Below are 141,635 nucleotides of genomic sequence, written 5' to 3' on the forward strand. Positions count from 1 at the left end.
AGCCCTGGTCAATTTAAGAAAATTGAAATTGTATCAAGTATCTTTCCTGACCACAACGCTATAACACTAGATATCAATTACAGGAAAAACTCTGTAAAAAATACAAACACAAGGAGGCTAAACAATACACTACTTAATAACCAAGAGATCACTGAAGAAATCAAAGAGGAAATCAAAAAATACCTAGAAACAAATGACAATGAAAACACAACAATCCAAAACCTATGGAATGCAGCAAAAGAAGTTCTAAGAGGGAAGTTTATAGTAATACAGTCTGACCTTAAGAAACAAGAAACATCTCAAATAAACAACCTAACTTTACACCTAAAACAATCAGAGAAATTAAAAAAAAAAACCAAAGTTAGGAGAAGGAAAGAAATCATAAAGATCAGATCACAAATAAATGAAAAAGAAATGAAGAAAATCATAGCAAGGAACAATAAAACTAAAAGCTGGTTCTTTGAGAAGGTTAACAAAATTGATAAACCATTAGCCAGACTCATCAAGAAAAAAAAGGAAGAAGCTTTAAATGAATAGAATTAGAAATGAAAAAGAAGTAACAACTGACAATGCAGAAATGCAAACGATCATGAGAGATTACTATAAGCAACAATATGCCAATAAAATGGAAAATCTGGAAGAAACGGATAAATTCTTAGAAATGCACAACCTGGGCTTCCCTGGTGGCGCAGTGGTTGACAGTCCGCCTGCCGATGCAGGGGACACGGGTTCGTGCCCCGGTCCAGGAAGATCCCACATGTCGCGGAGCAGCTGGGCCCGTGAGCCATGTCCACTGAGCCTGCGCGTCCATAGCCTATGCTCCACAACGGGAGAGGCCGCACCAGTGAGAGGCCCACGTACCACAAAAAAAAAAAAAAGAAAAAAAAGAAATGCACTACCTTCCAACACTGAACCAGGAAGAAATAGAAAATATGAACAGACCAATCACAAGCACTGAAATTTAAACTGTGATTAAAAATCTTCCAACAAACAAAACCCCAGGACCAGATGGTTTCACAGGCGAACTCTATCAAATATTTAGAGAAGAGCTAACCCCCATCCTTCTCAAACTCTTCCAAAATATAGCAGAGGGAGGAAGACTCCCAAACTCATTCTACGAGGCCACCATCACCCTGATACCAAAACCAGACAAGGATGTCACAAACAAAGAAAACTCCAGGGCAATATCACTGATGAACATAGATGCAAAAATCCTCAACAAAATACTAGCAAACAGAATCCAACAGCACATAAAAAGGATCATACACCATGATCAAGTGGAGTTTATTCCAGGAATGCAAGGATTCTTCAAAATATGCAAATCAATCAATGTGATATACCATATTAACAAATTGAAGGAGAAAAACCATATGATCATCTCAATAGATGCAGAGAAAACTGTCGACAAAATTCAACACCTATTTATGATAAAAAACCCTCCAGAGAGTAGGCATAGAGGGAACATACCTCAACATAATAAAGGCCATATTTGACAAACCCACAGCCAACATTGTCCTCAACGGTGAAAAACTGAAACCATTTCCACTCAGATGAGGAACAAAACAAGGTTGCCCACTCTCACCACTATTATTCAACATAGTTTTGGAAGTTTTACCCAAAGCAATCAGAGAAGGAAAAGAAATAAAAGGAATCCAAATCGGAAAAGAAGAAGTAAAACTGTCACTGTTTGCACATGACATGATACTATACATAGAGAATCCTAAAGATGCTACCAGAAAACTACTAGAGTGAATCAATGAATTTGGTAAAGTAGCAGGATACAAAATTAATGCACAGAAATCTCTTGCATTCCTATACACTAATGATGAAAAATCTGAAAGAGAACTTAAGGAAAAACTCCCATTTACTGCTCCAACAAAAAGAATAACATACCTAGGAATAAACCTACCTAGAGAGACAAAACACCTGTATGCAGAAAATTATACGACCCTGATGAAAGAAATTAAAGATGATATAAATAGATGGAGAGAGATATCATGTTCTTGGATTGGAAGAATCAACATTGTGAAAATGACTATCCTACCCAAAGCAATCTACAGATTCAATGCAATCCCTATCAAACTACCAATGGCATTTTTCACAGAACTAGAACAAAAAATTTTACAATTTGTATGGAAACACAAAAGACCCCAAATAGCCAAAGCAGTCTTGGGGAAAAAAAAAAACAGAGCTGGAGGAATCAGGCTCCCTGACTTTAGACTATACTACAAATCTACAGTAATCAGGACAGTATGGTACTGGCACAAACACAGAAATACAGATCAATGGAACAGTATAAAAAGCTCAGAGATAAACCCATGTACATATGGTCACCTTATCTTTGATAAAGAAGGCAAGAGTATACAATGGAGAAATACAACCTGTTCAATGAGGTGTGCTGGAAAAACTGGACAGCTATGTGTAAAAGAATGAAATTAGATCACTCCCTAACACCATACACAACAATAAACTCAAAAAGGATTAAAGACCTAAATGTAAGACCGGACAGTATAAAACTTTTAGAGGAAAACATAGGCAGAACACTGTATGACTTAAATCACAGCAACATCCTTTTTAACCCAACTGCTAGAGAAATGGAAATAAAAACAAAAATAAACATATGAGGCCAAATGAACTTAAAAGCTTTTGCACAGCAAAGGAAACCATAAACTAGATGAAAAGACAACCCTCGGAATGGGAGGAAATATTTGCAAAGAAAGCAACTGACAGAGGATTAATCTCCAAAATATACAAGCAGCTCATGCATCTCAATAACAAAAAAACAAACAAACAATTACAAAAATGGGCAGAAGACCTAAATAGACATTTCTCCAAAGAAGACATACAGATTGCCAACAAACACATGAAAGAATGCTCAACATCATTAATCATTAGAGAAATGCAAATCAAAATTACAATGAGATATCATCTCACACCATTCAGAATGGCCATCATCAAAAAATCTAGAAACAATAAATGCTGGAGAGGGTGTGGAAAAAAGGGAGCCCTCTTGCACTGTTGGTGGGAATGTAAATTGATACAGCCACTATGGAGAACTGTATGGAGGTTCCTTAAAATACTAAAAATAGAACTACCATACAACCCAGCAATCCCACTACTGGGCATATACCCTGAGAAAACCATAATTCAAAAAGAGTCATGTACCACAATGTTCATTGCAGCTCTATTTACAATAGCCAGGACATGGAAGCAACCTAAGTGTCCATCAGCAGATGAATGGATAAAGAAGATGTGGCACATATATACAATGGAATATTAATCAGCCATAAAAAGAAACAAAATTGAGGTATTTGTATTGAGGTGGATGGACCTAGAGTCTGTCATACAGAGTGAAGTGAGTCAGAAAGGAAAAACAAATACCGTATGCTAACACATATATATGGAATCTAAAAAAAACAAGAAACAAAATGTTTCTGAAGAACCTAGGTGCAGGACAGGAATAAAGACTCAGATGTAGAGAATGGACTTGAGAATACGGTGAGGGGGAAGGGTAAGCTGGGACAAAGTGAGAAAGTGGCATGGACATATATACACTATCAAATGTAAAACTGATAGCTAGTGGGAAGCAGCTGCATAGCACAGGGAGATCAGCTCAGTGCTTTTTGACCAGCTAGAGGGGTGGGATAGGAAGGGTGGGAGGGAGGGAGACGCAAGAGGGAAGAGATATGGGGATATATGTATATGTGTAACTGATTCACTTTGTTATAAAGCAGAAGCTAACACACCATTGTAAAGTAATTATACTCCAATAAAGATGTTAACAACAACAACAACTATATATATATATAGTTGGCCAAAAAGTTCCTTCGGGTTTCTGTACGCTCTTACGCAAAAACCCGAATGAACCTTTTGGCCAACCCAATACATGAAACAAAAAAATGATATATCATGTTATTGTGCATCTTAAAAAGGAAAGAAACTACATTGTACAATCAAGTAATATATATATACATATATATATATATATATTTTTTTTTTTTTTGCGGTACGCGGGCCTCTCACTGTTGTGGCCTCTCCCGTTGCGGAGCACAGGCTCCGGACGCACAGGCTTAGCGGCCATGGCTCACGGGCCCAGCCACTCGGCGGCATGTGGTATCTTCCCGGACCGGGCCACGAACCCGTGTCCCCTGCATCGGCAGGTGGACTCTCAACCACTGTGCCACCAGGGAAGCCCTAAGTAATATAATTTTAATTTGTCAATCATACCTTAATAAAGCTGGAAAAAAAGAGTGAGACACATCAGGAAAAAAAACAAACATATATTGCTGTATGTCAATTATATCTAAATAAAATGGGGAAAGAGAGAAACTTCAACAGCTCTTTGCTCCATTCAACATTCATTCCAACATGTATAGTATCCTCTACAATCTGGCCTTACTGCACCTGTCCACCTCCTCCAGTGAGGCAGTTGGCTTCATTGTTTTCCACATGTAATATCCTTTTAGCGCCAGGCTTTTGATCATGCTCTTAGCTCCTGGGAAAAAACCTCACCTTTCCCAATTTAAATATGCCTGAAACTAAAAACTTCTATTTCCTCCAACAAACGGTTTCTCATCTTGTTTGCTTGTTCTAGTTCCCTTCTAGAACCAAATTCCCTGAATTCCTTTTCTTGCTGAGTCAGCCAATTAATCTTTTTAATCTTATTGTCTTGAGTGTTTCCAGTAGTCTGCATATTCTCAAGGAGGCTGCCTTTGAGAAGGTTTTTATTAATATAAATTTGAACTGGGAAAAGCAAAGCCAGGTTTTTTAATCTGGTGTCCACATATCTATTGCTTTAGTTTTAAAAATCATCTAAAGAGCCTAGATGTTAATCATATACATATCAGCCTTACAGATAGAGTACTGTTTTGTAGATTCTTAGACACAGATAAATGAGCCAGAGATGCTGACAAAATTTTGTCATGAATATTTTAGGACAGACTGAAACTTAACTCAACAGTCTGGTGGCTATATTTAAGTTAACAATCATATCCAGTTACTCTGCTCATCATTTCTACCCAAACTTCTTTAACCTCTTCTCACTGCTAAAGAGTATCAAACATCCATTTCTTTGTTAAAGACAATGTAACCATCTGTTCAGAGAAGAGTGATGCGGCAGAATATCAAACTGCACAACAGCTCTTTATTGCCTACCTAAACTCATTTAATATCTAAACTCATTCAACATATAAGATTTCAACAAGGCACCAAAATAACTTAAAGTTAAGAGAAATGTATGTTCTTGTAATGTTTGAACAAAAATGCTCATTTAGGGCTTCCCTGGTGGCGCAGTGGTTGAGAGTCCGCCTGCCGATGCAGGGGACACGGGTTCATGCCCCGATCCAGGAAGATCCCATATGCCGCGCAGCGGCTGGGCCTGTGAGCCATGGCCGCTGAGCCTGCGCGTCCGGAGCCTGTGCTCCACAACGGGAGAGGCCACAACAGTGAGAGGCCCGCGTACTGCAAAAAAAAAAAAATGTCCATTTAAAAAATTAATTTCCTTTGAAGAGTCACCATATCTATGTTGTTACTTATGTATATGCATTGCATCTAAGTAGCTGGGGATAGTAAAACAGCTCTAAATTTGGAGTCAGAAAACCTAGGTTTGAGTAAACACACACTCATACCCTGTGGCAATGTGAATGTGGCAATTTATCCTCCTCTTTGAGTTTCCATCTGTAAAGAGGGGGAAAATGTTATTTTGTAATGTTACTGCATTACTATAGAGATGTCTCAAATTGAACAAGGCTTCTTTATATTGTGCTCAAGTACTGTGACGGTAAGCCAGAAGGGAAAAAAATGAAAGGTAAGCTACCTGCAATCAAAATCCCGACTAACATAAACAAGGACAGAAAACACCTTGCATACTTTCAAAACTTGAAACCAATGGTAATATTTCAAGTGACACAAAAATATTGTTATTGTACAAGTTTCTGTTTACTGCTAATAAAAATATGTTAGTTCTTATTCCATGCAGTTTGACTGACAGGTTCAATTTTCTCTCTGGCTAAGACAAAATGAACTACTCAGCTAATAATCGTGCACTGTGTCCTAATACAAAATTAAAGAGATTTATGCAGAAGGTTTAAAGACTAATTATATGTGTTTTTTATGAAAAATGTCCTTGGCACAAGCCATTTCACTAGATCGATGAGGTCAAAAGTCAATTTGCAATAGGCTGAAGAGGTGAAGAAGTGCCAATTAAAATTACATGCTTCTCTTTTAAGAAGTTCTACTAAGAAAAGATGGAGGAAGCTATTATAGAATCTAAAGGGCCCCAACAGAGACAGGCAGGAGGGAAAGAAGGAAGGAGTATGAAGATACGTAAGTTCAAAGTGATCAGGGAAAAGAGGAGGGAGAAATTGGTGGGCTCATAAGCCAATTGCTGATATTTGCAAAGTAAATGAGAGGCAAGAAAGGGCAACAGTAAGAGCCTCAATTTTCCTGCAGTCCAGACCTGAATATGTTTCTTTAATTGTTAACTATTTGAAAGGGACTGTGGTTTTTTCACATTGCATAACTTACAAATTGCAAAATTACAAATGATCTCCTAAATGCCAGATCAAATGAACATTTTTCAATCTCTATTTTGCAATGAAGCATTTGATATCTTTATCTTCTTGAAAACTTCTCTCATCATTCTTTCCTAATCTCCCTGAAAGTCTTCTTTTCTTTAAACCCCCTCTGAATCATTAGGACATACCAGGTTATAGTATGATAATGAACAAAACACTGGCACAACCCAACAAAATATATTCCTCACTCACACTACGAGTCCAGGACAGGTCTTAAGGGGCTTCAATATTGATAATCACTCAGGGAATCAAGGTGACGGAGGTTCCATCTCAACACATTTTATAATCACCAAGGAAACGAAAAGGGAACCAGCTGACTCCTGTATTGCCTCTTAAAGCTTCTCCCAAGAAGTGATACACATCATTTCTGGTCACACTCCATTGACCAGAGCAAGTTGTATGGCCATAACTTCACAGGGGCTAGAGAAATGCAATACTACCTTACGTCCAGAAGGAAAAGAAACAACCCCTTTAACTATATTCTCTCCCACTATAAATGTTTTACAAAATTAGACTCTTAATCTCCTTTTTCCACTATGTACATTCTTCCTGAGAGAACTTATTCACTTCCTATATGACAATGACACCAAATCTACATGTCTTGCCCAAACCTCCCTCATAAATTCCAGACCCATCTGGCTCTACCTGGATATCCCAAAAGCACCTTTAATTTAACATATCTAAATCCAAACTAATTACTATTACCACCCTATCCCATCTCTTATCATGAACTGTTTGTTGTCTTTTCCTTCTTATTCAACTGTAATTTTCTTTAGACTACAGCTATGCTTTATTTATGCTTGTATTCCCAGGACCAAGCAAAATGCCTGTCATGTAAAATAAACTCAAGAAAAATATATTTGTTGAATGAATGAATGATGAAGGCCATGTTCATGAAGTTTGCATATATCCTTCAAAAGCTTCAAATGGGTCATACAAGCCTCAGGATTCAGTGCTTTAAATTAAGTGGGTTCTGGTATTGAAGGAAGTACTTAAAAAGTGAGACTCTAGAAACGGGAAATCAGTCAACAAATATACATTGAGCACCTGTTATTGGCCAGGCACTATTTTAGGTACTTGGGGTATATCAATAAATGAACAAAATAGGCAAAGATTTCTGCTCTTTGGAGAGAGAAACAGTAAAACAATAAGCAGTACATACCATAAACATTAAAAAGTAAATTATACCATATGTTAAGGCAGGATCAATGGCATGCTGAGTCCCAGAGTAGGGATAGGGGTGCAATTTTAAATAAATAATGTGGCCAGAGTATACTTCATTGAAACAGTAACATTTGAGCAGATGTGAAGAAAATAAAGGAGTTAGCTGTGCAGATATCTAAGCTTTCCATTTGGCAGGAACCACAAGTACAAAGGCTCTAAGGTGGGAGTATCCCTAGGATGTTTGAGGAACATCAAACAGAACAGGGTGGCTAGAGCTGAGTAAGTGAGGGGGAGGTGAGGTCAGTGAGGAAACAGAGTGGGAGAAGGGGTCATATCCTGTAGGATCTTGTGGGTCATTGTTTTAGTCTGGTCAGGCTGCTACAAAAATACCATGGACCGGATGCCTTAAACAGCAAACATTTATTTCTCACAGTCCTGGTGACTGAGAACTCCAAGATGAAGGTGCTGGCAGACTCAGTGTCTAGTGAAGCCTCACTTCCTGTTTCTCAGATGGTGTCTTCTCCTTGTATCCTCTCATGGCAGAGAGAAGTAAGCTCTTTCAGGACTCCTATAAGGGCACTAATCCTCTTCTTATAAAGACATCTAATCCTAATTACCTCCAAAGACCCCATCTCCCAATACCATGACATCAGGGAGTAGGGTTTCAATGCAAGACTTTTGGGGGACACCTTCAGTCCATAACAGCCATTAAAGACTTTGGATTTTACCTTAAGGAAACTGGGGAGCCATTGGACAACTGTGAGAAGTGGAATGACATGATCTATTTTTAAAGCATCCATATGGTTGCTGTTTTGAGAATAGATTAAAAGAAGGTATATTAGTTATCTATTTTTACATAAATTTCCAAAAGATATAGCAGCTTAAAACAATAAGCATTTATTGTTTCTCAGTTTCTGTGGGTCAGGAATTTGGAAGCAGCTAAGTTGGGTCATTCTGCCTCAGGGTCTCTCATCTCTCACAGTTGAGATGTCAGCTGGGGCTACAGTCATCACAAGGCTCTACTGGTGTAGAGGATTCATTTCCTACAATGAATCAGAGGATTCATTTCCAAGAGTCTGACCCACATAGCTGCTGGCAAGAGGTCTCAGTTCCCTGTTGGGTATTGGCAAGAAGCTTCAGTTCCTTGACATGGGGTTTCTCCAGAGGGTTGTTTGAGAGTCCTCAGAGCATGGCGGCTGGTTTCCCCCAGAGCAAGTGATCCAAGAGAAAGAGGCTGAAACTGCAATGTCCTCTATGACCCAGTTCTCAGAAGATGCACACCGTCACTTTTGCCTTATTCTGTTTATCAGAAACAAGTTTCTAAGTCCAGTGCACACTCAGGGAGAGAGGGTTAGGCTCTATCTTTTGAAGAGTCAGAGTTTGTGAATATATTTTAAACCACCACAGAAGGGCAAGGGTAGAAACAGGAGACTAGTTAGGAGACTAATGCAGTGAAAGATGAAAGTAGGGTAGAACAAGGTGGTAACAATGGAGATAATAGGAATTGGTTGGATTCTTGATATATTTTGAAAATAGAGTTAGCAGGATTTCCTGAGGGATGAGAAGACGAGGAGTATAAGAGAATGAGGGAAGTCAAAAACTGACTTCAGGTTGCTTGGCCTGAGCAACCAGAAGGATAGAGTTATCATTCATTAGTTGAGATAGAACTGCAGAGGGAGCAACTTTTGGGGTTAGTATAAGCAGTTCAATTTCGGACATTTTAAGTATGACATAGACACCTGAGGAGAGATGTCAATTAAGCTGTTGAATATTTGAATATGAAGTTCAGGAGAAAAGCTGGAGAGGAGATATAAATTTGGAAGTTGGCAGCAAAAGTGGTGTTTAAAAGCATGAGAATAGATGAGCTCACCTAAGGAATGAGAGCAGACACAGAGGAGATGGCTGAGGACTGAGCACTGGGGCGCTGCAGGCTTAAGAAGACAGAGAGAAAAAGAGACCGAGAAGGATTAATCAATGTTAGAATGAAAACAAGAAAGTATGCTGTCTTAGGAGAAAATAAAAACGTGTATCAAGGGGAGGGGAGTGACTGATCCACTGTATTAGCTGCTGCTAAACCAAGTAAGATGAGGACTGAGAGTTGACCATGGAATTAGGAAGGGGCAGGATATTAGTAACCTCATCTGGTGTAGTTTCAGGGAAGTCGTGGGGACAAAAGCCTGAAAGGAGTGAGCTTAGAGATAATAGAAGGGATAGAAAGAGCCATCCTTAACGTTTGAGGGACCCGGACACAAGTACAATTGGAAGCTAACATACATTCTCATCATTTTAACCAGTAATTAAATCCATTTGTATTTAATAAAGAATATGAAGTTTCAGGGATTTCATACAACCTATTCAAATTGTGGATCTGATGAGAATATTTTTCTTGCTCATTTGCCTTGCTTTGGCCAATAATTAAATTATCATTAAATAAAAATGTATAATCCTACTCATGATTTTTATATGGGTCACACTCAAAAGAAACTTTTTGCTTTGTTTCTAGTTTTTAAAAATTTAAACAAACTGCCTCATTGTAAATTTTCTATTCTTTTTTTTCCCCTATTTTCTTCCTTCCTGAACTTCACTTTCAAGTGAAGTGCTTAAAAAGTAAAACTCCACTTTTTTCTATTTTTATCACAATCTTGATGTACTCATCCCCAATGATTTAAGGAATTAAAAAGTAAATGTAATTGTTTTCAAAGGATTCAAATGTGGATATATTTGTATAAAAATGTGAGTTAATGTTAAAAAATTAAATTATTCCTCATATATCTTCAGATAGTTTATTTTCATCTTGAAATATTCAAAACTATTTCTTAAAATTAAAAGGCATAATTATTAATGGAATTAATTTTTAAATAGAAATTAAAGTCAATAGATTTGTTTAACTTTTAAAAAAGTTAATTAATATTATTAAATACTTTAGAAAAATAAAACTATTCCCAATGCTAGCCTTCAATAGCCATCTAGTTGTCAATGTGGTATCACACTTAATGTATATTATATCTAAACATAAAAGCATACGAATTTAAGAATAAAACAAATTGTTTACCATTGCAAAATATTCCTCAGTCACCATGTGCAACCGCTGAGAATACTTCACTAACTCATGAGTACTTCCAAACCCAAACATTGGAACACGAAGTGAAACAAGAAAAGGGCACTAGGCACTGCTTGGATCTTCTGCATTCATGCTGTCCACTAGGAAGGATTTGATAAGTCCATTTGTCTTTCTTCTCACTTAAGTGTTTCCTCTGTTAGCATTCTCCCCATGCCTTGAAGATGTGTCCTTTCCAATGTGAACAACACCACAACACACAACCTTCACAGCATTTTGTTTCAAGGACTTCGGGCAAGAGAAGTAGGGAAGTTTTCCCAGAGGCCTGAACAATGAGTCCTGAGAGTGAATGTTCTGTAATTGAATTTCACCATTGACATGTCTCTCCCCTCCCCCACTAAAAGAAAGTAATAAAAACGGTCAGAAATACCCCCACTTTGTTTCAACAGTAACCCTGTGCCCTATACAGGTCATTGGATGCAAATCAGACCCTCCATTATCTGCACACAATCACCAAAGAACAAATTAAGAACTTTGGGACACAGGATGTACATGCTGGACAGTTGAAGACTGTCACCTTCAGGCAGAGGACAAAGTGGTGTGAATAATATCTGAATATTATTGGGAGCATTGCAAGTGACAGAATAAAGGGCATACAAAGATAATCTGTCTCTCTTAGCTTCCTAAAATTTCCATCTCATTACTATTAAAAAAATCAAAGGAAGGTCTAGCTTAAAACAGAAAATCACATCTAGTTTTGGCAGACAACTATTTTCTACTTAAAAATCCTTTTATTTTTAAATTATTTCCTTTAGTTTTAATTTCTTTTAGTTCCTATAAATGGGTTAATTTATGTGATTACAGCATATCTTCCGTTAGTTTTCACTCATGGAAGAAAGTTCTTTAGTTTTGCATACATTCTGATTTATCGGTATAATTATGCAGAATTTTTTAAACAGTAAAGATCTAAATTTTAGCTCTTTTGGAAAAAAATTTCTTCCAGGAAGGTGGTGTACATTTTTTCTTAATAGTCACAGTGTTCCATGCTTAACTCAATGAAAGCCTTAGTCCTCCATTGAGCACGTGATCAAACTGATCCCAGATGCAGTTTTTGTTTCACGAAATGCAACCTGAAAATGAACACGCTCTTTCATTTGGGAACAAAATTCAATTATAGAGAAACAGAAAAATGCAATCTGAGATCAATAGCCTATTATAGTGCCAGCATTAGGGATTTTCAGCTCAGTTTAATCTACTGAAATATGTGGCTATCTACTGTTTATTTGTTTGTTCATTCCTACATGTGAAGTAACATAATTTAGTTTAATTTTATTAAAATACAAGGGTTTATGTAGAATTGAGTGTTCAAAAGTGAAATAGAAAATTCAAAATCAACAAGCTAAAACCTGAGGCAAAAAATTTTAAAACTCTCAGTAAGATACATAGATTCTCCTTAAAAATACAATTGGAATTTTAATATCCAATAGTCTCATTTTAATGAACATTATATTTTTTTAAGTTGATTGGCAAGAAACAGAAATACAGTCTGTCTCTGAGCTGCAAGTTAATTTTAAAGATGCATATTTTAATTTCATAAATTTGTTTTTAATGTAGGAGTCTTGTATAGATCATACAATGCACTTCTGTGATTTCATGGATGAGCAAATAAAGTCCAGAGAGATTGAGCAACTTGTTAATTCAATCAGCTAGTTAGTTGGGATAAGAATGCTCTCCTATCTAGTTAAATGGGATAGAAAGCCTCCAGAGTTGAAATGTCTTTGACAGGGCTCAGGACATGCTACCCCCAAATATGGCACCTTGGCATACTGGATATTTTAAGCTGAAGGAATTTGAGAAAGAGCATGTTGAAATAATTATCTAGGCCCAAGATGGAGCAGCTCCTACCTGGGTTGCCATGTCAGCAAACCAAAACTTAGGTAACTTTCACGTCTCTGTAACTGTCCCACTTGACCAGAAATGCAGCCTGTGCCTATTTTCTTAGTTATCTGTGTATTCGTTTAAATATTTTACTACAAAAGCATTATATTCTTGTAAATAATTCAAACAAAAGAAAGGTCTAATGTTTTGTTATTTCACAAATACTCTCTACTATGCAGCTTCCTTTTTTCTTAAACTACATAATTTCTAGTTTTAGTCTTCACAGGAATTTCTCTCTCCATCTCAAATATTGACTTCGATCAGGTGCTAGTTTTCAGTCCAACAGATTCTTTCGGTGTTTGTAAAATAAACCTAATCCCTTGCTAGGACTCTGTTGTTCCAACTTTATGAACAGTAATACAGGAAGTGAAATCCAGATTTCTGGCATCATCAGTGTCTCCAGCTATTCAATTTCCTCATCTGCTCTTATAAAAAAAAAATAATAATAATCAACAGAAAAAAGAAGTAATGCCATCTGGATCCCTGACTCCTTCGAAGTTCTACCAAAACAAAATTCTCTAGAAATTTCTTTCAGATTTCTTCTGACTACATTATTCAATTCTGCAATAATAATCAATGGGACAGTTTCACAAAGGAAGGTAGGTGGGCCACCTACATCAGAATCACCATAGCAGCATGTTAAAACTGCAGGTTACCAAGCCAGCCCCCAAACCTCCTGGTTCAGAGGGCCTTATGGTAGAGCCAGGAAATGTTGTGCATTTTTAATAAGCTTCTCCACCCCCCAGTCTACTCCTAGTGATTCTTACCCACACTAATTTTGGAGAACCGCTGTGGTTTGGTGAGTCTTAGCTGTAGTCCTCGCTACCTCCTACGCCCTGGTCTAGATGGAGTATGATATCACTAATAAAATGGAGCATAGGACTTCTATAGGACTCTCACTCCTAGAACAGGACAATAAACTTAAATTTGCAGTAAATATGAATTTAATTAACTCAGGTAGAATGAAGACAGCAGAGGCTTCTGCATGAGGTCTCTCACTTCTTGTTTTACATCCATATAAACTAATGGTATTCCTTAGATCCCCTGGAAATTTCCCTCTACTAGCTGCCCATGAAACAGATTCTATATTTCTTCACACTGTCTCAGATAACAGAGTTCTTTCCAAGTGTACTTAGCCTTGCCCTTATCTAGCTGTGAACTGAATGCTCTGTCTTTAGCAAATTACAGTCAACCTCTACTTCTTGACATAGTTACACAGCTATTAAAAATAAGGTAGAACACTATTAAAAATAAAATAAATAAGTTGCAGAGGATATGAGAAGGTCATAAAAGCTATGGTGAAAAACAAAGCCAGAAAATGGATAGGGAATGTCAGATTATGGGGGTTGGAGATTGCAATTTTAAATAGGGTAGTCAGAAGGTGCCACTGAGAATGCAACATTTGAGAAATAAAAACAAATAGGTTGAGAGTTTGAGTCATGCAGATATTAAGGTTAGAGCTTTCTAGACAGAGGGAACAGCAAATGCAAAAGCCCTATCAGAATGTGCCTGGTATGTTTGAAAAACAGGAAACCAGTGAGGTTGAACAGAGTAAACAAGGGGGAAAGTAATAGAAGATGAGGTAAAGAGGTGGGAGAGAGGGGGATGGAAGACTATGTATGTGCCTAGGGACCAGGGTAAGAATGTTAGCTTTTACTCTGAGGGACACAGGGAGCCACTGAAGGGTTTTGAGCAGAGGAGTAACATGACCTCACACTCAAAAGCATCATTCTGGTTATATTAAGAATAGACTCCAGGGAGACAAAGGTGGAAATAGTGGGAAATGGTGGTGGTGAAGATAGTGAGAAAGGTCTGGATTCTAGGAATTGATGATGGGTTTGATATGAATCTTAAGAGAAAAGGAGTCGTCAAGGATGACTCCAAGGCTCTCTGGTCTGAATAACCATAGGATGCAGCTATCATCACCTGAGAAGGAGGAGCTTCATTTGGGCATGGTAAGTTTGAGATGTGTATTAGATATCCCAGTGGAGTTGATGAATAGGCAATTTACTGTAGACGTTAGGAGTTCATAAAACAGTTTCATGTTGGACAAAACATGTGGATGCCAGCAGAAGAATGATATTAGAAATCATGAGACTGGGTGTGATCACAAAGGGAATAAGTGTAGCTAGAAAAGAAAAGACATTCAAGCACTGAATTCTTAGGACCTACATCACTGAGAAGTTGTAAGATGAGGAGGTGCCAACAAAAGAGAATGAGAGGGGGGCAGCCGTTAACGTAAGAGAAAGAAGAAAAAAGAAAGATCAACTGTGCCAAACGCTGCTGACGCGTCAAATCAGATGAAGACGGAGGGTTAACCATCGCATTTTAGTAACATGGGCGTCATTGGTTACCTCCATAAAAGCAGTTTCAGTGGAATGTTTGAGGTGAAAACATATTGCAGCATGTTTAAAAATAACTGTAAGAGGGCTTCCCTGGTGGCGCAGTGGTTGAGAGTCCACCTGCCGATGAAGGGAACACGGGTTCGTGTCCCGGTCCGGGAAGATCTCACATGCCACGGAGAGGTTGGGCCCGTGAGCCATGGCCGCTGAGCCTGCGCGTCCGGAGCCTGTGCTCCGCAACGGGACAGGCCACAACAGTGAGAGGCCCACGTACCGCAAAAAAAATAAAATAAAATTTAAAAATTTAAAAATAACTGTAAGAGAGAAATTAGAGGTATTTGAGAAGTTTTGCTTAAAGAAAGAAAAGATATGGGACTGGAGGGGATGAAATTGCATTAAGAGGATATAATAGTGTTGTTGTTTTTGTTGTTTTGTTGGGGTTTTTTTCCAATGGGCATGGCTAAATATTTGTGTCCCCCTCTCTGCACCACCCACCAAATGCAAATATTGAAATCCTAACCCTCAGTGTAATGCTATTAGGAGGTGGGTCCTTTGGGAGGTAACTAGGTCATGAAGATAGAACCCTCATGATAGGATTAGTGCCCTTATAAGAAACACTGAGATCTTGCATTATCTTTCTCTCCCTCTTTCTCTCTGCTCTCCACCATGTGAGTTCTCAGCAAGAAGATGGCCATCTACAAACCAGGAAGTGGGCCCTCTCCAGACACTAGACCTTCCAGTAACTTGATCTTGAAATTCCCAGCCTCCAGAACTGTGAGAAATAAAACTTTGTTTTTTAAGTCACCCCATCTATGATAGTTTGTTACAGCACCTAAAACTGAGTGAGACAGGACAGATATAGCACCATGTTTGTTTTATGATGGAATAATCCATAGCAAGGAAAGAACTCATGACTCAAAAAAGACGTGAGAATTGTTGCAAGAAGGGACAGGATCTAGTGTCTTAGCAGAGGTGGTGCCCATGGATGAGACAGCAAACAATTCCTCTATAGTTATGAAGTGAAAATACACTATATGGTCACAGAAGTCTGTAGGTGAGTATTCGTAGTAATGGAAACTTGTGGATGTTCTTTTGGATTTCTTCCATTTTCTTAGTGAAAAAGGAAGCCAGGATATCAACTGAAAGTGAAGGGGATTGAGAGTGGGGAGAAGTACAGCAAATTCACTAGCAAATTCTCAAATTTACACGGCTCCTGAAATGAGCAAAGAAAAGTCTAATTTCTCTATTTTCTGTAACTCATTTAATACTCTTCTCAATATTCCATCCCATTTGGGGAGAAGTGAGATGACAGAGATTTATCTAAAAACTTCCAATTAACAGTTCCAGTTTAAATAGTCTCTATAATGTAAAAATATTCAATCAACTCACAGTTTAGCTCCTTATCAGAGCTGATCTTCTCACCCTCCTCTTCCCAAGCTGACATCTGAGTATAAGGGAAAGATTACAGAATTCAAGGGATTATCCCTTCCATGTAGCCTGCCATTCTTGTGCTGAGGGATGGCAGATGTGATCTGGGTGTACCAAATTGTATGACTGAAGAATACAAGTTCCCTTATCTTTACTCAAACATGGTCTAGTGAGACTCTCTAGTGAGACTCCCCCCACCTCCACCCACCCTCAGCGATTCAGCCCCTTATCACACCTTCCCTGCTGTGCAGATGTCTTCATGGAGTCTGGAGGTGACTCTCACTGAGTGTCCAGCATCACCTACCAGTGCAGCAAACCACTTTGAGCAAGTTCCCAGCAAGATCCCTTCCAGATATAGTTGGATCATGGGAACCAGGAATGTTGCCCCAGACTCATCTTTCCATCCCCCTTCCTCAACCATGGCCACACTACTGTCTCCCATGCTGACACAGAGCCACCCTGAGTGGCAGCCTCATGACAACATTCCAAAAGGAGAATATACAAAAGCTACTCTTTTCTTCTTTTTTTTTGCTTTCTTACAAATTTACCAGCCTGGTGAAGAGAAGTCAGACATAGGTCTTTCCCACATGGTGGCGAAAGAACCCACATGGTTCTTCTGGAACCAGAAGAAACAGGTCTTCCACTTTCCTCTGGCAGAGTCTTCCAGAGCATGACATTCTCCTTTCCTTTGGGGTACTAAGCCTAATGCTCAGTCTGGATGGAAGAATGGTTATCTTTGCTATATTATAGAAGAAGATATGGGATCTGAATCCTCTTTGCATGATTCTAAGCAACAGAAGCATTGGATCAACTTGGAACTAGGGATTACTAAAGATAAAAATATATTGGTTTAATAGCTCCACACCAACAACTACTTTCTACTTGCTCTGTGTAATTTGGAGCTGAGTTGAAAATACTTGACTTTCCACAGTAGTATGTCTTTTAAAAGGGTGACTTTTTCAAACCAGTGTTTCATTCTATGATTGTTTCAGTTGTTCATATTTTCTTGTCATCACTGTCTTTTTGTTTTAATTCTGTACTGAGGTGATTTCCTAAAGGGCAAAATTTTTAAAAATCAAATCAATAAATATACTTTATTGGTACCTAACTGTAAACCCAAAATATTGTACCAAGTGATTATGTTGAGATTATTTATGCATTCCCTTTTAAAGGTCACTATTCTAAATTGAAGGCTTTCTATCAAGCTGACATTGCCTGTGTTTTGCTCATTATTGTTTAACCTATGACAACCTATTTTCCTCTTGGGAGAAGAAAACCTCATTAATTCACATTAATATACACAGGTTTGACAGCCAGTGTTGTTAGGCCTTCAATGCTTATTAATACTCATGTACCATGACCTTGCTGAGAATTTTTCTTCTTGTCAAATAACACACTGAAAACATTATATGAAAATATAGCTTCACCAAAGAGGCTTGCTTGAGAGTTAACATTGTACCAAATGGATCAAAAATATTTGCTCCATTGATTGTTCCTCTTCAATTCAAGGTTTAGTAGACTCATTAATCATACAGAGTGGTTGTATGAAGGAAGGAGTCAATTCATTTGTGCTAAATGTGTTTTTGCAATGTGGGAACATGGATCTTTTGAGCTAAACTACAAATATATTGGAGATTAGGTAGACTGATAAGGTAGTAATATAAATTTTTTATAATGAACAAACAAGTTTTAAATTGTATAGCAGGAGAAACTTTATAATATTGGGTCTATAACAACCCAAAACTTTATATTTTATTGTAGTTCTTAATGTTTTATCTTATCAGTGGAATTTTTCTATTAATACTTGTGCTTTAAAATCAACCACAAAGAGGCTTCCAGGAAGATGGTGGAAGAGCAAGACGCAGAGATCACCTTCCTCCCCACAGATACACCAGAAATACATCTACACGTGGAACAACTCCTACAGAACACCTACTGAACGCTGGCAGAAGACCTCAGACCTCCCAAAAGGCAAGAAACTCCCCACGTACCTGGGTAGGGCAAAAGAAAAAAGAAAAAACAGAGACAAAAGAATAGGGACGGGACCTTCACCAGTGGGAGGGAGCTGTGAAGGAGGAAATGTTTCCACACACTAGGAAGCCCCTTCGCGGGCGGAGACTGCGGGTGGCGGATGGGGAAAGCTTCGGAGCCGCGGAGGAGAGCACAGCAACAGGGGTGCGGAGGGCAAAGCAGAGAGATTCCCACACAGAGGAGCAGGGCCAACCAGCACTCACCAGTCCGAGAGGCTTGACTGCTCACCCGCCGGGGCGGGCGGGGCTGGAAGTTGAGGCTCGGGCTTCTGTCGGAACGCTTGGAGAGGACTGGGGTTGGCGGCGTGAACACAGCCTGCAGGGGGTTAGTGCGCCACGGCTAGCCGGGATGGAGTCCGGGGAAAAGTCTGGACCAGCCGAAGAGGCAAGAGACTTTTTCTTCCCTCTTTGTTTCCTGGTGCGCGAGGAGAGGGGATTAAGAGCGCTGATTAAAGGAGCTCCAGAGACGGGCGCGAGCCGCGGCTAACAGCGCGGACCCAAGAGACGGGCGTGAGACACTAAAGCTGCTGCTGCCACCACCAAGAAGCCTCTGTGCGAGCACAGGCCACTCTCCACACCTCCCTTCCGTGGAGCCTGTGCAGCCCACCACTGCCAGAGTCCCGTGATCCAGGGACAACTCCCTGGGGAGAACGCACAATGCGCCTCAGGCTGGTGCAACATAACGTCGGCCTCTGCCGCCGCAGGCCCGCCCCGCACTCCGTGCCCCTCCCTCCCACCGGCCTGAGTGAGCCAGAACCCCCGAATCAGCGACTCCTTTAACCCCGTCCTGTCAGAGCAAAGAACAGACGCCCTCCAGCGACCTACACGCAGAGGCGGGGCCAAATCCAAAGCTGAACCACTGGAGCTGTGAGAACAAAGAACAGAAAGGGAAATTTCTCCCAGCAGCCTCAGAAGCAGCGCATTAAAGCTCCACAATCAATTTGATGTACCCTGCATCTGTGGAATACATGAATAGACAACGGATAATCCCAAATTGAGGAGGTGGACTTTGAGAGCAAGATTTATGATTTTTTCCCCTTTTCCTCTTTTTGTGAGTGCGTATGTGTATGCTTCTGTGTGAGATTTTGTCTGTATAGCTTTGCTTCCACCAGTTGTCCTACGGTTCTATCCGTCCGGGTTTTTTTGTTGTTGTTTTTAATTTTTTTTCTTAATAATTATTTTTTATTTTAATAATTTTATTTTACTTTATCTTCTTTCTTTCTTTCTTTCCTTCCTTCCCTCCTTTAGACAACAAATCATCCCAAATTGAGGAGGTGGACTTTGAGAGCAAGATTTATGATTTTTTCCCCTTTTCCTCTTTTTGTGAGTGTGTATGTTTATGCTTCTCTGTGAGATTTTGTCTGTATAGCTTTGCTTCCACCACTTGTCCAAGGGTTCTATCCGTCAGCTTTTTGTTTGTTTGTTTCTGTTTTCTTTTCTTTTCTCTTAATAATTATTTTTAATTTTAATAACTTTATTATATTTTATCTTACTTTATTTTACTTTATCTTCTTCTTTCTTTTTTGCTTCCTTCCCTCCTTCCTTCCTCCCTCCCTCCTTTCTTTCTTTCTTTCTTTCCTTCTACTAATTCTTTCTTTCTACTTTTTCTCCCTTTTATTCTGAGCTGTGTGGATGAAAGGCTCTTGGTGCTGCAGCCAGGAGTCAGTGCTGTGCCTCTGAGGTGGGAGAGCCAACTTCAGGACACTGGTCCACAAGAGACCTCCCAGCTCCATGTAATATCAAACGGTGAAAATCTCCCAGAGATCTCCATCTCAACACCAGCACCCAGCTTCACTCAACGACCAGCAAGCTACAGTGCTGTACATCCTATGCCAAAAAACTAGCAAGACAGGAACACAACCCCACCCATTAGCAGAGAGGCTGCCTAAAATCATAATAAGTCCACAGACACCCCAAAACACACCACCAGACATGGACCTGCCCACCAGAAAGACAAGATCCAGCCTCATCCACCAGAATACAGGCACTAGTCCCCTCCAACAGGAAGCATACACAACCCAATGAATCAACCTTAGCCACTGGGGACAGACACCAAAAACAACGGGAACTATGAACCTGCAGCCTGCAAAAAGGAGACCCCAAACACAGTAAGATAAGCAAAATGAGAAGACAGGAAAACACACAGCAGATGAAGGAGCAAGATAAAAACCCACCAGACCTAACAAATGAAGAGGAAATAGGCAGTCTACCTGGAAAAGAATTCAGAATAATGATAGTAAAGATGATCCAAAATCTTGGAAATAGAATAGACAAAGTGCAAAAAAAACATTTAACAACCTAGAAAAACTAAAGATGAAACAAGCAGCGATGAACAACACAATAAATGAAATTAAAAATACTCTAGATGGGATCAATAGCAGTATAACTGAGGCAGAAAAACGGATAAGTGACCTGGAAGATAAAATAGTGGAAATAGCTACTGCAGAGCAGAATAAAGAAAAAACAATGAAAAGAACTGAGGACAGGCTCAGAGACCTCTGGGACAACATAAAACGCACCAACATTCGAATTATAGGGGTTCCAGAAGAAGAGAAAAAGAAAGGGACTGAGGAAATATTTGATGAGATTATAGTTGAAAACTTCCCGAATATGGGAAAGGAAATTGTTAATCAAGTCCAGGAAACACAGAGAGTCCCATACAGGATAAATCCAAGGAGAAATACACCAAGACACATATTAATCAAATTGTCAAAAATTAAATAAAAAGAAAACATATTAAAAGCAGCAAGGGAAAAACAACAAATAACACACAAGGGAATCCCCATAAGGTTAATAGCTGATCTTTCAGCAGAAATTCTGCAAGCCAGAAGGGACTGGCAGGACATGTTTAAAGTGATGGAGGAGAAAAACCTGCAACCAAGATTAATCTAAGCAGCAAGGATCTCATTCAGATTTGATGGAGAAATTAAAACCTTTACAGACAAGCAAAAGCTGAGAGAGTTCAGCACCACCAAACCAGCTTTACAACAACTGCTGAAGGAACTTTTCTAGGCAAGAAACACAAGAGAAGGAAAAGACCTACAATAACAAACCCCAAACAATTAAGAAAATGGGAATAGGAACATACATATCGATAATTACCTTAAATGTAAATGGACTAAATGCTCCCACCAAAAGACACAGATTGGCTGAATGGATACAAAAACAAGACCCATATATTTGCTGTCTACAAGAGACCCACTTCAGACCTAGAGACACATACAGACTGAAAGTAAGGGGATGGAAAAAGATATTTCATGCAAATGGAAACCAAAAGAAAGCTGGAGTAGCAATTCTCATATCAGACAAAATAGACTTTAAAATAAAGACTACTGGAAGAGACAAAGAAGGACACTACATAATGATCAAGGGATCAATCCAAGAAGAAGATATAACAATTGTAAATATTTATGCACCCAACATAGGAGCACCTCAATAAATAAGGCAAATACTAACGGCCATAAAAGGGGAAATATAAAGTAACACATTCGTAGTAGCGGACTTTAACACCCCAGTTTCACCAATGGACAGATCATCCAAAATGAAAATAAATAAGGAAACACAAGCTTTAAATGATATATTAAACAAGATGGACTTAATTGATATTTATAGGACATTCCAGCCAAAAACAACAGAATACACATTTTTCTCAAGTGCTCATGGAACATTCTCCAGGATAGATCACATCCTGGGTCACAAATCAAGCCTTGGTAAATTTAATAAAATTGAAATTGTATCAAGTATCTTTTCCGACCACAACGCTATGAGACTAGATATCAATTACAGGAAAAGATCTGTAAAAAATACAAAAACTTGGAGGCTAAACAATACACTACTTAATAACGAAGTGACCACTGAAGAAATCAAAGAGGAAGTCAAAAAATACCTGGAGAAATCAAAGAGGAAATCAAAAAATACCTAGAACCAAATGACAATGGAGACACACACATATCCCCCAAAATCTATGGGATGCAGCAAAAGCAGTTATAAGCAGGAAGTTTATAGCAATACAATTCTACCTTAAGAAACAGGAAACATCTCGAATAAACAACCTAACCTTGCACCTAAAGCAATCAGAGAAAGAAGAACAAAAAAACCCCCAAGTTAGCAGAAGGAAAGAAATCATAAAAATCAGATCAGAAATAAATGAAAAAGAAATGAAGGAAATGATAGCAAAGATCAATAAAACTAAAAGCTGGTTCTTTGTTTATCTTCTTTGAGAAGATAAACAAAATTGATAAACCATTAGCCAGACTCATCAAGAAAATAAGGGAGAAGACTCAAATCAATAGAATTAGAAATGAAAAAGGAGAAGTAACAACTGACACTGCAGAAATACAAAAGATCATGAGAGATTACTACAAGCAACTCTATGCCAATAAAATGGACAACCTGGAAGAAATGGACAAATTCTTAGAAATACAAAACCTGCCAAGACTGAACCAGGAAGAAATAGAATATATGAACAGATCAATCACAAGCACTGAAATTTAGACTGTGATTAAAAATCTTCCAACAAACAAAACCCCAGGACAAGATGTCTTCACAGGCAAATTCTATCAAACATTTAGAGAAGAGCTAACACCTATCCTTCTCAAACTCTTCCAAAATATAGCAGAGGGAGGAACACTCACAAACTCATTCTACGAGGCCACCATCACCCTGATACCAAAACCAGACAAGGAGGTCACAAGGAAAGAAAACTACAGGTCAATATCACTGACGAACATAGATGCAAAAATCCTCAACAAAATACTACCAAACAGAATCCAACAGCACATTAAACGGATCATACACCATGATCAAGTGGGGTTTATTCCAGGAATGCAAGGATTCTTCAATATACGGAAATCAATCAACGTGATACACCATATTAACAACTTGAAGGAGAAAAACCATATGATCATCTCAATAGATGCAGAGAAAGCTTTCAACAAAATTCAACACCCATTTATGATAAAAACCTGCAGAAAGTAGGCATAGAGGGAACTTACCTCAACATAATAAAGGCCATATATGACAAACCCACAGCCAACATCGTCCTCAATGGTGAAAAACTGAAAGCATTTCCACTAAGATCAGGAAAAAGACAAAGTTGCCCACTCTCACCACTCTTATTCAACATAGTTTTGGAAGTTTTAGCCACAGCAATCAGAGAAGAAAAGGAAATAAAAGGATTCCAAATCGGAAAAGAAGAAGTAAAACTGTCACTGTTTGCAGATGACATGATACTATACATAGAGAATCCTAAAGATGCTACCAGAAAACTACTAGAACTAATCAATGAATTTGGTAAAGTAGCAGGATACAAAATTAATGCACAGAAATCTCTGGCATTCCTATACACTAATGATGAAAAATCTGAAAGAGAAATTAAGGAAACACTCCCATTTACCAATGTAACAAAAAGAATAAAATATCTAGGAATAAACCTACCTAAGGAGACAAAAGACCTGTATGTAGAAAATTATAAGACACTGATGAAAGAAATTAAAGATGATACAAATAGATGGAGAGATACACCATGTTCTTGGATTGGAAGAATCAACATTGTGAAAATGACTCTACTACCCAAAGCAATCTACAGAGTCAGTGCAATCCCTATCAAACTACCAATGGCATTTTTCACAGAACTAGAACAAAAATTTTCACAAATTGTATGGAAACACAAAAGACCCCGGATAGCCAAAGCAATCTTGAGAATGAAAAATGGAGCTGGAGGAATCAGGCTCCCTGACTTCAGACTGTACTACAAAGCTACAGTAATCAAGACAGTACGGTACTGGCACAGAAACATAAAGATAGATCAATGGAACAGGATAGAAAGCCCAGAGATAAACCCACGCACATATGGTCACCTTATCTTTGATAAAGGAGGCAGGAATGTACAGTGGAGAAAGCACAGCCTCTTCAATAAATGGTGCTGGGAAAACTGGACAGGTACATTAAAAGTATGAGATTAGATCACTCCCTAACACCATACACAAAAATAAGCTCAAAATGGATTAAAGACCTAAATGTAAGGCCAGAAACTATCAAACTCTTAGACGAAAACATAGGCAGGACACTCTATGACATAAATCACAGCAAGATCCTTTTTGACCCACCTCCTAGAAAAATGGAAATAAAAACAAAAGTAAACAAATGGGACCTAATGAAACTTCAAAGCTTTTGCACAGCAAAGGAAACCATAAATAAGACCAAAAGACAACCCCCAGAATGGGAGAAAATATTTGCAAATGAAGCAACTGACAAAGGATTAATCTCCAAAACATACAAGCAACTCATGCAGCTCAATAACAAAAAAACAAACAACCCAATCCAAAAATGGGCATAAGACCTAAATAGACATTTCTCCAAAGAAGATATACAGACTGCCAACAAACACATGAAAGAATGCTCAACATCATTAATCATTAGAGAAATGCAAATCAAAACTACAATGAGATATCATCTCACACCAGTCAGAATGGCCATCATCAAAAAATCTACAAACAATAAATGCTGGAGAGGGTGTGGAGAAAAGGGAATCCTCTTGCACTGTTGGTGGGAATGTAAATTGATACAGCCACTATGGAGAACAGTATGGAGGTTCCTTAAAAAACTACAAATAGAACTACCATATGACCCAGCAATCCCACTACTGGGCATATACCCTGAGAAAATCATAATTCAAAAAGAGTCATGTACCAAAATGTTCATTGCAGCTCTATTTACAATAGCCCGGAGATGGAAACAACCTAAGTGTCCATCATTGGATGAATGGATAAAGAAGATGTGGCACATATATACAATGGAATATTACTCAGCCATAAAAAGAAACGAAATTGAGGTATTTGTATTGAGGTGGATAGACCTAGAGTCTGTCATACAGAGTGAAGTCAGAAAGAGAAAGACAAATACCGTATGCTAACACATATATATGGAATTTAAGAAAAAAAAACGTCATGAAGAACCTAGGGGTAAGACAGGAATAAAGACACAGACCTACCAGAGAATGGACTTGAGAATATGCGGAGGGGGAAAGGTAAGCTGTGACAAAGTGAGAGAGAGGCATGGACATATATATACACTACCAAACGTAAGGTAGATAGCTAGTGGGAAGCAGCCGCTTAGCACAGGGAGATCAGCTCCGTGCTTTGTGACTGCCTGGAGGGGTGGGATAGGGAGGGTGGGAGGGAGGGAGACGCAAGAGGGAAGAGATATGGGAACATATGTATATGTATAACTGATTCACTTTGTTATAAAGCAGAAACTAACACACCATTGTAAAGCAATTATACCCAATAAAGATGTTAAAAAAAAAAAACAACCACCACAAAGAGGAAATATTTGTAGCCCTAAGAATGGGTCATTTCTTCAAGGAGAAAAGGGAAAATGGAGAAAAGCAAAGACTCAAAGGAAAAGAAAAATTAGATAAGGAGACCTACCAGCAAATTAAAGACTGTAAATAAAACATATTGTTCAAATTGATTGGTTTTATATATAAAACCTAGAGAAGAATATTAAATAATTTCAGAGAAACAAGTTTGTGATGTTATGAGATACTAGAAGGCAGATACTTTCCTGATGAGCTATAAATAACACCCATTCATTCATTCATTCATCCATTCAAAACCTACTCTATGCTATGTACTCTGTGAGGGAATGAGGATACAGAGTTAAATAAAACAGTTCCTGACCCAATGAAGCTAATTTGAATGCTGTTAATAAAGTCTATAAAGAAAACTATGTTACTTCGTAATAAAGTCTGTCTATAAAGAAAACTGTTACTTCTGTTACTTCGTTTGAATTATGCTTGAATGTTTCCTAATGGCTATTATAAGAAACAAGAGACAAGAGCAGCCTATATTTCTCATTCTGAGATATACCTGCTTTGGAAAAGAAAAGCATAAATACCATTATATTTGGCTTGCCTGTTCAGTTTGGAATTGGTGCTGAATCCCAACAAACCGGGAAAGTCCAATTAAAGTAAACTATACTCGGCGACTAAAGACAGTTGTGGGTATGGATGCAGCTGTTTGACTTTGAGGTTAAGGTGGAATCACTGAGTATATGACTTAAAGCAACACGAAATTATTATCTTACAGTTCCAGAGGTCAGAAGTCCAAAATGGGTCTTACTGGGCTAAAATCAAGGTGTCAGCAGGACTGCATTTATTCTGGAATTTCCAAGGGAGGATTAGCTTCCTTGCCTGTTCCAGCTGTTAGAGGGTACCTTGCATTACTTGGTTCATGGCCCCTTCTTCAAGTCTTCAAAGCCAGCAGAGCAACATCGTCAAATCTCCCTCTGACTCTGACCCTTTATATTCTGGCCTCCCCCTTTCACTTATTACCATCTTTGTGATCACATTGGGACCAATCAGATAATCCAGAATAATCGAAATCCCTACTTCTATCATATCTGCAAAGTCCCTTTTGCCAAGTAAGTAGCATATTCATAGGTTCTGGGGATTAGAACATGGACATTTTAGGGGGCCATTATTCTGCCTACCACACTGAGGTTTTATTTTATGATTAGTTTTCTATGAAACCTTTTCACAAACACTTCCAGGAGATGGGGTTTTATCAGAAGTTTTCAGAAACTGACTGCATTTGGAGGATGCAATATCTAAAGACCTAAAGATAGTCAATTCCTAGTATATGAAAAAGTCAAAAAGAGAAAATTAGCCCTGTTAAAACCATCAAGAGGAGCCTATTGTTTGTGGGAGTCATACACATACAAGCAATTGATATATTCATACTCTTCCTACCAACAATGTTTTCAACAAAGACAGGACTAATTTTTTAGTAGTTACTGAGTAGTTGGTGAGTATGTTAATTAGTTTGTTAGTTAGTAGTTAGTGGGGATGTTTTTGGTTGTCAAAATGATTGGAAGGGACACAAGTGGCATTTAATGGGTGGGGATCAGACATGCCAGATACACCACAATATGAGGACCAGGACGACACAAATTAAGTAAGAAATGACAACCCACATGATTTGTGTAGGTAAAAACCTGTTTATAATTACTTAGACCTAGAAACTAATTCCATTTTACATGTAAATACAAAGTATTTTTTCTCTTTTTTTAATACAAAATATTTTTTGCATTCTTTTATGCAATGATCATATACATGGTACTACATAATCAAGCAAAACGTGTATTTTTTATTCAGAACTTAACCAAGAACTGCTCATCATTTTGGAAAATTATACTTTCATCAATCATGCTTCCTCAATGTATCAGTACAATACAACCTGCATTGTTAGCTATTGCATTCAGTGTGCTCCTCGGTATACATGCAAGCCCTTCATGACATCATCATGTCTTCCAGTGTAATTGTGCTTATGGATTTACATACTGGAATACATGTTTATTACATATTATTTTGTTTCTATTCCTTTTGCTATTACAATTAGGGCATTATATTTATTTTCCTAAATTTGTGTGTGTAAATTTTTTAATTATCTATGAATTCCATGTTAAATAAGGAAGGGAGGCATATTAAAACATTTGTTATAGAAAGGGAGCCATAGGACGGTGCTGCATTTTCAGGGCTACGACTAGCATTGATCTTCACTTTAACATTGATTTTAGGTAGTCTTTGAAAATTACAGATGCTCCTTACTGCAATCACCGAATAATGATGAAGATTTTGCTTGCACTTTCATACTTCAACTAATTTAGTTGGCTGCTTAGAACTTTCTTATATACAGTGGCTAACAGTCTACAACATGTCCCTCTACTAGACCTCAGGGACTTTTTCTCCAACGCTACTCAATCTACAGTTGTGGACTGGGGGGATATGAGATCATTAAATGAAAGTATTTCATTACACTAGTAATATAGGGTGATGAAATAGATCCCAATTTTTTTAAATAGAGAGGAGTTATGATACCAGTTATCTAGAAAACTACAAGAAGAATTTGGTTTGTATAAAGTGTGTTTTATTTCATTTATACAAACAGCATGCCCATAAAAAGGAGTTAGATGTAGAGTGTTAGGGAGTAGGTGTCTGTAGAAGAGATAATGATTTATTCTCTTTTTTAAAAAAAAATGAATATTTTGTATTCCTACCCCTAAATTTTGAGAAATAATTTTTTATCTCTTAGAGAATTCTTGGTGTACATGTCAAGTTTTTAGAGGGAAGAACAATTTCTTTAAAAGGAAATATACTAGATAACCGTAGGTAAGAGGAGATATTCTCATAATCTAAGTATAATGGAGTTTCCATGAAGCCATGCTTATCAACCAAAACACAAAAAATAAGTATTGCACGAGCCTTGAAAAATAATATATTTACCAGAGTTTTCCTGAAAGGGGCAGTACAGGGTAAGTTTTACCTAGCACATCACACAGAATGTTGCCTAAAATTCTTCTTAACATTTCTCTCTCCTCCTAAAGTGCCACATACATGGCCATTATTAAACTTTCTTCACAGTGTCTGTATGTTTTCAAATTATGACCCTTCTTACCAGCCTCACAGGATAAGGGGTTCATTCCCCAGGATAACTCCTTTTTTTAAAAGACAAGTCCCCAAGAATTCTGCCGAACAAAATTCTTCTCAAATTTCCAAATTAATGTTTATTACTCATATATCCCAATTGGTTTATAAGGCTTCTGCTCTCCCTCTTAGGCTCTGTCTTAGGGACCATCTCAGATGTTCTGGGCCCTTCTGTACCTCATCAGATTATAATATTTCTTGCATCCTCCCAAATCTGGAGCCAGACCAGAAGTTCCTAAATCTGAGCTACTCTATGGTATCTGGGCCATTATAACTGTCACTAGAGTCTACCTCATATGTTTTCCTGTGCTTGTTTTCTCCATCTTCAAGTGCTTTCTGTCTATGAACTCCAAAATCCTTCCAAGATGGACTTTCACTTCTTCAGGAACTAACCACATTAAACAGATTAGGAAGCTAGCATTCCAACATTCTCCTTTCCTATGAATTTGTCACTTGCTTTTGATTTCTTAACTGTGAGACCATTTAAATATTCATTTTTAAATTCTCTAAAGTATTATTTACCATGAAACCATTTATACAGTCTATTGAAAGATAAAAATTAAAACCTTTTAGTGACTCAACTCTAATTAAATAAATACCCTTTTTTGCCTCTGTTTCTCAGCATATGAGATTAATTATAGTTTCTATCCAGCATTCCCCAAAGGAGACTTTGTATTTGGAAAACATGACTGAGTGTTGTAACTAGAAATATGTGCCCTATAGAGAAGAGTTCTATACAATCTACATTAAGGAGACTCCAGGATTCCCCAACCCTTTTGCTCCAATGAAATTTCATCCCAAAGAGTAGTCAGTGGATTGGAGTTAACTGCATATTAGATAGATAGATTAGATAGATATTAATATAATATAATTTATTATATGTATTGAGGACTTTTTGGTCCTGAAAATTCTGCTTTGCTTAGGTAGTTCAACCTCCAGATGGGTCAGCCATTTCTCAGAACTAATATAGTCTCCTCATTATTAATTTGTTGATATCAGCTTTCCTATAACATCTGATTTTGTAATCTACACAAAAAATTCTGAAACAGAAAAACAAGGAAAAAGGGAGGGAAGAGATGAAAGGAAGAAACAATTTCCTATTTATGTTCTTCAGTTGATGTTCCTTTTAAATAGTTTTTATCCTGTAATATTTTGTGTGTGTGTATATATATATATATATATATATACACACACACACACATATATATTCAAATGCTGTTTTGGAAAGGACCAAAGTACAAATGTAAACATATATACTTACATAACACAGTTATATTTTCTTCTGACCCTTCACATTCTAATCACTATAAAAATATTTTTCCCCACTCTGGAATAATCTCTTTTACACAGACTGTGTGTTTTTAAAAAAAAAAAAAAGTTAAAGCTGCATCTATTAAGCTTAATATAAATGTAAATAACTATTTTAGGAGCCTCAAATATCACTATTCTTAGCAGGATGCAAAGGGCCTTATAGTTAAATGGTAATATAATTAGCCTTATGCCCAGCAAAAAACCAAAGCGAAAACTTTAAGGGTGTTTTTAAAGCTATAAGGGTTCGGGTTTTTTTGTACAGTCACAAAATTGCTGACCTCAAACTTCTATGGTTCTAAAATCACTCAGGGAAGGCTGCTTTAGAACATTTAACAGAATGCATACTTGTTCTGTGAACTGATCTGTAAGTGCTATTACTGTTCTACTGCCTGCTCCCCACTCTCTACCAGCAAGTAAGTCTCAGTAGCATTTTGAGTGCTGTGACTGGAAATGGAATAAAGTATTTCAAGCACATTAAGATTTATCAAACTTACTAAAAAATAATTATTTCTTGAAGACTAACCTCTTTATGAAGTAATGTTTTAAGTGCATAAACTTTGTAATTTCCCACTAATAGGAAGTCTGCACTTTATAAAACTAAGAATAGCTTGCTTAACATTTACTTATATAATATAGTTGACCCTTGAACTACTCTAGGGTTAAGGGTACCAACCTGCCACGTAGTAGACCTGTGTATAACTTTTCAGTGGGCCCTCAGTATCCGCAGTTCCACATCCACGAATTTGACCAACCTCAGATGGTGTCCTGCTGTAGTATGTGTTGTATTTAATGGAAGAAAGTCCATGTATAAGTGGACCCGCGAAGTACAAGCCCTTTTTGTTCAAGGGTCAACTGTAGTTACTACTTGCCATGCACTATTCTAAGCACTTTATATACATTAATTCATTTTTTCAACAGTCCCATGTGGTAGACACTAGTACTATCCCCCAAGATCATATAGCTAGTGGGTGGAAGGATCTGTCTCCAGAGTGCACATTCTGAATCATTACACTAAACGGTCTTTCATTTATCTGTTTGGGAAATAGATATTACTTCTAAAAGCATAATTGAATAGGATATTTTTTTTATGGATGCAGGTAATCAAAGGTGGAATGAGGGAGAGATGTGCCTTTGGGAGGAATCATGAACTTCTGTCACCACAAAATTTGTGATACTTTGAATTTCATTACCTGAGTCCGTAAGTCTTTTTTTTAACGTCTATATATGTGTTTCCATGTAAACATGCTGAGTAAATAAGTTTAGGCTTAGACCATGTGTCAATTATCAGTTAGCACAATAATGCTGCACTTTAATAAACTATCCCCAAACATAGAATGTTAAATAACCATTTATTGTTTCTCCTCTTTGTCGGTAAGCTGGGCAATCCTGGTTTCAGCTAGCCTCACTCATACCTCTGTCATCAGCTGTGGGTCAGGCAGGCAGTTCTGCTGATCTGGGCCAGGCTTGGGTTGATTCAAAATACCTGGGATGACCCAACTTTGTTCTACCTACTCTCTCATCCTCCACTAGGCTAACCTAGGCTTGCTTTTACGGTGATGGCAGGGTTGTTGCAAGAGAAACAAGACTGCTAGAGTTCTTGATGCCTAGATTTGGGACTTTTACACCATCATTTCCATTGACTCCATTAACCAAAGCAACTGACTACACCATCCCAGACTCAAGGAGCAGAGAAATGGACCCCACTCTGCGATGCAAGAAACTGCAAAGTCACATTGTGGGGAGGTGGGGGGGATAAGGTGAATAACTGGGCTCTTTTGTGATCTATCTACCATTGCATACGCCATTTCTTTTGTATTATTCTGAAACATTCTAATATATGGTCTATTCCCAATTATTTCCAAGTGTATACAGAACATACAACAATATAGATCATCTTCAAGGCCATAAAACAAATAGTATCAAATTTTAAAAGATAGAAATCATAAAATTACATTTTCAAACCATAACAGAACTAACTAGAAATCAATAACAGAAAGGAGTCTGAAAAATCCTCAAATATGTGGAAAATAAGCAGTGCATTTATAAATAAATAAGTCAAAGAGGAAGTCTCAAGGGAAATTTTTAAATATTTTTAACTACATGAAAATTAAAATCCAACATTTTAAACTGTGTAGAATACAGCTAAAGCAATACTTAAAGAAAAATGTATGGCATTAAATGCCTATATTAGAAAAGAAGAAAGATCTAAAAACAATAACTTAAGCTCTACTTTAAGAAGCCAGGAAAAAAAACCTAAAGCAAATGGAATAAAAAACTAAATATTATGGCAGAAGCCAGTACAATCAAAAATACAACTGAGAAAAACCTATGAAATCAAAGGCAGCTCACACTAAATAAAGGTGAAATGAGAACTTCCTTGAAATATTATAGTGCATTGGTTCTCACACTTAGTCCCAGGACCCCTTTACACTCTTAGAAATTATTGAGAATACCCCTGTCCCCAAATTTAAAACACAAGCATTACACAATCACACATTCCATTAGCCTTCATAGAGATATTACCGCCACATATCATGTAGCCTCTGAAAAACTCCACTGCGTACTCATGTAAGAATGGAAAAGGCAAATAATGTCTTATTATTACGAAAAAGTTTTGAGTTCACGGATACTAAGCGAGGCTCTCAGCAACCCCCAGGGGTCCCCAGACAACACTTTGGAGAATCTGAAGAGGAAGATCTCCAAAGGCTTAGGTAGATTGGAATGTTAAGAGTGAATTTATCATATGAGACTTGCTCATCTACCCCCTAAATATATATCCCCTGGAAGGGTCCAGAGGACACTCCTTTCATTAAGACTGTGTAATCCTCAAAGCTCTGTGGTGGCTGTTCTTTGCAAGCCAGGAAAGACAGAGGAAACTGCTGCCACTGAACCACGCTCCTTGAACTCAATAGGGGTAGTGGCAGGGTGACAGGGACTGAGTTGCAACACTGAATTGCCAAAAACAGGTTGATGTGGTTGCCATAAAGGGTTGTAAAGTCAAAGCATTAATCAGAATAATTTGGCATAAATATATATCTTTGGCATAGGTAATTGATCATGGTGTCCCTAGGACTGAATTAGAAGGGCAACCTACTAAAGTCTTAATTTGTAGATTTAACTTAAATCTGACAATGTTACATTGGAGTTAGGGTTTCAGTAGGTATAGGAACTTCCTGCTATAAGAAATTGTATTATGCAAAAGATTCGGTGTGACCAGGCTTTATTGACCCTTAGAGAACCAAGTGCCTTAATGTTTGGTGCAATTTACAATGCATAAGCAAATCCTAGGTAAAGCAAGTTCACCTTTTTTAGTTTAGAAAGCTGTGGAGGGCTTCCCTGGTGGCATAGTGGTTAAGAATCTGCCTGTCAATGCAGGGGACACAGGTTCGAGCACTGGTCTGGGAAGACCCCACGTGCCACGGAGCAACTAAGCTCATGCGCCACAACTACTGAGCCTGCGCTCTACAGCCTTCGAGCCACAACTACTGAGCCCACATGCCACAACTACTGAAGCCCGTGCACCTAGAGCCCATGCTCCACTGCAATGAGAAGCCCGCACACCACAACGAAGAGTGGCCCCCGCTCACAGCAGCTAGAGAGAGCCCGCGTGCAGCAACGAAGACCCAAAGCAGCCAAAAATAAAATAATTTTTTTTAAAAAAGAAAGCTGCGGAAGCAGCACATCTATTTTGCCCAGCACTTTACCACAAAAAAAAAAAAAAGGATTAAATTCGCTCCTCTCCAGAGAGATGGGAGTTTCTCCCTAAGAATGCTTATGCATTATAATTCTATCACTTTAAAATATTTTTTTAAAGCTAGTGCTCTTCTCGTGCACAGAGTTGGTCAATTTATTTTGAAACACAAAAGCACAATAGAGGATTAGCTTCCATCAATGTGTATACTATATTGAATACAGATGATTTTGAGGAAACCTCTTTTTTTTTTTTTTTTTTTTTTTTTTTTGCAGTATGCGGGCCTCTCACTGCTGTGGCTTCTCCCGTTGTGGAGCACAGGCTCCGGACGCGCAGGCTCAGCGGCCATGGCTCAGGGGCCCAGCCGCTCCGCGGCATGTGGGATCTTCCTGGACCGGGGCACGAACCCATGTCCCCTGCATCGGCAGGCGGACTCTCAACCACTGCGCCACCAGGGAAGCCCGAGGAAACCTCTTTTGAAGAACATTCTATTAGTTTCTGCTAAGTCCCATTTTGGGCCTTCCTGCACGTTGGTCTAGAGGTTTTCCTTTGTCATATTCTCTTAGTACTACAACTTCTTAAAAAAAACAAACACACAAACTACAACTTCTTATCCATAGCTTATGGAGAAGCTCTGTGGTCCCAACCTGAAATGTGATGCCTCAAATGAAGTTAGGTTTTACTGAGCTATTATTCTATACAAATGTAGAAAACAAAGTTATTTACTTAGGACTGACTCACAAAACTCATATGCTGCTTCTGCCTCAGACAGCCAAAATGGAATGCTGTGGAAAATGTACCCAAATTTTAAGAAACATTGAGACAGGAGCTTAAGGACAACCTTAATAGCTTTTTATTCTTCTCTTAATCTTTAGTAACTTTGGTTTTACCAAAAACTTAGTTTATGGGAAGAAAAAAATGCAAAAAACGGGAAAAAAGGGAAGGAGAGGATTAAGACTGGCTTCAGAGACAATTCAAGCTTGGCTTTGCTATAGATAATAGGTATCATTTTTCCCTAGATGAATGAAGTAACTTTAAATTCATTTAATTGTTCCAGATCATGTTAATCTGGATTTCCTGGAAAATAAATATATATTAATGATGAAATTCAGAAAATGTAAAAGGCTTTTCAAACCGTCAAAATAGTGTCTGAAATCAAGGGTATAAATTACTCAACTTTCATCTACCGAAGTCGAAAGGTGATTACCCTTAGAGAGAGATTAATTGTAAAAACCACTTGTGCTGTCAAGAGAACACAGAAATTTACGTAATTGGTAAAAAGGACATAAGTTCTATCATGATACTCCTCTACTAAAAAGTATCCAATTGCTGTTTCACTCAGAGTGTATTAGTTTTCTATTACTGCCAAATCAAATTATCACAAATTTAGTGGCTTAAAACAGCGGAAATTTATTACCTTACAGTTCCGATAGGTCAGAAGTCCAGTGAGCTCAGATGATTCTCAGAGTCTTACAAGGCCAAAAATCAAGGGATGTGCTCCTTTTGGAAGGTTCTAGGAGAGAATCTGTTTCCTTGCTCATTCAGGTTGTTGCCAGAAGTCAGTAGTTGTAGGACTGACGTCTCCATTCCTTTCTGGCTGTCAGCTGAGGGCTCCTCTCAGATTCCAGAGGCTCTGTCTCGGACTCAGGAGAAGGAGGGGATCCTCTGAGCTTAAAGGTTAATTGATTAGATTGGGCCCACCTGAACCATCAGTGATACTCTTCCCATCTCAAGATCCACACCCTTTTGTTTGGTTGGTTGGTTTCTTTTCTTTTAAATTGAAGTATGATTGACATATAACATTATATTAGTTTCAGGTGTATGACATAATGTATTTATTGTGAAAGATTCACACTAATCAGCCTAGGAAACATCCATCACCACACACAGTTAAACAAAATTATTTTTCTTGTGATAACTTTTAAGATCTACTCTTTCAGCAACTTTCAAATATGCAATACAGTATTATTAACTGTTGTCTCCATGTCATACATTACATCCCCATGACTTATTTATTTTATAACTGGAAGTTTGTACCTTTTGACCCTCTTCACTCATTTTGCCCTCCCACATCCAACCTCTGGTAACCACCAATCTGTTCTCTGAATCTATGAGCTTGGTTTTGGTTTTTTGTTGTTTTCTTTTGTTTCTTTGTTTTTACATTCCATATGTAAGTGAGATCATACAGTATTTGTCTTCCCCGTCTGACTTATTTCACTTAGCATAATGCCCTCAAGTTCCATCCATGTTGCCACAAATGGCAAGATTTCTTTCTTTTTATGGCTGAATAATATTCCATTATATATATATATATATATATATATATATATATATATATCCCCCACAATTTCGTTACCCACTTATCTGTCAATGTACACTTAGGTTGTTTCCACATCATGGATATTGTAAATAATGCTGCAAGGTTGTTTCCACATTATGGATACTGTAAATAATGCTGCAATAAATATAGGAGTGCATATATCTCAACTTAGTGTTTTTGTTTTCTTCAGATAAATACCTGTAAGTGGAATTGCTGGATCATATGGTAGTTCTATTTTTAATTTTGGGGGGACCTTCATACTGTTTTCCATAGTGGCCGCACCCATTTCCATTCCCATTCCCACCAACGATGCACACGGACTTTTTCTCCACATCCTCGCCAACACTTGTAATTTACTGTGTTTTTGATAATAGCCATTGTTAACAGGTGTGAGGTGATATCTCACTGTGGTGGGTTTTTTTTTGCGGTACGCGGGCCTTTCACTGCTGTGGCCTGTCCCGTTGCGGAGAACAGCCTCCGGACGCGCAGGCTCAGCGGCCATGGCTCACGGGCCCAGCCGCTCCGCGGCACGTGGGATCTTCCCGGACCGGGGCACGAACCCGTGTCCCCTGCAACAGCAGGTGGACTCTCAACCACTGCCCCACCAGGGAAGCCCCTCACTGTGGTTTTGATTTGCATTTCCCTGGTGATTAGTTATGTTGAGCATCTTTTCATGTTTACCTGTTGTCAAGGTCCATACCCTTATCACAACTGCATAGTTCCCCTTGCCATGTAATGTAACATAGTCACAGGCTCTAGGGATTAGGACACTGACGTCTTTGGGGACCATTACTGTGTCTGCTATAGAGAGGAAAAGGGAAAGTCCTAAAAGGTCTAGAAGATCCTGTGTGATCTGAGCCTCTACTACTTCTGACCTCTTTTCCTCCTACACTTCCCTTGCTCACGCAGCCCTGGCTTCCTCCATGCTGTTCCCTGAACACACCAGGCAAATTCCTGTCTTTGTCCTTGTTGTTTCCTCTGCCAGAGGCTCTTCCCCAGATTCCACTCTAAAATTTCATCCCCATCAAGTCTTTGCTCAGATCTCATCATCTTAATGAGGCCTACCATCACTGCCTTGTTTGATACTCCAGTATTTGATTGTTTTTTCCCCATAGCACCTATTACCCTTTAACTTACACTACAACTTATTTACTATTTCTTGCTGTATCTTTCTGCTGGAATATTAGGTCCACAAGAGTGTCTTTATTCCTCTGATGTATCCCAAGGCTGTAGTACACATTAGGAGCTCAATAAATATTACTTGAATTGGTTGTTGAACAAAGTTTTCCAAATATTGACTGATGGATGAGGTTACATGTATACGTTCTATGTTTTTTGTAGGTCATGTAAACTGCCAGAGTGCCTGAAATACTGAATTATCTCCTTGATCCTTACTAATTTCTCCTTTCTAAATCAATGACATTACTCAGTGTTTCCATATTTTAATTCAACAAGATCAATATTCCCTTTATTCTGGCTCAAAAGAAAACTTTGAAAAAAAATGACTTATTTATACCTGTCCATTCCCTCTAAAAAATAGTTTTGATCCTTTGTGATAAAAGCAAAGATGTACAGTAAGACTAACACCAAACCTCAAAAAAAGGCAAGAAGAAACAAAGATGTAAAAAAGAAGTCTTTATTTCCAAAAGCTTAAATACAGCAATGGCATTTTAGCTCAGATTTTCCAGGTTCTGTTTTTAAAGTTTACTCTAAAACCTTTTCATTTTGGACACTTCTGACAGTCACCACAAGATGGAGGTAGTTTAAGTCAAATATGTTTCTTAAGTATTAGGAACACAAACGATGTTTTCAACAATAAAAAATCTAACTACTTAAATTCCACTTTGAAATTACGCTTCAAAAACTACCTCTGCAAGACTTATAGCAACTTATAAGAAACAGCCAGGAAGAGACAGATGGCTTAAATTTATAAAATATCTCTACTGCTTAATCAAGAAATAACCTGATAATTTAAGATACAACCCACAGGCTCCAAAGACACCTGTTTCACTGACCCACCTCAGAAAAAAGTTCTAAGTCCCTTCCCAGTGTCAGTATCTCTACTTCAGCACACAATGCCCTAAGGTTTCTCACAGATTGCAGAGACTTGGAGCTAAAGCATGCATATGTCCTGGGCCAGAGATGCCTTTTTGTCCCAAGAATTTCCCTATGCCTAAACCTAGATTAAGTGCTGGCACAAACAAAATAACTATTTATATGAGGAATTCATCAAACTTTAATGATGTTTAAATATTCACAATGAACAAACATGTGCAGTGATTTATGTTGAGATGATCCTTTGTATATCGTAAATTTTTAAGAAACTTTATATGACCAAAAATAACTCATTTGCTTTATGCTGTTTTTAATATTTTCTTTTCAAATATTCTATTACACAGTAGATATTTCTAGAGCTGCAATTAGAACCCAGGAGATTCATTTAAAGCACTTCTCACGGGCTTCCCTGGAGGCGCAGTGGTTGAGAGTCCACCTGCTCATGCAGGGGACACGGGTTCGTGCCCCAGTCCGGGAAGATCCCACATGCCGCAGAGCGGCTGGGCCTGTGAGCCATGGCCGTTGAGCCTGCGCATCCGGAGCCTGTGCTCCGCAACGGGACAGGCCACAACAGTGAGAGGCCCACATACCGCAAAAAAAAAAAACAAACTTCTCAACTCCAGTGCATCTTAATTAAATGATTTAAAAATCAACTAACCTAAGTTTTAAAGAAAATACACTATAATTCCACAACACTGCACTCTAAAGAATCTGGGTTTCTGTCCAGTTGCTATCAGTATATTTCTATGTGATTTTAGGCAAGACATGTGTTCTGTGTTCTTATCTTCTGTTCCAAATGCTCTATAACCTACCTCCCTAAAACTCAGTAGCTTGAAACAACCATCATTTATTTTTGTATCTCACAATCCTGTGAATCAGGAATTCACACAAGTTTTGGCTGGGTAATTCTGTTCCACATGTTATGAATGGACTCCCAGTGATATTGAGCTGGCAGCTGGGCTCTGTGGAAGGGTCTGTGACAGCCTCACTCACATACTTGGTGCCTTGGTCAACTAGAAGGCTTAGTTTAGCTAAGTCCTTTTCCCATTCCATGTAGTCTCAGGCCCTTTCCACATTTCTCCCACAGGGTGATAGGTCTGCTTACCTGGCAGATCACGACTTCAAGAGACCAAGGTGGAAGTTGCTGGTCCTCTTACAGGCTAGTTCTGGAACTGGCATAGCATCACTTCCCCTGTACTATATTGGTTAAACACACACACACACACAAGGAGAAATAGATCCTGCATCTCAATGGGGAAGAATGTCAAAAGTTTGCACCCATCTTTAATCCATGGCATACTCATTTTTTTAATAAGGGTAATTAGCAAACATTAACTACATAATGTTTAATGGATGCTTAGTGCACGCCAGACACTATTCTTAGTGATTTATATGTATTCATTCCTTTAATCCTAACAATCCTATAAAGAATATACTATCATTATCACCATTTTATAGATGATGAGGCTGAGGCACAAAAAGGTTAAGTAACTTGTCCAAGGTTTATACAGTTATCAGACAGGACTTAAAAATAGTCTCAGTCCAAAATCTAGGCTTTTAATCTTTATAAAAAGAAAATTCTAAGATTCCAGTAACTTTAACCACTACCTTTTTTTTAATATATAATTTTTTTTTAATTTCATTTTTGGCTGTATTGGGTCTTCATTGCTGTGTGTGGGCTTTCTCTAGTTGCAGCGAGCGGGGGCTACTCTTCATTGCGGTGCACGGGCTTCTCATTGCAGTGGCTTCTCCTGTTGCAGAGCAGAGGCTCTAGCTGTGCAGGCTTCAGTAGTTGTGGCTCGTGGGCTCAGTAGTTGTGGCTCACGGGCTCTAGAGCGCAGGCTCAGTAGTTGTGGCACACGGGCTTAGATGCACCGTGGCATGTGGGATCTTCCCGGACCAGGGCTCAAACCCGCATCCCCTGCATTGGCAGGCGGATTCTTAACCATTGAGCCATCAGGGAAGCCCCTAACCACTACCTTTTAATCGACCAGTTAGTAGTACAGTAATGTGAACTGCATAGGATAACAGAATGCTTACTGAAATTAATGTAAGGACACTGAGTCAAGAAAATGAGTATCAGATAGATATCCACTTTGGAAAGCTATTTAAAATTATGTCAGAGGGATTATTTTCACCTTGAATCATTTCCTTTTAATGACCTAGTCAAAATTTTTTAAGTTAAAATAATTTTTATTCAACTTATTTATTTAATGTGAGGTGAATTTCCAAAACTGGATCTGAGTCGCAATACCTACACTTTTGCTTCATTAACATCCAAAAGTCTTACAAGCTCATTAAGAACTTTAACTTCAATCAGCTTTCTACATCAAATAGAATTCTCAGCCCTTTTCAAGTCTGTCTGAACCTACAATGTCTGCACAACATATACTAGTGTATTTTACTTTTAGTCTATTCCTACTTATTATATATATAGGGATAAAAAAATGTATTGGAAAGTACTTGAGGTTTAAAAGAGTATTCATATTTAAGGCTAAGTTTGTAATTCACAGGAGTGTCTTCATGCCCTAAATCACAGAGCTATTGCCAACCAATTCACAGGAAGTTGGAGAAACAGAGACTCACCTTTCTCCCTACTATCATAACATGAGGGTATCCAGTGTTATGAACAGAAGGGAAGAAATACACAGAGCATTTGCCATTCAAGTTACACTGGAAATCTGAGATACAGATGAGCTGGAAAACACAAAGCTTACAATCAGAACACAATGTCACCTAGCTCAAGATTTGTTTATGGCCATAAACTTTCCTTTACTTGCATGTTAGAAGATGAATAAAGCTGTGTATCAAAATTAAACTTTGTTTTAAAAATCAAAACGCAATGGAAGCTTTTTAGTTTTTTTTTTCTAGTATCTTTCTATTTTTCTATTATTCTTTCTTCATAGTGTGGGAAAAGATAGGGGCTGGAGAATCAAGAAAGGCAGTGAGACTAAGGTAACTGAGTAAACAAGAGTAAAAAATGGCAGGGGAATGCGGGGAACACTAAGTAAATTAATCATCTTGAGTCCCAGAAAAAAGATCAAAGCCCCATGCCTTATTTCTGCTCAATCTCTAGCAACTAGCATAATGAATAAGACAAAATAAACGTTTGACAAATGAATGATAATAACTTTAAAAGAGTTAGGATCAGGTAGCAAGAGGAAGGAAGGAAAGGAAAAGTACTCTTTAGATTTACAACACTTTATAAAACCTGATTAAGACATTTTGGAGAAAAGGCAAAACATTTCAGAAGGGAATGAGGGAATTTAACCACAAACCTTCAAGCTAGAAATTACTATCTTTTTAGCCAACAAGTTTCTTTGCAGAACTTCATCTCCTAAAAACATTTCTACATTTCTTCACTCTAATTGCCAAAAAATATAGTTGGTAACAAAACCATAGTTCTTCATCTACAAAAACATCCAACAACTCTGCACACATACACACAAAAGGAACCACTGTGAAGTTAGCAAGGCTTCCTAGAACCTTACCCTTTCTTAAATTTCAGGAAAACTCATTTCATATAAAAATGAGTAAGACCAAAGTAGTGAGGTCAAATCCCATACAAAGTTATTATGAGAAAAAAAGAGAAGAATGACATCCCTAGAGACAATGAAAGCACACCAGAAAGACATAAGCCTAAAAAGATCAAACCCATAAACTTGTTTCAAACTGAGCTAAAAGACATCAATAAAATGATACAAGCATGAAATAACAACATAAATCAGAATTAGAAACCTAAAAATGATGTACAGAATTCAGAAAAGAATCAAAAACCAAAGGCAAAATCATTTCAAAATGAAGACTAAACCAGAAGGCACACAAGACTGAATAAATACAAGAAATAAAGACTTAAAGGAAAGACACTGAAAAGAAGGAAAACTCAATAAGATACAGAAAGTATTTTAGTTTCTCCCACCTCCAACTGAGGAAGTAATTTTCAATGCCACAGCAAGTCTTCCTCATTTTTCAGAGTGCACTGAAGAAGAGGAATACAGTGATATTTCCAAGGGCTGTTAAATTCAGGGTCTTAGTTGACATGATGAATCAAAATGTTCTCATGGTTCCTGTTAAAAGTGGGGTCATAAGGAAGCCAGGTGACAGAAACTTAGCCCATGTCTGTCTCACAGTAGGCCAGTCACAATATATAGTCAGAGAACTCTTGATCATTTGAACATTGTGCTGATCCACTACATTGATGGCATCATGTTCATTGAACCTGCAAGAAATAAGTGGGAAATACTCTGGACATTCTGGTAAGGTACATGTATGCCAGAGGGTAGAAGGTAAACCACAAAAATTCAGGTTTACCACATTGGTGAAGTTATGAGTCCAGTGGTCTGGGGCACACTAAGACACCTCTTCCTAAAGGATAAATTGTTGCACCTTGCTCCTCCTACCGTTAAAAAAGAGACACAGCACTTGGTAAATCTCTTTTTGGTAAGCTTCTGGATTTTGGAGACAACCCAATATCAATGAGAAAGTGCTTCAAACCATTTCTCAGATTACTTAGAAGATTCTAGTGGAGCCCAGAGTGAGAGAGGGCACTGGGACAAGTGACTTAACACCTAATCATCAATTACATCAGAGCATATTAAATACATGACCAGAGCTGTCCCTCATAAGCTCGGTACTGTCAGATCCACAAAGCCCTGAGACCGGGCCAGCGTAACAGTAACCTATGGCACATTCAGATTGGGGCACAATGAGGTCCACAGGCTCCAAGTTTCATGACAAAGTGACCCAGAAGCCCATGTCACTTACCTCCAAGACACTGAACACCTCTCCCTCAACTCACAATCTATGACTTGGGTTCACTACCATCAGCTGACAGGAGAAAAAAATCCAGGCTTGATTCAGACAGATCGGCTTGATATGTTGCTGTAAGCCAAAACCTGACTGCTGCCATATTAGATTCAGAGTGGACTTGAATGACAGTGATGAGGGGAAAATCCACCCAATGGGCTGAGCTTCAAGCAATAAACCTGGTCAGCACTTTGGTCTAGTGATATGATGTCAAAATTAATGCTCACCGCAGACTTTATGTCAACATCTTCCTAGTTATTTAGCTTGTCTGAGCACATTCTCTAGTCCACTTCTCAGGAAGCGCTCAAAGGAAACTTCCTGAATTTTTGCATACTGATACTGTCTGAGCAATGACTTTTACTTAAAAATCAGTTTCATCAAAAACATACATGTAGGGCTTCCCCGGTGGCGCAGTGGTTGAGAGTCCACATGCTGATGCAGGGGACACGGGTTCGTGCCCCGGTCCGGGAAGATCCCACATGCCGCGGAGCGGCTGGGCCCATGAGCCATGGCCGCTGAGCCTGTGTGTCCGGAGCCTGTGCTCCGCAACGGGAGAGGCCACAACAGTGAGAGGCCCACGTACCACAAAAAAAAAAAAAAAATACATGTAGATGCAGAGAACAGACTGGTGGTTACCACAGGAGAAAGGGGGGTGGGGGAAGGGGAAATGTGTAAATGGGGTCAATTGCATGGAAACTAGACTTTTGGTGGTGAGCATGCTGTAGTGTATACAGAAGTCAAGTTACAATGTTGTACACAAAAAACAGATTATAAACCACTGCTACCTCAATTTTTTAAAAGATCAGTTTTCTTAGATATAAAATCTGCTCACATTTTTTTCCCGCAAATATCTTAAATGTATCATTTTCTCCTGGCACAGTACTGTATTTAAGTCTTGCTTTTCTAAGTCACTGTTTTCGTCTAGATAGCCAAACCCAGTTTATATCTGGGAAAATATTCTTAGTAGACAAGATGTTCTTCCAGTATATAGCTCCAAATATTCTTTTTCAGCAAAGTATTCTTCATACAGTTTTGTTCACTATATTTTTTTAATCTCTAAAATGTCACTTTTCTATAAATCCTTTCTATACCTTTTCTTTCTGATTTCTAAAGCCATCATCCTTTTTTGCACTGTATTTCCATAAGGCATTATCTGTTGTTCATCTACTTTTGTGTGTATTCTCGTTTAGTCTTCATTTCTAAATTTTTTTCCTTTATTTCTAGTATTTTCCCAAGTTCTTCAAATTCTGATTTTTAGTATCCTTTCATATTTTGCAGCATTTCCAAAACATCTTAGAACCTATTTTTAAATAACAGGTCATAATTTTGATCTATTTTATGTGCATGCCTTTCTGGTGTGCTTTCAATGTCTATGGGAAATTTTGTTCGTTATCCTCTTTATTTTTCTTTTAACAACTTTGCATGACTATACTTTTTTTTGTTTTTTTTAGTTAGTTAGTTTTGGCTGCATTTGGTCTTTGTTGCTGCACGCGGGCTTTCTCTAGTTGCGGCGAGCAGGGGCTACTCTTGGTTGCAGTGCACGGGCTTCTCATTGCGGTGGCTTCTCTTGTTGCGGAGCACAGGCTCTAGGCACGTGGGCTTCAGTAGTTGTGGCATATGGTCTCAGTAGTTGTGGCTCACAGGCTCTAGAGCACAGGCTCAGTAGTTGTGGCACATGGGCTTAGCTGCTCTGCGGCACGTGGGATCCTCCCAGACCAGGGCTCAAACCCGTGTCCCCTGCACTGGCAGGCAGATTCCTAACCACTGTGCCACCACAGGGAAGTCCCATGACTACAGTTTTATGTTACTTATTTTTGTGTGAAATCAGCTTTTCTGAACTTTAAAATGAGGCTTGTTTCAAGGTAACTTTTCCAGTTTCACAGATTCTACTGTTTTTGTATAGTACTGGAAAATGTGGCAGTTTATTTCCTCAGATTTTCCTGGCTTTTACTTTTGTTTTGTATTTTTGTTGGTTTTATTGTATTTTTTAAGTTGAGATACAACTGACATATAACATTGTATAAGTCTGAGGTATACAAAGTGTTAGTTTGATATATTTATGTATTTCCTGGCTCTTTTTAAATAAAGGATGTGATGGATACAAAGACAGGTAAGATACAATACTGGGTAAAAATAACGAACCCAAACATAGCAAACAAATATTTTTAGCCAGAAAGCAAACTTCATGCTCCACAGAGGTTTACGGAAATAAAATGCCCTCTCAAAAATAAAACCCACAGCCCTTTTACAAAAATGTGTATAACTCAAATACAAATCCAACAGTTTAATAGGAAAACTATCCAGATCTACCTTGAATTAACTGAGTTCTGTATGTAAAGAAACAGGATAAAAAATATACTCCTATTTTAAGGTGGAAAAGACTTTAAAAGTTTCAGATGAAAAATACTCTATAAATGTAATGATAAATGGATTTTCATCCATGCCAGTACATTCCTTAGTTTCACTTCATCTCAGAGAACTAAACAAGTCTTCAATGGTAGTTTGCTGTGATTTAAAAAGGGTATCAAAACCTTCTATACAATGTGTTACTTTATTCTTTATAGATATGTATTAAAGATAAAGAAAGATGCAGATTACCTAGATACATGTATTATGGTGAAATATCATGTCAATTAAAACCTCCTTTTCATACAAGTGCCAGCTTGATGAGGTTCTCACTGGCCAAGGAGGATAATTTGAATAAAAGAGTGATGACTGCAAGTGACTGAAACAGTGAATTTAAAAAAGAAAAAAAAAAGCCATTAAGTGCATAGTGATACCAAAGGAAAAAAAATTTTAACTCAGGACAGCAGTGGAGGTCGCCAGGGCACCAAAAATAACTCTGAAAGCTGATAAAGGAAACGAATTAAATATTTATCCTGCTATCCTGGTATGAATGTATTCCATGATAACCAAATAGCCCTAATGGATGGATGCGACAAGTTTCTTCTATATGAAAGAATTCCAACTAATAAATGCAACAGGAATGATAGGTTTGGAAAGTCCTCATTTTGCAAATCTTAATGAAATAACTGATTCAGGCAAGTATCATTAATGCATGCTTTTAAATACATTATGTAAAAAGTTTATGGGGAACTTTCCAATGATGGTGTTTGGCTTTTGCCCACATGCCCAATGAACAACCTGAGGACCATTAAAAGTGGGACAACCAGAACTAAATGCCTCATCGTTTGACATAAAGTACACCATACTACTATCAAGTATTCTTGCTCAAAAAAATGAGATTGCAGAATCTAATTAACCTTCTCTAGATATAACTTCTAGGATATGGGACAAATGACAGAACTAGTTAAACAAGAACGCTATTCTTGTTTAGATCAAATTCAGTCTGTGGTGCACTCTGTAGGCAACTCACATGGTTCCTTCAACAAATCATGGTGTACTGAACGGTGGGGAAAAGCAGGGGAACTCTAATTTAAACTTCAAGACACTCCAAAGACAAAACCAAATACACTGTGTAGACCTAGTCTCGACAGAGACTCACACAAACCAAACATAAAATTTAACAAATTTTGGAAACAATTGGGAAATTTTTAAAAGGACTGGATATTAGAAATTAAGAAAATAGTGATGGTTATATGGTTATTAAAGCTGGATTACAGGTGGATGGAGGTTCATTACATATTTTCTCTATTTCTGCGAAGACTTCAAACTTCTTGTACTAATTAATAAATCACCCTTTCAAAAACTGCTCAATACATATAATCGACAAGTTTATTATCAAGAAACTTCAGTAGGTTTTTTAAAAGGCTGTGTTGGTTTTACAAGACTGAAAGATGACAATTCATGACAGGACAAATATAAACAAGGATAATTAAAATATTAAATACCATCTAAATTAAAAGACCATAATTCAAATTAATTATAATCTTTGTGTCTTGTCAGAATCAGCTGTACAGTTACCCGTCATGAAATTCACCTCACCAACTCATGAAGACTACAAAGCCTCACTACAAACTCAATTACATAATTTACAATAATCAATGAGTGTTTTGCACTTAAGCATGCACTATCACAGAAAGCACAAAATCTTATATACAGGGATTTTTTGTTTCTTTAAAATGTATCTCAAGCATCGTTTAAAGTGCGAGCTACAAATATGCTGTATCCTTTAAGAAAAAGGCTTCTAAAGGAAGTATGAGACAGCTATTCGATACTGTCAAGAGTGGTTATATAACTAACCGAAGGAAACCCAGCAGTACCCTGCTAAGTCTGTTTTATTGTGGCAACCTTCTCCTTTGTAGCTGAGTTCTTAGCTCTTACTGTATTACCAGCCAAACATGTATTCCATTGCTTTGGATACAAGACTTTCATCTTTTTTTGGCGTTTGTCTGTCAGAAATAACCTATTAAAAAAAACACACACAATTGTAAGATTATGGTTTCTTTAGTATTATAGTCAATTCTTCAGTTAATGGCTAATTTAAAAGTGCCAAACACTAAAGTGGATTTGCAACAATAAATTATATATTTAAAAATTAAAATATAGGCTTGCTTGGAACATCCTTATGCTTTTAAGAATAACAAAATTGTATTCCTTTGGCAAGGCAAATTACATCTGCTCCTTAAATTAGTAAACTGAACAAACACCACAAAAGCTAAAAGAGATAAGGACTTTAAAACACTAGTTTAAAAAAAACTAAAGGGAAAAATTAAACCAGTTCTAGAATGATCCCCAAATTTCAAGGGAAGTCAAACTGCCCTACTAAAGTGTTTTATTTGCTATCTCAGGACCTGTGTCTGCAGCTAGGCAAGTTCAGAACTACTGGCTAATTAAGTAGGCAACAATAGCATGCTGAATGACAGTCATAATACTTCTAGCATTCTTCCATGAATATAATGAACTTTTCCTTTAAACTTTTTTGAAATAAGAAGTTTTGAAATGGGGACTGGTCAATGTTTTCTTTTGATAACCAAAGCTACTTCCAATCTGAGGTTCTTCATTTGCAACACCATCAAATTTAGTTATCAATTTAACAGGGATTTAACAATCCCTCATGCCAGAGACGTCCACAAGAGAAACTTTTTACGTATGCAACATACCTTAGAAAAAACTAAACTAATTAACTCTCAAAATGTTTTTTAAAATGGCAAAGAATTTTTTTAAAAACTCAAGATAAATTTCCAACTGGCTAAAATTCTAATTTTTAAAATAGGAAATTTAAAAATGCAAAGTTTATAGGTTTCATCAAGCCAATCAACTTCAGTAGGAAATATTTAATGGCATACAAATCAATCCAATGAAAAAGTTAAACATGCTAAGTACTGCAGCCCTTAAAGTATATTCTTTTATCCAATCTTTAAAATACCTGATAGTCACTAGTAGAAGCTTTGTATGCTGTAGCAAGAGGTCTCATGGTAGAAATTCTAGAAGTACTTCCAGGTTGGGTTGGTGTACCTAAGGTTTTGATTGGTGGTGTAAAGGCAACAGATGGAGATGATAAAGCACACCTGTCACTGTTTTCCATAATGCTCTAGAAAAATAAAGACAAAGAACTTCTCTGTTTATTAACATAATACATATCATCCACTATTATGTCCTACTTACAAAGAAAACTTCATTAAAAGTAGCGTACTTTATTTAATCTAATTAAACTTTCAAATAACTTTAGGGTTGAGAAAACAGTATGTGCTTCTCAGCTAGCATATGAGATCTAATGCTCAACCAGAAATCTCACTTGAATGACCTCAAATATCCTCAAGAAAACTATAGACTCTCAAGAGTAAGAGTCTCCTAACAAACACTATGGAAAATCAGTAAGAAAAAAAGAATTCTTAGGGAAACTGAGGGGTGTGGGGCATCAAAGTCCAGTGCTTTTTAGTATCCAGTAACCCCAAATTTTCCTCTAGCCTCTGCAAACACCTGCTACAGTACAACGTAATAATTACACAACTACTCAGTGATCCTAGATTATAACAGGAGCCATGTCTGCTTCGTGCACTAGTGTGTATACGTAAGTCCCAAGCACAGTGCCTGGTAGGTAGCAGAAGTTCACATATATTTACTTAAAGAATGATCATGATTTTACAAGCCACAAAGTTTAAATTGTGCCTAGGATTATTTTATCAGTATACAAATATATAATAATATTTAAATATTTTAAAGTAGAAATGACTAATAAAAAGCTTCAGCTTTTAGAAGTTAACCCTCAGTTACCATTCTTATGAAATATTTCATTCTGAAATAGCACCACTCCTTTGAGGTAAAGAATTTGAAGTTGCTTTGCACAAAAAAGGGAATGGGTTAAAAGTTAAAAGACCTAGAATGTAGGCTTCACCTTAACAACTCTGGGTAAGTTACCTAAGTCTCCTTGGCCTCTTTATTTGTAGAGTGAAGGGGTTGGCGTGTATTACCTCTAAAGTCTTGTGACTAAATATCTTTGACTTACCATAAAAGAGTGCTGTAACATCATTCATCACATTTTATAAAATAAGAGGCACAGTGAAGCAAAGTGCCATAACCACCCATGTTAGTACTTAGACTTGTGCACTACATATAAATTAAACTGCTTTCCTTACACCAGCAATAACTTACTTTATCTATACATGGTTTTACACCAATCATGATGGACTCTCCAAAAATTCTCCCATCTTTGCTTAAAGCTTTCCGGGCCTGCAGTTTAGATTGATAACGAATATGCATCCAATTTCCTGTGTTAGACATCTGCAAAAAATGAAGTTTTCTCTTAAATTAAAATACAAAGTATACAAAATTTAAACTTAATGAGTTCTATTAGAAAACAGAAACATATGAAATAAATCTGCTTCCACTTTTTATTTGATGCCCTGTAAAAAGCTGTATACTAGGATTCAACAAAAATCCTATTAAACTATTTCAATACATTCCAATAGTTCTCAAATCTCTTATATAAAGAATATGTGACAAATATTCTCTGAAAGCAAAGTAATTCTCAAAAGATAATGTTTCTTATAAAAAGGTCTTATCAACACTTGCTATGAAATTTTTTTAAAAACTGTATTCATCAATCTGATTTTGCATAGGAGTTAAGTCAATTTCTAGTAATAGAAAAAAGATTTGTTATTTATAACTGGCAAGCTAAAAAAGCTCTAAGAACTCTAAGTTAGAAACATCTCCCTTTTCCTTTATCCCCAATAAAACAAGCTCAAATTGGAAAACTTGGCATGATCTTTTTTAAGAGACTGTGAACTATTTTTAAAAGGGGGAAACCTGAAACTCTCACTCTCTTGCTTATCTTCTCTCTTTATCCCTTTTTATCAAATACTATGCAACTACCAGCCTTCCAAACTCCAATAGATAGATACATCCTATGAAAACTTTAAAAAAAAGAAAAATTTTCAAGTTTGGAAAAAAACAGACAACATTCAGCAGCAAAGTTTTCCCTCAATTCACAGGTTATCTTTCCTCAGCTTAAATCTTGAAATGAAAAGAATTAAGACTTACCACATGTTTTAAGATATTTCCATACTGTGCAAATTGTAATAATATATAGGAAGCAGATGCTTGAGGAAACCTGGGGTTGGGGGGGACAAAAAGTTGTCTGAACAGTCAACTTCGATAATACAAATGCAAATTACCTTACAAGTGTTTCACAATAAACTCCCCCTAACTGTCTAGTACATTAATAAGAGACCCTGAACATCCTATTTTCCCCTATATTAGCTAAATCTATTCATTTGCCCATCACCCAAAAGCAAATTATGTTAAAATTAATTTTGACTCAGCCACTTTTCTCCAGCCCCAAATTCCACCTTCTACTCTCACTGTCATTATCATAATCCTTAGAAAAGTACTATGAAGTTACAGTTCTGTAAATAACTTATTTTACATGGGTGGGTGTGTGTGTGTGTGTGTGTGTGTGTGTGTGTGTGTGCGCGTGCACATCCATGAGAGAGAGAGAGAGAGAAAGGGAAATGTTGCAATATACTACTATGGTTATTAAAGGGGAAAGAACTTTAAATTATATAGAATCATATCAATATATATTGAGCACTACCTGAAAATTCAGAAATGTATTCCTGAAACAAAAATACAGTCCGAACCAATATCAATGGTAAACAATCAATTAAAAGGACTGTTACCAAAATTTTAATAGCCATATCTCTGTATGGGAAAATTTTAAGTGATTTTTACTTTCTTCTTTATCAAGTTCTGTATGCTTTGAATATTACAATGAGATATAACTTTTATAGTCCAAATAATAAAGCTATTTTCAGCTTGAAAATCTGGAGTTTCCTTAACCAGTAACTTCAGTTATCTGGAGCTTGGATTAGAACCTAAAGGAAAAAATGTAAGTCACAAAAATAAATGAGAAACTCCACACGTTAAAATCTATGTGACTAAAATACTCACTGCATTCAGGACTGGAAATTTATTTTATGTTACGTAAATTTGGATATAAGATTTCTAATCCCAAAGAAAACAAATGAGTCAGGATGCCTGCAAGCAGAACTAAAAAAAAATTAAAATGAAAGGGAGAAATAATGGTTGCAAGTGATGCAGGCACTTGAGAAATAAAACATAATTCCAAGAGTCTAGGACCACTCTGAGTAGAAGCAGCAGAATATCCTGTCACAGAATCACCCTACAACAATAAATGGTATTTCATGATGACCCTGAATCAGCAGGAAAAAGTTAAATTATCAAAGGAAGAAGATATATAATGTACTTTAGATGTACTTCCCTATAAATAATCAAAATAAAATATTTTATCCCTTAGAAGAAAATGTTTCTGTGCTTGCAATTAAACTTATATGCAGGGTTACTGAAACATAAAACCAACAGAAAATAAATAGCTGGGAAAGTGTACATCTTAAAAATGAAGGGCTAACAGAAGTACTTCAAGTAATTTATCTAATTACTGAGGAATCTTAAAAATGACACCATTACTACCGAACCTGAAAAACACTTGAGAGTGGACAGACACATTCAAAAACATACAGCCACTTACTTCACAAGAGAATACAAAAATTTAAACACATAAAAGGGAAGAAAAAAAAAGAAGCAGCAGCAGTCAGCCCAACTGCTATGGACATATGGCTGAGCGTGCCCTTTCTGGAGAACAAGGGAAAGCAATGACCCTGCTTACTACCTAAACAGAATCAGTAACAAAGAATCTCTCTGAAAGGTTACACAAAAAACAGGTGGCAATTACTGCCTTACAAGGGAGAAAAACTATCTGGGGGAAAAAGTGGGAAGGAAAACTTTTCACCATATTCTTACACATTCTTCTGAATTTTAAATAAATTGAATATATAAAGTCCACTAATATTTATTTACTGGGCATTGTTCTTCCTTCAAGGAGTTCACATGTTTTTATATTTTTTTAAACCCCAAAACTAAATATAGTAAGGTCCAGTAACAGTATGACATCACACTTTCAGAAACCAACCTTATGTAGTACAGTATAAACAATCACAGCCTGAAAATAAAAGACCTGGGTTTTCGATGAAGCTTTACTAATAACTAGATGTAAGCCTCTGAGTAAATCACTTAATCTGTCTATATCTCAGGTTTTTCATATGTAAATGATGCAATATGATCTCTAAGACGCTTTAAAGTACTTTATTAGATCTAAAACTCCATTCAACTAGGACTGTCATGCACAATTTCTATTAATATTCAATATTCTGTAGCTAGAAAGTATCAACCCTGTGAAATAGTATGCATATATACACAAATGAAATTCAATCTGTTAGTTCAAAACTGGTTAAGTCCAATATAAGTCCAATATAGACACAGTCACAACAAAGAGAGAAAGGAGCTTCCTAAGTCTAAAGGGACAACCAACCCTCTTCCAATATCCAGCAAATGTGCTCAAGAGAAGATAATCTGAGAAGAGGCACACAGATAAATGATGGAAAAACTATTAAAAATCAAACATTACTTAAACCTTACTTAAAACATTACTTAAAATACAAAAATCAAACATTACTTAAATACAAGCTGAAATGTCAAGGTGGTATGTACTGATGTCTGCAACTTACTCTGAAATATACCAACAACAAAAAAGATGAATTAATAGTAGATAAAACAAATGTAGCTGTTAACAACTGCAGAATCTAGGTGGTCGGTACATATGGGTGTTTGCTGTGCCACTGTTTTAGTTTTTTTATGTTTGATAATACTCATTAGAAAATGTGAGAGCTTTTTTTTTTTTTAAGTAAATAATCTAGAAACCTTACCCGAACACAGTCACCCAAGTGTCATCAAAGTGATCTTCAGATGTCAAAGAATCTCCTTGAGTATAAAAAGGATCCAACTGGGCAGGAGATAATGTTGTCTTTCGTGGTTGACCAATGTTTGCTGGACTAAATACACTCTGCCCTATATTAGTATATTTAGTAAGTTAGTTACCAATATAAACATCTTGATTTAAAATATCAAAGCTTTAGTTTTAAATGGGAAAGTATATTAAAAGTTGGCAATTCCATAAATAATTCAAAATACACACTATAATCAAATGATAATTATATACTACCACACAATTTGAGAGGAAGTCATTAAAATTTGAGCATAATTTATCATTTTGCAAATGTTTTATTATTTATTATAAATTTGCTAAATGTTTTATTAATTTCCAGTTAAACTTACAGCAGAAGGATCTCCAGTCAACCTCAAGGACTTCATATTCCAAACCTACCACTTTCATTATGACACCTCTGCCTTAAAAAGATTCAGTAACTCCTCATTACACACAAAACAAAATCCAAATGTCTTGGTTGTTCTCCACAATATAGTTCCAACCTTATTTTTTCAATGTACCCCTAAACAGTATCTACCCTAGTTCCTAAGATGTGAACGCAGTTTTCTTTTATTGAGGTCATTTCTATCTGAAATGTCTGATTCTGTTCTTTCTTTTCTTATTCTTCAACAATAATTACCAATTAATGAGTACTTCACGTCCAACATGTCAAGCTAAACACTTTATGTGTTCATTTTATCTCAGAGGCTCTGTCCTACTGAGACCACACATTTCTGAGAAGCAGAGACTATTTCATCTTTGGAGTAGTAATAATGATTCACATACAAGAAATATTTTTTCAGCACTTAAATGTACACCAAGCATTATTCTAGGTATTAAAAATACAGTAATGAACAAGTTAGACCAAAGGGGGGAAAAATCTCTAATAGAGCTTAAATTCTAGTGGAAGAAAGACAAGTAAATACCTAGTATGTTAGAAAACAGAAAATCTTACAGGAAAAAAATAATAACAAAGAGAAAGGTGAAAAGGAACATGTATATACATAAGGGTTAATATCCAAAATATATAAGAAACTCATACAATTCAATAGCAAAAAACAAACAAAAAATCAATCCAATTAAAAATTGGGCAGAGGAACTAAATACACATTTTCCAAAGACATACAAATGGCCAACAGGTACCAAAAAAAGGTGCTCAATATCACTAATCATCAGGAAAATGCAAATCAAAACCAAAATGAGATATAACCTCATCAACAGCTATCATAAAAAAAAAGAAAGAGATAAGTGTTGGTGAGGATTTGGAGAAAAAGGAATCCTTGTGCACTGTTGGCAGGACAATAAAGTTGTTGCACACACTATGGAAAATAGTATAGAGGTTCCTCAAAAACATTAAAAACAGAGCTACCATATGATCCAGCAATCCCACTTCTGAGCATATATCCAAAGAAAATGAAAACAGGATCTCAGACATCTGCACTCCCATATTCAATATAGCACTATTCACAAGAGCCAAGATATGGATACAATCTAAAGGTCCATTAATAGATGAATGGATAAGAAGATGTGGCACGTATATACAATGGAATGTTATTCAGCCATGAAAAAGAAGGAAGTCCTGCCATTTCCTACAGTATGGATGGATGTTGAGGGCATGATGTTCATGATGATAAGTGAAAGAAGTCAGACAGAGAAAGACAAATACTCTATCACCTCACTTATATGTGGAATGTAAAAATGGCAGAACTCACAGAAGGAGTAGACTTGTCGCTACCAGGGGCCGGAGGCTGGGGGATATGGGGAGTTGTTGGTCAAAGGGTACAAACGTCCAGTCATAAGATGAGTAAGTTCTGGGGATCTAAAGTACAGCATGGTGATTACCTCTAATAATACTGTATTATATACTTAAAAGCTGCTAAGAGAGTAGATCTAAAGGTTCTCACCACAAAAAAAGAAATGGTAATTAAGTGACGTGATGAAAAATGTCAGCTAAGACACTGGTCATTTTGTAATATCAAAATGACCACAGTGTGTATCAAATCAACAGTGTGTATCAAAATTTAAACACATAAAAGGGAAGAAAAAAAAAGAAGCAGCAGCAGTCAGCCCAACTGCTATGGACATATGGCTGAGCGTGCCATATATCACTGTATACTTTAAACTTACACAATGTCACAATGTCAATTATATCTCATTAAGTCTACTAAATGTTAGTTTCCCTTTACTATATCCATAAATTAACCTGTGGCAGAAGACTTAACATGTTACTCCAAGAATTAAATGAAACTTTAGGTAGACAAGAACTCACAAAAGTTAACTGTTTTAACAATATATAACTTCAATACTATAAATGATGCACTTGGTACAATTATTCTTTTGCATCAACAGCACAAATATATTCAGTCAAACCTAAAATAAAAGATTTCCAGGAATGATGTCCATTCTCTTGCCTCCGAACAGTAGTAAACCGAAACTATACCCTCAACAGAATTAAAAGCCAAAGGCATCAATCAAGTAAAAACTACAATGCAACAATGTGATTCTAACTAAAGAGGAAAAATATGGTCATCTAAGGATTTCAAAATTCTTAATTCTTTATGCCATACAACTTGAATCCCTTTACTTCATCTGGAGTCAAATTTAGAGACCAGAATTAATCTAATTTAACCCATTAATGTAGCCTTTCCTTAAGGGAAAATAAAAATACATTTCAGATCACCTCAGATCTACTAGGCTTATTAAAGAATCTATTTGATTCAGAACACTATCCTAGACCCTACTAGAAAATAAAGATGCTCAAAACTGACTGCTGTTGAGTAACCAGGCAAAAAAGAATTTAGCAATGAGAAACAAATATTCAAATATTTTTACAATAGTAATCAAGCAAAAGAAAGTATGTAACAGTTATTAACTCTAGAGAAAACAAAAAGATGTACAAGAAGGACATGGAATCCTAGTACATTACATGGCTCAGTCTTACAGATTTATCTAATTTTAAAATTGAGTTCATGCTTAAAAGAGACAATACGAAGTAAATAACTGAAAAGAATGTCAAACTGCATACATGCTATAATATATCTAGCAATTTTTCTTTTTCCTAGCAATTCTTCTTTTCCTCATCACCACGGATGCATTTAATAGGTACAAAACATTTCTAAAATGAGGCTGATTTAAAATGAACCACCCCACTTTGACAAGTGTCTGCTAATCAACCAACTTATCAACTACCCCTTTAGGAAATAAAGAGAAGCAAGCGGAAGATAAGCTTAAATAAGTTTAGTTCTTACTACAAAGACATGCCTTTAACACAAAAAAGATGGTAAAAGGCATTCTAGTATAAAACCTAAAGCCAATTCAAAATTTTTATGTCCTGCATTACCATTAAGAAGGTACAATTTAGTTCTGCTACATTATGTAATAACCTTCAAGCAAGAAATTAAATGGAAATCTCAAAATGAGACTACCATTATGACTTTTAAAAATAAAACAAATCAAAATTAAGTCTCAAACGAATAAGCAATCTAATTTTTGCCCTGTCAACTACTCTGAAAAACATAATTACTTATACATAATCTAAAACTATTTACATAACTTTAGCATAATTGCCCCCCACCTTGTTAACGTTTCATTGCTCCACTGATTTTACTTCCTTTCAATCAGACTTCTGGTACTCACATGCAATGCTTTATAAGATGAAAATAAAGTGTGCCTAGCAAACCACATCAAATTTAACTGTAATGTGTCTCCCTTTGTAAATCACTACTCTGTCTTAAGATCAGACTGAAGTGGAGGGCAAAATAACTTATTACCCTTTATGAAAATGTTTTCAATTGAAGACCACATTCAATTATTTCAAAATAGACAACTAACCTAAATGAAAATAAAAGAGATTAAAAGAGTAGGAATTTTAAACAGACACATGGCATATGAAACTTGGGAGAAAAAGAGGTTCCTGGCAGTGCTGTTACCTTCTAACCATGAAACAACGTAGCACAATGTATAATAAAGAATTTGGCCTCAGCCCAGAGAGATGTCTGGCCTTTGTCAGGTTCCTGGGAGACAACCTCTAAACCCCAGAAATTTCCCCAGCGACAGGAGTGTTTTTGTTACTCGTGGCAGGCCCCTCAACCTCAAGAGCACCTGATGGTTTATGATAACAAGGTGACTCCTGGTGAGGGTAGGTCACGCCATAAAGACCAACCATGAAGACCATCCATGTTATAAAAAAGGTCACCTCTGGGCAGAAGGAATGGAGACTGAGTTTAGCCACTTGATCAGTGATTCAATCAGTCATTTGTACGTAACGAAACACCAATGAAAACTCAGGACATGGAGGCTCCAGTAAGCTCCCTACTAGCCAATACTCTGTGTAGTGCCATATATCAATACCAGGAGGGTAACATGTCACGGAAGTTCTTGTTTTCAGCCTGTGCATCTCTTTCTTTAGGTGGTTCTAATTTGTCTGCTTTCTCTATAATAAAACTGTAACCGTAAGTATAGCACTTTCAGTGGGTCCTGAGTCTTTCCAGTGAATTATCCAACCTTAGAGTGGGCTTGGGAAAGCTTGAATTTGCAGCCAGCAGGTCTGAAGTGAGGGTGGTCCTGGGGACCCCCAAACTTGCAGCTGGCACCTGAAGAGAGAGCAATCTTGTAGGTACTGTTTCCTTAGACTCTTCAGTTTGACAAAGTCTTTGTACCCAGAATAATATTGAACAATGAATACAAGAATAACCAAAACAATATGGCGACCTGAACACTTGTATTCATCTCTAATCCCTGTCAGACACCTAATGACAGTCAATCTAGAAAGTCCCAGGTTTTGGAGAACACAGAAACTGTGAAAAGTGTGAAAGAGGCTCCTCGTTGAAATTAAGGAAAACTAGTTTAAGAGTGTATAATACGGGATGAAATGGCAAGCCCTTCCTCATCTTACCCAGCCACTCCACCACCAAGAGACCAAGGTTTTAGTCCCTGAGGAAAAGGAATCTCAGTGGCTCAGGACTCAGTGGGTCCAGTCACAGTGGAGAAAATCTATGTAAAAGAATAAGTAAAAATCTGCATATTGAAAAGAAGACTTCTAGGGTATGGAAAAAAGGGAACCCTCCTACACTGTTGGTGGGAATGTAAACTGGTACAGCCACTATGGAGAAAAGTATGAAGGTTCCTTAAAAAACTAAAATTAGAGTTACCATATGACCCAGCAATTCCACCCTTAGGCATATATCCAGAGAAAAACAGAATTCAAAAGGATGCATGCACCCCAATGTTCCTTGCACCACTATTTACAATAGCCAAGACATGGAAGCAACCTAAATGCCCATTGACAGAGGAATGGATAAAAAAGATGTGGTACATATATACAATGGAATATTACGCAACCATAAAAAGGAATGAAATAGTGCCATTTACAGAGACGTGGATGGACCCAGAGATTGTCATACAGAGTGAAATCAGAAAGAGAAAAACAAATATTGTATAATATCACTTACATTTACAATCTAGAAAAGTGGTACAGATGAACTTATTTGCAAAGCAGAAATAGAGTCACAGATATAGAGAACAAACTTATGGTTACCAAGGGGAGAATGGTATGAATTGGAAGATTGGGATTGACATATACACACTACTATGTATAAAACAGATAACTAATGAGAACCTACTGTATAGCACAGGGAACTCTACTCAATGCTCTGTGGTGACCTAAATGGGAATGAAATCTAAAAAAGAGTGGATATATGTATATGTATAAGTGATTCACTTTGCTGCACAGCAGAAACTAACACAATATTGTAAAGCAACTATACTTCAATAAAGATCAAAATTTTTTTTAATTAAAAAAAAAGAAAAGACTTCTCCCTTTCTATATTCAGAACACCAGCTTAGACATTAAGACTGAATATTACAGAATTATTCTTTGGGAAACTTAAGAGAAAGATCTATATATGCTAAAATCAGAGATTTTTCCAAACAAAAATCTACCTAACTGTCCAATCCTCCTACAGTGAAGCCCAAAAAGAGACAAAACAGCCTCTCTCCACCAATGTCCCCCTTCTTACCATTGTTAATACACATACACACATGGATTCCAAGTAGCTTTTTAGTGCCTCATTTCACCAAGAACGGCAGAAGAGGTGAAAAAAACAAAAAGAGAGGAAAAAAAAAAAAAAGAACTAGAAGGAAACAGACAATATGAGCAGGAATAAAGGACCAACATGTACCTCACTGATAAGTTATTTTACCCATGAAACAAGAAAAGGATACTACATTTTAAGTACATTAAGAGAACAACAAAAAAAAAAGGTTACTGGAAATTAAAATAAAATAAAAAATTATTAGATGTGTTGGAAATTGAGATTGTGGACATCTTTCAGAAAGTAGAATACAAATATAAAACACACTCTCGCAGAGAAAAAGTAGAAATTTAGAAATCTTTGCAGTGCTCACAAACAGAAGAAATTCCAGAAAGAGGGAACAGACAAAACAGAGGGAAAGCTATTATCAAATACAGGCAAGTTTCCCAGAACTCAGGGTAAGTGTCTTGATTTAAAGGATCCACCAATTCCCCAGAAAAATAAATGGAAGCCCCAGACCAAGGCACATTTGTGAAACTGAAAACACTAACCCTACAGAGATCTTAAATTTTTTGAAACCAATCCCCATACAACAACTCAGGAATCATCACTACAAATGACTTCTGCAGAACACTAGAAGCTAGAAGGCAAAGAAATAATGCCTCCAAAATTCCAACCTAGAATTCTATACTTGGTTAAATTAGCAATCCATTTTAAGGGAGATAAAAAGCATTTCAAACTTAAGGTCTTCAATTTAATTTCCCATGCAAGCTTTCTCAGAAAGCTACTCATATATTTCTTCACCAAAATTAGGAAATAAACTAAGAAGAAAACATGTTAACTAGGAAAAATAGCTCAACTCTAGAAACTTGCTAAGGCAAGTCCTAAGATGATAGCTGTACATCATGCTGATATAGGAAACAGCCAAAAAAGAAGCTGAGAATGAGAAGTTCTCAGTTTAAAACAAAACAAAGGTGTGTTTGAAACTATGAGCATTTTTAAAAAGATATGTATGTATCATAGCAGCAGAATATTTGCTTAAAATATGAGCAAATGGCACACAGAAAAATTAGACAAATGGAAAAAAGAAACAATTATTAACTAACAAAAAATTAACATTTTACAGAAAGAATAAATTATAGTAATACTACTTGGTGCAAAACTAAACAGTGCTTACATAATCATAATAATACACTGACAAAGGAATAAAGTTTGATATATTTTAATTATATTCAGATAAGGTAATTAAAGATAATTATATCTTATCTCCCCTACATTAAGATAAATATAGCAATACTAAAAATGAAAATAAAGGGCTTCCCTGGTGGCACAGTGGTTGAGAGTCCACCTGCTGATGCAGGGGACACGGGTTCGTGCCCTGGTCCGGGAAGGCATGCCGCGGAGCGGCTGGGCCCGTGAGCCATGGCTGCTGAGCCTGTGCGTCCGGAGCCTGTGCTCCGCAACGGAAGAGGCCACAACAATGAGAGGCCCACGTACTGCAAGAAAAAAAAAAAAAGAAAAGAAAGAATTAGCAATAGGACTTCCCTGGTGGCTCAGTGGTTAAGAATCCGCCTGCCAATGCAAGGGACACAGGTTTGAGCCCTGGTCTGGGAAGATCCCACATGCCGCAGAGCCACTAAGCCCATGTGCCACAACTACTGAGCCTGCACTCTAGAGCCTGTGAGCCACAACTACTGAGCCCACATGCCACAACTACTGTAGTTCACGTGCCTAGAGCCTGTGCTCTGCAACAAGAGAAGCCACCGCAATGAGAAGACTTCGCACGACAATGAAGAGTTGCCCCCGATCACCACAACTAGAGAAAGCCCACGTGCAGCAACAAAGACCCAACGCAGCCAAAAATAAATAATTTTTTTAAAAAAACACCAAAAAAAAAAAGAATTAGCAATATAATCATATACAGCTAAGTAATGGCCCTCCAAGATGACTACATCCTAATCCCTGGAACCTATGAATGTTACCTTATATAGCAAAAGAGATTTTGCATTTATTAAGGATCTTGAGATGGGAAGATTAACCAGGATTATTCAGGTGGACCCCCAAGATATCCACTACTGTCCTTACAAGAGAGGTGATATGATGATAGGAAAGAGACTGGAGTGATACAATATACTTTGAAGATGAAAGAAGGGGCCACAAACCAAAGAATATAGGTAGCCACTAGGAACTGGAAAAAAACCAAACAAAAAACAGCAGGGAAATGGATTCTCTCTAGGGCCTCCAGAAAACCAGTCTTACCAACACCTGACTTTAGCCCAGTGAAATTGATTTTGGACTTCTGACTTCTAGAACTATAAGAGAATAAATCCAAGTTGTTTTAAGCCACTAAATTCATGGCAATATGTCACAGTGCTAACAGAAAGCTAATACAGCCTCTCATTTAGTTAAGTGGAGATAAATTCCAAAAGGAAGAGCTCTAAGATCTGGACTGGCTAGTTGTGAGGAATAAAGCTAAAGACTGCTGCATTTCATTATAAGTATTTAAGTACTATTTGACTTTTTTAAACAATCTGCATTTATGCTTTTGACTAAAATATAAAATACTATCCCACCAAAATTAGAGACCAATAAATGGCACTATGGCTAGTCTGGCATGAAACTAAATAAATTTTGGTGACTAATTTTAAAAACTTTACCTGGTAGGCAGAAAATGGTCCCCCAAAGATGTCCATGTCCTAATACCCAGAAGCTGTGAATATGTTATATTACATGGTAAAGAAGAATTAAGGATGCTATGGAATTAAGATTGCTAATCATCTCATCTTAAACAAGAAGATTATGCTGGATTAACAGAGTGAACCCAACACAATCACAAGGATCCATAAATGGGGAGGGAAAAGAATGATGTGAAATAAAGACTCAACTAGCCATCGCAGGCATTGAAGATGGTAGGGAGCCAGGAGCCAAGAAATATGGGCAGCTTCTAGAAGCTGGAAAACAGGAAAAAACCCCAAGATTCTCCCCTAGAGCCTCCAGAAAAGAATGAAGCCCTACTAATACCTTGATTTTAGCCCACTGAAACCCATTCCAGACTTCTGGCTTCCAGAATTTTAAGATAATAAATTTGAGTTGTTTTAAGCCACTATAATCTGTCATAATTTGTTTCAGCAGCAATACGAAACCAATATAATCTAGATTAAGGCTAGTGGTGACTCAATATTATCAAAGAAAAACTACGCAATGCCAAGATGGACACAAATATTCCAATCATCATTTGGTTTTGGGATGTCATTGCCTCAAAACACAATATACATACATGAGTTTTCTCTGTCTGTTGTGACAAACTACCAGAAACTGGGTGGCTTAAAACAATAGAAATTTATTCTCCCACAGTTCTGGAGGCCGGAAGTACAAGAATAAGTTTTCAGCAGAGTCAAACGCCTGTTGAAGGCACTAAGAAATACTTCATTACTGGCCCCTGTAGCTTCTGGTAACACTGGTAAGTTTTAGTGTTCCTTGGCTTATGGCTACAACACCAAAGTTTGCCTCACTTCATGTGACCTTCTCCTCTGTGTCTTTCCTGTTTGTGTCAAATTTCCCTGTGCCTCTAAGAACACTTGTGATTGGATTTAGGGCCCTTCCAGGTAATTACCAGGATTATCTTACCCTCTTTTCCTGTCTCCTTAACTCACTAAACTGTCCTTGAGAGCTACCCCTCTCAAGATCCTTAACTTAATCATGTTTTGGCCACATAAGCAATATTCAAGGTTCCAGGAGTTAGAATGTGAACATATCATTTTGGGGGCCACCATTCAACTCACAACTTATATCCATCAATCTGTTCAGTCAACCAACATTTACTGAGGTCCCTTTATATCCAGCTCTGTCACAGGTAAACAATGAAGATATACAGAAGGAATCTCTGCCCTTTAGCTCATAACCCAGTAATGGAGAAAGATAAGAACCTAGCAGAGAGAGCTTTATAGGAGCACATACAAGGAACAGCTAACCCAGATAAGAAAAAGAAGTGTCAGGGAAAGTTTCCTCACAGATAAATTAGTCCTTTATCCGCCTTCTGGGAACGCTAACAGAATTCTGAGTTCCTGGCATCAAGAAAAGCAGCCAAAAACTGCTATAATCTAAATATCACACTTACCCCATTAATAATATGCTAACACAAATAAGGATTCTAGTTCAGTACATATAAGTGGTATACCACCTGAGAAGAGAGCTGATAGATAAATGAAAGAACTTCTCAAGAAAAAAAAAATTTTAATTAAAAATAAGATGAAAGGTGGACCTTCAAGATGGCAGAGGAGTAAGACGTGGAGATCACCTTCCTCCCCACAAATACATCAGAAATACACCTACATGTGGAACAACAACTACAGAACACCTACTGAACACTGGCAGAAGACCTTAGACCTCCCAAAAGGCAAGAAACTCCCCACGTACCTGGGTAGGGCAAAAGAAAAAAGAAAAAACAGAGAGAAAAGAATAGGGATGGGACCTGCAGCTTGGGGAGGGAGCTGTAAAGGAGGAAAAGTTTCCACACACTAGGAAGCTCCTTCACTGGTGGAGACTGCGGGGGAGGGGAGCTTCAGAGCCACGGAGGAGAACGCAGCAACAGGGGTGCCAGAGGGCAAAGTGGAGAGGTTCTCACACAGAAGATCGGTGTGGACCTGCCCGAGAGACTTGTCTGCTCACCAGCCAGGGTGGGTGGGGGCTAGGAGCTGAGCCTCGGGCTTGGGAGGTCAGATCCCAGGGAGAGGACTGCAGCTGACTGCATGAACACAGCCTGAAGGGGGCCAGTGAGCCACAGCTAGCCAGGAGGAAGTCAGGGAAAAAGTCTGGAATTGCCTAAGAGGCAAAAGACCATTGTTATGGAGTGTGCAAGGAGACGGATTCAGAGCACCGCCTAAACGAGCTCCAGAAACTGCATGAGCCGCAGCTATCAGAGCAGACACCAGAGACGGGAATGAAATGCTAACGCTGCTCCTGCAGCCACCAAGAAACCTGTGTGCAAGCACAGGTCACTACCCACACCCGCTCCGGAGCCTGTGCAGCACACCACTACCAGGGTCCCATGATCCAGGGACAACTTCCCTGGGAGAACACACAGCGTGCCTCAGGCTGTGGCAATGTCACGGCCTCTGTCACTAACTACCTTACCCATACACCCCCCCACCCCGGCCTGAATGAGCAAGAGCCCCCTCATCAGCCCCTGCTTTAACCCTGTCCTGTCTGAGCAGGAACAGAAGCCTGAGGGCAACCTACACGCAGCACTGGGGCGAAAATCAAAGCTGAAGCCCAGGAGCTGTGCATACAAGAAGAGAAAGGGAAATTTCTCCCAGCAGCCTCAGGAGCAGCAGATTAAATCCCCACAATCAACTTGAGGTACCCTGCGTCTGGGGAATACCTGAAGAGGCAACGAATCAACCCAAAATTGAGGTGGTGGACTTTGGGAGCAGCTGTACCCTTGGGGTTTGCTGCCTGCGACTGACTTGTTCCTAATTTTTATGTTTATCTTAGTATAGTTTTTACTTCTTGTTATCATTCGTAGATTTGTTTATTGCTTTGGTTGCTCTCTTCTTTTTTTTAATTACTTTTTTATTTTAATACTTTTTAAAAATGTTTTTACTTTAATTACTTTATTTTATTTATTTATGCATTTATTTTCTTTCTCTTTTTCTCCCTTTTCTTCTGAGCCATGTGGCTGACAGGGCCTTGGTGCTCCAGCCTGGTGTCAGGCCTGAGCCTCTGAGGTAGGAGAGCCAAGTTCAGGATACTGGACCACCAGAGACCTCTGGGCCCCAGTAATATCAATCAGTAAGAGCTCTCCCAGAGATCTCTGTCTCAACACTAAGACCCAGCTCCACCCAATGGCCAGCAAGCTCCAGTGCTGGACACCGCATGCCAAACAACTAGCAAGACAGGAACACAACCCCCCACCCATTAGCAGAGAGGCTGCCTAAAATCATAATAAGGTCACAGACATCCCGAAACACACCACCGGACGCAGTCCTGCCCACCAGAAAGACAATATACAGCCCCACCCACCAGAACACAGGCACCAGTCCCCTCCACCAGGAAGCCTACACAAGCCACTGAACCAACCTTACCCACTGGCGGCAGACACCTGAAACGACAGGAACTATGAACGTACAGCCTGCAAAAAGGAGACCACAAGCACAGTAAGTTAAGCAAAATGGGAAGACAGAGAAATGGTCAGCAGATGAAGGAGCAAGGTAAAAACCCACCAGACCAAACAAATAAACAGGCAATTGGCAGTCTACCTAGAAAAGAATTCAGAGTAATGATAGAAAAGATGATCCAAAATCTTGGAAACAGAATGGAGAAATTACAAGAAACGTTTTAACAAGGACCTAGAAGAAATAAAGAGCAAACAAACAATGATGAACAACACAATAAATGAAATTTAAAATTCTCTAGAAGGAATCAATAGCAGAATAACTGAGGCGGAAGAACAGATAAGTGACCTGGAAGATAAAATAGTGGAAATAACTACAGCAGAGCAGAATAAAGAAAAAAGAATGAAAAGAATCGAGGACAGTCTCAGAGACCTCTGGGACAACATTAAACGCACCAACATTTGAATTATAGGGGTCCCAGAAGAAGAGAAAAAGAAAGGGACTGAGAAAATATTTGAAGAGATTATATTTGAAAACTTCCCTAACATGGGAAAGGAAATAGTCAATCAACTCCAGGAAGTGCAGAGAGTTCCATACAGGATAAATCCAAGGAAAAACATGCCAAGACACATATTAATCAAACTATCAAAAATCAAATACAAAGAAAAAATACTAAAAGCAGCAAGGGAGAAGCAACAAATAACATATAAGGGAATCCCCATAAGGTTAACAGCTGATCTTTCAGCAGAAACTCTGCAAGCCAGAAGGGAGTGGCAGGACACATTTAAAGTGATGAAAGGGAAAAAACTACAACCAAGATTACTCTACCCAGCAAGGATCTCATTCAGATTCGATGGAGAAATTAAAACATTTACAGACAAGCAAAAGCTAAGAGAATTCAGCACCACCACACCAGCTTTACAAAAAATGTTAAAGAAACTTCTCTAGGCAGGAACACAAGAGAAGGAAAAGACCTACAATAACAAACCCAAAACAATTAAAAAAATGGGAATAGGAACATACATATCGATAATTACCTTAAATGAAAATGGATTAAATGCTCCAACCAAAAGACACAGACTGGCTGAATGGATACAAAAACAAGACCCATATATATGCTGTCTACAAGAGACCCACTTCAGACCTAGGGGCACAGAAAGACTAAAAGTGAAGGAATGGAAAAAGATATTCCATGCAAATGGAGATCAAAACGAAGCTGGCGTAGCAATTCTCATATTAGACAAAATAGACTTTAAAATAAAGACCACTACAAGAGACAAAGAAGGGCACTACATAATGACCAAGGATCAATCCAAGAAGAAGATATTATAACTGTAAATATTTATGCACCCAACATAGGAGCACCTCAATACATAAGGCAAATGCCAACAGCCATAAAAGGGGAAATCAACAGTAACACTATCATAGTAGGGGACTTTAAACACCCCACTTTCACCAATGGACAGATCATCCAAAATGAAAATAAATAAGGAAACACAAGCTTTAAATGACACATTAAACAAGATGGACTTAATTGATATTTATAGGACATTCCATCCAAAAACAATAGAATACACTTTCTTCTCAAGTGCTCATGGAACATTCTCCAGGATAGATCATATCTTGGGTCACAAATCAAGCCTAGGTAAATTCAAGAAAATTGAAATCGTATCAAGTATCTTTTCCGACCACAATGCTATGAGACTAGATATCAATTACAGGAAAAAAACTGTAAAAGATACAAACTCATGAAGACTAAACAATACACTACTAAATAACCAAGAGATCACTGAAGAAATCGAAGAGGAAATCAAAACATACCTAGAAACAAATGACAATGAAAACATGATGACCCAAAACCTATGGGATGCAGCAAAAGCAGTTCTACAAGGGAAGTTTACAGCAATACAATCCTACCTCAAGAAACAAACATCTCAAATAAACAACCTAACCTTACACTTACAGCAATCAGAGAAAGAAGAACAAAAAAACCCCGAAGTCAGCAGGAGGAAAGAAATCATAAAGATCAGATCAGAAATAAATGAAAAAGAAATGAAGGAAACAACAGCAAAGATCAATAAAACTAAAAGCTGGTTCTTTGAGAAGATACACTAAATTGCTAAACCATTAGCCAGACTCATCAAGAAAAAGAAAAAAAGAAGACTCAAATAGATTCAACAGAATTAGAAATGAAAAAGTAGAAGTAACAACTGAAACTGCAGAAATGCAAAGGATCTTGAGAGATTACAAGCAACTATATGCCAATAAAATGGACAACCTGGAAGAAATGGACAAATTCTTAGAAAAGCACAACCTTCCGAGACTGAACCTGGAAGAAATAGAAAATATAAACAGACCAATCACAAGTACTGAAATAGAAGGTGATTAAAAATCTTCCAACAAACAAAAGCCCAGGACCAGATGGCTTCACAGGCAAATTCTATCACGCATTTAGAGAAGAGCTAACACTTATCCTTCTGAAACTCTTAAAAAATATAGCAGAAGGAGGAACACTACCAAACGCACTCTATGAGGCCACCATCACCCTGATACCAAAAGCACCACGGGGTAATATCACTGATGAACACAGATGCAAAAATCCTCAACAAAATACTAGCAAACAGAATCCAACAGCACTTTAAAAAGATCATACACCTTGATCAAGTAGAGTTTATCCTAGGAATGCAAGCATTCTTCAATATATATAAATCAATCAATGTGATATACCATATTAACAAACTGAAAGATAAAAACCATATGATAATCTCAATAGATGCAGAAAAAGCTTTTGACAAAATTCAACACCCATTTATGATAAAAAACTCTCCAGAAACTAGGCACATAGAGTACTTACCTCAACATAATAAAGGCCATATATGACAGACCCACAGCCAGCATGGTTCTCAATGGTGAAAAACTGAAACCATTTCCTCTAAAATCAGGAACAAGACAAGGATGTCCACTCTCACCCCTATTATTCAACACAGTTTTGGAAGTTTTAGCCACAGCAATCAGAGAAGAAAAAGACATAAAAGGAGTCCAAATCAGAAAAGAAGTAAAGCTGTCACTGTTTGCACATGACATGATACTATACATAGAGAATCCTAAAGATGCTACCAGAAAACTACTAGAGTGAATCAATGAATTTGGTAAAGTTGCAGAATACAAAATCAATGCACAGAAATCTCTTACATTCCTATACACTAATGATGAAAAATCTGAAAGAGAAATTAAGGAAACACTCCCATTTACCATTGCAAGAAAAAGAGTAAAATACCTAGGAATAACCCTACCTAAGGAAACAAAAGACCTGTATGCAGAAATCTATAAGACACTGATGATAGAAATTAGAGATGATACAAACAGATGGAGATATATACCATGTTCTTGGATTAGAAGAATCAACATTGTGAAAATGACTATACTACCCAAAGCAATCTACAGATTCAAGGCAATCCCTATCAAATTACCAATGGCATTTTTTACAGAACTAGAACAAAAAATTTGTATGGAAACACAAAAGACCCCGAATAGCCAAAACAATCTTGCGAAAGAAAAACGGAGCTGGAGGAATCAGGCTCCCTGACTTCAGACTATACTACAAAGCTACAGTAATCAAGCAGTATGGTACTGGCACAAAAACAGAAATACAGATCAATGGAACAGGACAGAAAGCCCAGAGATAAACCCACACACACATGGTCACCTTATCTTTGATAAAGGAGGCAAGAATATACAATGGAGAAAAGACAGCCTCTTCAATAAGTGGTGCTGGGAAAACTGAACAGCTACATGTAAAAGAAAGAAATTGGAACACTCTCTAACACCATACACAAAAATAAACTCAAAATGGATTAAAGACCTAAATGTAAGGCCAGACACATAAAACTCTTAGAGGAAAACATAGGAAGAACACTCTTTGACATAAATCACAGCAAGATACTTTTTGACCCAGCTCCTAGAGAAATGGAAATAAAAACAAAAATAAACAAATGGGACTTAATGAAACTTAAAAGCTTTTGCAGAGCTAAGGAAACCAAAAACAAGACGAAAAGACAACCCTCAGAATGGGAGAAAATATCAGCAAATGAAGCAACTGACAAAGGATTAACCTCCAAAATATACAAGCAGCTCATGAAGCTCAATATCAAAAAAACAAACAACCGAGTCCAAAGATGGGCAGAAAATCTAAATAGACTTTTCTCCAAAGTAAATATACAGATTGTCAACAAATACATGAAAGGATGCTCAACATCACAAATCATTAGAGAAATACATATCAAAACTACAATGAGAAAAAAAAATACCTGTAAATACGGGCTTCCCTGGTGGCGCAGTGGTTGAGAGCCCGCCTGCCGATGCAGGGGACACGGTTTTGTGCCCTGGTCCGGGAAGATCCCACATGCCGCAGAGCAGCTAGGCCCGTGAGCCATGGCCGCTGAGCTTGCGCATCTGGAGCCTGTGCTCCGCAACGGGAGAGGCCACAACAGTGAGAGACCCGCATACCGCAAAAAAAAAAAAACAAAAAAAAAAAAAAAAAAAAAACTACAATGAGGTATCACCTCACACTGGTCAGAACGGCCATCATCAAGAAATCTGCAAACAATAAATGCCGGAGAGAGTGTGGAGAAAAGGGTACCCTCTTGCACTGTTGGTGGGAATGTAAATTGATACAGCCACTATGGAGAACAGTATGGAGGTGCCTTAAAAAACTAAAAATAGAACTACCATATGCCCCAGCAATCCCACTACTGGGCATATACCTTGAGAAAACCATAATTCAAAGAGACATGTACCACAATGTTCATTGAAGCACTATTTACAATAGCCAGGACATGGAAGCAACCTAAGTGTCCATCAACAGATGAGTGGATAAAGAAGATATGGCACATATATACGATGAAATATTGCTCAGCCATAAAAAGAAACGAAATTGAGTTATCTGTAGTGAGGTGGATGGACCTAGACTCTGTCACACAGAGTGAAGTAAGTCAGACAGAGAAAAACAAATACCGTATGCTAACACATATATATGGAATCTAAAAAAAAAAAAAGTTTTGATGAACCTAGGGGCAGGACTGGAAGAGAGATGCAGACATAGAGAATGGATTTGAGGACACGGGGGTGGGGGAGGGTAAGCTGGGATGAAGTGAGAGAGTGGCATGGACACATATACACTACCAAATGTAAAATAGATAGCTAGTGGGAAGCAGCTGCATCGCACGGGGAGATCAGCTCGGTGGTTTGTGACCACCTAGAGGGGTAGGATAGGGAGGATGGGAGGGAGACACAAGAGGAAGGGATATATGTATACGTATAGCTGATTCACTTTGTTATACAGCAGAAACTAACACAACATTGTAAAGCAATTATACTCCAGTAAAGATGTTAAAAAAAAACTAAAGAAATAATAAAAATAAATTTTTTAAAATAAAAATAGGATGAAAAGTAGCATAATATTTAAATAGTAGCAGAAGAAAATTGAGGGGTGAGGATGGGGAAAGAGAGGGCAAACATTCAGTACTGTTTATCAGAGGCGATAATGGTTGAAAAAAGTTTTTGAAATTCTTTAATCTAGATTTCCCACTTTGTTATATGACCAAGGTTTTTCTACACCAGAAATAAGATTCTAAAAGAGATTTTTAACCTCACTTTCAGAATTATAAACTAACCAAAGTCACCTTTGGATACAAAGACCTAAGCATAAAATAGCAATTCATGCCATTAAATCCTGTGATGTCTCTTTTTAAAAGGTGCCAATCTCAGAAAGTTAAAATTTACAAATCATACAAGAAATTTTCATTTATTTAACACTAAATATAAGAGTTTAAAATAGCTCTAGGGCTTCCCTGATGGTGCAGTGGTTGAGAATCTGCCTGCCAATGCAGGGGACACGGGTTCGAGCCCTGGTCTCGGAAGATCCCACATGCCGCGGAGCAACTAGGCCCATGAGCCACAAATACTGAGCCTGCGCGTCTGGAGCTTGTGCTCCGCAACGAGAGAGGCTGCGACAGTGAGTGGCCCCGCTCGCCACAACTAGAGAAAGCCCTCGCACAGAAACAAAGACCCAGCACAGCCAAAAATAAATAAATTAACTAATTAAATTAAATTAAAATTAAAAAAAAAATAGCTCTAAGTGAAAAGTCTTCATTTTCTACCTCAATTTTCTCAACTCCCTTTTTCCATGTCTTCTTTAGGTATTGACCATGCATGACAGTACTCATGTTTATCCCATCTTTTCAAAAGTATTCTTAAAAAAAAAGAAAGTATTCTTTTTCACTTATGCCCCATTAAGACTTTACATAAATTCCTTAAACTCAAATAAGAAGTAGCAGTGGCTCCCAGTGGCCAATTTATGACAGTTATCTTTTCCTATCATAGTTCTTATATTTTCACATATGATTTCTAAAATTACAAAAACCTCATAGAAGTTACAGAATTAGAAAAAATAAATTAACAAAAGGAGGTTTAATTAACTTTAATCCTGTACTCTTCCACTTGACATCAATCAGAATATTACAATGCATGCTTTTCAGGAGACTAAGAGATCCTTTAAAGCATAAAATACATTACTTAACATGTGCTTTTGCATCTTCAGTGTCTCTGGGATCACTGACTGACTCAACCGAATAGTCAATATTATAACAAATAGTCACGTAGCAAAGCATTATCACGTAACAAAGCACTGTCATCTGCCTATTTGATCAAATTAGGATTGTTAAAACCTAATTCCCCTAGAACATTTCGCCTCAAGTATGTAACTGAGACAGAGGTGACATCCTAGATTTTTCACCATTATATATATGTGGCAGACAGAAATCTAAAGACATCACCCCAAATCTTCTGTCCTCTGGTTTGATTGACTGGTAATTCAATCAAACTCTAATCCAGGTATTGCTGTGAAGGGACTTTACAGACAGAATTAGGTTATTTATCAGCTGATCTTAAAGAATTACCCTGGATTATTCCAGTGAGTCCAAAGTAATCAGATGAGCTCTTAACAGCAGATGGCAGAAAAGTCAAATCAGAGATACAACAGAAGAGAGAGATCAGAGAGATTCAAATCATAGAAAAGGACTTGATCTGCCATTGCTGTCTTCATAAGCCAAGGAATGAGGGCAGCCTTTAGAAGCTGAAAACAACCTACAGGTGACAGCCAGCAAAGAAACAGAGACCTCATTCCTACAACGACATGGAACTGAATTTGGCCAACGACCTGGATGCAGATTCATTCACAGAGCTTCCAGAAAAGAACAGAGCCCTGCTAACACCTGACCTCTAAAGCAAAGAACCAAGCTGTGCCCAGACATCTGACCTTTAGAAACTATGATGTAATAAATGTGTGTTGTTTTAAGCCACTAAGTTTTTGGTAATTTGTTATGGCAACAATTTGAAACTAATACAGATTTTGGTACCAAAAGGGATGCTGCTGTAACAAATACGTAAAAGTGTGGAAATGACTTTCGAATAGGGCAGTGGGTGGAGGTTGGAAGAAACTTGAGGAACATAATAGAAATAGCCTTGAACAAACCAGTAGTAGAAATCTAGACTTTAAGAACACTGCCATGATGACTCAGACTGCTTGAAGAAATCAAGATTTGGAGGATAAAAAGATCTAACTTGTCACTGGATATTACTTTTGCTACTATCTTGCCTTTAAACAGGAGTGTTTAGCACATTTCGTTTTATATAATTGTCCATTTGGTTCATTTAAACCTACTGTCTTGCTCTTGTTTCTTTTGTTCCGTCTGTTTTTGCTGTTGTTCCTCCTTTCCTTCTTTCCTGCCTTCCTTTATGTCTAAGCCACCACCATCTTTCACCTGGACTAATGCAGTAGCCAACTGTATGGTCTCCTTGCTTCTACCCTGTTCCTTATTTCAAAGTCTATTCACATCACAGGACCAATCTCATCCTATTTTCTTCCACCTTTTCTGGGTAAAGACCAACTGTTACGATGACCTACAAAGCCTTGTTGCATCAGCCCACATTACCCCTCTGACCTCATCTCCTATTACTCGCCCCCTCACTCACTCCATTTCACAGTATATACTTTATACTTGTTTGAACACCCCAGACACAATCCCACCTCAGTGCCTTTGTACTTGCTATTTCCTCTGTTTAGAAAACTTGCCCTAAATGTTTTTAAGCAAATGTTACTTTTCCTATAACTATTTGTAGTAAGCAGAATAATGCTTCCCCTCACCCCCAGATGTCCATGTCCTTATCCCTGGAACTGGGAGTGTTACATTACATGGCAAAGGAGAATTAACGTTGCAGATGTTAAGACTGCTAATCAGCTGACCTTAAAATAGGAAGATTATCCTGGATTATCCAGAAGGGCTCCAAGTATTCACAAGAGTCCTTAAAAGAGAGAGAGGGAGACTTGACTGCAGAAGAATGGTCAGAGATACAATGTTGCTGGCTTTAAAGATGGAGGAAGGGGACCACAAACAAATGTGGGCAGCCTCTAGAAGATGGAAAAGGCAGAAAACAGACTCTTCCCTAGAGCCTCCATAAATTAAGACAGCCTACCAATGCCCTGATTTTAGCCCACTGAGACCATTTCAGATTTCTCACCTCCAGAACTGTAAAACAGTACACTGAACTGTTTAAACCACTTTTAAGTTTGTGGTAATATGTTATGGCAGCAAAAGAAAACTAATACACTACCTTAGTTAATACAAGCCCTCATTCCTTACTTCCCTTTGCTGCTTAATTTTCCTCCATAAAATATATTACCTTCTAACAAACTATTTTACTTATAAATGTGAATTCTATAAATAAATGTAAGCTCCATAAAGGCAAAGATTACCTATTTTGTTCAGTTTCCCAAGGCCTGATACTTGGTTATGTGCTCAAATATTTACTGAACGAACATTTGATAGATTATAAATATATAAATATGTTAGAAGAGCTGTTCTTATGATGATGCTAACCGTGATTAAAAAAACCATTAATCTTAAAGAAAAATGAGATATAATCAGTGGCTGTTTGCAGTCAATGACATTTAGATTTATAGCTATGCATTAATATCTCTCAAAACATCTTTATTATTCAGTCTCTGTATTCTTCTTCTTCTCAATTGCAACTACTTTTTTTAAAATTAGTTTTTAACAATTCAGGAGACACTATTAAATACATATTTTTAAATTTTTTAATATTTTTCAGTAAAATATCTCATCTTATCTATAAGTTCAGAAAATAATAATATACAAATAAATATTTCCTTGCTGAAGGAAGTTATTGACATTTGAGAAAAGTCTCCAAGTTTGAAATATAAAAGACAAAATTTTGGCAATGACCAACAAAGGTCTTATATTATCTTCATTCAAAGAGTAAAGAATAGTCATTGGTGTTAAAAGGCATTGCTTACCTGTTCCAGGAGTAGTTGTCATAACTCCGACAAGAGGACTCTGCATTACTGAAATGTTTGCCTATGTGAAAACAGAAGTGTTAAAGTAAAAATGCAAAGTTCTAACCATAACACAAACACAATAAGTGTTGAAAAACTACATTCAACAGACAACTGAATGTCTACCAGGTATTGGAAATGCCTATTAGCTCACAATTGAAGAGTACTCTCTAAGTTTTTTTATTTTTTTTAAGCTGAACAGTATTAATCTAAAATGCCAGACTTGTTAGCGTAGTATATGTTTAATATAAGAAAAGTTGCATTAGATAAAAAGACATTATTTTTAGTAGACAGTAACACTGCTATTTGTTTTTAGTTCCTAAGATACAATATTTGAAATAACAGAGATAATGGTGATTCCTCAAATCATCAAGTTCACATTGAAAAATAGAAAGATGGCAAAACTATATTTCTAAATTGACATTTACAAACCATGAAATACTATAGATTCAAATCAGTCTATACAGTAAAAGACAGCATATCTCTGCCTTTACTAGCAGAAAGTAACAAAGACTAACTCCTTTAAATGTGAGAAAATTAGAGATTAAAGTAGTTAAAAGTCCTTCTATAAACAAAAACAGAAATATCTAATTCAGAATGAGAAACAGACTCTTTCTCTAGAAGTAAACATATAGAGAGAAAATTTTTTAACAGATTCTGACTAAACTAAGAAAATCTAAAATCTGGCTATTATCCAGCAACCAGACCAAATGCTGAGAGATTGTTAGGAGGGATACAAAATGCATTGTTCAATTCTTAATGATAACTTCTTTCCTGATTAGAGAGAGGTTGACCAAAGTGTCAGGTGGCAAAACTAATTTGGACTTTAATAATATTCTTACCAACTTTCAAATCAAAAACTTTCTCTACAAATTATGATCCACAAGATTTTTAAACATTTTGAACATAGCAATAACTATAAACTACCTTTCTTTTCATGTATTATGAGAGAAGTAATAAAAACTGGCATAAACTTATAAGTCAGAGATCCTCATATCAAACTAAACATCAGATTTATCTATCAACCTTTAGAAAAATACTCCAGACCAGAATATTCTGAACATAGTTAAGTTTTGTTGTTTTTTTTTTTGGCGGTACGCGGGCCTCTCACTGCTGTGGCCTCTCCCGTTGCGGGGCACAGGCTCCGGACGCACAGGCCCAGCGGCCATGGCTCACGGGCCCAGCCGCTCCGCGGAACGCGGGATCCTCCCGGACCGGGGCACGAACCCGCATCCCCCGCATTAGCAGGCGGACTCCCAACCACTGCGCCACCAGGGAAGCCCCATGGACATAGTTAAGTTTATAACACCACTGTCCACATATAACACAAGCCACACAAGCAGTTGTTAATTTTATAGTATGCATGTATATCTCAATTCAGTATAGGACTAGCCACATTTCAAGTGTCAACAGCCACACTTGGCTAGTAGCTACTACACTCGACAGGAGGGCACGTGTAGAAGTGATGGAAAAAGAAAGTAATCTGTTTAACTCAATGAATTAATTTTGCTTTGCTTGACAAACAGGCCTAGTATGCCATGCATATCAAGCCTATAATCAAAATTTACTGAAAGATTTTTCTACTTTTTTTAAACTTGCCAAAAAATATGCTATATTTGATTTAGGGAAAGGCCATAAAATATTTCTCCAAATCAAACAGCAGAAATGTCGTTATACAAAGAACTTACCAGTTTAGCTGATACACTTTGTTTACATATCCTTCTAGGCATAATAGTAATAGGAGAGAAAACTTTTGACTATAAAAGCTACTAAACTTCCTACTTAAAAGAAAAATCCACACTACCTTTCAACTGACAATCAAGAGAAATCACAGTAGTGTGTATTAGCAGAACATTGCTCTTGTAAACACTGGCTCTAGATTCAAGATTGCTAGGTTTCAAATCTGGCTCTGCTAGACTAGCTGCCTTACCCTTGACAAATTACTTAGGCTTTCCGTGTCCTAGTTTCCTCAATGATAAAATAAAGCTCGTAAGAGCTACCTCACAGATTCACTGTGAGGATTAAATGAGACAATACGTGGGAAGTTATAAGATCAGGCCATGTGCACTGTAGGTACTTCATAAGTATTACATACTTTTTTGTGCTATCAGTACCATTAAAACAGAGAATCTCTACCTTGTATAATCTGACTGAAAATAACACCATCAGAACACCTACATCTACACCAACCAAAACTTAACATGACCATCAGAACACCTACATCTACACCAACCAAAATTTAACATCACCATCAGAACACCAACACCAGGAACACACTAAACCATCAGCTCATAAACATGCAGAAGGAAGCGTTTTCAGTAAAATAAGTAAACAGTGAACACAGCTCTAAAAGGATATTGGTCTTATATTAATAAAACCATCCCTAAAATAAAGACCTCAAATCATTACAAGGTGCCTTAGATCTGGATAAACCCTGAATCTTCACTTGTTCTTTCACAAAATTATGTATAAATATTGAACTTTTTAAACAATGAACAATTTAAATGATAATCATTTCTACATGTTTATTAAGGAGGTTGGGGGCATGGACAGGTGAATAGGCACACCTTTAAAAACCACAGAATTATCTATACGAGAAAATTATCTAAGTTCTATCACATTTTTAAGTACATTTCACGATAAACACAATTTAATTAGACTCTAGGATAACTATCCCTAATGCTTATTCTGTGCAATAGAATTACACTAAAACAGACCTCAGGCAAACACTTCAAATCACTGACCCTCCCTGTAAAACCACATAAAAACATGAAATAAGGACATGTATGGTCCTGAATGAGGATATGTGTGTCACCTGTCTTCTTGAAGTTAAAGGTGTTGATCCAAGTCCTGGGCTGGAAATGTCATCATATATACTTCTAACTGGTGGAGCTCCACTTTTATCTTTATGAGCTGGTACAACTGGCTGTGGTGGTGACCCACCTAACAATGCACAAAAAATATAGACAGGTGAGAAAATAAAGAAATCCTCCATCTTTCTGGTAAGATCTTTTAAATTAATATTTTTAAAATAATGACTTAAATTCCTGTCTCCCAGCAATTCTCAGATCTTAATACACAGAAGAATCACCTGGGCATCTTGTTAAAATTCAGGTTATGTCTCAGATCATGTGAGATGGAGCCTGAGACTATGAATTTCTAACAAGCTCCCAGTGATGCCAATGTTGGTGATCCATAGACTGCACTTTGAATAAAAGGTTCCAGAATAAGTAAATAGAAATTTTAGTTTTTAGTAAACACATGCAACTTTTGTTTTCTCTAGATGCTTTTCTTTTGTTTTCTCTAGATGTTAAGATGCTTAACATTTCAATACAAAATTTGATCCTATTTCTCTCTTGAAAGTAGGTATTAAACAGCTCCAGTTTGTATACACTTGAATATAATCTCATAATGTGGAATTTGACTGTCAAATTCCTATTCATGTTTCTCACAGTAGAAATATATTTAAGTACATAATAAACATACAGGAAAAGGACCAACTTTGGGGGATACAAAGGGATCTTCGTTAAGTCAGAGAATCAACAATGCCAAGTAGCAAAGCAGTCCAGGCCCTCTGTAAGACTAATGTCTGAGCCTAGACAGTACGGCATAAGGTATTTAGATTAGAGCACAGGCTATAGAACAAGATTGACCTGGGCTTTAACCTCCTGCTGTCACTAACCAGTGAGCTTCAGCAAGTTCTATACTGCATTTAGCCTCAGCTTCCTCTTTTGGAGGATACTACTAACTACCCTTTGAGACTGATAAAAGAATGAAAATAACATATAAAATGCTTAGCATACTGCCTGGCTCATAAACACTCAATATATGGTAGCTACAGTAATAAAATAATACACTTGAAATACGTAAAAAACAAAAATCTGTCCAGAATAACGTTCTTAAGTGAATCACTTCAAATATAACTTATAATTCTCCCTGATCAATCCTAAAAAAAAAAAAAAAAGATAATAAACCACTTTAACTGAAATAATACCTTAAGGACAATTAAAGTAAGAAGAATTTTCATTTAAACATCTATTAAAAGGATATTAGCTCACATTTGGAATTCAATCATTTTTGTAGCTCTCACTACTCACAGTCAAAACTTCCAAGTTATCTTTTCCAATATTTGTTTGCTAAAAGAGTCCTGTAAAAGATATGTTTCATTTACATAACATTTTGTGCTGGCAACTGCAAATCATAGTTTGTGGAGTAAGTCCTTTCACTAAACACACTATAAGTGAGACTCTTAATTCACTATGACTAGAAGTAGAATTCATATTTACAGATTTTCAAATTACACTTCTTTTGACTATTTGCTATTATTACATTTAAGATGTATTATTCAAATTGAATTCAGCTGAAGTTAAACGACCATATTCCCCTCCCCCCACCCACACACACTAACATCTCCGAAACAGGGATAATTTACAAAAACTGGCAAATGTTGTTCTATCATATGTAGTGTTTTTCTTTCTTAGTGGTACTTAAAATAATGGTGAGTTTGGGCTTCCCTGGTGGCGCAGTGGTTGACAGTCTGCCTGCCGATGCAGGGGACACGGGTTTGTGCCCCGGTCCAGGAAGATCCCACATGCCGCGGAGCGGCTGGGCCCATGAGCCATGGCCGCTGAGCCTGCGTGTCGGAGCCTGTGCTCCACAACGGGAGAGGCCGCAACAGTGAGAGGCCCACGTACCACAAAAAAAAATAAAATTAAATTAAATTTTAAAAAAAATGGTGAGTTTTACAATCAATGGCATCTTAGATTGAATAAAATGTAGTATGCATATTTTTAGTGAGTGGTTCTTGGAATTATAGTAACTTATATTGCTTACACCTCTATTACAATAATCTTAAAATAAAAAATAGAGACACTGCTTAATTTTTTAAAATAAATGTGGTTTGAGGATGAACGCTGCATCACTACCCTTTTTAAAATTCTTGTACATGTACTGATAGTACTGTAAAACTATTATAAGCAATTTACCTACCTGCAAGTAAAGGTGATCTCATTTCCATTACTCCTACTGAAGGGCCACTAATTGATCGAGGTTGTGGAGTCACTGGAGCTGGCAAATCCCCCATTAAAAATCCAGGTAGGAACTGGGCATTAACCCCTGGCTTTGGAGACGTGGGTGAACCCAGCATCATTGGTTCAGATCCTAAATGAATCAGAAAATAAAATAACACAAAGAAAGGACTTTAACGTAACAATATCTAACAAAAAGATGCAAGAATCCAGCATAAACAATTTTTTTAAAATCTTTATCGGGGTATAATTGCTTTACAATGGTGTGTTAGTTTCTGCTTTATAACAAAGTGAATCAGTTATACATATACATATGTTCAGCATAAACAATTTTGAGAATTTAATCAAAACTGTTAAGTATTACAGAACCATAGTTCATTTTATTATTTTAAAAACCAATAAAAATTATTTCTAGAAAAATGTGAAACATTTTGTATTAACCAAATAATATTTGACAGCTGTTTTTGTTTACATTACTTCATAGATTTAAGAATCAACACTTACTTTTAAATTTTAAAATTTTAGCTTATTATCTAAAAAAAAATCCCTAATACATAGAGAATAACTTCTTTCCATTTCTGGATCAGCTTCTACTATGTAACAACCGAAAACAAGAACAAGGTGCACTAGTTACACAAAGTCTAAGCAAATCAAACACAATAGGTTTAGCGTGCTGTATGTCCCGTTTTTCTTTCCCCATATACAACTGTCAGTCATTTTTGTAATAAAAGTGTAATCATGCACACATTAAAGCACATATGAAATAATGTGATGATAAGCACACCAATTAAGAATTATATTGAAAAGATTTGGAAAGGTTGTTTTGGGTCATTTTTAAAACCATTCATTTTAAAGTTAAGAATAACCAATAAAAGTCTCCCCAACATAAAACCAACTTAAGAACTGATACTTCACAATCATCAATTCAAAATTATTTTTCACAATTTATAGGGTAGGTATTATTATTATTCCAACTATGAAAAAATAAGGAAGCTATAACTTCCTCTAATTTCAGAACAAAATAGCCCAGTAAGGAAAACATGGGCTCTGGAGTCAAGAGACCTCGGTTCCCGTCTCAGCAAAATGGACATAACTGTAGTACCCACCCACAGAGCTTTGATTAGACTTACAGCAAGTAAAGCACTTATCTCAAGTGCCTAACATACAGTAAGTATTCACCAAATATTAGTTATTATTATTCTAATAGTATCTTACAATAGCCAAAACTGAGGAACTGATGTGTATATGTAGAATTTGCAATTTCTGCTTATGAAAATTTAATTTTTCAACTATCTGACAAGCCTGAATGTGATTCATGGTACTCAGAAAGGTCAAACATTTGGTATGTTATTTATATTACCTTTATTAACTATTCCTTAACTTCTAAACAGCCTCAAAAATGTGTTTCTTGCTATCCAAATGCTGTCAATTATTTATTCTTCCTCTTATTTCTAATCATAGTAGACCTAGATATTAACAATGCAAACACATAAAAAAGGAAAAAGGAAAAGAAATTCAGGAAAAGAATAAAGCAAATACTGAAATAAGGTGTGAAGAGCTATACTACATTGTAATTACTTCAAAGTGCTAGTTACAATGTTACCACAGTACTATTACATATTTCCAAAGAACATACCACTAAAATCAAACCAAAAGTCTAAACAAAAGCATACTATGAACATATATTTATAAACCCATAGTAATAAATGTATTACAAAGCTTTAGGTACCACCAACTACGTTCACTCTCCCAGCCCCAAAAGAAAAAAAATACATATATGGCAAGTATAGAAATAATGAAGTCAAGAAAATTTCTGACACATCCGAATGTATATTGTGATACAGTAGAAAGCAGCAGAGTGAGGAGGGCACAAAGGGCTCTTAGCTGAACTGTCACTTACCACCCCACCCTTTCACTTAGAGAGCTATACCAATGGATCTGGAAAGTCTTAAATTCCATTTCAGTCTTGTACTCCTAACATGTTAAGTACAGTGTCTTACTCAGCTAGCATTGTTTGTTGAAGTAACCATTAGTTTTACTGTACCATTAGGTGCTGGGAAAACGTTTATTCCTCGTCTGGAATATCTGCAATATGTGGACTTGAGCAATTAATACAACTAATGTCAGATTTCTGACCAGAGGTTTATTCATATTTGTAACCCAAAAAAACATACACTCCAAAATGTTTTTGTTGAGTAGAAAACTTCGGAACTGGAAATGAAAAGCTTTTTGACCTCTAAAATAATACAAGACATAATACCTAGACCAACTTTAAATGTAGCTGAGTATCTCTGTTGATATTATGCATTTAGTTTTTTATAACTAATGCTAAAACACGTTCCTCTATTCTCAAAAGAAACTTATTTTGCACAAAACATGGCAAGCATTATATATCCTTCAACTCTAATAAAACTCATTCTACAGATACATATCCTGCTTGCTTGCTCTCCTTTCAAACTCATAAAGTTGTAACCCAACTTTCAAATACATCTCTATGACAATAGACGATTTATTTTCTGTTCTAAGATATTCAACGGTTCTCACAAAACTCAGCAGACACACACACAAAATCGACATCCTGCTAACTTGGCAAGATTTTCTGAAGTCAACACATCTCAACAATGCCCGCCCCCATTAAATAATGGTAATGAATTTTTTTTAAAAAAATCATGACGTGACCGATTAGAGGAAAAGACCACCTACAATACTTAGTCATTTTCCCAAGATAAAGCCGGGGGAAATCGAGCGAACTCCTGGCCTCCTATTAAGGCTAATATCTCAATGGCTGCATCACCTGGTTAATTAAATGTCGCACGATTCAAGCTTCCATTAAAAACTGATTTCTTCTGCAAAGCCCGGGAGAAGGAAGGAATCAAACTGGAACTAGAAGCCTAGGTGACCAAACAGCGGTGAAAGGTAACCACACTCCAGAGCACTGCCCACCCACGTGTTCACAGGTGAGTTCCTTCCCACCAACTCTTCCCCGGATCCCGGAACCTAGCATCGCGTCTACGCGCTGGCGGAGTCCCAGGTATGGATAGGTCTGGCTCCGGCGTAAGGGGGCACAAAACAGCTGAGTCACCACAAGACCGCCGTTTCTTCGCCCTCCTCGGGGCCCGCATTTTCCCGGAGCCGCTTTGGTAGCGGCTGGGTGTAGACTCCTCGAGTAGGGGGCGGACTAAGAAGTTGGGTGCGAGCCAGAGGCTGCCCCTCTGAGGCTGAAATTAGAGACGAGAGCCCTATGACTACTGCCTTTCAGGCTTGCCCGCTTCCAAGATTACGGCGTGCATCGCAATGCTAGGGAGGAAAAGCAGTTTTTTACTCACCTAACGTGGGCACCTGGGGTTCCACAGCAAACGCTGCCATCGCAGCAGCGGCGACACTTGGCCCCGCACCTCCCCGATTTTCAAAAATGGCGGAAATTCTCCCCACGGATAGGGGCGCGCTGCCTTATGGGGTTGCGTAACTTCCGGACATGCGCTATACCTAAGTTGTGACGCCGGAGTCGTCATTTTGGAATGGGAAAACAGTCTTTTCGGAGATGCAACATCTCCGAGAGGGTTTTTACTGGTAGGGTGATGAAACAGTGTGGAAACTGCGGTTCTGGGAATTCTTCTGCTCACCTTGTGAGCCTCCTGATTTTTTGGTGCTTGAGTTTTATAGAAGCACAAGTTATTTTACTCACGATTTCATAATTAGCGTGAGTTTACCCGGTGCTCTGTCATCCGTCAGCTTTTCCAAGTACCACCTGGAAAAGTTGGCCTGAAGAAACAGATTGTGCCGCTTTCCAATGTAGATTTCCGGCCTTATTTGCATGAACCTCAATTCTCAAAACATATTTTCTACCATCTCTATGCCATTTTTAAAAATTTTGTGTTATATAGGCACAATTTTACATTAAAGCGTTAACTCATACTTGCTGTTTTATTATATATTAATACATGCAAAAGGTATTAAATAATGAAGGCTAATAATAAACACCCGTGAAGTCACCACACTGCAGAATCCTCTGTGTTCCTCCCTATGCCATCCCTGCTGTCCTCTTTCCCCTACTTTGCTGCTTTTCTTTAGAGCGTATTCAAATATCACACACATATTCTATATATGTGTGTGTGAAAATATGTTATTTCACTATTTGCAGCAACATGGATGGACCTGAAGATTATCATACTAAGCGAAGTAAATCAGACAAAGACAAGTATCATATGATATCGCTTATATGCGGAATCAAAAAAAATGATTAAAATGAACTTATTTAAAAGACAAACAGGCTTAGAGAACAAATTTATGGTAACGGGGGGAAAGGGTGGTGGGGGGAGGGATAGACTGGGAATTTGGGATTGACATGTACACACTGCTATATTTAAAATACATAGGGAATTCCCGAACGGTCCAGTGGTTAGGACTCTGTATTTTCACCACAGAGGGCACAGGTTCAATCCCTGGTCGGGCAATTAAGATCCCACAAGCTGTGTGGGGTGGCCAAAAATAAAATAAAATAAAACAAAACAAAATAGATAACCAACAAGGACCTACTGTATAGCACAGGGAACTCTGCTCAGTACTCTGTAATAACCTAAATGGGAAAAGAATTTGAAAAAGAATTTATACATGTATATGTATAACTGAATCACTTTGCTGTACACCTGAAACTAACACAACATTGTTAATAAACTATACTCCAATATAGAATAAAAATTAAAAAACGAACAAGAATAAATGAAAGGAAAAAATATGTTGTTTTGTTTTGCTCACTAATTTTATAAAAGTGATGTGCTACATGTATATATTCTGAAACACTCTCTGATCCATACCAGACTCATTATCCTCAAAATACCCACCCATCCTCCCTATTCCCTCCGGGATTTCCTGAAATCCCAAATCCAGCCAAGAATTGTGTAATTTCTGTGAGGCAATAATAATTCCAGCATTAAATGACAAGTTCCCAGAAATCAAAATGTAAAACCACTTACAGATGAATTGACTTTTTTTTAACAGGTGTATGGGTTGAACTGTGTCCCCCCAAATATATGTTAAAGTCCTAACCTCCAATACATATGAATATGACCTTATTTGGAAATAGGGTCTTTGCAGATGTAATCAAGTTCAGATGAAGTCATACTGAATTACTACAAAATTGGTGGCTTAAACCAACACAAATTTATCTTTTATAGCTCTGGTGGCCAGAAACCTGAAATGAGTTATAAGGACTAAAATCAAGGTTTCAGCAAGGCTGGTTTCTTCGGGAGGCTCCGGGGAGAATCTGTTTCCTTGCCTTTTCTAACTTCCGAAGGCTAACTATATTACTTGGCTTTTGGCCCTTTCCTCCTGCTTCAAAGCCAGTGGCATAGTATCTTCTATCTCTCTGGCACTGCTTCTCTCTGCTTCTGTAATTACATGGCCTTTTTCTTCTATAGTAAAATCTCCCTCTGCCTCCCTCTTATAAAGACATTTGTAATTACATTTAGGGCCTACACAAATAATCCAGGATAATCTTCCCATTGCAATATCCAGTTGCAGTGATTAAGTTAATAATCATATCTGCAAAGTAACATTCATAGATTCCTGGGATTAGAGTGTGGATATCTTTGGAGGCTCCATTCAGCCCACCACACCCAGCAACCCGCTTTCTAGAAATAATGTACCAAAAAATATTCATCAATGAAGGGATTTTGATATAAATTATGGTCTGGCCAAATAAAAGAATATTATGCACCTGTTAAAAAGAATAAAATGGATTTGATATGTGACTGTGTGTATTGACCTAGAAAAATCTCCATGATTGATATGAAAGAAGCAATTTGAAAACATTATACAGCATCATTTTATTTTAATTTAACAAAAAGTGTGCTTTTGGGAACAGATGCAAAGAGAAAGGCAGATGCTTGTTTAAATAAAGGAAAAACCTAGAATATATTTCTGCCAAACCATTAACAGGGAAGGTAAAATGGGAGAGGGGTTTGTAAATTAGAGGACTTAAGAAGGGCCTTCAATTTACCTTATATAATTTTTAGTGGTTGATTATAGGCGTTACTTACTATTTTTAGTATTCTTCAAATTAAAACTTTTTTTTCCTTTAAGAAAGTCATTTTCCTTTCTTCACTTGCCTTTCAAACTTCTACTCTTTCAATTGTCTCTTTCTTTACCGAGTTATAAAGATGCCCAGTTTTCCCTATCAAAAAACCTTCCCTAGGCACTGCTCTTTTTTCTAGTGACCATACACTAATTCCTCTCACATTTTCTCTTTTTCTCAGTATCTCAAAATAAGAGACTACAGACTTTAGTAGATGATCTATTTCCCTAACTTCACCATCTTATTGTTTAATTCATTACACACTGGCTCCTGTGTGAATCCTCTTCTGAAACTACTGACCCCAACTATTTTTGTCCTAATGGCTAGATTAAGCCTGTCTCCTTGACATCTGAAGTATTCAACAGCTTTGACAATCTTTTCCTCTATACAGTGTTTTCCTTATTTTTGGTGGTACTACACTTCCTGTTTCACCTCATAACTTTCTATTCTTTTTCTGGCTTTTCTATACCTGATCCTACTTCATTCTAACCTGGACACTTAATTATTAGTAGTCAAGCCTTTGTCCTCTCTCTCTTCTTCAGTTCTTTATAGTCTCTCCTGGAGTCCTCGTCAATTGTCACATCCATGAAAAAAGTCCCAAATATTATATGCCTCAGCTCTCTCTAAGCCAAATGATACTTTTCCAGATGCTTGATGAACAATCTCCCAGCACATCAAACCTCAAAAACAAACTCATCTTATCCCTAAAATCATCCCCATTCCAGTTGTCCCTTTTTCTATTAGTCTCAGAAATCCAAAATTAAAAGCACAGTATGTTAGAGCAGAATCTAAAGTAAGACGGACCTGAATTCGAAGCCTAACTTTCCCACTTAAATCCTGTATTACTTCAATTTGTATTACATCTTTATAGATTTTATTTTGTGTAAAATAGAAACAATACCTACTTTGAAAGGTGGTTATGCTTAGTACAGTGCCTGGTCCACTTTGCTTTTCCTGGCTTCCACCTTCCCTTCCATCAAACATTCAAATACCAAATCCTATTCTTTCTCTCTCCTCAATGCCTAGAAAATTGCAGCCAACTCTTAACATCTCCCTGCCTTCAGTCTCTCCCACCAAATCTAACACACCACTAGCCAATGCTCCCCTCCTTGTACACATTAGTCAGCTGTCCAAAACCCTCACTGACTTCCTCTTCCCTACAGCAGCCCAACGCCACAAACTTCACGTGTGCAGCACATGCCAACCAATAGTGTCCTCCATTACACTATATACATTCTCACCCAGGCAGCAATGGAAGAGGAAAATCAGAATCTCTTGGGGGTGGGGATGGGATGACTTCCCCAGTGGTTCAGTGATAAAGAATCCGCCTTCCAACGCAGGAGATGCAGGTTCGATCCCTGGTCGGGGAACTAAGATCCCACATGCCGCGCATGGGGCAACTGAGCTGGCGCCACAACTACTGAGCTCGTGTGCCTCAACGAGAGAGCCTGAGTGCTACAAACTACAGAGCCCAGGCGCCCTGGAGCCCGCGCGCCACAAATAGAGAAAGAAAAACCCACACACCACAACCAGATAGAAGCCCGGGTGGTGCACCCAAGAGCCCACGTGCTGCAATGAAAGATCCTCCATGCCTCAGTGAAGATCCCACGTGCCACAACTAAGACCGGCTGCGGCCAAAAAAAAAATTTTTTTTTTAAATAAAGAATCTCTTGGGGTGGAAAGTGCTATAGACTGAATATTTATGTCCCCCAAAGTTCATAGGTTGGAAATCCTAACCCCCAGTATGATGTTATTTGGGGGTGGGGACCTTTGGGAAGTGGTTAGGTCATGACGGTAGAGTCCACATGAATGATATTAGTGCCCTTATAAAAAAGTTCCCATGGGCTTCCCTGGTGGCACAGTGGTTAAGAATCCGCCTGCCAATGGAGGGAACACGGGTTCAAGCCCGGATCCAGAAAGATCCCACGTGCCGCGGAACAACTAACCCCGTTCGCCACAACTACTGAGCTTGCGCTCTAGGCCCCGTGAGCCGCACTACTGAGCCCGCATGCCACAACTACTGAAGCCCACGCGGCTAGAGCCCATGCTCCACAACAAGAGAAGCCACCGCAATGAGAAGCCCGTGCACCACAACGAAGAGTATCCCCCGCTCGCCACAACCAGAGAAAGACTGCGTGCAGCAACGAAGACCCAACGCAGCCATAAATAAATAAATTTATTTTAAAAAAAAAAAAGAGTTCCCAGAAGCTCCCTATCCCCTTTGGCCATGTGAGGATATAGCAACAAGATGCTGTCTGTAAGCCGGGAAGCAGGCTCTCACCAGACACCAAATCTGCTGGTGCCTTGATCTTGAACTCCCCAGCTTCCAGAACTGTGAAGAAATAAATTTCTGTTGTTTTTAAGTCCCCCAGTCTATGGTATTCTGTTATAACAGCCCGAACAAACTGAAAGAGGAGGGTAGGAGCATCTTTTTTAGTGATTTCAATAGGTACCCTAAAAGGAATATACATTGTCACCCTGCCTTCACTAAGGGAGGTTGAGAACCATGGCTTTGAAAATAGTCACTTCACCCTCTCACCCTAACCTTCTGCTCCAATCAATTCTCCCATCATTCCCCCCTGCAAGCCTTCAGCCTCTTGTGAAAGATCTTCACACTGTATTCCTTGCTCACAGCAATCTCCCTGCCTAGCATCCCTTTACTTTCCACCGCAATTTGCAAATCCCTGTCCTTCTCACAAGTAGCAGCTCTCTTCCACCATGAAACTTGCCCCAGCCCTGCCAGCCCTCAATCATCATTTCATTTCAAAATGTACAACACATTTCTGCAACTCATTTGTTCCAAGATATTTGTTTTGTAAGTTTTCTTTTCAGCCCCGTTAGATGAATTTTCTTGGGGACAGGATCATAACTTTTTCTATTCTGTATTTCTATCACTTTACAATAAACCTATGTTGAAAAAGTAAATAAATGAACAAATTAATGATAAGCTCTAAATTAATAATAATAAACATTGAATAAAATGTAATTATATGATATAACATATTTGATGCAATGTTGCATGTTTTCAGATGTTTAAAATAATAATTTTGCACATTAATTCTATTAGAAGGGCTTATATATATTATACAATGAAGACCTATTTGTAGCTCTGTTTATCCTTTTTCTGGTAAAATGAGATTTTTATAACTTGGATTATCTTGACTGAGTAACATTGTATGGTACCATTTTACCTTTTTGTGTTTCTTGTTAAACTACACTCTATAGAAATACTGCACGTTCATCATACTCTTCTGTACATGAATATTATTATCTTAACCGCAATACTTGTTTTCCTACTTTCTTTTCTGAACATAGTAAATAAAATGTCACATAAAGTGGAACACCTGTTCCCTATTTCTATTCTGGATTTGTGGTTCCCTGAATGCTGCCTTCCAGTGACATATGATTCCATCAAAGTGCTATTTTTGTAGACCACTGATTTTCAAGCTTAGATGGAGAACGCTTTCACTTAACAAGGTATTGCGCAGATAATACATACAACAGAGCCACTCTGGTTGGGGAAAAATAAAAAACAGGAAAAATGCAAGCACCCCTAACTCAGTATTCTTACCCCCAAACTGTCAACTGTCGCCTCCAAGTAACCCCCTGAAACACTTGGGTAAAGTACCTAGGGCTATAGAGAGTCTAACCTGAAAATTAGCTCTGGGCTATATATATTTCAACTTTCTTCTAAACACAAAACAAATTTTTAAAAAGTGAGAAATATGTGAAATCTCAAAATTTATTTATTTTCAATATATTTGATATGTTTTCAGTCAAACCGCTGTGTATCTATCATACATACTGAATACTCATCAACCTATTTATAAATGTCTATTAATATGCAGTATTTGTATATAAACCTAAATTCTTAAATCCCACTCCTAGACTATTTTAAAAATAAAAACAAAGAATTTTTTTAATTGAAGTGAAGAAAAACGGTATCCACCTTTGGTAAGAATTTAGAGAAAGAATAGAGTTTGTCACCTTTGTAAAGAGAGCGAGGAGAGGCGACATCTTCTCACTCTTTTTCTGATCATTTCAGCCTTTGGCAGCTGGTGTAGCATGGGCTGTCCGTCACGTAGACTGTGATGTCACATAAAGCACACAGAGGAATCATGATTTCCTGGGGCCCACAGACAAGTGATCTCCAAAAGAGCTTCGTGGTGTTTAAGATGTGGGGATTGTACCCAGAAAAATACAAATCCGTTATTTATATTAGCATTATCTCACTGCTCTAAGTAATGATGACCAAAGCTGTGTCTTTATAAGTTAAAATAAATAATACATTTGGAAACTTATGAGTTTTTTCTTATCATTTCATTACAATAAACAGCTGGCAGAAAGGGTGTATGAAACATCAAAAGATACATCAGTTTAGCTGACTCACTTGTTGTCTATTAATCAATTAAATGAATGGTTTTTATCACCAGTTGGAAGTAAAAAGGTAACATCAAAACTTGCATAACTTTGGGAGGGAGGGATGAATAGGCAGAACATAGTGGATTTTTAGGGAAGTGAGACTATTCTGTATGATACTATAATGGTGGATACATGTCATTATAAATTTGTTCAAACCCATAGAATGTAGAACACCGAGAGTGAATACAAATTAATGTAAACTACGGATCTGGGGTGATAATGATATTTCAGTGTAGTTTCACCACTTGTAACAAGTGCACCATTGTTGATAAAGGAAGGAGATGTTGATAAAGGAGGAGGCTAACCATGTGTGGGAGCAGAGGTTTATGGGAAATCTCTGTACCTATTGTTCAATTTTGCTATTAATGTAAAACTGCTCTAAAAAACATAACTTTCAGGTGTTATATATTATATTTTATAAGTATAAATATGTTATAAATAAAATTTTATTTTCTGCTTTTATATTTGAACTATCAGATAGGCTTAACTGGTTATTTGAAAGCCCCATGGAAGTTTCAGCAGAAAAAATGGGCAACACTGAAAAAAAATAGGATTGACTTTAGAAAAATCTTTGTCTCGGATTTTCCTTGAAATAATCTACTGAGATAAGGGAGAGCAGAAGCAGGGGAGGAGCATGATAGTTGAGGGTGTCCTTTAAACAAGAAAAGCCATGAATTGATAATTGTTGATGGCTAATTGATTATGATATTCTTTATAATTTTGTGTATTTTGACATTTTCCATAATTAAATTCTTTTTTTCAATCAATAAGCCTAAATTCTAGGGTATTCAAAGGTCATACATTCTGTCCCAGCTTATTGGAAAAAATAAGAGTGAAAAATCAATGAAAAAATTAATCTTTCCTTACTTGATAATGTCTTCATTTAGAGAAGTAGCATTTTGCTGACGACAGGTGCAAATCTTGACTTTAAATACTTAATAGTTATATGACATTAACATCTCTAGGACTCAGTTTTTTAATCTGAATAGTGGAAATAATAGTAGCTACAATGCATTGACTTATTCACCCAGTGATGTATATTATATATAAAATATATTCAATAACTGAAATTTATCCTAATGCTCCTATATGTCATTCAGCTTACTACATAGCTTTTAACAAATTAACTTGTCTTCTTCCCCAATTAATTCACCAGACAGCTCTTGCCAAGTCACCAAAGACCTCCATAAGGCTAAATCCAAGATTTTCAGCATTAGTTCACAGTAGCATTAGTTAACAGTAAACACTCTTTGAAATTCTCCCTAATTTCTTTGACTCTCTTGGTTTCCCTCCTACCTCTCTGACCATGTGGCTAAGTCTCTTTTCTTGGCTTATCCTCTCCCACCTAGCCTAGAAATGTTGTTCCCAAGGCTCAGTCTTATGATCTGGTCTTACTCTAAACTCTTTCTCTATATGATGGCATTCACATCCATTGCCCTATTGACTCTCAATTCATACCACCAACCCAAATCATTCTCTGACGTCCAAATTTATATATCCAATTGTCTATGGGACATCTCCACTTGGATATCTCAAAGTCACTTCAAAATCAAATATAAAAAGCCAAACTTGTGGTTTTAATGTAAAACCTGAATATTTATCTCAGAGAATGGCACCACCAGCTATCTAGCTTTTAAAGAATGAAATCTTGAAATGGTCTTTAAAACCGCCTTACAACAGCAATCCAATCCTATGAATTCTACCTCCTAAATACCTTTCAAGTGCATCCAGTTCTTTCCACTTTTACTGCTTTAACCAAATCCCAGCTTTACCATCTGATACCTGGAATTAGCTTCCTGGTTAGTCTTACTCCCCCTCCCTAATCCACGCCCCAAAGCACAGCTAGAGTTATCCTTTAAAAATAACATTCTGAGCAAACTGCTCTCCTGCTTAAAGTCTTTCCATTTCTTCCACTGCTCTAAAAGACCAAAATCCTGAAACTGCCCACAAGCCTTTGCTTGATCTGGACTAACCACTCAGTCTCATCTGACACCATCTCACATCCTCTTGTTCACCGCTCCAGCCTCTCAGCCTTCTTCTCATTACTCCAATGTGTCATGCTCTTTCCCACCCCTGCGTCTTTACATGTGTTCTTCCCTCAGTTCTGGAAGATCTTCAACAACCCACTCCCCCATGCTTAGTTAACTCCTACTTATCTTTCAGCACTGATCTCAAATGTCACTCAAAAGTCAGGAAAGTTTTCCCTTATAACTAGACAAGGTTATGATTTGAATTATATACTTCTGTAATTTTAAAATTATTATCTATCCCCCCCTGCTTGTAAGCTTCATGAAGTCAGGTACTTGGAGGTTTTTGTTAAGGTTTTTATTAAATAAAACTTTGTTATCTTGAGATGTTTGTAGATTCACAAGAAGTAAAAAATAATGCAGAGAGATGCTATATACCCCTTACCTGGCTTTCCCCAAATGGTACCATCTTGCCAAACTATATAGTACAATGTCACAACCAGGATACTGAATATTGATACATCAAGATATGGGATATTTCTATTTTCACAATGATCTCTCCTGTTGCCTTTTTATAACCACGCCCACTTCCCCTCTGTCGCAACCACCTTCTTAACCCCTGACAACCACTAATCTGTTCTCCATTTCTATAATTTTGTAGATACATATGTAATACAACATATCAGAATGTTGTATTAATGGAATAACACAATGTTAATATTTGGAGATTGGTTTTTTCACTCAGCATAATTTTCTGGAGTTCATCCAGGCTTTTGCAGGTATCAATAGTTCGTTCCTTTTTATTGCTGAGTAATAAATATTCCATGGTATGGATGCACCACAGTTTCGTTAAACATACCTCCATGGGAGAACATCTGGGTTGTTTCCAGTTTGGGATACTACAAATAAAACTTCTATTAATATCGATTCACAGGTTTTTGTATTAATATACATCATCTGTTTCCTGGGGAAAATGCCCAGGATTGCAGTTACTTGGTCATATGGTTGTTGAATGGTTACTTTTTAAAGAAACTGCCAAGCTGTTCTCCAGAGTGGCTGTACCATTTTAAAATCCTACCAGCAACATATAAGTGATTCAGTTTCTCCACATCCCTACCAACATTTGGTATGGTCACAATTTTTCATTTTAACCATTCCAAGGACTTCCCTGGTGGTGCAGTGGTTAAGAATACGCCTATCAACGGGACACGGGTTTGATCTCTGGTCTGGGAAGATCCCACATGCCACAGAGTATGTGCGCCACAACTACTGAGCCTGTGCTCTAGAGCCCGCGCACCACAACTACTGAAGGCCACGCGTCCTAGAGCCCGTGCACTGCGAATACTGAGCCCACGTGCTGCAACTATGGAAGCCCCGCACTTAGAGCCCATGCTCCACAAGACAAGCCCCCAATTGCCACAACTAGAGAAAGGTCACACGCAGCAATGAACACCCAACACAGCCAAAAAATAATAAAATATAAAATAAAATAAGGTATGGAAACAATTTTCTAAAAACAAGCAAAAAAACCCCATTCCGATAGGTATGTAGTGATATCTGGTTGTGATTTTAACTTGCACTTCTCTGATGGCTAATGATGTTGAACATCTTATCCTGTGTTTATTTGCCATATGTGTATCCTTTTCTGTAAAATATCTCTTCATGTCTTTTGTCCATTTTCTAATGAAATGGATTTTTAACTGTTGAGTTTTGAGAGGTTTTTAATATGTTCTATATACTAGTCTTTTCTTTTGGATATGTGGTTTGCAAATATTTTCTTCCACTCTGTAGCTCATCTTTTCATCCTCTCAACAAGGGCTTTCATAAAGCAGAATTTTTAATTTTGATTAAGTCCAATTTATAAATTTTTCCTTTTATGGATCACGAGTTTGGTGTCAAGTCTAAGAACTTTTTGCCTAGACCTGGAGTGCAAATATGTCCTCCTATTTTTTCTAGACGTTTTATACTTTTACATTTAAGTGTATACTCCATTTTGAGTTAATTTTTGTTGAAGGTATGAGATTACATCAAGGTTCTTTTTCTTTTTTTCTTTCCCTACAGAAATACAGATGTCCAATTGCTCCAGCAGCATTTGTTGAAAGGCTATCTTTCCTCCATTGAATTGCTTTTGAACTTGTGTTAAAAATTAGAGTGTTTGCATGAGTATAGTACTGGGTTCTCTATTCTGTTCCATTGATCAATGTGTCTATCTCTCTGCCAATATTACACAGTCTTGATCACTGTAGCTGTATAATGTCTTTTAGCTATGCCATAAATACTACTATAGCTAGTACTTTATATAAAGTATACTTTATTCTTCTTTTTCAAAACTGTTGTAGCTATTCTTGTTCTTTGCCTTTCAATATACATTTTAGAATAATCTTATCTATATCTATAAAAATTCTTGCTGGAATTTTGATAGGAATTGCATTAAACTTGTATATTAACTTGGGGACAATTGACATCTTTACTATGGTGAGTTTTCAATTCACGAAGAGAGTATATTTCTCCATTTATTTAGAGCTTTGATTTCTTTCATCAGCATTCTATAGTTTTGGGCATATAAGTCCTATACATGTTTTGTTACATTTACAACTAAGTATTTCTCCTCTATCACCCTCCCTCTCTCTCTCTCTCCCCACACTGGAGTGATTGTAACTAATATTGTATTTTTAATTTTGGTGACCAAGTGTTCATTGCTAGTATGTAGAAAAATAATTGACTTTACTATATGTATCTGGTATCCTGCAACCTTCCTGAACTCACTTATTAATTATAGATTTTTGTAGATTCCTAGGAACTTTCTATGTAGACAATAGTGCTGTCTGCAAAAGGAACACTTTTATTTCTTCCTCTCTGATCTGTATACCTTTAATTTCCTCTTTTTGATTTATTGCTCTCGCTAGAAATTGCAGCAATATGTTGAAGAAATAGTGAGAATGCACATCCTTGCCTTGCTACCAATCTTAGCAGGAAGGCATTTAGTCCTTCACCATTAAGTATAATGTTAGCCATAGGTTTTTCTTTTTATGGCTGCTCTTTATCAAGTTGGGAACATTTTCTCTTTTTCTTATTTTTCTGGGAGTATGGTAAATGGGTGTTAAATTTTGCATAATTTACCATTTCAAATGAACTATAGAAACCTTTATGCCTTGGCTCAACATTTGAAAATCAATCAGTAAAGTCCACCATTTTATCAGGCAAAAGTAGCTATTACCCTCACCCATTTATAATATAATTGTTTCTCTACATATATTTAGAAGCATATCAGATTTTGATATAATTTTGTCTTCGACCATGAAATATAATGTAGAAACTCAAGAGGAGAAGGAAAGTTTATTGTATTCACTCATATTTTTATCATATTCTTTTTTCCTGAGATTTCTTCTTTTATCATTTTGTTTCTGTTCAGAGAAATGATTTTAAGCCAATCTTTTAGGGTAGTTCAATTGGCCAAAAATTCTTAGTTTTCCTTCATCTGAGAATGTCTTGATTTTCTCCTAATTCCTAGAGGATGTTTTTGGTGGGTATGGGATTTGAGTTTGACAGTTTTTCTCTTTCAGCTTTTGAAAAATATGATGCCATGTCCTTCTGGCCTCCATGACTTATGAAGAGAAATCTGTTGTCATTCAAATTGCTTTTCTTTTATAGCGAAGGTGTTTTCTCTGTCTCCTTTCAAGGATTTTTCTTTGCCTTTAGTTGTCAGAAGATTAATTATGATGTGTCCTGGTGTGTATTTCTTTCAGTTTATCCTACTTGAGATCCATTCAAATAGTATGTATGTAGTACTAAGCATAACCCAATGGTCCTAAGAAGCCCAATATTTATTAAGAGTTTTGTTAAGAGCATTAGTTCTAAGTCTACTTTGGGTTGCATTGTATGAGGTTCTATAAATTACAAGAGAAAATAAAATTCTAACACTAATAACAAAAAACTTTTTTGTTGTTTGGAATATCTGCATGTTCATTAACTATGAATTATATTATACAACTTAACACTTTATCATTTAAAGTAAAGATAATTCAAGGGACTATCCTATAGACTGGGGGAGGATTAGAATACTCCATGCTATAGACTGAGGGAAGACTGATACACCCTGTGCTATGGGCTAGGAGAGACCTCGTACACTCTGTGCTACAGAATCAGGAGAGGCTGGTACGTTCTGTGTTACAGGGGAAGACTAACACATCCTGTGCTATCAACATATATTTTACAAAAGCAGAGAAGTTTCCAAAGTATGTACAGAATGACTAAAAGGTTTTTCCTGACCAATTTAGAATAACAAAATAATATTATTAGTATAGCACTATACAGTTTTAGAAAACACATTTTCATACAGCTCAGTTGTAGAGCCATTGATTAGGAGAGATGATATCAAGTTAACAGATAATATGGGCTTCCCTAGTAGCGCAGTGGTTGAGAGTCCGCCTGCCGATGCAGGGTACACAGGTTCGTGCCCCGGTCCGGGAAGATCCCACATGCCGTGGAGCGGCTGGGCCCGTGAGCCATGGCCGCTGAGCCTGCGCGTCCGTAGCCTGTGCTCTGCAACGGGAGAGGCCACAACAGTGAGAGGCCCGCGTACCGCAAAAAAAAAAAAAAAAAAGTTAACAGATAATAAAAGACAATGACTTTAATTGCTCCAGGTTCCTCTGACCAAAGTATTGCAATGGGAAGACCAATCGTTGACCGGTCTGAGTGGAGTTGAGCCTCAACTTGACCATGAATTTGCAATGTCAAGGAGCCATACACTTGTGGCATTTGGCCAGCTTGTTGTATTATTTGTGAACAAGGTCCACGGCTGTCCATCCTTGCTGAATGGAAAGAGATCACAGAATTGAATTCTAGTGATTTCCCAATTTCTTAACCCTACTGAAAAGGAAATTTACTTCTTAAGTAAAGTTTCAATGAATGCTTCTTTTGTCTGGAATTAATGAGAATTGTAGAATATATTAGTACTTACTGAAAAAAAAGAGTCTTCTTGAAATACAAATAAGTGCTTAACCTATTCCAAGGATATGGACTATATAGTGAGATAATTTTATTTCTAAGCTACTCATCATTTGGAAATGTACATCAACTTTTTATTTAAATCAAGTGCCCACTACTAAGCTAGGTGCTATCACTGTAACTTCTTCAATATTTGCAACTTAATCCTATTGTAATAATAATTGCAACAACTTTCAAAGAAACAAAAAAGTTTATAAACATTCAATTGCTAATTCTTTCAACTTTCTTGTGAGGACAGTTAACAGTTTACCCATACAGATACAGTCATCCAAGGACCCTATATCTTGACAGAACAGAAAAGAGTATCAATTATTTCCTTAAATATCAGCTTGATTAATATTTTTAAAGTATAAAGGTCTTTTGGGACTTCCCTGGTGGTCCAGTGGTTAAGACTCTGTGCTTCCAATGCAGGGGGCACAGGTTCTATCCCTGGTTGGGGAACTAAGATCCCACATGCCGCGTGGTGCGGCCAAAAAGAAAAAAAAGAAAGGTCTTTTGAAAATCACTTATAAAAGGAATGTGTGTGTGTGTGTGTGTGTGTGTGTGTGTGTGTGTGTGTGTGTAGCTTGATGAAAACCAAAAAAAATAGGCTGCACGTTGGGGAAGGACGTTTTTAAAATATGATTTTAGGACTCTGTCTTATAACAAAAGGAATACACAATTGGTATCTGTAGACAACATTTTTTCTAGTGATTTCTAGGAAATTGTTTTCTTTAAACTTTGGGATTTATTGTTAATGTTATCATTGTAGGTAGATGCTAGTGAGGAGGAGTTTTTGTACTTCTTCCTACAGCTGCTATTTACTTCAGTAGGACCAGGAGCAGTCGTGTTGGGAGATCCTTAGAAAACTCTGCCCTTGGTCATTTGCCCATCTCTCCTAAGAAAGACCTCCGTGGTTCAGACATTTTAAAACGGGGGAAAATCTAACCAGCATAAGACTGAGAGAGCAATGCAGATATGTCTGGTTATTACACGGTGGTGTTACTTTGAATGCAAGATCCATGGGGGCAGGGATTTTGGACTGTTTTGCTTATCATCATATCCCCAGCACCTAGCACAGTGTCTGACATGTAGTAGATGATCAATAAATAGTTGTTGCATATTTGTGACCACCTAGAGGTGTGGGATAGGGAGGGTGGGAGGGAGAAGCAAGAGGGAGGAGATATGGGGATGTATGTATATGTATAGCTGATTCACTTTGTTATACAGCAGAAACTAACACACCATTGTAAAGCAGTTATACTCCAATAAAGATGCTAAAAAAAAATAGTTATTGCATAAAAAAGTAGAGTCTTCAGGGGAGCCCCTGAGCGTGAAAAAAAGTTCTTTTTATGCATTGAAGAAATACTGAGAAAAACTGCTAATGATATTCCCAAAGCAAGATCAGTCATATTTAAGACATTCTGTTAGAGTGTCATAAAACTGAAGATAGGCAATTATTATACCAGATTTTTTAAAGGGGAAAGGGAGAATGCTATAAATTATACACAGCAAGCTGTATGCCAATCCTGGGGAAGATATAGGGAACTTTTTGTTTGTGAGCACTTATAAAAGCTTGCATTTGCTTTTATAAGAGGTAAATATAAACAAATCTCTAGTGATGAGACATTAGCTGTCTTCATTTACCCCCCAGAGTTCATGAAGTTGCATTAGCACTAATTACAACTATTATTAAGTAGATTCACAAATTTAGTAGAATAACTGAACTGTGGAAAGAGGGGAGTGGGAACTCCTCGCAAGCAAAGAAAGCAATTTCCTCTCCTGCTGGTATGATATACAAATGGGAAGAGTGGGTGAAAACATAAGAACAATAGCAAATTGCACTATTTGTGTGCTTTTTTTTTCAACTTTGAAGAATTCGTCACTCTGTAGACGAGAAGCATTAACAAAATCAGGTCATTGTGTTTATACTTTACGCTGAACACTGTTTATATTGATAGAATTAGACTCTCAAAAAATTACCGACAACATTAGTTGCCATTTCAGCTTTTATTACATAATCTGCATGGTTGTAACATAGCTTGACCTGCTATCAGAAACACTCCACAAGGACAATTATTAAAAAATGTGACTGTAAATTATAGGCTAGACAGTCTGGGTCCATCAGGAGAGATAAACCACACAATAACTTGGGCCAGAAAAGCTTGATATAAGTTTATTAACCATAATAGGATTGGAGTAATGAGGGATTGGTAAGAAAGGAAGAAGTAAACAACATAGGAATAGAAGATATAAAGAGCAGCCACCACCCCTGGGGATGAGTGTTCAAGGAAGAAGACTCCCAGGGTTGAAATATGGGTCTTGTTGCAGAGTGAAGCTATGGCTCACTGAATGGCAGAGATGTGGAAGAACTTGCTGGAAATCCACCCTCTAGGATGCCAGGCAAAACAAAACTGTTGACAAAACTGACGCGCTGAGCCTGCGCGTCCGGAGCCTGTGCTCCGCAACGGGAGAGGCCACAACAGTGAGAGGCCCGTGTACTGCAAAAAAAAAAAAAAAAATTTTATACACACACACATATATATATATATATATATATATATATATATATAAAATTTGGGGGATAATTAGGGATATGCAGTAAATAAAACAGGAAAGGTAGATATAAGTGTTAGGGATGGGAGCAATTTGAAATAAGGTGGTTAGGGAAGGCTTTACTAAGATAGTAAATCTCAGTTTAGTCTGAGAGTAATTCAGTATCTCTTGACTTAAACTACTAGAATATTCTATTGAATTTTCACTGCCAATTTATCCACAGTAATTCCAATTACAAGATCTGACTTTAGCTTTTCACTTGTTGAGGTGGCTGGAGGATCAAATTTCCACAGACCTTAAACTAATTTATATTCCAAAATGTATAATTTTGTGTTTTGCCAACAGATTTGTTTAATCCAGGATTTGACAGCAAATAATTGTTGTCTTTTAAAACAAATAACCTCAAAGAATTAAAGATATTAATTGGAGAAATAGTAAATTTATTATTTTTATTAAAGTATATCAATACCTAGAAACAATAAGGGGCATGTTATAAATATGGATACAAAACAGTAAGTCAAAGTTTCACTTGAAGTAGAAAAGCTTAACTATAAGCTTTTTTTAAAGTATATCAAAGGCAACGAACCATAAATGTGTTAATCATAAAATGTCACTGTATGTATCACAAGAATATAAAACTTTAAAATCTTCTGCTTTAAATTCTTCTGCTTTAAATTCTTAAATAACTACAGGGTGACTAAATATATTCAGGATGATTTGGGCAGAAAAAGCAATTAGCTAAACTCACAAAATCAATTAATTAACTGTGCTACATTTCTTTTTTTTTTTTTAAATGTATTGTGGTTTTGCTTATAAAGGTGTTAATTCATTGAGTTAATTCACTGGGTAAGGTTTTAAGACAATACTCTGTTTATACTTGTTACATTCCAGAATCTTTGGAGAAATTACCTTTGAAGGGAACTTCCTAAAATAGGAACATCTATTTTAATATAGAGGTCAAAAATCCTTGAAATACTTTTTCCACTCCCTTGAAACAGAAGAATATTTGAGATCTGTTTATAATATGTGAGACAGAGAATCATAATGATAAAGTTCCTTTTTATAAATAACTAGGTATGACACAGTGACATATCCATGAGAAGCCCAATAAACATGCTCCATGTATGACCCATCATTGCCTTACATAGTACCCCTAATTTAAAAGACAATTACCTTTACTGATTTATTTTACATACAGCAAACTATTATCAGTTAAGAGAAAACAAAATTGATGCTCAAAGCACTTCTGTAGATGATACAGAAGATACATGTTTGTACTGTAACCAGATCACTACAGGAAAAAACTACGCAAACTACAGACAAAAATAGTAAACTATCCATAAGGAATAAGTTCAATTTAAGGCTTCATATTCACAACATTTAATGGCTGAAAACTAAACAGCAATAACAAAGGAAAATGTATTTAAATAAATGCTTTCATGTGAATGGAAAAGGTTCACCCAGCAAACCCTCAGCAATATTGACCATAAAGACAGTATTATACACCAGTCTCATATTTAAGAGGATTCTGTCTGCCTTGTTAGGCTTCAAACAGCTCACAGAAGGTTGATTACATTTATGCTGCCTCTTAATAGAAGCAAAGTTCATAGCTTTGCATATGATGGCATCTTGTCAGGCTATAAGCAATCTTGAAACATAATTTGCATTTATCATCTCTACTTTTTGCTCCTGGCAGCATAAGAAAGCCTGCTTTCTCAAATGCACAGATGTGCTCAGTGTGCACTTTCCAAATTATGTATAGGAAAATGCTTGCTCTCTATAATGTGTAATTAAGAAGAGCTCAGGACTTTCTTAATAAAATCTAGAGGGCAATGATATTTTCTAAGTCTTGAAAGTCTACTTGAAAGCTATTAAATAAATTCTATCTTAATTATTATAATTAATTTTAAGTACATTTTGAATAATTAAAAGAATATCTTTAAGCAAATTCATAACGTACAGAGTTCAGCCTTGCTAATATGGAGACTTAATAAAAAAAAAACTAATCAAAGCCTCTGGCCAGAAATAAAATTGTAAATGATTTTGGGCTTTTTAAAAATGTATGTAAAACTTCTTACAAAACCATAACTGTTCTTTCCTTAAAAATATGTTCCCTAGTAGAATACTGAACTAGAAAACAGATCATTAATCAAACCACATTTTAAAAATGATTTTTTAGTATAAAACACTTTCCCACAGATCCAAGGAGATCAGATAATTATGACGTCAGACGCAAAAACAGAATGCTAGGGACCCAGAATAAAAAGCATACAATGTAAGAGACTAATCACCTAATAAAAGAACCATAAGCTCACAATAAAGTAAGAGAGAATAGCTATACAAAAAACTTTAAAAATAAACACCGGGAATACAGTTAAATTAAAGAATCAAAATGAAAAGTGGGTACATTTTCATAAAAGGACATAAAAATCTTGTGAATATTGTAACTGCTACATAAATATTGTGTAAACCTTCAGATTTTGGTTGCCTCTTTTGGGAGGTTTAAGGTATTGTTTTTTAATCTTAAATTCTTCACAAAGAAATTTACCTCCCTCTGAAATAGTAAGTCAAGTAGCACTTCAAGTTTTTTCCTTCATGGAAACAGTTGCTGGAATAGAAAACTACCAAAAGTTTTAATCAACTAATTTAATCTTTCATGCTTTGATATAGATTTTAAATTTAAACCTTTTCTTTCTACAGAAATCAATTATTGGTAATACATTGTTATTTTCCCTTAGCAAATCAAAGAAGCATTTAATCACATATAATACTAAAGAAAACATGATATAATTTAAAAAATTTATTTATACCTTAACTTAGGACAATCAATTGACCTCTATTTCCACTTGAAAAAAGCATGAGAGAAGGAAGTTTCTACTAGTTTACTCTCAAAAAGGGGAAAGGTGGCTCTAGAGACCAACTCAGAAATTAGAGTTGTCCATCATCAGCTAGAATGTAACTCAGGAACTGTTGTTTCTTCTAATTCCTGTATTTTGTCACACTTATTGCTTTCTTTGCCCTCTTGATATGTACGAAGCTGCTCCACAAAACCAGCATTTGGACATATGGAAGGTCTTGCATTTTTCACCAAAGAAAAAGCACTGGTAAATGAGATTTCTTCAGAATTCATTAGGAAGCCTATTATAATTGCAGCAGCCCTGGAAACTCCTGCATTACAGTGAACAAGAACCACTCCATCCTATAATAAAACCAAACAAAAATCTTCATTATTCATTTAAGAGAGACTATAATATAATCTTATACTACTTAAAATTATAAAATAAAAATATTTACTTTATTGATTTATTTGATTCAATCTATTCAATCATCAAAATACAATTCATTGTAGGGAATGAATGGGGAAAATCAATCAATTAACCAACACCTTCTCGTCCCACCTCCCAGAATTGAAATGCTTTGATGATATATTTGGAATTCTGAAACTATCTTTTATTAAACTGAAGTAATCTAGTAAAGTACACATGAAAGCCTAGTAACTTAGTAGCCACGAGTCTATAAATAAGAGAAATATCACAGGAAATGTATGTGGAAATATAAATAAAACCATAATCATAAACTAAACAGAAAGCTCGAGACATTCTAGGTACACATAGCGCTCCCATGAAGAAACTAGTATCATTCCTTAGAAATCTATGGTAAAATGATCAGTAAAGAAAAAATTTTCTTCCCTTGGATATATTTTATTCTGGAGGGAAGTGACTTAAAAAATAGTTAAACTTATGAGGTAGTAAAATGATGACACAAATAGCTCACGACAATGTGAAGTGGAAAAGGTAATTAGACACCAGCAGGAGGTCAATAAATGAAAAACGTTTCAGGTAACTTGCAAATGATACTTCACAAGTGAAAAGGGACACAGTGCAAGGCCAATGCTGATGGGGGTAATATTGCATTAATAATGAATGTGATAGATCTGATGGATCAGCATTGATACAGGTTAGCTTATCTCAGGCCTTTAAAAAGTTAATGATCTAAATGAAATGTAGAGAACAGTGAGCACACCCAACAGAACCAGACATTTTAATTACTTCATTTCTTGATTCTTCTTTTCTTACAACACAAGAAAGATGGGAACAGGGAAAAGGGGAAAAAATCTTACAACTGAAAATTCTCTGCCCAAAGTACACATTAACAATGCTGTTTATGGCTTATTGGATTATTTTACTTTTACAAGGCAGTTTTCTTAGATGCAGAAATCTATTGCAAAATTCCTTTCCTAGGTCTACTGTAACAAATTTGCAAGTGTAACTCATTTCAAGAAACACAGATGATTCACAAGAAAATTAGTTAATATTTTAAATCCTCATATCAAAAAGACAATTTCAATTGTTTATATATATATTTTTTTCTTTTTTCCTTTTTTAAAAATTTCTTATTGGAGTATAATTGCTTTACAATGTTGTGTTAGTTTCTACTGCACAGCAAAGTGAATCAGCTATATGTATACATATATCCCCTCTTTTTTGGATTTCCTTCCCATTTAGGTTACCACGGAGCACTGAGTAGAGTTCCCTGTGCTATACAGTAGGTTCTCATTAGTTATCTATTTTACACATAGTATCAATAGTGTATATATTTCAATACCAATCTCCCAATTCATCCCACTCCTGCTCCCCTCCTTGGTATCCATACATTTGTTCTCTACGTCTGTCTCTATTTCTGCTTTGTAAATAAGATTGTCTATTTATATTTATGTATTTCAGAGTCATTTCCAGATATTAACTTTCTGTACAAGAAAAGCGAAATGCAAATATTCACTCTACATATACAGAATTTTTCTCACTTTGTATAATGGCTTTTTTATGAGACTTAAGACATTTTAAAATCATATTACAGTAACCAATGAAAAGTATTAATGAACTTCTTTTAACTCAACACAAATTAGCTATTCCAAAGAAACTTGGAATCATAAGCTTAATAAGAGGTGCCTCATGTCATTTTTAATGTTTCCTGACTGTATACTAGTTATCTCTATGTTATGATCCATACATACGCTTTCGAAAATGAAACTAGCTTTATTTTCAATCTTATACATGGTGCAATTAGTTTTAGCTAATGTTCAAAAATGTTAGTATTTTCTTCCCTCTTACATTCCTTATATAAACAGCTACTTTTCTGTTAGTTTCTACAACCTTTGAATTTACCTATTTACCTTTTATTATTCCTTGGGTATCATATTGCCCTTGAAAGTATTTCCAAACAAACTACTAGCTTCATATCCCCTTTCCAGAACTCAAAGTAGTGACAATTAAATCATTCATAAAGAAATTTTTTCTTTTGCACTTGCTGTTGTCCTCTGCTTGAAAGGCCTTTGCTCCTCTCTTGGTCCAGCTAACTTTGGCTTCTGTTCTAAGAAGGCTGTCTCTCTCTGCGTGAGAGGCAGGCGGGAGGAATATCCAAGCCATCTTTGTATGCTTAATACTTAGTACAATTTTGGGCACAGAGTAGGTATTCCATAAATGTTTGCTAAGCAAGCAAATTAATTTTGTTCTGCATTTCTGAGAAACCATTCTCTTAAAAGAATCAAATCACTCTGCTATGGGCAGATAGATAGGAATTATGTTATAGTATTTCCATTTTACGCAGTTTGCTTTGTTCTCGTGTTGTTATGAACAGCCTTTCAATTAGACTGCCAGCTCCTTAAGGGCAGCAATATACATCTCTTGTATCTTCTCAGAGTAAGTAATTCATATTTTTTGACAGATGAACTTAGTCAAGTTCAGGTCTTTTGATATATAGAAAAACATATTAAAATACTAACAGTGGTTATATCTATATGGTGGAAGTGGGTGACCTTAATTTTTACCTATCTATATTTTCCAATTTTTCTACAACGTTATAAATTACATGTTTTTAAAATCACATCTTATAAATAATAAAGTAAACATGGAATATCAAATATACATTTTCATACTAACAAACAAAATGTTTTGCAAAAAAAAGGGGGTCAAGTAAATATTCCTAAAAGAACTCTTGAGGCTATGGAGGTTACTTTACTACTTCCCTCTCATGTGTATTTCTGTCCCTTTGGGCATAAACCTGACAAATAATGCATTAGGCAGAGATAGAAGAAGGACAGAGAAACCAAACAAAACAGGGTTTTATAAGTACAGAGAGAAATGAGGAAAGACATGGGAAAATGGAAGACATTCCATCTGGCAGCTGTATGTAAAAAGATGAAAACAAACTAGGACCTAGAAAGGTAGTTTTGAATGAAATATGCAGTTCACTGAGTAATCACATTTAATAATACGTGCATATACAATAGGCAAAATCATGAAGAGATTTTTTCTAGAAAAAAATGAAGAAAATTCAAGACTTCTATTGCTAAAACTAAATATGTATTAATCTAAACAATAAAGAGTTTTCAGGGTAAGGAAATACTGGCTGAGGCTAAGATTTCAGTGAAAAACATAAGGCTTGAGAAATTAGAACATATTACAGAATTCAAATACATCTTGTAGTAGAAACATTTTATGCATCTCTTCGGATTCCTTTGATGCCATCATCTCACCCTCAGCTTGCTCCACCTCAACTACAACCTCTGTGGCTGACTGCCTATTGTGCCTTTAAGCCTATTAAGTTTTGCTTGCCTAAGAACACCTGGCTCTTCCCCGATGGCAGTCTCTGCATAGGTACACCCTGAGTTCTGGATTTTCTTGCTTCTTCTGAACTTGGATGGCAAGTCACACCACAGGGCATTGGGTTTGGCTTCAAGGTGGCTGCTGAAGGGGTGGGGTGCTACAACCTGGAATTGTGAGGTTAGTTACCTCTCCATGGGTAAACTTTGACCAATGGGAAATAGAAGCTGACAGATGGCCAGGCAGATAAATTCTCTCTCTTCCCTCCCTCCCAAAATCTACTGAGGTGCAGTTTCTTTGGACTCCCTGCCTGGGGATGTCTTGGGTACCACCCTACCAAGTACCCAGCTATTTCGCTGTCAGCTCATTGTGAAGTTGTGTTCAGCAAGGTAAACACATCATCTTACATTGCTTCTCATCCTTACCTGAGTCACTTCCTTTTCTTCTCACTCTCACTGCCTAGGGATTGCACCTCTCAAAGGAAGCATCAGCTCTTAATCCTTGGTTCAGGTTCTGTTTTTTGGGAAACACAAACTAAGGACCATTTTTCTTAACTATTACCCATTTCACTTTTTACTTGCAACATGTGCATATCTTCTAATATGAACATGGATGATGTCTACATTTTTCCTTTACTGTCTAACATACATTCTACATCTCCTTAGGAAAGCAGCTAATACAGAAACATTGTCACTTTTATTTCTAACACTGTTAGCTGGAACACTGGAATGTGACAATCTAGAGTCTGTAAAATTTTTCACAAGAGAACAGACTGGCCAATACTAGGCTCTGAATTAGAAAATCTCCTCCTTTTCTTTCATCCAAATATCTGCTATTAAATAAGGTAGAAAAGTGTTACATTTTTCCAGTAATCTAGGGAAGGGTATCGAGAAGAGTGCCGGGCACCTAAGGCACTCAATAAATATTACTAAATGAAAGGAAGGAAGAGAGAGAGGGAAAGAGATAAGGTAGAAGGGAGATCATCAGAATTTAATTAAGTTGGATTCTATTAACTGTCATTAATTGTCAGGTGCTCCAGGACAGTTAACTTTTCTCTGTACTGCTTCTACATTCCCATCTATTTATCTAACATAAATTTTGTAAGAATTATATACTGACTAAAAATGATGTCATTTCGAGGTATAATTATTGGTAACAGCCAGCCTAGAAGCCCTGCCTTGGATCAGTACCAAGATTGAAGTATTGTATTTTTTGTTGGTCTTCTAAAGTCAGAGAACCAATGGACAGCTTTTGATCAGCATTTTTATACAATCTCAGGAATATTAATCTTCATAAATACACTAACAGGACTAGAGCAGCCTCTATCCCACAGTCCACCTGATTACCTTGCAAAGTGGTCAGAGGGCAGGTGGTTAGAAACTATCAAAGGAAACCTGCGTATTGGTTTGGCCAAAAAGTTCGTTCGGGTTTTTCCATAACATCTTACAAAAAACCGGAAAGAACTTTTGGGCCAACGCAATACCTATGTACACAGGAAAATTCAGTAAGCAGAAAATTTTAAATCCGAATATTTCTCAGGAAGGCATAGGAATATGAGAAATTAAAGTTAAAAGTAAATATTTCACTGAAAAAAGAGCAACTGGAAAACGAAATAGTTGTAGGAATTAATGAAATATTGTTGAAGGGGAAATTTCATAATTGTTATCTACATATTCATTACAGAAAGAATAAATATTGGATGATGGACCCATATTTTAAAATATCTGCTTCTGAAGAACTGTGGATCAAAACAAAACTTACGGACTTCCCTGGTGGCGCAGTGGTTAAGAACCCGCCTGCCAATGCAGGGAACACGGGTTCGAGCCCTGGTCCGGGAAGATCCCACATGTGGCGGAGCAACTAAGCCCATGCACCACAACTACCGAGCCTGCACTATGGAGCCCACGAGCCACAACTACTGAGCCCGTGAGCCACAACTACTAAGCCCGTGTGCCATAAATGCTGAAGCCCGTGCACCTAGAGCCCGTGCTCCACAGCAAGAGAAGCCACTGCAATGAGAAGCCCGCGCACCACAATGAAGAGTAGCCCTCACTCACCGCAAATAGAGAAAGCCTGTGCACAGCAACAAAGACCCAATGCAACTAAAAATGAATAATAAATTAATTAATTAAAAAAAAAACTTACCTTCATTTTTGCTTGTTCAATAAATTCAAAACATTCTGGAAAATAAGACAGGATATTGGTCTCAGGTAGATCCAAAATAGAAATACTCTTATACACAAAATCACTGAGGAAAGCATTTTCAACTCCATATGCAACATTGAGAATATGAGTCACCTTAAAGAAAAAAAAAAGGATGATTTTTAAAAATTCTCATGAATTAGGTTAATTAAACAGAGACTGAGATGTTGAGAGCTGTAACAAGAATAAACAATTTAAGCATGACTCAATAACACTTCCTTCAGGAAGCCTTTTCTGACTGCCTCATCCCTTACCAGAAGTGCTATTTCTATATACCCCCAAAGCACCCTCTACTTGCCTCATTATAGCCCTTACCACTGAGAGTCTGTTTATTTCCCTCACTGTACTAGAAACTCCATGAGGGCAGGGACCAGGTTTAGCTTACTCACTATTTTAAGTAAGCATTGTGAGTGAGCAGTGACCTTAGCACAGAAAGTACTTAAAATATTTATTGAATAAATCAATTAATGTCCATATAAAAACTTACATAAGGGAAGTGCATCAGTAGCACACAACTTCCCTTTCAATAATTATTTCCCTATTTTCCTCTTGTATTCTTTGTAAGTACAGTGGTTCTCAAGTGTGGCTGCACATTAGAACCATCAGTAAGCGTTTTAAAAATATCAATGCCACAGGGTCTCAAACCCGGAAATTCTGATGAATTAGTCTGGTTGAAAGGTGGGATGGTCATGAAAGATTTTCTTTTAAGTGGCACACATAAGCAACCTCCTCATCCCTCTATACATTCAGGCTCCTTTCCTGGAGTCCACCAAGCAAATGGAAGGAGCCATGTGGAAAGTCTATTAAGAGAATCCAAAGGCTAAACAGACCAGAAATATGAGTCCCTGTTTCTTATCAGGACATGCTTCTCACTGAACTTATTGTCTCTCTTAGTTTGGATCTTAGGGTTTGCCTGACCTTGGTATTTTCTTGTATCTCATCATATTTTAGAGTACTTGTCCAGCCTGCCTCTCTTACCCCCACTACCCTCCCAGCTATGACTCTGGCTGTGTCCCACTCCCTCCCTCAGCACAGCTAATTGGTTTCGGGTGGACGCCTGACTTAAGCTAGACTGAGCAGATTATCTCAAGGAATTTAAAAAATAGCTGTGTGAGACAGCAAGAATGATCCACAAACGGGAGATTTAAGAACAGCCTTTTTCTATTAAGTGCTCAGGGAAGCTGAAAGATCTCTGCTCCCAAATGAGAAGAACAACACAGATGTGCAGATAGGGGCCATGTGCCAGGGGGAGAGAGAGGCTGTCCTGGATGGCCTCCTATTCTCTGGCATGGCCACTCTCTTCCCTCAGGTTCCAGAGAGCCCCCTAAATCATCATACACATTCTCTTTCCTCGCTCAGGTTTCTGTGGTCCACAATCGAAAGAGTATTAAGACACTCAGGGAACTAGGCCTCATGAAGAGAAGGCCACAGGCTATTTACTAACTTAACTGCCTTGTGGAAAGAAGAAAACAGAAAAAAAACTCAGATCTTCTCAAGAGAGACTCTTACATAGAGAGGAGATGGAAGAACCTAGAAAGAAGGGAAGAACAGTTTTAGAAGATACAGTCTGAAATGTCCTTCTGCTTTCCCCAGTGAAGTCCCACCTGACTGTGCCAAGCTACTCTCTCACTCCAAGTGGACTTCTGGCCAGGACTACATGATTCTGCCCTGAATTAATAGATGTGCCAATGTTTTATAATATTGATGTGTTTGCCTTACCTTTAGAACTATATTCTGCATTCCCAAAAGACCAAAAATGAGGTCTGACCACTTACAGGATATATCTGTATCTATATAGCTTCCCTATACATCACAGGATTACAGAGACGACCCAATGAGAATCTTGGGGAAACTTGTTGAAAGGTAAAAGTGCTTTACAAATATTGTGGATCATTAAACTACCCAATGTCTAGGTAGTTTAGCTGCTTGGAAATGCAACTTACATATATATTGATTGAATGATCATGCTTGAAAGGAACTGTACTGAGTCTCAGGTCATGGTGGTGATGGTGATGGGGACCTAGCCTAAAACCCTTCAAGTAATCAAGCATATTTCCAAAATGCAGTTATGGAGGTCCTAACAATGGTTGATCTTGTGATGCCCTTTATAATAGGGATAATAAGAATAGCCCCTTTACTGTGTACGTAGTATGTGCTAGGCATACAGGTTAACTCACTTAATCCTCACATTTAGGCATTATCAAAAAATTATCTTTTGAACTAGTTCAAAAATCACAACATTATTAAAAAAAAAAAAGAAACATTAAGAAGTCTTGCTCTCACCCTCTTTCCACTCCATCATCTCCCACCCATATGGTAACCATCTTTGTTGGTTTCTTGTATATTCTTTTAGAGTATCTTTATGCAAATAGTTTATGTACTCCCTTTCTTACACAAAGGCAACACCTTGGGTTTTTCCCCCTATTTAAAAATGTCCTGGACCTGCCAATGCAGGGGATATGGGTTCAAGCCTTGGTCCGGGAAGATCCCACTTGCCTCAGAGCAATAAGGCCGTGCACCACAACTACTGAGCCTGCGTTCTAGAGCCTGAGAGCCACAACTACTGAGCCCACACGTCACAACTACTGAAGCCTGCGCACCTAGAGCCCGTGCTCCGCAACAAGAGAAGCCACCGCAATGAGAAGCCCGTGCACCGCAACGAAGAGTAGCCCCCACTCGCCACAACTAGAGAAAGCCCGCATGCAACAATGAAGGTCCAACACAGCCATACGTAAATTAATTAATTTTTTAAAATGTCCTGGAGATCTTTTCATATCAGTATCTAGAGACCATTTTTTTTGTGTTCTTTTAAAAAGCTATATAGGGAGACACAAGAGGGAAGAGATACAGGAACATATGTATATGTATAACTGATTCACTTTGTTATAAAGCAGAAACTAACACACCATTGTAAAGCAATTATACTTCAATAAAGATGTAAAAAAAAAAAGCTATATAGTATTCCATCATGTGGGTGGACTATTGGTCATTTAACCAATTCCCTACTTATGGAAATAGGGGTTGTTTTCAATAAATTTGCTATTATAAACAGTGCTGCAGTAAACAACTTGGAATATTTTATGTTACACTTAGTTTTCTATCCTCCTTCATGCTTTATTGGGCATACACCAGGCACTCAATGAGTACCTTACTAATAAAACAACTCTTATTACCATATCTAAACATTACAATGAAATTCCTATAGAAATTTCTGAAATGATCTGCCACAAGAGAATTTCTATTAGTTATTGCACTCTACTTAAACCCCAAGAAATCCCTTTGAAATGTGTCATGCATTTAAATCAATAATTTTGTTTTACAGCATCCTTAAGATTTTGTAGAAACCCTCTATTCAGCTGCTCAGCTTACTTTTGCTTCTTCCAGGCATCTAACAGGATCTTTTATACAGAGACAGAATGATCTTTTAAACAGCAGCTGGGTTCACATCACCAGGATGAAAGTGAATTGGAACTAGTGTATCATAACAGGGGCTAGATAATAAAACACTTGCCAATGAAAAGATTTATCAGTTTTTCTAATTTCCATTTTTACCCTGAGAAATATTAATTTATTCATGTAAGCAAGACTCTAAAACATGTTCTACTTATGTTGAAATATTGATCTAAGAGGGTTCCTATCAGGATATACAGTCATTCTCATATCCTTATGCAATTTCAGGCCATTGTCTCTTATTGTCAGGCAGTTATTATTATAATAAAACAAGGGGAGTCCAATTTAAACACAAATAAGTACATTGACTAGTAAACATATCAAATTAGTTAGTGAATTCGTTAGTATTTATTTCCTTGAAGAAATTAACTGCAAGTGTTTATCACATAAAATTTTCAGCCTCAATTTAATCAAATTTTTTTCTCAGAGCTGTGGGATGAAAGATGAGTAGGACAGGGTCTCTAATCCTCTAGAAGTCTGCTGAATAATAGAGGGGAAAACATGTTCACCGACAGTAATAATAAAAAGTAGAGGTGCTAAGAGCTACAGGAGAAGAACAAAGTGTTATGAGACCAGAAGGGAGGAACACATACTGAACTTGTTCCTTCCAAGAGCCTCCACGTTTGCTGTTCTCTCAGCCTTGAGGGCTCTTTTCCTGATTTAAGCACAGCTGACTCTGTCCTAAGGTCTCAGTTGAAATATAATACCCTCAGAGGCCTATTCCCCTGCCACTCCTCTCACTGCCTTGTTTCAATTCTTTCAGAGAATTTATTCTCATCTGAAAATATATTTTAAAATCAAGGACCTTACTGCTTGTTCATTTCTATGTCCCCTGCAACTAGAAAAGGGCCTAGCACCCCACTTACATCGTGGGTGAGAGGCAGGGTTGCATTCTTTTGGCTACTCCCTGACTCTTTCAAATCACTTCTTTTCCACCCTCCAGTAAAAATCCTTGCTCTTTTGAGATTCATACAAGCTGATTATTCCATTTTATACCCTGCATTCCTTGGGCACCTGACCCTCAGTTTTCTGGGTCCTACCCCACGTCCTACCATTATCCTGGGTGACATCAATTTCCACTTGGGTTTAACAGGTCCCTGACGACTTCATCGCCAATGACCTTCATCACCACTCTCCTTCACCACCTCTGCAAGACCAATGCCCAGGACTGATCCAGCTCTGATCCCATTAACTCAGGTATCCCACTTATTTTTCCATCTTCCACTCAGTTATTCCCTCTACACCTCACAAAAACCATCAACTCCTTGATCTTTCTATTTTATCTATCAGCCCCCTCTTGCCTTCATTTCCTTTGTTATTCAGCTTATAGTCCATGGTCTACCTCCCCTGCACCTGACTGGTAAAAGTCCCCTCTATACCCAGACTGCTAAGCACTGCTGGAAAAAATTCACACAATACTGCAGTTCATGCCACCATTAGTTCATGAGAGCCAACCTCTCTTGAACCTTAGTGATGCTTAGCAACTATATTTCCCTAGTAGGCTCTCTCCCTCATTCCCCATATCAGCTCTTTCAAACATTCCCTACTCTCCTAATAACTTTCAACCCTACCACCTCTTCCCGACTCCCAGTAGATCACCTCACTTACCATTTTACAGTAAAAAGACAAGTCATCACATAGGAACCCTTTCCATCAAATCTTACCATCAAATTTAACAACTTCGCCTACACCTGCATTCACCCTTTCCTTCTACCTTCTTAATACAGAGCATGATGTGCTCCCACATCCTTTATGAGGTTCATTCTGACACCTGCGTTTGGGGTCACACTGCCTCCTACGTTCTTGGCCCTCTAGCCACAATTCTTGCTTTCCTGTATTTTCAATTCCTTTCTCTACCATCAGCTTTATACACACTCAAAACTCTCCCATCTCCCTCATTTGAACTCATCACCTATGGGTCTTCCTGCTCTCTTCTGCTCGTTTTTGGTGTGATCATTTCCTCCACCTCTCAATCTTTTGAAATCTGTTTTGGGCCTCCAATTCAAATGAAACTGTTCCCACTAAAGTCACTAACAACTTTTTGTTCTAAAGTCCAACTGTTGTAATTCAGTCCCAACAGTACTTAAACTTTGGGCAGCATCTGACACCGCTGACTCTATCCTCCACAGAACTCTGCTTTGGCTTCCATGACACCACAATTTTTTTACTTTCCTACAAACTCTTACAGTACCTCCTTTCCCACTGCAGATTCTTCTTCCTTTGACTATTCCCTGTAGGTTGGTATTACTCAGGGTTCTGGTGTAGGCCTTCTTCTCTGCTCACCTTGCCCCAGGTGATTTCATCTACTCCAACAATTTAAATCACTACTTATAAGCTGAAGATTCCTGAATCTCTATTTTTACCTCTCTCCTGAATTCAGACCCCATATACCCACACTGTCTATTGAATAACATTACTGAGATTATCCACGGCATCTGAAATTTAAATTATTCAAAATTGAGCTCGTTATTTTTCCTGCAAAACCTGCTCCTCCCTACTTTGTTCCCTATCTCATGGGACGACACCAACCCTACTTAGTAACCCAAGAAAGCTGAATATCACCTCTGACTCCTCCTTCTTTCTCAACTTCACCCCCCCACTTCTACTCTGTCCTGCAAGTAGTCAATCATTAACTTTTGAGAATTCTACCCTCTTAAAAACCCCTCAAATCCATCCACTTCTCTCTACCCCCACTGAATCCTAATCTAAGCTACCATCATCTTTTTTCAGATTGCTGCAACAGCCTCAAAACTAGTCTTCCCATCTCTAGCTTGAGCAATCCTCCAACCTATTTTCCACACTGCCTCTAACCATCCATCTTTCTAAAATGCAAATTTGATCCTGTTACTTCCCTCCATAAAGCCTTTCAAAGGCTTTCCACTGTCTTTTGTATCAATTCCAAACAGTTTACTCTGGCTTACATGGACTTTTGTGATCTGACTCACGCTTACTTCTCTGGCCTTGTCTCTTGGTACCCTTCTTTCTCACACTCTCTATTCTAGGGTTACGAAACTTCTTTTCTGTTCCTGAAAGCATCAGCCTTTCTCTTGTCTCTGGGCCTTCACAGAGCCATTTCTTCTATCTGAACACTTTTCTGTCTGCTCCCTCCTCACCCCCTTCAGAGCAAAACTTCAATATTATTTCCTCCAGGAAGACTTCCCTGACCTTACTATCCCCAACCCAACCCAAATAAACATGGGTTAAGGGCATCATCTCCTATGCTCTCCCATAGCACCTGCACATCCCCATCAACACATACAATACACTGTACTGTAGCTGCTTATTTGTCTTTCTTCCCTCTCTGCCCCTCAAATCATAAACTTCATGTGAACAAGAACCTTTTGCATTCCTCAAACCACAGCAATTCCATGACCCTGAAATCGTGCTTAACAAAATAGTTGATGGATAATTTTTTTTTCAGTAAATATTGAAATAAGTAATAAATCACATCAGTTGTGTGGGGGAAGGTAGGAAGAGATAGCATTGGGGAAGAAGTGGTATGTGAGTTGGGACTCAAGGCATGGGTAAATCTTGGACAAGAAGAGAAGAGGGGAAGGTCTATTCCACACAGAGGAACTACATAAGCAGAAGCAGGAGGAAGTGCCTCCAAAGTCAGTTTCATGAGGAAAAGTAAAGGGAGATTGAGAGAAAATAAAACTGGAAAGATGGATTACAAATTCACATATTTGAATTAAGTGCAATAATTTTTGTAACTTTATTAAAATGATAGCCAAATCTCACCAATCCAACTCTGAAATGGACCTATGCAGTTCCTAAATAAATGTAACAATGAAAATACTTCCTATACACAGTGCCAGACCTGAAGCATTTCTTTTTACCTTGTGCTTTTTCAGTGTATCCAGATCATGAGCAGCATCTTGTGACCCTATAAGAAATAAATAACATCACCTTGAATATAAAAATAATCATCCTGACTTTTAATCTAATTTTTGCAACAACTCTGTTAGCTATTCATTTATTTTAAGAAATGCAACTTGGGAGAACCTCAGTCCAACTTTCTGAAAGATAATTCAGGAATATTCGTCAAAAAATATTCATCTTATATATACTCTTAGACTCTGAAATCTGACTTGTAGGAATTCTTCCTAAAAGTCCTGGATATTGCAAAGATTAGCTATCAGGATGTTCTTCACAGTGTTGTCTGTAATACAAAATAAACTCTATAAAAACAAAACAAACAAAAAAACCAACCAAACCCAATGATGGGGGTTGGGTTATATTAAAGATAGTACAATTATGTAGTGAAAATATATACAGCCCTTTGAAATGAGAAATGTAGAAGAATATTTATGGCATGGAAATATATTCTCAATATATTATGTGATAAAAGCAGGTTACAAAATATCAACCATTTTTGTAAAAACAAAAACTATGTATATGCTTAAAAATGGACAGGAAGTATACAGAATAAAATGTTAACAGTAGGATTATAGGTGATTTTTTTCTTTACGCTCATGTGTACTTTTTACAATAAATATCTATTTCTTTTGTAACTTAAAAAAGGATATTTTAAAAAAGACACCCACAAAATGATTTAGTGCCAGCTGGTCTGGGAACACCCAGTAGCTTAGAGCAAACACTGCTGGTCTATTGAATTCCACCCACGTTCTGTGTACCACTAGGGCTGTATCCTTTTCCAGTTTCTTCCTGTCAAAGTTGGCTTTCTAGAGCTCTCACACTTGGAAAATGACTCTAGGTAATACGCAAGGTTATTATACATGAGAACAACTAGTTAAAGTGAGTGACACAACTGAAAAAATAGGGCATTTATTATATTAAGATTTCAAGTATTTTACTTTCCTGAATTAGGTTCCATTTCTATAAACAACACTTTTCTCACCTTATCCACCTGGGAAATCTGCCAGCTTCTATTATGTGACTTTAGGTAGGTGGAGGGCCAGCAAGTATGCTGGTTGGCCAATATTCTCTTGGTAATACGAAGCTCACAGGCTCCTTACTGAGTCTACATTCAACTTTACTTAAAAGTTAGCCTATCAAAATATTAACATTTGTTAAAGCTGGATGGTGGATATGTAATTGTCTGTTATAGTGTAGTCTGTAATTTTTTACACATAAGAAATACTTCATAATTTAAAAATAATTTCTCAGTTTTCTGTAGGAAGTCCTATTCATCTCCAGGGGGAGAAATGGGTTCAAATAAGTTAACTGAAATTTGGTGGTTTAATATGCATGTTATCTTTTAAATAATAATTCTACATGGCCTATTTCTTAAAATAGCAAAAAAAAAAAAGAAACATGCATGAATGAAATTCTTTCTTTTCTTACCCCAAACTGTCATTATTATATTTATCAAACCTGTATATTTTCATTATTTCCATTAAATACACACACACACCAAACAGAACAGGTCAGTTATATTCCAGAGTTGGCTGCTATATTTTGAAAATGACTTCCAGAATATGAATATATTGGTACAAATTTAGTGTTCTTGAGACCAAAAATCAACTTGTATCACTGCCTTTTCAAACAATAGGAAAATTACATGAGTTTTAATAGTGTGGGGGAATAATTTTAGTCAGCACAAATGGACTTCAGGTAATTGGCTTGTATGTTTCATCTAATACTTGGTAGTATTCAGTTCACGTTAATTCTCTCTAAATTCTAGACATAAACATCAGCTTTTCTCCAATTTTAAATGATTGCTTTGTGTTGCAGTCTTGCGTTAAAATTTTGTTGGAAAAACACTTATCGTTAAAAGAAATAAACACTATAAATCATTATAACAATGTGTTATTTAAATCTTTGTTTTGAAAAAGCAGAATGTTATCCTTTTATAAACTATCTTAATTGAGATTTTAAAACAAATATCAATTTTAATAATTTTATGATTTTAACAGTGGCAACATGCATCTATAATTGTGTTAAACTTAATAGAACTGAATAGCAAATCAATTTTAACAGTATGGCAATTTTTTAAATAACAGAAAAAGAAGTTGATAAATAGGACTACAACTAAAGAAAGAAGTCTAATAATAATAATAATTTACAGTTATATTTTACAATGACACAAACCACTAATATTCAAGACCTTGGCCAAGAATTATTAAGGAAATATTACAGATGAAGTAACTGATTTAAAAAGTATATTACGTGCTACTGGAGTTGGGTCTTCTAACAAGTTCAATGTGTTGCAATCATAATATATGTATCATAAAAAATAGGCTACGTAAGATCTCCAGAATCCTGTTTCTATTTTTAAGAGATCTTTTTTAATGAAAATACTAAATACTGCATAAATTCTGGTGCAGCATGTCTTGATTTACAAATCTCTATTTTCATCATCAAAAAATTAAACAAAAAAATTATTACTGAAATAAACCAAAAAGATATTATTACATTACTGAAAAGGGAAATAAATAATATTCCAAAGAGAAATGTTTTGAGAAAATTTGTAGGAGTAAACATTCATAAATGGATAGAAATAGGAGCATAAATTCCTATAAGGATAAGGTAAAATAATATTTGTGAAAGAATTTTACAAAATTAAGAGCTATACAAATTTAATGTATTATTTGCCTCCTAAAAATACTGGGCTTCCAGGATATCAGAAATCCTCTACAACCTTATAAAGGATCCCAAGATTTTCACCTAGAATTGAAGCAAAGATCTCAAAATGTTACCAGTTGGGATTTCTTAACAGGATGGACATAACAAGAAATAACTGTACCCTTTTAACTACCCAAGAGAAATGGAATTTTTCACTTTTACAAATCAAGTTGGATATAAGAAAAGTCCTAGTGATTTTTGTTGTAAAAATATAATTTGCAAAACCTAGGACAAAAATATTCACTGACTAAGATCTTTTATCAACTTGTTAGGTAGTTCAAGGGCCTATGTAAGATTTTTGAAATGCAGAAGCTTGGGTGAATTTATGATCTAACTGAAAAAGACATTATATTTTGACAGCTTTCTATTTTCTTTATTTCCCACCCAAAACAAAATTTAATTTCATGTAGTGCTAGGTGGGAGCTGTGTTGCTTTGAATAGATGAAGGAAGCTCTTTGAAGCAACCTAGAAACAACCCCTGCATCATTCACGTGGAAGAACTTTAGATGTAACCATCCATAGGTCCCTCAGAATAAGTCGCTTGTAACTGGGCAGAAGAAGGTCTATCTACCTCTCAGAAGAAAGGAGGTTGTACCTGATGAAATTATCCCATTTCCTGGTCCAAAGAGGCGACCATATAAGGACTAGTCTCAGAAGTCCCTCCCAGCACTCGCTCAAGATCCTGGAAGGGTTCCAATGCCAATCTGAGAACACTACCTTGATCAGCTCACTTTGCATAAGTCTAGATAAAAAAATAAGTGAAGTTCATGAAAACTCTGAAAGGGTGAATGATGTTTTTTAATTCTACCATAATTATTTTAAACCATTATTACTACAATGGAAGCCAAATAACCAAAACATGTGCCTTATTTCCTCTCCTAGAAATGTGCAAATCCTGGGTGCACCTTCCAGACTAGCTAAATGACCCACTTCATTTTTTCACAGGGCTGCAGAAACTAATTGGATATATTTATTTGGTGAAAAGACAGGTCATGTAACAATTCATATAATACATAATACAATAACAACTCATATGTATACTGCAATTGATATGTTTCAAAAACCTTTTCCAACTTGAGGACAACCCTATAAGATAAGCACATACTGTTACTTCAGCTTTACAGATGGCTTTTCTGGAGGACCAAATAGAATAAATGACTTTCACTAGCTCATCTAGCTTTACGTAGAGCATGGCTAAAAGCCTGGACTCCCTGAGTCAGTCTATGTAACAGTGGAGAGCCGGAGTGTATCAGACTTGAGCTTGTGCAAGTTACTTAACCAATCTTAAATCCAGTTCCCATCTGTAAAATGGAGCTGATGATCCCTGCTTCACAGAGTTTTTAAAAGGAGTGAGATGCTATGTGCACTCCACATAATACCTGGCCATTTCTGACACCCAATTCAGTGCTCTTTTTACTCCGGAGAGGCTTGGCTGTATAAATACTAACAAATCACTGATTTTTCCAAGTCTTAATTTCTCTATTCACAAATCAAAAATAATTCAAACCTACTTAAAACACTGTTGACTATTTTTTGAGAATATCGTATCATATTCTTGCCAAGCTAACAAGCTTGTACTTTTATAACTGTGCTTCATTTGTTATTTGTGGATTATGCTTTGTATAGGGAATCTGTATTTTCCGTAATACAGGAAATCATAAACCATCAGATTCATAGCTATAAAATATCAGTCCACCTTCTCCTTAACACTACAAAAACAGACACCATGAACAGATGTGGCCACAGGAGGCATGCACTCCATATGGTTTGCAACCCCAGAGCAGGCAAAAAAGCATTTGCCTTTTGAAATATTAACTTTTCTATAACTTCAACCCCTGTCACTTGTAGTTTTGCCTAATAAAAGCATTCTTTTTACTTTGATAATCTTTAAGGCTATATCCTTTTATTATCCAAGAAAATACAACATCAATGTGTTATCCTCCAGAGAAGTTAGAAAAACAGGAAGAAAGCTTTTAGAAAATTCAAATACCAGGTGCTATGTGTTACTAGAATCTATGCCTCTTATGTATATAGTGGAGCAGAAACATCCCTGACTAGCTAGTGTAGCTAGCTAGTGTAAGTTCCATATCCGAAAAAGGAAACATTTCAATTTTCCAGCAGTTTAGCTGATAGTACAGACTATTATTATTAGGGAGGAAAACGTTAATTAATATAGTTAAATGAACTCAATAACTTAGTGGCAAATCAATATACTCACCCAGGAGCAACCATGGCTTAATAACACCAACTTGCAGGTCCAGGCTAAGGTCCTGCACATAACCACAACCTTCCCCACTGCTCGGCTCTACTTCTTCCACAACATGAATTCTGGCATCTTTCCATGTTTCTATAATTTTCTTTCCAGTTAGCGTTGTCACCCTGGTGCATTGCTTCCTGAGATTATTCCGGGAGAATGCCTTAATTTCCTGGTTAAGGGAGTGCATTACATGAGCAGTGGCTAAGAACAAACACAAGCAAATCCAGCCAGCACAGTGAACGACCGAACTGCTAGTCTCTTAATGTTCAAGTAACAAATGCAGCCTCAGTAGTTCACTGTCCTGCAGGTAACTGTATCAGCCACACGCTGGGAGTCACAAGGGTCCAGCTCCGTTTTTCCCAGCGCTGCAATGTAAGGGGAAATCTGATTGGCCACTGAGAAACGGGCGCCGATTGGATGCTGTTTCTCCTTCCGGTTGGTCGAAAATTAATTACCCTTCAAAGAGTTTTCTTACTGTTGCTATTTAAAGCTAGCTTTATTATTCACACCCAATGATAAAATATAAGACTTAATGGGAGAGAAGGCTGACATTTCCTCTCTCCTTAAAAGCAGTGGTTTTCTGGATATGCTCGATCGGTGTTGCTTGTGGTGACCTGGGTATCGCTCCTGCTCTAGTACAGCTGCGGAGTCACAGTGCAAACCTTCCTACTGTGCAGAACCGTGCCTATCCGCCTGCTTTTCGGCTAATCCGGGGGGCTACAGCAGACGTTGAAAGTTATTCCTCGCTTCCTATGTGTTTCACACTCTTTCTTTCTGATGTTATTGCCAAGAGGAACATTTACTAGATTAAAAACATAAACAAAAAACTGTTGTGCAGACTTGCAAGGTTACAATTTAAATGAAACCTGCAAAAGTAATTTTCTAATTATGTTCCTATATTGCAGGTTAATAAGAGCTTAGTACATTTTTCCCCCTAACTTCTCGCCTACATTTTCATTATCAGTAAAACTGCAGAAGAAGTCTTCATGCAATAAATATACACTCTGTTTATGAGAGGCATTGGCCGCAAGTCTTTTCATACATAATTTCAGAAATTGGGGATGCAAACATCCAAGTTTACAAAATTGATCAATTATAGAACGATTTTGATTAGAAAAGGATGATATGTTTTACCAAAGAAGTCACAAGATTCCTTTAAATAGAAAATTTTCTTACCCCACTTAAAATGCAATTTTATATGGGCTTAGACACAATGTATAAACACATGTATAAAGTGAAGCTGCACTTAGAGAACACTTATTCACAACAATTTATTAAAATTTTTGTTGTTGTTGAAACTGACTTAAAATAAACCAAATTTCTCCATATTGAAAAGAATGATAAATCAGCCCAGACTAGCTACAGGGCATTCTAAAATGAAGAACTTTTTTGCATCATTTAAACCATCACGTGTTCATCAAAAACAACTCTAACTCTCATATATCATTCCGTGTATTTATCACAAAATGATAAATTCTGATCATAAAATGATCAAAAAATTTACCAGCTATTGAGCACATACTACATGCTAGGTCCTGTGCTTATAAGCAGTTTTTAGATTCTTAGTGTTATATGTCAGGTGCTTAATGATGTTTTACACACATTATCCCATTTGCTCTCATCACAAATTTATTATGTATATAGTATTAAATCATCTACATTTTACAGCTGAGGGAACTCAAATGCAGAGAGTGCAGATAACATATCCTACATTTCACAGATCATAAGTTTAGACCCACAGGTAAAATTTAGGTTTGTTTCCATCCAATGCCTTAGCTCTTGTTTACTATGGAATACTCCCTGCCCCCAAAATAGTTGTAGTTAACAAATATTTATTGAGCATCTACCATGTGCCAGGCACTGTTACAGTCCCTGGTGATACAACAATGAATAAAAACAAAGTCCCTTCTTTTCTGGAACTTATTTCCAAATGGAGGGAGGACATGGACAGTCAATAAATAAATCAAATATAGCTATGTTAGGTCATGAAATAAGAGCTAAAAAGAAAAACTAAGTGAAATAAGGTAACAGAGTGAAAGGGCAGTGTGCTATTCACTATAGGTTGGTGAGAGAAGGCTCCTCTGATAAAGTGAAATTTGAACAGAGACTTGAATGAAGTGCAGGAGCCAGCTCTGTAGATACCTGGGACAAGAGCTTTGCAAGTGGAAGGAACCACAAGTGCTAAGACAGGAGTATACTGGTGAGAGGTAAGAGTTGGGGAGGTTTAAGAAACTGCCAGGTGGCAAATGTGGCTTCAGAGGGTGATTGAAGGGAAGAGTAGTGGGAGAGGAGGAGGTCAGAGAGAAATGGTAAAGACTTTAGATTTTATTCTGAGTGAGATGGGAAGCCACCAGAGAGAAGAGAGGAGTGGTGGATCCTGTGTTGTGCTACCCATTTCCCCGTTCAATGAATACCTGCTGTCTGGGAGTGCTGCTGGCTGACTGGTCATGATCCCTTCAGGGACTGCCTCAGCTACAGAGGGCTGCCTTGCCTGAGGTAGTACCCTTCATGGAACAGACCATAACCAAGACTGATTGATGAGGGAATATAAAGGCCTGGCTATCTTAGCCCAACTTGAGACAACTTTAAAGGGCCCTTCCAGCTTCAAAGGCCAACATGTGGTTGGCCAAGACTGTCATTGGACCTGCATAACCTCTTGACTTCTGTCCACTCCTGACCCTTCCATTCCCTTCTACAAATGTTGATCCCAAAAGCACTCCTTAAAAAAGTCTTGCATGCTAAACACTACCTCAGTCACTTCCAGAGATACCCAGTCTGTGATAAGTGACATGGTACTATGCTTATGCTGCAAAAGGATCTTCCTGGCTGCTGTGAGGAGAGGGGGCAAAATGGAAGCAGGGAGCTTTGTTAGGAGACTATTACATTGGCCCAGATGGAAGACAACAGTTACTTGGGCTAGAATGGCTGTAGAGGGGGAGGGAAGACATAGTCATGTGCTAGATATATATGAGAGCCAAGCCAAGAGGATTTATTCGTAGACAGATGTGGGAAAAATTAGGATAATTCCAAAGTTTTTTGGCCTGAGTAACTGAAAAGTAGATTTTCCATTTACCAAGAAAGGGGTGGTGTGGAGATGAAAAGTTCAGTTTGGGACATGTTAAGTTTAATATGCCTATTAGTCTACCAAGTGGAAATGTCAAGTGGGAAGCTGTACTTATGAATCTGGACTTCATAGAAGAGATCTCTGCTGGAGATGTAAGTTCTGGAGTAATCAGCTTAAAGATGCCAATTAAAGCCATGATGCTGAATGAGATGATCTAGTAGTGAATGTTGATAGAGAAGCCTGATATGTGCCCTCATTTAGGGGTCAGGAAGGTGAGAAGGATCCAGAAAAGGAGACAAAGAAGGAGAGATCTGGGAAGTAGGAGGAAAAGAAATAGAGGTTTGAGGGTATAAATAAAGTGTTTCAAGAAGGACAGTGTGATCAGCTGTGTCATATGCTGCTGATAGTGATGGGTGAGATGGAGACTGAGCTCTTACACTAGATTAAAGGCCTCCTCAGCAAGACCAGATGCTATGTCCCAGCACTAAACAAACATTATTTGATTCAATCTTCATGACAACCCAGTGAGGGAAGTAATATCTACCACATTTTTACAGAGCAGGACATTTAATGTGCAAGTTAGTCTCATTTTTGGACACAGAGTTTGTATTTGTTTGTTAGGTTCTAGTAGCAAAGATGGTTGAACACAGTTCCATCTTACTCAAAAAGCCATGTTCTTTGCACCACATCATTCTGTAATGGATGAGTAGAATTGTTGATTACAGATTGATAGCTGCAGTCCCTGTTTATAATACTGTAATACTAACATGCCTGCAATAGCATTGTATACTAACATGCTGATTCTTAGACTCTATCCCACTTAGCTGTTCATTTTACAAAAGAAGAGCCAAGGTCCAGAGAAGTAAACTGATTTGCCCAATGTCACATCACTCATTGTCCCTGGTCTCTTAACTTAGTATCTAATGCTTGTTCTACTGCATTATATGGTTATCTAAAAAGTCCTTTAAGGGAAAAATTCCTTTTCATTAAGCTAGCCTGAGTGCAGAAGAGTTGGAGTTCTGGCAGGAGAAAAAGAAGAAATAAACTGTTAGGAGACCCAGGCCAGAGGAAGAAGGTAGGAACCCACCCATGGGAGAGGCATTGCTTATCCTGGGACAGGTTTGGTAAAAGATTGTCCTGGAAGAGGGAGCACATCCTTACAAGGACTAAGGGGTCTGGGGAAAAGGGGAACATGTGAATTGAATATATCCTGGAATTTGTTCCCATGCCCACCATATAATTTCTCTCTCCTAACAGATTTAAAGTGTCTATGCCAAATGCTATGCATTTTCCTAGTATTATCTCTAAGCATCACAAGAATCTCACTTTTGGATAAAGTACAGTTGACAGTTGAACAATACAGGTTTGAACTACAAGGGCCCCCTTATACACAGATTTTTGTCAATGAATACTGTACTATAGTACTACACAATTCAAAGTTGGTTGAATCCCCGGATATGAAACTATGGATACGGAGGGCCAACTGTAAAGTTACACTCAGGTTATTGACTACTTGGTGGCTCAGTGCCCCTAACCTTGCATTGTTCAAGGGTCAACTGTAATTGAAATGCAAAGAGCTAGTAAGCAGTGACTCTTGTACTCAATCTCAGATCTGTTGGATCCCAAGGCCCACGTTCATCCCACTACATTTACACATTCTGACATATCACATAATAAAATCACCATGGAAATATTTAATCTTTATCATCTCAGATATGATTTATATGGGTAAAAAAATAGTTATAAATAATCAAAAATCCATTTTGCATTTACAATTTTTGGCTGAGTTAATAGTCTCAATTCTGCATTTCACTGAGAACACAGACACAGCCTGAAATGAATACAGAAATATACCAAATTCCTTGCATGGTTATAACACTGCTCCCTTTGCAATCTTTTTAAAGACATTTTTTTAAAAAATTAGTTCAGTTAAAACAAGTTTGAATGCAAATTTTCTTTATGAATACAATGCCTCATATGAATTTGTTACTGGAGCATTTTGATTACAAAACATAGTTTGCTTATATAGCATGGTTATAGTAATAATACAAAAGAAGCAACAAAACAGAAGCAGGAACTTTCTGTATTTCCTTCCAAATATTAATTATTTATATGTCTGTGGTGATATTTAAGGATCTCATATAGCCCAAAACAAGTGAGGTCTTTTCCAAAGTCTGGAGCAAAAGAGCTTAGGATATAATTCAGAAATTCAAAGTTCAATCTTTTGTGATATACATTTTTTAAAAGGTAGGTGCCACACACTTGTCTAATTCCTTTTTACATTTTCTACCTCCACTCCAAAAAAAAAAACTATTTTTACTTTCATTTTTGAAATTAGTAACATGCTGGATATGCAGGTTATCTTTATTGCAGCCACGTCTGTGGTTCAAAACCATATAACCAGGAACTAAATTAACCAACAACCATTTATGGAGTATCTGCAATGAGCTTAATACTTCACCAACGGCTGTGAAGTTACCAAAAAATGGTATTTCATTAAATTTAAGATACCATTGATTATAAGACACACCATTATTTTATGTAACACCAGGAAAGAGGAAGTACTGCCAATTACATTGTTACAATGTTTGACATCCTTGATGTTAATTAAGATGCATCTTGACTTCAAGGAAGTTAATAGTGTGAAAAAATGTGCATTTTGGAATAGATAAAATTCAATAACAATTAAAAATAGATCCTGATTTCTAAGAGCTTATAGTTCCATTTGGGAGGGGAAAAACATCAACAGAGAAAAAAATAAATCACAGAATAAGAAAACCAGTATTAGCAAAAACATAGAAGTGAAAATAATACATGTCTGGGGGGAACTTTCTGGCTGTTTAAGAAAAGTGCTTCTTGGGAATACAATTTACACGGTATGCTAGGTCTAGATTATGTAAGCCTCAAAAACCAGGTGGAGATGTTTGGGCTTGTAATGTTTATGAACAGTAAGAGTGATGCAGTAAGAAATATTACTGTACAAGCTGAAGAAAATAGGGGACCAATCAGGAAGCAAAGATAATAACCAAGGTATAAGGGACATGGCAACTTGGATTATGTTGAAGCCCATAAGAAAAACTGATCGCTCAAAAGGTACTTTTTAAAAATAAATGAAAGTTAATGAAAGAATGAATATAGGAATTGAAGAAAGAGGTTCATCAAAAATAACTTCACAGTTTCTAGCTAGTCTTCTAGCTAGTCACAGTTTCTAGTTAGTCTCATAACCTCTCTAGAGGGTTATGAGTTGTATTTTTACAGTGTTGAGGAACACAATTTATTTACTTAGTGCCTGCCACAATGTAAGAATTTAATAAATATTTCACAGATGGATGAGTGAGTGAGTGAGTGAAGCCAGAATATCTGAGTTGAGTTGAGATCATTCATGTAGAGGTGATGGCTTAAAGAGAAGAAATGAATTTCTCAAAGGAGTCAGTTTAGGAGAAAGCCCAGCCAAGGACAACATCATGGGGGACAAATCTTGGGGACCGAAAAAGCAAGTGAAACATGGAAAAAAAAAAACACATAAGGAGAAGCTATAGGAGCCTGTAGAAAACCTGGGCCATATAATCAAAGGCTAAATAGAGTTTTAAAACAAAAAGTTGTATAAAAATTACAGAGAAGTCAGAGAACCAAGAAGAGATAACTTGACACAATAAAATGAAATCAACTGATGATTTTACATAGAAGAGCCTCAATAAAGTGGTAGGGACAGCTGTCCAATTAGAGAGATTAAAGGGATTTAATAGATTGGAAGTGGGGGCAGACAGAGGTAATATTCAGAAAGTGCTAGATTGTCAATGACAGAAAATTCCATTCCAGGGTGTAAACTCAAGGAATGTTGACCTCCTCACTTTCTGTCAGGAAGTTATTCTTCTTTAAACATCTTTAACTACATTAATTATAAAAAAGGGAAAAAATAAAATATATGTGGTATTTTATTTAAAATGATAAAAAACTGAGAAGAAACATGACCAAATTATTTTAAATCAGGAATAATATGGATCATGTCAACTAAGTTAATAAAATCCTAGAACATTTAAAATACTAAAGGGACTTGCCTGGTGGTCCAGTGGGTGAGACTCTGCACTTCCAATGTAGGGGGCCCGAGTTCCATATCTGGTTGGGGAGCTAGATTCCGCCTGCATGCCACAACTAAGAGCCTGTGTGCTGCAACTAAGACCCAGAGCACCCTAAAGAAATAAATAATAAAATAAATAAATATTTACAAAAATAAAAATACTAAAGAGTGTATCTTGAAATTTAAAAGAAGTAACTTTGAGAACTCCCTGGTGGTCCAGTGGTTAGGACTTGGAGCTTTCACTGCCAGGGCTGGGTTTGATCCCTGGTAGGGGAACTAAGATCCCACAAGTCACATAGCGTGGCCAAAAAAGTAAATAAATAAAATAAAATGAAATAAGTAATTTTATGTCAACCAAAAAAGCATGATCAGTGGTAAAGCTAACTGAATATGTTGTCTAAAGCACTGGAATAAGCCAACAATGGAAAAATGGTCAAGAAGTTTATAAAACATTTGGATCTTACGTTACATGATCCAGTTTATTAAGGAAACCATCTATTTTCCTGGATTTTTAGATGGATGAATTAGAAAGCCATAGTACTTCTTCTCAAAATGTATCTTAGTGTCAACATTTAGCTGGATGACGAATTGGTCCAAAGCAAAATGACGTGTCATATTTTTATCTTCAATCCTCTCTCAATCGAGTCAGGAGTTCCACATAACATTTTTTCCCCTAGAAATGCTCCTAAAGAATACTTCTCTGGGGACTTCCCTGGTGGCGCAGTGGTTAAGAATCCGCCTGCCAATGCAGGAGACACAGGTTCAAGCCCTGGTCCAGGGTGATCCCACATTCCGCAGAGCAAATAAGCCCACGTGCTACAACTACTGAGCCCAGGTGCCACAACTACTGAAGCCCATGTGCGTAGAGTCCGTGCTCCACAAGAAGAGAAGCTGCCGCAATGAGAAGCCTGAGCACCGCAACCAAGAGTAGCCCCTGCTCACCGTAAATCAATTAGCCCGCGCGCAGCAACGAAGACCCAATACAGCCAAAAATCAATCAATAAATTTATATTTAAAAAAAGAATAAATATTTCTCTGGGAATATTCCTATAGATATTCTATGATGATGAACAGAAACTAGAATCACTACACCTATACATATAGGAGAAAGCGCTCATTCTTTGTAAACAATGTGTATTCAAAACTATATTAATTACTTTAGGATGAGACTACATAGAGTAAAAGGATTTTTTTCTCATCTTGGAGAGGTATCTCATTCTATGATAGTTAAGTCCTGTTACTTTTTGGTTTAAAAGGTCAAGATGTAAAGACTTTAGATTTTTAAAGATTTGGATTTAAAATAATACATTATAAATAAGTATTTAACATGAACAATAAAGCATATTCAATCGATGAATTTGAGGGGAAAATACAAATTTCACAAATCTTTCAGTACTGAAATTCAAGAAAGCAGTGTGAGAAGAGCACTAAAGTGAAAGTCAGGGAATAAAGATTATATTACCAACTTTTTTGCTGATATCGGTTTTTGATTTTGTTGCTTTTCAGCTGAAGAATTTATCCCAGCTGTAAAACTACATGATGCTTCAGTTGGAAAATGGCAGCATTTTTAAAAAAAAATTAAGAAGCTTTGCATGACTATTTTTATGAAAAGACTGTGAAGGATGATGTGCTGTTTTATAGTTGTACTTTTTTGGTACTTTTTAGCAATTATAGAGTATTTGTTTACAAATCAAATATGTTAAAATAACTGTCTTGGGGGAAAAAAGCAAAAACATATACTGATTTTGTTTATTTGATGTACATTTCTCATGTTTCTATAAAACAAGTCAAGGGGGCTTCCCTGGTGGCGCAGTGGTTGAGAGTCCGCCTGCCAATGCAGGGGACACGGCTTCGTGTCCCAGTTTGGGAGGATCCCACATGCCGCGGAGCGGCTGGGCCCTTGAGCCGTGGCCGCTGAGCCTGCGTGTCCGGAGCCTGTGCTCCGCAGCGGGAGAGGCCACAACAGTGAGAGGCCTGCGTACTGCAAAAAAAAAAAAAAAAAAAAAAACAAGTCAAGGTGCATGGCTTCTTTTAAATATACTTCTAAATACATATGCACTAATTAGCCTTGAAAAAAATTAACTCTGTTATAAGAAAAGAAACACAAATGATGCTGTGTAACTTCAAAGCTAAATGTGGCTAAATCATCAGTGTATTAAATTCCTTGAATGGTTGAGGAAACAAGATTATTATTGTTATTATTCTAGCTCTAGTCATTATTACACTACTGAATTTAGTGCTTCATGTTGCACCCTATACACAATGAAACCTTTGAAATTTCCAAGAAAAGTAGAAAAAAATCCAAATTATGGAGGAAAAAAAGGTTTTTTATTGGCTACTGTAATTATTCAAAATAATCTCTATCATGATGTTTTGGATTAGATTTGAAATGATGGGGGAAGGCAGGTAACCAACAGAACTGGCCTAATGGTTACAGGTATTGAAGCTGGGTGATGGGTACATGGCGGGGGTGTTTGAAAATTTGAAAATGTCCACTAAAAAAATAAACAAAAAAGTAAAATAAAAAAAAACAACTTTTAATCAAAAGTGCCTTTGTAATCCCCTGAAAGTGGTCAGTCTTAAAAATCTTAAAAAATATATTTATTGGGCTTCCCTGGTGGCACAGTGGTTGAGAATCTGCCTGCCAATACAGGGGACACAGGTTCAAGCCCTGGTCCAGGAAGATCCCACATGCGACGGAGCAACTAAGTCCATGTGCCACAACTGCTGAGCCTGTGCTCTAGAGCCCGCGAGCTACAACTACTGAGCCTGCGTGCCACAACTACTGAAGCCCACGTGCCTAGAGCCTGTGCTCTGCAACAAGAGAAGCCACCACAATGAGAAGCCCGCGCACCACAACAAAGAGTAACCCCTGCTCACCACAACTAGAGAAAGCCTGCGTGCAGCAACGAAAACCCAACACAGCCAAAAATAAATAAATAAATAATTTAAATATATATATATATATATAGAGAGAGAGAGAGAGAGAGAGAGAGAGAGAGAGAGAGAGAGAAGGAAAAGAAAAGGCAAAAAAAGGAAAGGAAACAAAAGAAAAAAAAAAAAGAAATGACATAGCCAACAAGATGGAGACAGAAAATCACTAGGCAAATAATTTTGCCTAGTATTATTGAAAGCTTTGGGAAAGTAACTCAGGAAACTTTCTGTAATATACTCTGGGTTTTTTTTAATGTTCTTATTTTTATATTTCCACTTGAAAGAGCAGTGACATCTAAGAAGTATATTCACACTGTTTATTTTACAAGTTATATATGTTATTAGTTTTTAAGCTTGGTTTAGACTACAATGTTCTTAAAAAGTAATTTTTATATCATTATACAATATTACTTTTTAAAATGTCTAGAATTTACAGGTTCTTCCATCACTAGAGATCAGCACTGCATGGAATTTTATTATTATTATATTACAAAAAGAGAGGAACAATGTAACTTCAGTGTGCATATGTGCCTGGGCTCATGTGCATCTATGTGTATATATGACTATTTATGTCTTAGTAGCTTAGAAGACTCTAACTGGAAAGCTATAGAGTCATACAACATGTGCTCATCTCCATGGTAACCATTTCTAAGACAAATGCGCTTCTGAACAATGGTCCCGAAATAGTCTATTACCCATTTTTGTAGATTTCCATCATAGCAGCAAAAAATAGTTTTGGAAAACTTTGTTCCATTTCTAACCAACAAAAAGAGAGACAACAAACATATACCCAAAACTGCAGAGAAAATATGTTTAAATGTAATGACAATTTCTGCCGGGAAGTTATTCTTTCTGCCAGGAAGTTACTCAAGATTTCATTTGGTCTGATTTTCATTTTATGGATTATCTATACTTACTGCTTCTCTTGCAACTTTTTGGCTTCCTACATTTGAGCCATTTATCCTTTCTGAAATTTCTGTGCTATAAAATGAAAAGGAAGAACTGATCTCCCAGGTCTATTTAGCTCTCAAATTTTATGATTTTCTGATATCTCTACTCAATTTGAACCATTATGAGAACATGAGCTCAGGAAATAAAAATAATTGAAACCTAAGTCAGGCAATCTTTTCCCCTTACTAGGTTAGATAAAGGAGAGTTTTTAAACTACCATAATGACTGGATTGCCATTCCTACAAATCCTAAATATTTCAGTCTTGCTTTTCCTATGAAAATTGGCTACATTTTCTTTGCATTAGAATATCTTAACTTTCTAAAATGAGGACAGATTGAAAGGGGTTCTTACATGGGGGAAAACAACTTCTGTAGGTTTAAATATACTCATTTTGCACTCACACCTCCACATCTCCTCTGATGGAGTTTCAGAGTCAAAGCCCTCCAAGGAATTGGAAGAGTCATGATGATCCTCAGATGGGCTGGGCCAGAGCCTGTGCCAATGGAGAGAACGGTAGAAAGCAGGAGTTGGTTCTACCCAACCCTTTTCAGTTCCAGGGAAATGGAAAGCTGACTTCCTGGGTTTTGGTATCTCTACTACTTCCCCTCCCATCACAACCTCCAGTGACATTAAATTCTCTATGCTCCAAGATTTAGAGGAAGAGGGAGGAGGCAGGTGTCCTAAACCGTTATTCTAGCAGCTTTAGGCAGAATTATGGCACCATACATTTCCTTTGAGAGCAGGCCTTACTTTAAGCCCAACTCTACAGGTAAATTCCTTTTAAATTGCTTCCTGCCTTTGGAGTTCCACATCTACTCCTACAGCATTCTTGAATGCTGACTCTTTAGCAAAGGGAAACGTCCTCTTCTTCTTATCAGGGAAGACAGACTCCTTACACCACAACGTGGCCAGACCACTATGAGTATCACTGTCATTTTTCCCCTTAGTAAATATACTAAGTTCTCTTCTGTCTTACCCTCAGTATGAAGCTGCCTGCTGACCTAATCCATGCTTCACAAAGGAAAAAGAGGGACTGGAGAATTTGCATTTACCTTTTGACATAAGTACATTTTAAAAGCAGCTCTTTGTGGTCAATGTGGCTACATTTTTGGGCTAAACTAAAGGATGATGGGGATTTTAAAAGGATAGAGCAACACCATGGAATGCCTATGAAAGGGAGAGTTTTGACAATTGCCTTTTCAGTCTATGAAAGGGATGGTTTTGGCATTGGTTAACCATAGAAGATACAAAGAATCCAGAGTGCAAACTTCATTTTGGTCCCCAGAGGTTAGTGGATTTTAGGCTTCAAAATTCCAACTCTATCAGCCATTGTCCAAAGTCCAAGTGGCTCTTAAAGCTGCTGTGCCTGCCTTGTCCTGACCCCTTGTTAGACTACCAAGGTTTCAGGTTCCCTTATTTGAAGGCCTATTTGTCTGAATCACTTAATCTTGGATTACGACCTTTAAAGGGGACTGAAAGATAGTTTAGTATTTCACTCACTTTCTCCCTTCTGCTGTAGAATCTGAGCTGAGGAAAAGTATCACTATAATACCTTGAGTACCAAGAGCTTATTGTGTTACTCATATCACATCAAGTTGGTGATGTACTTGGTTTCAGTATAGGACCTACTCTACCTACAAAGACATAACTTTTAGTTCTCAAAAGCTAATAGAAGACCAAGAACTTTTATCAAAAGCCCCAGCTAGCAGGAGATATACAACAGGTTTTGGTTAAGACATGGATATCCATGTTGTCTTTCATTGACATGGAATTGCTTAGAATTTTCTTGGTGTGGATGTTCTATAACTCCTGTAACTATTCCTTACCATGAGAATTTAGGTTGTGTCTCATCTAAGTTATTATAAAAATATCCTTGTGCAGAATTTTTTTTTATTTAGGATTTTTTTTCCTTAGGGAATAATTTAGGAGCTGAATATATTAGTATGTATTCATATTTAGAAGGCATGGGTATTTTGAATGTTCTTTATACATATGCCCAAATTAATCTTCAAAGGGGTTACAGCGCTGTATGAAAGTGCTCTTTTCACTACAAAAGCAGTTTCGTTTTAAACTTAGTTTTTCTTCTTTTCCAAAGCATGGAGTCTTGCTGCTCTAAATTTTAGAGACTTCTTTTTTTTCCCACATTGTAAATTCATGAAGAAAATGCAGTTTGGACTTTTGTATGTTATAGAGAGAAAAAGGCACTTGATATCACAAACAATACAAAATTATAAAGACTAATATTTCTCTATTTTATTACAGCTCTTTTTCTTACAATGGATCTTAGGCTTAGTTTAAAATTTAATAAACAAAAATTAAATGAAGAGTATATTAATCAAGCTTATCAATATAATAAGTTAAATATCCCAAAGCTATAGCCAATACTGCCAGCAAAAATGCTCTTCTATGATTCTTTGAAAATAAAAAATGGATAAACTATTCTTAGACAGAATCAATCAAAATGATTTTGTAATTTTTCTTGTCAATTAGTGCAAATATCTAGTAAATGTTTAATACTAGCTGAAAAAGGTTTTAGTAAATAAAACACTATGATTCTGAAAATTATCTAATCTTTTAAAAATTGTTTCTGTTTACACCTACATACCAGTCAGAGAGCTTTTTACATAATCAAATTCCCATAATCAAAGTTGCCTGAGAGCAAAATATATGAAACAAGCACTGGGTGAGTATTATTGTAGACAGGACAGGTAGCACAATGCCTGGTGGCTTCATGCCTGCCAGTCTTCAAAGAATTGTGAATCACCTAGAAGAAAAAAATGTGATTGTTCAGTAGGTGGTTTATCTTTCTCTCTTTCAATCCAGTGACTCAGCACAATGAATGCACTGACTGCATTCTTCATTTGCTTCTCGAAGAAATCAAGATTTAGGAAGCCCAACTCACACAGTGGTGTATCACATGCTATTAGCTTAGCTTCAGTTTGATAGAGAGATATGTATTTAACTGATCTTAATAAGTTTGACCACTTGGTTTGGCTATTGCTAAGCATGTCACTTTGATATTTATTCTTACAGTCTCCTCTTTTAAAAATGTTTCTAAAAATTACCATCAAGCACCATGAAAATAAAATTAACTTCTGTTAAGAATTCTGTTAATAAGTCCAGTTCCTTTCTGAAGGAACAATAGTTGTCTTTATAAAATAATTCAAGGGCTTCCCTGGTGGCGCAGTGGTTGAGAGTCCGCCTGCCGAGGCAGGGGACACAGGTTCGTGCCCCGGTCCGGGAAGATCCCACATGCCGCGGAGCGGCTGGGCCCATGAGCCATGGCCGCTGAGCCCGTGCATCTGGAGCCTGTGCTCTGCAACGGGAGAGGCCACAACAGTGAGAGGCCCGTGTACCGTAAAAAAAAAAAAAAAAAAAAATTCAAAATGATCTCTTCCAAGAGTTTCTAATTATTTATCATTATATTATTTATATTCTAATTATATATTATTTATTGCATAAATAAAGGAATTCTAGTTTTGATTACAGACATATTAAAACCCTTTACAGTCAAGTTTGGGTAAGTGTCAAAGCTGAGTAATGAGTACATGAGAGGTCATTATACTCTTTATTCTTTTTATGTTTGAAACAATTTGTAACAAAAGGTTAAAATAAAAAAATCTTCCCACTAAAGGTAGGAACACCTCTTGAAATAAAAGAGACATAAAAGAAAAAGAAATCTTTCACATAAATTATTCTGTCTCCCATGGAGGGAAGAAAAAAAAAACCCTTAATCTTAGTTTTTTGTTTTTGTTTTTTTTTTGCGGTACGCGCGCCTCCCACTGTTGTGGCCTCTCCCGCTGCGGAGCACAGCTGCCATGGCTCACAGGCCTAGCCGCTCCGCGGCATGTGGGATCTTTCCGGACAGGGGCATGAACCTGCGTCCCCTGCATCAGCAGGCGGACTCTCAACCACTGCACCACCATGGAAGCCCAATCTTAGTTTTTTGATTATCTTTTTCACATTATCTCATTCCACAAAGAATTTAAGCCACCTCACCTAACTCTGATAATTGTAGTCAAGTCGCACTGTTTTGTGTCAAACAGTTATTTAATGTTAAATGATGGTGGTGGTATTTACTATATATTTACTTTTTGCCTACCTGAAAAAGCAATAGCAGTATGAAACTTAGGGCATATCGTACAGTGTAAAGGGAGAAGTTGCCACCAGGCATCGAGGTCAAGAGAGGGGACATTTCACTAACAAGAGTACCTTGTCAACATTCAAAGACATATAAATGTCTAGGTATTTGAAAACCTAACCAATACTGGATTTTCTTAGAATTTATTGCTTTTTGCATTTTTGTGATCCTTTCATATATCCTATGTCCCTTTCTTCTTCATGTTAAGTTTTACTTGTTATAAGTCCAGTATGAATAGAGTGTACCAGCAACAGATTTCCAAATGTGCTGCTTTATACAAAGCAGCTTTGAAAGCTGAAAAGCTGGCTGGCTCTGCTTTAGCACCAGACTTCTGAGACTAAATTTACAATTTTTCTGCAGTCATCCTGAGGCAGACTAACTATGGCTTATGTAATGTGCAGAAGCCATAGAATCCCTTTAAGTACTGTATGTTTCATTAAGGAGGCAGCCAACCCTGAATTATACATAGCAGAAAGAGAAAGGCTACGTAGGCAAATGATAACTTGCAAGTAATTCAAAAATTTAGTGCTAAATAGCAGTTTCCTTTGCACTAAACTGTTTAGTCAAGGTATTCAATTGAAAATAAAACAACTTGGGTTGCGTGCTTTCGGTTCTCCTTCCTACCTTCTGTTGGAGGTGACAAAGGTCTGGCAGCCAGACGGAGGCAGATAAAGAGGGAACTTGAGTAATCTAACTATGGTGGGATATTTTGTCCTGATAGCATGTAGATTACAAAGTCTACCCTATCACTTCTGTGGAAAGATTTCCATAGAGTCGGTTTTAATGCATTGAACTGATCAGGAAAGAGATACTTTTTGCATCTTTGGATCATGGTCTAAAAATTTGTTTTTCAACATTTATGTCAGGTTAAACCTGGACATTTAACACATGATTACTTTGGGTATACAATTGCCCTTACTGTACCTTTTTGGATGGACGCATTACAATCCAGAATGGTTCTGAATCTTGTGTCCATGGGTCTTTATATTGGCTTTAGTGAGACAATGAACTCTTTAAAATTGCACTAAAATTTTGTATATTTTTATGGATAGGATGCCTAGTTTTACTAGACTTATATAAGGTCCATGAGCCAAAGCTAATTAGGAACCTTAGTTAGAACCAAGAATTAATTTGGCCTATAAAGACCAACATGTAAGGAAAAAATGATTGCAGCTTTGCTTTTGTTTCTGCTTCAACTCCTTGGGGGAAATGAGTAAAGATGAGTTGTTCACTTCATTCCTTTCTTCTGATTCAATTCATGAGCTTTAAGTCTATCACACCCTCTCTTAAAACAAGAGCGTGAGCTAGGCTAACTTTGTTATTTCCAGAACTGATTGACTACCAACCTTCCCTTCTGGTGTTTGGAAGTACTGTAGTTTGTAAGCTAGTGGTTGCATTTTTAACTAATCTATTACATAACAGAATGACTACCATTTTTAAATCTAATATATTAGATAACATAAATATTTTTTATTTAAATCGACTTACAAATATCAAACCATTCTATAATTAAAAGCTGACACAAGAAATTATTTATACGTATATGCTAAAGTTTGTGGGTTGTTTTTTTTTTTCCGGTACGCGGTCCTCTCACTGTTGTAGCCTCTCCCGTTGCAGAGCACAGGCTCCGGACACGCAGGCTCAGCAGCCATGGCTCACGGGCCCAGCCGTTCCACGGCATGTAGGATCTTCCCGGACCGGGGCACGAACCCGTGTCCCCTGCATCGGCAGGTGGACTCTCAACCACTGCGCCACCAGGGAAGCCTTAAAATTTGTTTTAACATGCTCCTAATATTGTAAATGTGGAATCTATGATATGAAATAATTTAAAAATTTGATACTAGCTGGGAAACATGGCTTTCCTCTCTTCACAAACTGAAAGTTAACTGTTCATCCTATCATTTCAAATACAGCACAAATAAAGACCATTGGGAATGAGAGAAATACACAAAGTAATTGTGGAAAGTTTGAATAAATTCTGATTCTAAAGTTTTGTTGGGAAAAGAGTAACCAGTTGAACTAATTAGAAATAATGGAAGAAATGGTAAAAATGTAACATGCAAATAATCTGGGGGGGACAGTGAATGTTCATAGTTTTAAAGCAGAGAAACAGTAGCAGTTTTGTATGATGGTGGTTAAGTAACACTGGATTTGAATTTAAGTGGGAATAGAAAGTTGAATTTATGTATCAGTGAACACTTGACTTATTGTAAACATTTAGACTTCAGTGATGTTTTAATGGAGGGAAATCATCTTATAATGCGTTTATAATATTTTAGCATAATGTATATTTTATAATAAGAAATTATTTAGTGTCCCTAACATTTGCACATAATCAGCACTTAGAAGCTTAATGATTATGCTGTGTGTCTAACATGAAATAGAGAAAATGTCATTTTCAAAAATTATTACTTTGAAATAGAATTTGTCAAGCAAAGCAATGTTAATATAATTAGGTAGGTTTTAAAATTTTTTTGGTTAAGTGCTAAAATACAGAGTTAGTTATATTGTTCCCTAACCACTACTCTCAACTCCTTTGCCACTCTCTCTCTCCATGGCACTCAACTAAAAAAAGAAAAATCTACAACCCTCCATCTCTTTTGTGCCATGTACCAATGTAGAAAATCACACAACTGGGCAGACTGAGGCAGTAATAATAATCACCATAATAGTAGTAACAACAAATATTTATACTCACTGAATTACACAAGGTACAGTCCTAAAAATTATCCCATACATTCCTCAAACAATCCAGTGAGGTAAGTACAATCATTTCCATTTAAGGTGAAAATTTGAGGTTTAGAGTGCTTTGGTCACATATCCAAGGTCGACTGTAAGTGGCAAAACCAGGATTCAGACTCTGTCAGTCTGACCCCAGAGCCTAGGCTTTTTTCTGTTAGACATTTAAATATATGACATCAAACTCAAATGAACATTCAACAATTTCTGACACATGACCTCCTGTTTAGGCTGATGAACTATTTCTAATTTATTGAGAAAATACAAGATATGAGAAAACTTTCTGATCTTCCACAAACCAATTCTATTGACCTACATCAGTGTACACATCAAGTGGTTAATAGCCTGAGCTCCTCCCCTTACCAGTTGTGACCTTAGGTACAACTTCCTCATCTTTTTAATAGGAATGATATAGTGTTCCTATTTCAGAGTTTGTTATGAAGATAAAAACACATTAATACATGTAAGACACTTGGAACAGAGCATGACACATTGCAAGTACTCAACAAATGTTAGCTAGTATCATTATCCTGTCTTTTCCTGAAACACCTGGTCAACATTAGTTTGGCTGTTTATCTTCAGCTTCCCCTTCATCTCTTTCCTTCCTGTTCTGTCAAGGCTTCTGTACCTTTGATTATGCTTTCTCTCTGTACTGAGTTATAATTCTCTCCCTCTCTACAGGATAATCTGACAACTACTACTGAAAATAGATGAAGAACCCTCCCTTGACCCCTCCAGCTATTGCCCTAGTCTCTGGTTCCCTTCACACTCCTGTTCAGTCTTATTTGCTGACTACTCTTCTTGTATCTGATTCCTAAAATTCAGAGTTCTTCAGGGCTTTGGACTAGGCCCTAGTTTTCTTTTTAAAATACTCTCTCCTGTGGGCTTCCCTGGTGGCTCAGTGGTTGAGAGTCCGCTTGCCAATGCAGGGGACATGGGTTCGTGCCCCAGTCTGGGAAGATCCCACATGCCAAGAGCGGCTGGGCCCGTGAGCCATGGCTGCTGAGCCTGCGCGTCCGGAGCCTGTGCTCTGCAATGGGAGAGGCCACAACAGTAAGAGGCCTGCGTACCACAAAAAAAAAAAAAAAAAAAATACTCTCTCCAAAACTGATCTCATCTATTGCCATGATTCCAAATACCACCCACATTCTGATGATCCTAAATTTACATCTCTAGTCTAGAGCTCTCCTTGGAGGTCCAGTTCAGTATGTTCAATATCCTTCCCAATTTTTGAAAAACTGTTCATCTTTAAGGTAGACTAAATGTAAAATATAAATGGATTTTATGTTCAGCTGGAAGTTGGTTATCATCGTAGGCTTAGCCTGTATTCTAACTCAAGTTTTGTTCTACCATTGTTTTTGCCAATTTTACATGTAGCATTCTAATATTTTAAAAATACTTAAGACCAAACTCCAAAGATCAACCAATAAGTGTATGTATACACTGATACGTCATCTACTATTTAGGTATAAGTCTAAGCACAATAAATTTCTTTAAAAAGACCCCAAAACTCACAAGTCCTTTGTACTGAGAAAAGAACCAAGAAAGTTTAAAACCAATTATAAACTGAAATTGTTCATTACATTAGAGTTTTTCCACAGAAAAAACTGAAGTTCTTTGAGTGAATTTAAAAGGAAAGATAAATCTATCTTCAGTTTGCAGAACAGAAGCAAATAAACATGTGTGAAGTGCATTATCAAGATCTGGCAGGCTGTAAGATGAATTTCATTGGATGTGAATGGTCAAGATCAAGGCTGTAATGAATTTTTCATTGTTTTCTTTTTGAACTTTTTGGATCAGTTCTATTTCTGGCATGTCTTCTGCTGACTACTGGAGACATCTTATGTTTCATTTAGACCTGTCTTGGTTACTCCTTTGCAATACCAAGTTGCAATCTCTGGCTAAGCCTTAACTCCTTATTCATTTACTACAGATACTGGGATACTGTTGCTCCATCTTTTCCCTATTCATTTTCTTAATCATTTTTAGTTGAGTAAATTTTCATACCCTGTGGTCTTTGGATATGTAGGAGAACAGAAGTTTAAGTATGGATTTAGCATATATCTTACTGTCTATCCTTTTTATGACCACAATTAAAGCACAGTGAAATCTCCTATTGTCCTTTTCCACAGTTCTTCACCCAAAGTCGGTTCCTCTGTCTTTGGTATGGTCCAAATATATGCAGTCTTTATTTATTTATTTATTCATTTATTTTTGGCTTCATTGGGTCTTCATTTTTGTGCGTGGGCTTTCTCTAGTTGCCGCAAGTGGGGGCTACTCTCCGTTGCGTTGTGTGGGCTTCTCACTGCAGTGGCTTCTCTTGTTGCTGAGCACGGGCTCTAGTTGCGCAGGCTTCAGTAGTTGTGGCACGTGGACTCAGTAGCTGTGGCTCACGGGCTCTAGAGTGTAGAATCAGTAGTTGTGGCGCATGGGCTTAGTTGCTCTGTGGCATGTGGGATCTTCCCAGACCAGGGATCAAACCCGTGTCCCCTGCATTGGCAGGTGGATTCTTAACCACTGCACCACCAGGGAAGTCCATGCAGTCTTTAAAACAATTTAAAAAGTAACAATTCCTTGCAACACTCCATTAATT

The 141,635-nt window shown here is 37.2% G+C and overlaps 2 protein-coding genes across 9 annotated transcripts; both read right to left on the minus strand.

The window, feature by feature from the left end:
- Positions 1 to 46,751: 46,751 nt before the first annotated feature.
- NUP35 (nucleoporin 35) lies at positions 46,752 to 83,466 on the minus strand. 6 transcript variants are annotated; one of them, XM_060016470.1, is made up of 10 exons: positions 83,358 to 83,441; positions 81,392 to 81,497; positions 79,994 to 80,164; positions 77,820 to 77,947; positions 74,966 to 75,026; positions 53,389 to 53,530; positions 50,648 to 50,717; positions 49,760 to 49,888; positions 48,534 to 48,698; positions 46,752 to 47,570 (listed from the first exon to the last, which is right to left on the minus strand). In XM_060016470.1, exons 3-10 carry the CDS (start codon positions 80,151 to 80,153, stop codon positions 47,493 to 47,495), a joined length of 933 nt encoding a protein of 310 aa, XP_059872453.1. In that variant the 5' UTR covers positions 80,154 to 80,164; positions 81,392 to 81,497; positions 83,358 to 83,441; the 3' UTR covers positions 46,752 to 47,492. The 6 variants fall into 6 exon arrangements, with proteins under 6 accessions (XP_059872453.1, XP_059872454.1, XP_059872452.1 ...); XM_060016471.1 differs by lacking the exons at positions 81,392 to 81,497; positions 83,358 to 83,441 and adding an exon at positions 82,826 to 82,937; XM_060016469.2 differs by lacking the exon at positions 81,392 to 81,497 and having other exon boundaries at positions 46,753 to 47,570; positions 83,358 to 83,466.
- Positions 83,467 to 96,526: 13,060 nt separating this feature from the next.
- DUSP19 (dual specificity phosphatase 19) lies at positions 96,527 to 121,442 on the minus strand. Of its 3 annotated transcripts, XR_009520138.1 has the most exons (5): positions 121,096 to 121,442; positions 116,129 to 116,175; positions 108,783 to 108,935; positions 102,846 to 103,234; positions 99,488 to 99,980 (listed from the first exon to the last, which is right to left on the minus strand). XR_009520138.1 is itself a non-coding variant. In XM_060016476.1 (4 exons), exons 1-4 carry the CDS (start codon positions 121,319 to 121,321, stop codon positions 96,895 to 96,897), a joined length of 567 nt encoding a protein of 188 aa, XP_059872459.1. In that variant the 5' UTR covers positions 121,322 to 121,442; the 3' UTR covers positions 96,527 to 96,894. The 3 variants fall into 3 exon arrangements, 2 of the variants coding, with proteins under 2 accessions (XP_059872459.1, XP_059872458.1); XM_060016476.1 differs by lacking the exons at positions 99,488 to 99,980; positions 102,846 to 103,234 and adding an exon at positions 96,527 to 97,035; XM_060016475.1 differs by lacking the exon at positions 99,488 to 99,980 and having other exon boundaries at positions 102,661 to 103,234.
- Between the last annotated feature and the right edge of the window lie 20,193 nt (positions 121,443 to 141,635).

This window comes from Delphinus delphis, chromosome 7 (genome assembly GCF_949987515.2).
Source record: "Delphinus delphis chromosome 7, mDelDel1.2, whole genome shotgun sequence".
Classification (NCBI taxonomy): Eukaryota; Metazoa; Chordata; class Mammalia; order Artiodactyla; family Delphinidae; genus Delphinus; species Delphinus delphis.

Excerpts from the sequence above, each read along its gene's own strand:
- NUP35 (XM_060016469.2), bottom strand. The coding sequence starts at position 83,397 with ATGGCAGCGTTTGCTGTGGAACCCCAGGTGCCCACGTTAG. Across the intron at positions 77,948-79,993 it reads GAGATCACCTTTACTTGCAG|GTGGGTCACCACCACAGCCA; the intron begins GTAGGTAAATTG and ends GTGCATTGTTAG. Across the intron at positions 49,889-50,647 it reads GAAATATCTTAAAACATGTG|ATGTCTAACACAGGAAATTG; the intron begins GTAAGTCTTAAT and ends CATTTTTTGCAG.
- DUSP19 (XM_060016475.1), bottom strand. The coding sequence starts at position 121,321 with ATGCACTCCCTTAACCAGGAAATTAAGGCATTCTCCCGGAATAATCTC. Across the intron at positions 108,936-116,128 it reads ATACACTGAAAAAGCACAAG|GTGACTCATATTCTCAATGT; the intron begins GTAAAAAGAAAT and ends TTTTTCTTTAAG. Across the intron at positions 103,235-108,782 it reads TTGAACAAGCAAAAATGAAG|GATGGAGTGGTTCTTGTTCA; the intron begins GTAAGTTTTTTT and ends GTTTTATTATAG.